This window comes from Prionailurus viverrinus, chromosome C1 (assembly GCF_022837055.1).
Source record: "Prionailurus viverrinus isolate Anna chromosome C1, UM_Priviv_1.0, whole genome shotgun sequence".
In the NCBI taxonomy this organism is placed as follows: Eukaryota; Metazoa; Chordata; class Mammalia; order Carnivora; family Felidae; genus Prionailurus; species Prionailurus viverrinus.
The window spans coordinates 158,799,880-158,928,755 of NC_062568.1; the positions used below are offsets into that span (position 1 = coordinate 158,799,880).

The following is a 128,876-nucleotide window of genomic DNA, read 5'->3' on the forward strand; positions in this document are numbered from 1 at the left end:
TGAAGCTTTAATCCCCAATGTGATGGTATTTGGAGATGGAGCCTTTGGGAAGTAATTAGGTTTGCATGAGGTCATGGAGTGGAGTCCCCAGGATGGGATTGGTATCCTTATAAAGGGTTGAAGAGACCAAACTTTCTCACATTATGTTGAAACCAAGAAGAGGACTCTTACCAGCATCTGACCATGCTGGAATCCTAATATCAAACTTATGGCCTCCAAAATAGTGAGAAATAAATAGTGTTAAGCCACCCAGTCTTCAATATTCTTGTTATAGCAGCCCGAACTAAGATACCACCTGGCAGCCACCCCCTTTTAATACCGATTATTGTTTCATTTCTTTTCCCTGTCACTTTTTGGTTCTCTCTGTAGTCTTCTTCCCTTGGTGTATTAGTATTCTACCATTGTATCACAAATTGCCACCAGTGTAACAGTTTAAAACAATAGATGTTACTGCCTCACAGTTTTGGTGAGTTAGTAGTCTAGGTACAATTCAACTGGGTTCTCTGTGCAAGGGCTCACAGGCTGCAGTCAAGGTGTTGACCAGGGCTGTGATGTAATCTGAGTCTTGGGGTCCTCTTCCGAGCTTACAGAGTTGTTGGCTGAATTCATTTCCATGCAGCTATAGAACTCAGGATGGCTAGCAGGAGAGAATCTCTTTGAACTCAGGGAGGGCCTCAGTCCCTCTTTGATTAGATTTAGTCCCTCTTTAATTAGGTCAGGTCAATCCAAGATAATTTTCCTTGTTTTAAAAAAAAATTATTTTTGAGAGAGAGAGGGGCGGGGGACAGAAAGGGAGACAGAGAATTCCAAGCAGGGTCTGCGCTAATAGTGCAGAAATCAAGAGTTGGGTGTTGAACCAACTGAGCCACCCAGACACCCCCAAGGTAATCTCCCTTTTAGTTAACTCAAAGTTACCTGATGAGGGACCTTAACTGCAAAATACTTTCACATTTTCCATATAAGGTAACATAATTATAGGAGTGATAACCTCTTATCTCTACCATGTTCTATTGGTTGTAAATAGGTCACAGTCTCCACCCATACTCAAGGGAAGATGAGTACACAAAGGTGTGACTACAAGGGAGCAGGAACCAGGGGTCATTGTCGAATTCCACCTGCCACCTACCACACTTGGTAATCTCATACTTCATATGTGAAATTCATTCCTCAGCAGGAATGACTCTCAAATCAGTATCTAAATTTCAGGGTTTTTTTCCCAGTAATTACTTCAACCATCTAATGAGCATCCTTGGCTCTGTGGCTCATTAGCATTTCAAACTCAACACAGTACACCTTGATATACAAGATGAAGGAATGTATCTACTAATTCTCTCCTTAGAAAATTTTTAGATTCATAATTTAAATTTAGCCTTTGGGACACCTGGGTTGCTCAGTCGGTTAAGCGTCTGACTCTTGATTACAGCTCAGACCATGAGATCAAGCCCCACGTTAGGCTCTGTGCTGACAGTGCAGAACCAGCTTGAGATTCTCTCTCTTCCCCTCTCTGTGCCTCCCCACTTGTGCTCTCTCTCTCTCTCTCTCTCTCTCTCTCAAATAAATATACATTAAGGAATTTAATTTGGCCTTTAAATTAGTCATGATTTTCTTTTGAATGTATCCATTCCACAAGCTGATCTTTTTCATTTTGTTAGGGAAGGTGTATAAAGAAGTTAAGTTGTATTTGCTAGGTGCTCAGCGGGGCTAACTTCTGAGAGATTTGCTATTATATAGCAGCACCTCGGGATTCAAATATGCTTCAGCATTCTTAGAAATTATGCATGTTATGCCCCCCAAGGGTCTCCCCAACGATGTCAAAACCATGCATACTCTTAAGGTCTTCTGTATTCTCAAAACCCAAATTCCTTCCACTCCTTTAAAGCAGCTATCTCTCATTATTTATAGGTTGGTTAATTGTGTTACCATCCTCCAAACCATCCAGTCTTACAACCTTAAAGTAGTAGTGTGTGAACTTGAGATGGGGATGTTTAGTAAGGGAATTTCCTGATTTAATGTGCAAAAAGGTTTGTGAGTGAGCACATGTACATTTTTTTAAAGAATGAATGCCCTTAGCTTTCTTCAGATTTTCAAAAGGTGTATAACTGAATAAAATTGACTTACAATTAACTTTTTTTCTTTCTCCTTCTTAACTTTTGCTTGGTTGTCAAATCCTTTCAACCTTGCCACCATGATATTCTTAGTATTTCTATCAGTACTACCAGTGTCCTAGTTCACTGTCTAGTCTTCATTGTAGCCTAGGTCTTCATTGTCTTTGTATTACATTCCTAATTACTCTTTTGCCAATTTAATCTTACTTAATCCTAAAGTCCATATTTGAACATTTGTTTAGCCATTCAACTGTTCATTTGGTTTATAGTGTCAATTTCTGGAAACACCAAGATATGTAGATATTTCATGTCCTCCATCTTTTCTCATTTTGGTGAAGAAAACAAATATAAAGATATATATGTGTGTATACACACACACACATATGTATATATTTTAATAAAACCCACAGCATATGTGCAAGAGTAAACTTTAGAATATATGCATTGTTATGGGAATCAGAAGAATAACTCATTCTGAAGGGATAAAAAAAGAGTTGCACATGATGTAACACCTGAGCTGGGTCTGGAAGGATGAATAGGAACTTGGCAGTTTCAAAGAGTGTGGAGAGACCGTCCATGGAGATGGAATAGTGTGGTTAGAATAAGGAGTCAAAGTACAGGTTGAACTTGGGAAGTTTCGAGTAATTTCTGTGAAACAAGATTCATGGGGTAGAGTGCTGGGACATGAGCTGAAATGTAGGGTCAATCAGATTGAGAAGATACTCATTTGTATTTTATGAGGACCCATGAAAGATTCAGCCATGCATTCCACTAATAACAATTTGTTAAATCTTCTCTAGGTTGGAACATTATGGTAAACCCCACAGGAAAGAGATAAGAGACATGTATTGAAATTTGCTTAGAGAGTAAACTTAAATGTTCTCACATACACACAAAGGTAAATATGTGAGGTGATATATGCATTAATTAACTTGATGGTAGGAGGGATTCTTTCACAATGTATACTTAAATCAGCATGTTGAACACTTTAAATATCTCACAATTTTATTTTTCAATTATACTTCAGTAAAGCTGAGGAAAAAAAGAGACATACAAGTAAGTGATCACAATAGAGTCTGATAAATTCTATGAAAGTAGCTATCTTGTGAAATGGGAAGACAGATCAGGGAATCTTTTTGAAGGAGGATACAAGAGCCCAGTGTTTTGCACATGGGAAGTACTCATCAAAGTTAATTGAATGATTACATGGACAGGAGATTGGCAGCCTGATAAAATGGGAAGGGTCTTCCAGGGAGAGTATAAAGGAAGGGCATGTTATGTTTAGGGAAGGGTAATTATCCTGAAGTATATAGAGGGATATTGAGGGACTAAAAACATTGACCTAATCCTCTTTTTAAGTCACTAAGTTTTAAGATAAATAGAGAGGAGAATGACTTGGAGTAAGGAGAGAATGAGTACATTACAAGTGGAGCAGAGAGATGCGGAGGAGAAGAAATAACTAGGAACACACTGTAAACCTTGACCAGGAGATTACAGAATGTCACAGAGAAGAATGAGTCTAGGATGGCTTGGGAGATTAAGAAAACTAAGGGGCCAGGTACCTGGGTGGCTCACTTGGTTAAGCATCTGACTCTTTATCAGCTCAGGTTTTGATCTCAGGGTCATGAGTTCAAGCCCTACATTGGGTTCCATGCCAGGCATGAAGCCTACTTAAAAAAAGAAAGGAAGGAAGGAAGAAAGAGAGAAAGGAAGGAAGGATGAAAGAAAGAAACTTGAGCACAAGGTCTGGAAAGAAGATAATGAGTTCAGCCTTGGATATGATGAGTTTGAGACAGTTTTGGGGGTGTGATGGGGGATGCCTAGTAGGCAGCTTGCTATTATAGGACTGAAACTTTGAAGCGAGATCTAGCCAAGGCTTAAGATATTAAAGTCATCAACATGAAGGTGGTAATTGAAAACATGAAAGTATATGAAATTATCCGGGGAGATTTTATAAAGTTCTTGGGACCCTTAGGAATACTAGTCTTTAAAGGATGTGAGAATATGAGTTAGACAAGAAGCAGTAAGAGGTAGGGGCAGAAAATGAGGCTATGGAAACTAAGGGGTGGGGGGGGGCACTAGCTTAAGAAGGGAAGGAACAGTCCAAAATGCTAAGTTCTGCTCTGAAGGAATATCTTTAGTCATTTGTAAAAGGTTAATTGGAAACTTACTGTGTGTGTCAGGTTCTAAACATTAATAATGGAAGCAGTTCTAAAAATTGGGTAGAAACTCAGAGTTTGGAAGCTTACATTCTAATAGAGGGAGTATATACATAAGCAAATATGTGTGATGAAATATTTCACGTGCCTGATAAAAATTTCCGTAAGGTACAGAAAGAGCACCAATGAAAAAGAAACCAATTCTACCTGTGGAAGGCAGGCGGAAAGGAAAGGATTCACACAGAAGGTGATATAAACGAAATTATTAATTGAATTTGGCATTAAGGAAGTCCACATAAGAGGAAGTTTTTAGATTTTAGGTAAGGGAAAAGTCAAATTGTAGTTGGTGAGGAAATGAGAAATAAACAAAAAATGTAAGTTATTCTTTCAATGAATTTGGTTGTGAAAAAAAAAAAGAAATTTCAGATTCTGTCTCCTTTTCTCTCAACTTCTCTATACTGCTTCTGCTTGTGGGGACTTTGTCTGTATTAATCATGTTTTTCATTTTCTGTATTTTATGATGCTTTGACATTTGGGGCCTTGAGGACCCAGGGAGAGACTGCCCTTCTCAGAGTAACTGATTCCTGACGTAGTAAACAACTTGCCTAAAAACACTCCTTTCACTTAGAAACCAACTGTCTTAGTCTGCTCAGGCTGCTATAACAAAATACCACAGGGCTAGATGGCTTAAAAAACAGACATTTAGTTCTCGGGGTTCTGGAGGTTTGGAAATTTAATATCAAGGTGTCAGCAGATTTGGGTCCTGGTGAGAGCTCTCTTCGTGGCTTGTTTATGGCTATCATCTCACTGTGTGCTGACATGGCCTTTCCTCAGTACATGTGTGTGGAGAGAAATCTCTCTCTCTTTCTCTTCCTCTTCTGGTGAGAGCACTCATTCCATCATGAAAGTCCCACCTTAATCTAAATCTAATTACTTTCCAAAGCCCCCACCTGCAGACACCATCACACTGAGGATTAGGGCTTCAACATATGGATTGGGGTGGGAGGTGGCGGAGACAAACATTTAGTCCATAACACCAATTAATCCAAAGCCCATATCTCCAAACATATACTTTTATCTCATTCCCATTCATCAAGTCAGAATTTCTCTTGCCTTAAACCATCCCATATCCAGGTATCAGACAACTAAAGACTACCCCTGTAGCCCAGAGCCCCCTGAAATTATTCCAACTATCCCAGTTCTAAACTTGTTTCTATGTGCGCGCACACACACACACACACACCCCACAAAAATGTCTCTAGGCCATGCTATACCCTTATTCCTTCTGCCTCCTGACCAGTCCTGAATCTTTCCTATGGGGTCCCAAGTGGCCTGATAGGCCTCTTCTCTTGGGAACTGTGAGTTATAAAGCTTCTCTCAATGGCATTAACCTCTTCATGTCATCACTCAATCGCCTCTATAAATTAAATCCTGAGCACACCATCAAAACAATGTCTCAGATTTAATACTAATGAGAGAACTTATGATTAAAGTTGTTAGTCGCTGTGCCAGTTCCTTAGGGCTGCTGTCACAAATTGCCACAAACTCAGTGATTTAAACAACGGAAATTTATCCTCTCACAGTTCTGGAGGCTAGAAGTCTGAAATCAAGGTGGGCCTCTAAAGACCGAAGCCTGTAGGAAAGAACTGTTGTTTGCTCTTCCCCAGCTTTTGGTGGCTCCCAGCAGTCCTCAGCACTCCATGGCTATGGCAGCATCCAATCTCTGTTTCTGTCTTCATGTGACCTTTTTGACACCAGTTATTAGCCTTAGGGCCCACCCTAACCCAGTATGACTTTATCTTAACTATTTACATCTGTAAAGACCCTTTTCCCCAGTAAGGTCATATTCTGAGATTCTGGGCTGACGTGAATTTTGGGGACACTATTCAGCCTAGTACAGTCACTCTCCAAACTGCTATTAGGCAGAGTTGTCACATTGGGCTGCTCACACAGAGTGCTCATGTTGCTGGCTATGCTTACATCCAAAACCTAGCTTCAAGATGAAGTTTATTATCTACTTTAAAACATATACAGGGGTGTCTGGGTGCCTCAGTCAGTTAAACGTCCAGTTCTTGATTTTAGCTCAGGTCATGATCTCACAGTTCGTGGAATCAAGCCCCATGTTGGGCTATGTGCTGACAGTGCAGAGCCTTCTTGGGATTCCCTCCCTCTCTCTCTGCCCCTCCCCTGCTTGCTCTCTCTCTCTCAAATAAACTTAAAAAAATACATAGATTTGGCTGAGGTGTCATGGAAAATGAATGTCTTCAAAGCAGTAATTCTGTAGGGAACATTTTTTTTAAGTTTATTTATTTTGAGGGAGAGAGACAGAGCATGAGTAGGAAAGGGGCAGAGAGAGAGAGAGAGAGAGAGAGAGAGAATCCCAAGCAGGCTCCACTCTGTTAGTGAAGAGACTGACGTGGAGCTTGAACCCATGACCTGAGCCAAAATCAAGAGTTGGACACTTAACCAACTGAGCCACCAGGAACCCCTGGAGAACATATTTTTTAAGGCTTACTTGTCCCTAGGTGTGTGTACTCCAGCCAGCTAGAGAAAGCCAAAATTGGGGCTCCTTGTTCTTAAGGCAATAGCAGTGGTTCCATGAGACACCAGAGCACAGCTCAGCAGGCCAGTCAGTATGTCCTGACAGTGGAACATGTTGAGAAAGTCAGCTTCCAAAAAGCTGATTCTGTTTACTTCTTTTCCCATCCAAACCCATCTGGCAAGAGACCAGGGAAGACAATGAGAAGGTGCAGGACCAAGACTAGGAAGAAAAAGAACTCAGTAGAAATGGGAGTTTGGCATTTCAACTCTCTTTCCTATTTTAGAGATGTCTGACAAAAGTGGTGACTGAGAAGCTCCATGAGGAGTGGGATAAAGAAGGGGGGGGGACAGAAAGATTGAGCTCAGCAGAGGTTACCTGGCAAATACTCCATACATTCACTTGAGATTCTGAAGGGCTTCATCCTAGGAGTAAATGTGAATGGGAACTAGGCTCCATAAGAACCACAGCCTGGCTTTGCATTATTTTAATCTCAGATTGCATTAAGATGAGTTACCTTTGGTCAAACTTCTTACCAGAAGTAAAAGTCAACCCAGAGCCTCAAATTGCCTTTGTAATTCTTCATGTACAATGTCTAAAACTCAATAAAAAATAATGAAGCCTATGAAAATAATAATTGACCCAAACCAGAAAGACAATAGAAACACAGCCACAGGAGATACAAATATTGGAGTTTTTACTTTTTTAATTAATTAATTAATTAATTAATTATATTTATTTTTCAGAGAGAGAGGGTGCAAGTGAGTGAGGGTCAGAGAGAGAGAGAGAGAGAGAGAGAGAGAGAGAGAGTGAATACTACGAGGGGCAGAGAGGGAGGGAGAGAGAGAGAGAGGCAGGGTTTACCTGGGGCTTGTGTTTTACTTGAAGCAAGGCTCATGCTCACCTGATGTGGGACTCAAACTCTTGAACTGTGAGATCATGACCTGAGCTGAATTCAGTTGTGTCACCCAGGTGCCCCCAAATATTGAAGTTCTTAGACATGATTTTAAAATAACTAGGAGAATATGTTTAAGTAATTAAATGACAAGATGGAGAATTTTGGCTGAGAACTGAGAGCTATAAAAATCAAATGAAAGTTCCAGAACTGAAAAATACAAAGTAAGAACTGAATGAATTGATTTAATATTAGACTAGATGCAGCTACAGAGAAAATTTTTAAATTGGAATGCAAGTCAGAATAAAATATCCAGACTAAAGCAGGGAGAGACAAAAGATATAAAGGACATATAGAACAAAATAAAAAGGTCTAACATACATCCACCTGGAATCCATAGAGAGAAAAGAGGTTTAATAGGACAGAATTCAGGATAGGAAAATAGCTCCCAGCAGCAGACAACTCAAAAGAAAAATGGGCAAAAGTCTTGAAAGGCATTTCTACAAATGAGGATGTTATGGGGTGAATTGTGCTCTACCATTGATATCTAGAATTCTTAACCTCTGTTACCACAGAATATGATTGTATTTGGAGATAAAGTCTTTAATGAACTAATCAAGTTAAAATGAAGCCATTAGGATGGGCCCATAATCCATTATGACTGGTGTCCTAATAAGAAGAGGAGATTAGAACATAGACACACAGGGGGAAGACTGTGTAAAAACAGGGGGAACCAGACATCTACAAATCAGAGAGAGGCCTCAGAAGAAACCAACCCTGTTGACATCTTGATCTTGAACTTCTAGCCTCCAAAATTGTGGGAAAATAAATTTCCATTGTTTAAGCCACCCAGTATGTGGTACTTTGTAATGGCAGCCCCAGGCGACTAATACAGAAGGTATTCATAAGGCCAAGAAATATATGAAAAGTTGTTCTACCTCATTAGACATCAGAGAAAAGGAAATTAAAACCACAAAGGGATACCACCACTCACCCATCTAATAGTGCTAAACATCTAATAGTGTTAAAGTATTGACCCAGTTAAGATATTTATAAAACATTATCCCAGGCACTGTGCTAGAGAAAGGAGTCACAAAGATAAAGAAGAAAAACACTAAACCTACCCTCCTTGAACTTGTAGTCCAAGAGGGAAGATAGATAACTAAACTAGTTGACAGAAATAATATGTGCTAAGTGCTGTGATTATGAAAGTGTAAGATGCGTTCGGGACACACAGCAAGAATACTAGCCTAACATGGGAGTAAGCTCAGTGGCAACTGAGGAGGTGTGTAAGCATTTCAGGGCTCTGCTAATGAGAGGTGGACTGAGATATGTGGGTTCGACAAGCAGGCTAATATGGTTTCAGGAACATGGTTTTCAGGGTAGTTTCAGTTATCTGAAATTTGTGCTGAGATGAAGCTGCGTCTGTTTGGGAGAAAAGCAGAGAAGATCACAAGGTCTGCCTCAGCCTTTCCCTTACTATTCACAGCAATCTTGCTCTAGCCTCAAACTCATGGAAAAAGAAGTCTGCAATTTAAGGCTGGCTTCATGGATGTGTGACCCGTGCAGTTACACAGACTCCACACTGAGAAAATCCCTGTGCTAATTTAATGCTCTGCTGTTGTCTTCTTGAAATTCTTTTCTTTTCTTATTTTTTTAATGCTTATTTACTTTTGAGAGAGAGAGAGAGAGAGAGAGAGAGAGAGAGAGAGCGCGCAAGGGAGGGGCAGAGAAAGAGAGAGAGACCGAGGATCAGAAGCAGGCTCTGCACTGACAGCAGAGAGCCTGATACAGGCCTCAAACTCAAAAACCGTGAGATCATGGCCTGAGCTGAAGTCAAATGCTTAACCAACTGGGCCATCCAGGCACCCCTGTCTTCTTGAAATTCTTAATAATTTTTGAATAAGGAACCCTACATTTTCATTTTGCACAGACCCCTTAGTTTATGTAGCTGGTCCAGCCTGCAACTAACTATAGTTACAATCCTAAAATAGCCATTTAGCATGCTCTTTGGGAGTTTCCTATGGCTGGGATTGTTATAGATGCAGACTCTCTGGGGCTTCTCTAGACCTACTGAATTGAAATCTGTATTTTAAAAGTTCCCCTGGCAACTTAATGCACATTAAGGTATGAGAAGTGTTCCCTGAGAACACCTCATCCCCTATATGTGCTGAGAGTGAAGCTTATCTTCCCCCCTCTCCTGCAACTTCTCTGGTGGACATGTGACTTAGCCTGGTCAGCAAGAACATTGCATTCTGGGGCAACAGTGGTTGATTTGTTTAGAGATAAGCATGTGATGCATGTTATGCCCAACACGCTATTGGAATTTATGTAGTAACCACTCAGCTGAGACCATCTCTTTTTCCCTGGGACTGCTAGCAGTAGAGGGACCTGAGTTTGGAGTTCTTGTGGCCACCACATGAAGCCTGAAAACAAAACTAACATTGTAGAAAGGCAAGCTAAGAGATAGGGAGAGTCTTGATGTCATTGCCTTAGCACCTGGGTCAAAGTGTACTTGAAGTTAAATCTATCCCTGAACTTTTTAGTTGCTTGATCCAATAAATTCCCATTTTCATGTAAGTTCATTTGAGTCAGGTTTTCTGATCTTTAGTACCAAAAGAGACTGATGGATAACTCCTGTTCATGTCTACATAAGGTCACAAAAGTTGACTTTCAGAGGTGGAGAGATATGTTTTGCTGTAATTGTGTGTACACACCAATAGATGTACTTTTTTTGCATGAACTATCCTATTTGGTGTATCAAGTTGCAGAGATTCAGTGGGTAGTTACCAAATTTCCCCTTCATTTTACTTTAAGTGATATCAGTCCTGGATCAGAAATATTTTTTCTTTGCTTATGTTTTCTGCTATTTCAGAACATTGTAGCTATTAATGAAAGACCAATTTCAATGTGTAATAACATGTTTTCCTTCTGGGCTGTAACTTCCTTGGGCAGTTCACTGAGCCAACAATGCTGAGAATGAAAAACTCCTGTTTTTACATCAGGAATACTGGCTAAAAGCATTTTTCCAACCAAACCTGCCCTACCCCTGCACCCCACCTCCATTCATTTTCTCCTTTAGTTGTAGCTTATGTTCCATTATCTCAAGGAAATGATTAACCAACATTTAATACAATGTCAGAGTCCTTTTTCCTTCAAAGAATTCCAAACCAAGTTTTATTTATCTCTCACTACCTGGTAGGTAGCTCAATGCCTTGAATGAAGTATTTTCTCAATATGTGCCCATTGAATTATGTTAAGTCTGCATACACTCATAAGGAGACTAAAGTTTATAATGTTTGTTAAGGTAACAAATCTAACTTGAATATAGATCATTAGAGTTGGAAGGGACTGAGAAGTTCTTTAGCTGAATCCTTTTATTACACTCTGTCTCCCTCTGTCTATCTCTCTCTTTCTCTTTGTCCCTCCTTCCTTTCCTCTCCCCCCTCTCTCCCTCTCTCTCCTCTCTCTCTCTGTCTCTGAGAAATAAAATATTATAGACACAACTAAATCCCTATTACTTTCACTTCCTTTGTCCTCCCCTCTAGGTAAGCTGCCTGGTGAAGTTGGCATATATCAACCCAGTGTATGTTTGTATATTTTTATGATATATTTTAAAGTCTGAACATTTTTATAAATGCAGTCATATTAATGGATCCTTTTGCAGTGTGCTTTTTTTTTTTTCACTCAGTCTTATACTCTTGAGTTTATCCCAGTTGATACATGTGGATTAACTCTAGGATAAGCTTGTACCTGAGCCCAAAGAACCATGTATATGCAGCTGCAGCACTGTTAGTAATAGTGAAAAAGTCAGAACTACCCAGTGTAAGGGAGTGGCTGAGCTGTTTCCTATAATGGGATGACAATTCACATTTAAAACAGAACTTTTGTGTTTTGCATGGTCCAGAGAGGTGTTGTGAAAGGACAGATGTCACTCACATGGGTAATGGGAAACCTGAGCCTGTGCCCAGAACTCTAGGTTTAAAGCTAGTGTTCCTTTTTAATTAACCTTATTATTTTGATATAATTTCAAACTTACAGAAAAATCATGAAAGCAGTACATATATAGAATTCCTATATAACTTTTACCAGATTATTTTAAAACATTTTGTCACTTTTTCTCCCTTTCTCCTTCCCCTCTGCTTTTTCTCTTGATACAATTTCTCTCTTCCAAAAAAAAACCACAAAAATTATCTGAATATAGTTGACCCAGAATGTTACATTAGTTTCAGGAATACAATATAATAATTCAGCTTCTCTGTACATTGTGCTGTGCTCACCACAAGTGTAGCTACATGTATCACCATACAACGCTATCACAACATCATTGACTACATTCCCTATGCTGTACCTTTTATTCCCACGATTTGTTCATTCCATAACTGGAAGCTTGTTGGATATAATTATTTTACTAAGCCATCTAAGAGAGGTTGCTTACATATATTATGGACCTTTTAGTTATACTCCAGAGTGCTTTTGTATAGATAAAGATACATTTTTAAGTATTCATGTTACAGGTATCAAATGCAGGAAATTTAACGTTGATACAGCAATCTAAAAATAATCTACACTCATATTAAGATTTTGTTGAATGTTCTAATAATAATCTTGATATCAGATCTCTCCTCTTACTTGCCCTTGGTGTAGGACTCAATTCAGGATCATGTGATACATTTGGTGGTCAGACCTAGATTTCATTTTTTTAATTAATTAATTTGGGTTTTATTTTTAAGTAATCTCTATATCCAAGATGGAGCTTGAACTTGGAACCCCAAGATCAAGAGTCATATGCTTCACCAACTGAGACAGTTTGGTGCCCCAAGTCTAGATTTTAAATGATTATTATGACTTAGATCTGAAAATATTTTACAGGTGTGCATTTTGTAATTTTTCTATTACACATACCTGCTGCTTATAATATTCTTGGTATAACTGCTGTATTTTTGGTGCTTTACACATTATTATTACCAAGAAGAAGATTCCAGCCTTGCATGGGAAATATTAAAGAAGCAATTTAAACAGCAACTCCCTTACCTTGAATTCAGAGTAGGGCACACAGTGCTAAATGAGGCACCTGGTGGGAGTGAAGTGACCCATGTTCAGAAGCTAGGTAAGAGATGCAGATCTCTGTGACTCAGTCTCTTCAGCTGTAAAGTTATTGGGAAGTGAAATAATATATGGGAAGAGCCCGCTATGAATTTGTAGAACTCATTCATAGCAGATGCTTTTTTTTTTTTTTCAATTTGTGCACTGAGATTTAGTTTGTCAAGTTTATGTGTTTAATGGTTATGGCAGCTAATAGCCCTTAAGTCTGTTCACACCAGGAGATGTGGGAGGTGACACTTAAGTCATTTCTCCCCCAGTTTATGACAAAGTTACCTGATTCCCGTGCAAACACAGATAAAGTGCTTTCTCTTTTACATGTTACACCACATAAAACATGGTTCCGTGCAAAAGATTTTTGTTTATGTAGGCACAGAAAAGGAAACTTGCATCGGTTCACTTGAACATTTTGGTTAGCCACACTTTACTCACATTCTGAAACTCAGTCATGTAATTTAAAGCGATTTTCTTTTTCTCAGAGAATGTGCAATATCTTTATCCAGGCATAATTGTTGAGGTGGAAAGAAGACAATTATAAACATTTATAAAAATAAAAACATTAGAACTTGATTTCAACTTTAGTCTTTCAAATAGAATCTGCAATGAGTTGGTAATGCAGTCAGTAGACCTTCATAGGCTTTTTAAGTCTATGGTATTTTCTTTAAGTTGAATTACATTTATCACCAATTCTTCTGTCTGTGATTGCAAAGAAATTGATTTAGGGAGACACAGTGAGGATGGCTTGAGATTTAACTCCAGGAACAATTTACTGGAAATAACATTAATTATATCTTTGTGAGGTAGTTTCTATTCAATATCAGGTAAATTAGTATACAGGATAAAACAAACACCATCATTGCTAATCATTATTGAAAGAAAATGATATAGATTCTAGGAGCAAAATACAAAGCTTTTTTCTTTTTCTTTTTAATTCTAGAGGATCATAATAGGATTCTCAATCATAAATAATGGGAATACAACTCTAAAAAGCTTAAGCAAAAAAAAGACTATGATAAAATTTCTCATATACTGTATAAGTCATGAAGGTGATTGAACCTTACTAACAATTTAAACCAGGGAATCATGGGGCACCTGGGTGGCTCAGTTGGTTAGGTGTCTGACTCTTGATTTCAGCTCAGGTCATAATCTCAAGGTTCGTGAGATCAAGCCCTTCTTTGGGCTCTGTGCTGACAGTATGGAGCCTACTTGGGATTCTCTCTCTGCCTTTCTCTCTCCCTCTCTCGCAAAATAAATAAGTAGACATTAAAAAAAAACAGGGATTCAGATGCATTTAGGTTCTCATTCCATCTCTCCTCTTTGCCCTTTTCTGTTTATTCGTTTATTCTTCTTGCTCTATGTCTGTGGACCATACTTCTTTTATTCTGGCCACGTGGTGGAGAACATGACTGACAACAGCTTCTGAACTTTGCATCTAAAATTCTGTCACTGGAGAGTCTCTGTTTTTCCAAAACTCCTAGGGAGAGCCTTTAATGGGTCCAGCTTAGGTCAGGTGTGCACCTCCATCCCAATTGTCATGACCAGAGACAAGTCCTGGAACAGACCTTTGGCCCACTTTGGATGAGGATACCTCACACCCATCAACTGCAGCCAGCTGAGCAGGATGACACTGAAGGAACACGTGGAGGGGTGTTCCCAGAAAAGGGGAACTTGGGAGACAATATGATCACCGTAGAGGCATACTCCATCCATTTTTTGAAAAAATAACTTGTGATTGCCTATTTCATCCATTATGATTAATTCAGATACAGATGGCAGGATCACCAATAATAATGATTTAAAAGCATTAGTCTCATCTAAAAGTAGAGATAAGTGCTCTAGGATAGCTCCTCAAGATCATCCGGGACATGGCCTTCTTCCATCTTTCTGCTCCACTATCCTCAGCACATGGCTTTCATCTCAGGGAAACCTTATGGTTCTAGATGGTTGCTAGAGCTCTAGCTATCATGTCTGTTTTCCAGTCAGGAAGGAAAAAGAAGGAGGGTGAGGGGAAAAGATTTATCTATTTGTCTGCCTCTCCTTTTAAAAAACTTCCTGGAAACCCTTCTAACAGCTTCTATTTGTATTTTGTTGAACAGAACTGAGTCACTTGGCCACACCTAGTGGCAAAGGAGACTAGAAAATGTGTCTTTTAGTGGGATGCATTGTTGCTTCACCAATAGAGAGGTTATGTTAGTAAGAATGTGAGAATGGAGGGCAAGATGGCGGCTTAGGAGGACGCTGGGCTCACCACACGTCCTGCTGATCACTTAGATTCCATCTACACCTGCCTAAATAACCCAGAAAACAACAGAGGATTAGCAGAACGGAGTCGCCGGAGCCAAACGCAGACGAGAGGCCCGCGGAAGAGGGTAGGAAGGGCGGCGAGGCGGTGCGCGCTCCACGGACTGGCGGGAGGGAGCTGGGGCGGAGGGGCGGCTCGCCGGCCAAGCAGAGCCCCCGAGTCTGGCTGGCAAAAGCGGAGGGGCCGGGCGGACTGTGTTCCGACAGCAAGCACGACTTAGCGTCTGGGAGGTCATAAGTTAACAGCTCTGCTCGGAAAGCGGGAAGGCTGGAGGACAAAGGGAGGGAGAGCTGCTGAGCCCCCTGACAACAGAGCTCAGTTTGGTGGGGAACAAAGGCGCTCGCCAGCGCCATCTCCCCCGCCCATCCCCCAGCCGAAATCCCAAAGAGAACCGGTTCCTGCCAGGGAACTTGCTCGCTCAGCGCAAACACCCAACTCTGCGCTTCTGCGGAGCCAAACCTCCCGCAGCGGATCTGACTCCCTCCCGATGCCACAGGGCCCCTCCTGAAGTGGATCACCTAAGGAGAAGCGATCTAAGCCTGTCCCTCCTGCCCCCGAGCACCTTGCCTACCCACCCCAGCTAATACGCCAGATCCCCAGCATCACAAGCCTGGCAGGGTGCAAGTAGCCCAGACGAGCCACACCACCCCACAGTGAATCCCGCCCCTAGGAGAGGGGAAGACAAGGCACACACCAGCCTGACTGTGGCCCCAGCGGTGGGCTGGGGGCAGACATCAGGTCTGACTGCGGCCCCGCCCACCAACTCCAGTTATACACCACAGCACAGGGGAAGTGCCCTGCAGGTCCTCACCACGCCAGGGACTATCCAAAATGACCAAGCGGAAGAATTCCCCTCAGAAGAATCTCCAGGAAATAACAACAGCTAATGAGCTGATCAAAAAGGATTTAAATAATATAACAGAAAGTGAATTTAGAATAATAGTCATAAAATTAATCGCTGGGCTTGAAAACAGTATACAGGACAGCAGAGAATCTCTTGCTACAGAGATCAAGGGACTAAGGAACAGTCACGAGGAGCTGAAAAATGCTTTAAACGAAATGCATAACAAAATGGAAACCACCACAGCTCGGCTTGAAGAGGCAGAGGAGAGAATAGGTGAACTAGAAGATAAAGTTATGGAAAAAGAGGAAGCTGAGAAAAAGAGAGATAAAAAAATCCAGGAGTATGAGGGGAAAATTAGAGAACTAAGTGATGCACTAAAGAGAAATAATATACGCATAATTGGTATCCCAGAGGAGGAAGAGAGAGGGAAAGGTGCTGAAGGGGTACTTGAAGAAATAATAGCTGAGAACTTCCCTGAACTGGGGAAGGAAAAAGGCATTGAAATCCAAGAGGCACAGAGAACTCCCTTCAGACGTAACTTGAATCGATCTTCTGCACGACATATCATAGTGAAACTGGCAAAATACAAGGATAAAGAGAAAATTCTGAAAGCAGCAAGGGGTAAACGTGCCCTCACATATAAAGGGAGACCTATAAGACTCGTGACTGATCTCTCTTTTGAAACTTGGCAGGCCAGAAAGAATTGGCACGAGATTTTCAGGGTGCTAGACAGAAAAAATATGCAGCCGAGAATCCTTTATCCAGCAAGTCTGTCATTTAGAATAGAAGGAGAGATAAAGGTCTTCCCAAACAAACAAAAACTGAAGGAATTTGTCACCACTAAACCAGCCCTACAAGAGATCCTAAGGGGGACCCTGTGAGACAAAGTCCCAGAGACATCACTACAAGCATAAAACATACAGACATCACAATGACTCTAAACCCGTATTTTTCTATAATAACACTGAATGTAAATGGATTAAATGCGCCAACCAAAAGACATAGGGTATCAGAATGGATAAAAAAACAAGACCCATCTATTTGCTGTCTACAAGAGACTCATTTTAGACCTGAGGACACCTTTAGATTGAGAGTGAGGGGATGGAGAACTATTTATCATGCTACTGGAAGCCAAAAAAAAGCTGGAGTAGCCATACTTATATCAGACAAACTAGACTTTAAATTAAAGGCTGTAACAAGAGATGAAGAAGGACATTATATAATAGTTACAGGGTATATCCATCAGGAAGAGCTAACAATTATAAATGTCTATGCGCCGAACACCAGAGCCCCCAAATATATAAAACAATTACTCATAAACATAAGCAACCTTATTGATAAGAATGTGGTAATTGCAGGGGACTTTAACACCCCACTTACAGAAATGGATAGATCATCTAGACACACGGTCAATAAAGAAACAAGGACCCTGAATGACACATTGGATCAGATGGACTTGACAGATATATTTAGAACTCTGCATCCCAAAGCAACAGAATATACTTTCTTCTCGAGTGCACATGGAACATTCTCCAAGATAGATCATATACTGGGTCACAAAACAGCCCTTCATAAGTTTACAAGAATTGAAATTATACCATGCTTACTTTCAGACCACAATGCTATGAAGCTTGAAATCAACCACAGAAAAAAGTCTGGAAAACCTCCAAAAGCATGGAGGTTAAAGAACACCCTACTAACGAATGAGTGGGTCAACCAGGCAATTAGAGAAGAAATTAAAAAATATATGGAAACAAACGAAAATGAAAATACAACAATCCAAACGCTTTGGGACGCAGCGAAGGCAGTCCTGAGAGGAAAATACATTGCCATCCAGTCCTATCTCAAGAAACAAGAAAAATCCCAAATACAAACTCTAACAGCACACCTAAAGGAACTAGAGGCAGAACAGCAAAGGCAGCCTAAACCTAGCAGAAGAAGAGAAATAATAAAGATCAGAGCAGAAATAAACAATATAGAAACTAAAAAAACTGTAGAGCAGATCAACGAAACCAAGAGTTGGTTTTTTGAAAAAATAAACAAAATTGACAAACCTCTAGCCAGGCTTCTCAAAAAGAAAAGGGAGATGACCCAAATAGATAAAATCATGAATGAAAATGGAATTATTACAACCAATCCCTCAGAGATACAAGCAATTATCAGGGAATACTATGAAAAATTATATGCCAACAAACTGGACAACCTGGAAGAAATGGACAAATTCCTGAACACCCACACACTTCCAAAACTCAATCAGGAGGAAATAGAAAGCTTGAACAGACCCATAACCAGCGAAGAAATTGAATCGGTTATCAAAAATCTCCCAACAAATAAGAGTCCAGGACCAGATGGCTTCCCAGGGGAGTTCTACCAGACGTTTAAAGCAGAGATAATACCTATCCTTCTCAGGCTATTCCAAGAAATAGAAAGGGAAGGAAAACTTCCAGACTCATTCTATGAAGCCAGTATTACTTTGATTCCTAAACCAGACAGAGACCCAGTAAAAAAAGAGAACTACAGGCCAATATCCCTGATGAATATGGATGCAAAAATTCTCAATAAGATACTAGCAAATCGAATTCAACGGCATATAAAAAGAATTATTCACCATGATCAAGTGGGATTCATTCCTGGGATGCAGGGCTGGTTCAACATTCGCAAATCAATCAACGTGATACATCACATTAACAAAAAAAAAGAGAAGAACCATATGATCCTGTCAATCGATGCAGAAAAGGCCTTCGACAAAATCCAGCACCCTTTCTTAATAAAAACCCTTGAGAAAGTCGGGATAGAAGGAACATACTTAAAGATCATAAAAGCCATTTATGAAAAGCCCACAGCTAACATCATCCTCAACGGGGAAAAACTGAGAGCTTTTTCCCTGAGATCAGGAACACGACAAGGATGCCCACTCTCACCGCTGCTGTTTAACATAGTGCTGGAAGTTCTAGCATCAGCAATCAGACAACAAAAGGAAATCAAAGGCATCAAAATTGGCAAAGATGAAGTCAAGCTTTCGCTTTTTGCAGATGACATGATATTATACATGGAAAATCCGATAGACTCCACCAAAAGTCTGCTAGAACTGATACATGAATTCAGCAAAGTTGCAGGATACAAAATCAATGTACAGAAATCAATTGCATTCTTATACACTAACAATGAAGCAACAGAAAGACAAATAAAGAAACTGATCCCATTCACAATTGCACCAAGAAGCATAAAATACCTAGGAATAAATCTAACCAAAGATGTAAAGGATCTGTATGCTGAAAATTATAGAAAGCTTATGAAGGAAATTGAAGAAGATTTAAAGAAATGGAAAGACATTCCCTGCTCATGGATTGGAAAAATAAATATTGTCAAAATGTCAATACTACCCAAAGCTATCTACACATTCAATGCAATCCCAATCAAAATTGCACCAGCATTCTTCTCGAAACTAGAACAAGTAATCCTAAAATTCATATGGAACCACAAAAGGCCCCGAATAGCCAAAGGAATTTTGAAGAAGAAGACCAAAGCAGGAGGCATCACAATCCCAGACTTTAGCCTCTACTACAAAGCTGTCATCATCAAGACAGCATGGTATTGGCACCAGAACAGACACATAGACCAATGGAATAGAATAGAAACCCCAGAACTAGACCCACAAACGTATGGCCAACTCATCTTTGACAAAGCAGGAAAGAACATCCAATGGAAAAAAGACAGCCTCTTTAACAAATGGTGCTGGGAGAATTGGACAGCAACATGCAGAAGGTTGAAACTAGACCACTTTCTCACACCATTCACAAAAATAAACTCAAAATGGATAAAGGACCTAAATGTGAGACAAGAAACCATCAAAACCTTAGAGGAGAAAGCAGGAAAAGACCTCTCTGACCTCAGCCGTAGCAATCTCTTACTCGACACATCCCCAAAGGCAAGGGAATTAAAAGCAAAAGTGAATTACTGGGACCTTCTGAAGATAAAAAGCTTCTGCACAGCAAAGGAAACAACCAACAAAACTAAAAGGCAACCAACGGAATGGGAAAAGATATTCGCAAATGACATATCGGACAAAGGGCTAGTATCCAAAATCTATAAAGAGCTCACCAAACTCCACACCCAAAAAACAAATAACCCAGTGAAGAAATGGGCAGAAAACATGAATAGACACTTCTCTAAAGAAGACATCCGGATGGCCAACAGGCACATGAAAAGATGTTCAGCGTCGCTCCTTATCAGGGAAATACAAATCAAAACCACACTCAGGTATCACCTCACGCCAGTCAGAGTGGCCAAAATGAACAAATCAGGAGACTATAGATGCTGGAGAGGATGTGGAGAAACGGGAACCCTCTTGCACTGTTGGTGGGAATGCAAATTGGTACAGCCACTCTGGAAAGCAGTGTGGAGGTTCCTCAGAAAATTAAAAATAGACCTACCCTATGACCCAGCAATAGCACTGCTAGGAATTTATCCAAGGGATACAGGAGTACTGATGCATAGGGCCACTTGTACCCCAATGTTCATAGCAGCACTCTCAACAATAGCCAAATTATGGAAAGAGCCTAAATGTCCATCAACTGATGAATGGATAAAGAAATTGTGGTTTATATACACAATGGAATATTACGTGGCAATGAGAAAAAATGAAATATGGCCTTTTGTAGCAACGTGGATGGAACTGGAGAGTGTGATGCTAAGTGAAATAAGCCATACAGAGAAAGACAGATACCATATGGTTTCACTCTTATGTGGAACCTGAGAAACTTACCAGGAACCCATGGGGGAGGGGAAGGAAAAAAAAAAAAAAAAGAGGTTAGAGTGGGAGACAGCCAAAGCATAAGAGACTGTTAAAAACCGAGAACTGAGGGTTGATGGAGGGTGGGAGGGAGGGGAGGGTGGGTGATGGGTATTGAGGAGGGCACCTTTTGGGATGAGCACTGGGTGTTGTATGGAAACCAATTTGTCAATAAATTTCATAAAAAAAAATAAAATAAAATAAAATAACCTAACTATGAAAAAAAAAAAAAAAAAAAGAATGTGAGAATGGATAATGAATAGACTTTTAGAAGTCTCTGCCACGTTTACTATGACACAGAAACTGGTAAATGGGAACAAGATGAATATGATATATAAACAGATAACTATAGCGAGTCCCTAAAGAGGCACAAGATGAGGGGAAGAGTCCAGTGCCAGGTAGAGAGATTAGCCTGACAGAGAAAGGTTGTACCTCTTTTGTTTTATGGAACTAAGGAGAGGATGGGTGAAAGCACTTTTGTAGATGCGGTGTAGTGAGGTGCACGTCTATTGTCTCTGAGAAGAAGAGGTGGAGGGAGAATTGCTGCTATATGGTAATGGACAAAGGCAAAAAGTTTCTTTGCACACGGAGGAACAATTAGGTGGATAGTTCTCAACCCTGGAAGTGCATAAAATACCCCTGATGAACCTTTAAAAAAAAGTATCAATGTCGCTGGCAGTGGTGGTCAGGCTTTGGCAGTTTAGGTTTTTTTTTAAGTTCTCCAGATGATTCTAATATTTAGGTAAGTGAGAACACTGGTCCATTTCTAAACAGCTAGTTTGGTGTATGTTGTGAAAGGACCCTGGACTAGGAGTCAGGAGAGTATGAATTGCCCCTGCCCAAATCACCAAGCCAAACCACAGCTTCATTTAGAAGATGAACATTTTCCAGATTGAAGCAAAATTAGATGGCATTTGCAACAACAAATAATGAATAAGTACATTCTATGCATTATCTCTACTTGACTATTTCAGGTAGAATTTAGTGATATTTCCTTAAGCCAAAGTTCCTACCAACTAGGAGAATGCCCAGTCTTTCAGAATTTAGCTGGTTTTTTTTATTAGTAAGCTATTTAATTAATGTTTTGTCAGGTGAATACTCCTGTTTGTTCATTTTCTTCAATACATCACACAATTTATCTGGCTTAGATTATCAGCCAGAGAGCTATCTAATTAGTGTGGTGGCGAGAGATATTTCCTCCTGAAGAAATGAAAGATCTTGTTTGCACACTGAGGTGTTGTTAACTCTGCCCCATGCATCTCTTTGAAATAAAAGTTTTGGTCAAAAGTAAAAAAGGTGGTTGAAAAAACTGTCATGTTGAAATGACCTAAAGAATAAAAGAAAACTGCACAGTCAAAAAGAAAAATGCTTATGTTACCTTGTGTTATTGCCTTCTCATCAATGACACAGTGGCAGTTTAGAGAGAAGCAACAATGATGGTGATAATATAGTAGAATTATGGAAGAGCCTCAGAAAACACATGGAGGTCTGAGAGTTCTTGGATGCCTTCACATTGTTTTGATTTCCTTCTCATGTGAAGCAGATGAAATTAATAGATTGGGCTTTTGTTTATTATTCATTCTTTCTTCTAACAAACATTTGTTGAGCACCTACTATGTGGCAGGCACTGTTCTAAGCATTATAGATTTATGGGGAAAGGGGAGCTTCGGTGGATCAGTTCGTTGAGTGTTCCACTCTTGATTTCAGCTCAAGTCATGATCCCAGAGTCATGGGATTGAGCCCCACATCAGGCTCCATGGTAAGAATGGAGGCTGCTTAAGATTTTCTGTCTTTCTGTCTCTGTCTCTCTCTCTCTCCCCACCCCCACCCCCCCTCCCCCGCCCTTCTCCCCTGCTCAAACTCACGCTCTCTCTCTAAAACAAACAAACAAACAAACAACACACCACAAGATTTATGGGGAAAGAAAACAGATGAAATTCCTGCCCTCCTGGATCTTACATTGTAGGAAGTGACAGTGAAGAGATTAATGTATGAAATATGTGGCATACTTGATTTTAGATGGTGGTGAGTACTATAATGAAGGAAAAGTAGATGAGGAGAGTAGGAATTATGAGGGAGGAGAGAGGGGTTGCCATTTTAGATGGAGTGATCAGGGAAGGCTTAAAGGTAGTGTGTTAGTAAGCAATGCAATAGACTCGGGGAAGAGCATTCCAGGAAGAAGGAATAGCAACAGCAAAGGCCCTGAAGTACTTACTAGGTGGTCAGTGGGACAGACAGAGATAAACCAGATAGGGCCTCATAGGTCACCATAGTGACTTAGACTCCTGTTGTTTGTGGGATAGGAAGCTGTTGGCAGGTTTTGAACAGACAAGTGTTGTTTTAGCAGGAATATCTAGTTACATAAAGCTGTGCTTTCGAAGATGGGCCTTAGGAGACTTTTATAATAACCCAGGCAAGGGATAATGGTGGTTTGAACTAGGGTGATCAAGTTGAGTTGGTAAGAAGTGATTTAATTTCTGGATACATTTTGAAGGTAGGGTGAATAGGATTTCCTGATTAAGTGCACATGAAGTGTGAGAACAAAAACAAAGTCAAGAATAACACCTAGACTTGTGAGCATTGGAAAAATGGCAATGCTATTTACTGAGATGGGGATGTCTGTGAGAACAGAAGACTTAGGAGGTCATCTCTTACGGGAATTACAGGCCATGAGGACATGCAAATGGATGTATCAGGTAGACATTTGAATGAGTCTGGAGTTTCATGTTTTCATGGAGTTTCATTGGAGTCCTGTTTTCATGACCTGTAGATAGTAATTAAAGCTGCAAGAATTGATGAGATCACGAAAGAAGAAACTAAGGCCTGAGCTGTCCAACATTTATGTGACAGAGACATTAGGGGAAACCAGGAGAGGAGGCTGACAGTGAATGGTCAGAGAAAGAGGTCGTGGGCTTGTGGTATTCTTGGAGGAAAGAAAGTGTTGCAGGAAGCAGAGAGGGTCAACTCATCAAGTCTTTTTTAGCAGGGTACACCAAGGTCAGTATCGCTGTCCTAGAAAATAGGAGGGGTGACAACACCTAAAACTCCAGTGATTGCCCAAGGTCACACAGTTGGCATGTGATAGATTTGAAATTCAAAAACCCTGATTGTTTGACCTTAACCCGAGTTCTTTTTTTTTTTTTTTTAACGTTTATTTATTTTTGAGATAGAGAGAGACAGAGCATGAATGGGGGAGGGTCAGAGAGAGGGAGACACAGAATCCGAAACAGGCTCCAGGCTCTGAGCTGTCAGCACAGAGCCCAACGCGGGGCTCGAACTCACGGACCGCGAGATCATGATCTGAGCTGAAGTCAGCCGCCCAACCGACTGAGCCACCCAGGCACCCCAACCCGAGTTCTTAAAGGGAAGATAAGAGAGTTCAGTCCACCTGTTTGCAACAGCAGTTATATTTGTTGTTCTCTGTGCTTTTTTTGCAATTTTTTTGCTAAATGAGGATTTCCACTACTTAGTGAAACAAAACAAAACAAAAAAAACCAGCATGGAAAAAAAAAACCCGCAAGAGTTTTAAAGAGGGCTTTAAAAAATGAACATTTCATTGAAGTGATGAAGATAGGTTGAATCTATCATATATTGTGTTTCCAAAGCACTTCTTGATTTGTCTCTTTTTTTTTTTTGTGGATTACAATTGCTTCTGTGCATTGCTGTGGGCTTTAGCAAGCTCCCTCCTGTCCCTCACAGGGTTTTGCATAGGCTGCCTCTTATTCAATCAAATGCAATCTCCAAAGTAGCACTTTGAATGGAATGTGCAATGAATACTAAAATAGGAAAAATGAACCTGCAAATACATGGCAGCTGGCAGCTTCTTAAAATCCTAATCTCCTCATTTAATGAAATACAAGTGATTTTCAGTTTCGGCAACCAAGACAAAATAAACCTTCTTCCTTGAAGTAAAATGAGTGCCGAACTTCATTTAAGAAGACGTTTAGGATAAATATCACATCATTCAGTATCCAGTGAATATCAAATTTTGCATGTTTACTAGGAAGTCCTGAACATTGAAACAAAAGCAGAAGCAGGATAGGAATTCAGGGTCGGTGCTGCTTGCTAGGTGGACCAGACTGGTCCTGCACTACCTAGCAATGCACGCTTTGCAGCTTCTCTAGTGCTGTTTCCTTACCACCTTGTTACTCCACACACCTACCAACATTCCCCACTCTTTCTCCTCTGGTGTATCTCAAATTCCCATTCTTGCTGCGTCCATTTAGGTGTCTGTATATCTATCCCTCCCCACAAATTCTCATGTGTGTGTAAAGATCTATAGAAAAAGATTTATTACATGAATGGGTTTAATAGTAAAACAAAACAAAACAAAACAAAAAACAGGAAACAATATAAATCTCCATTAGCAGAATAGGAAAATATATTAAAACACACTTATTCTATGGAATACTATTCAACTGCTGAAAAGAATAAGATAAAGCTATATATAACACCCCATGAAGATTTCCAACATATATTACTGAGTGAAAATAGCAAGTCACAGAGCAATACCATATGTTAACCATTTAGGTTAAAAAAAATGGGAAAGAAAAACATTAACTTATTGACAGTTACTACTTTAGATGAAGGGGTTGGGTCACGGGAAGCAGAGGTGTGAAGAGATACTGTCACTTTTCATTCCATTTACATTGGTATTAGATTCTTTAACGTGTTTTTTCATGAGTTACTGTGTAGCTTAAAAATTAACTTTAAAAATGTCACTGTTGTATTCTTTCTCTCTCACTTGTAATAATGTTCTCAAGCAGGATATGAACAGAAAGAAAACAGTCAGGTTCATTGACTTCCGTATCTCACACTTGGGCTCCAGTGTTTGACTATGATTTCCTTCCTGTCCTCTGACAGAGTCACTAATTTTAGGTATGCCTTTATGGTTAGAAACAGCATTTTATTTTGCTTGAATTTTTAACCAATGATCACAGGAAAGAACTATGTTTCTAATATTTGTGTAGTATAGTTTTTTTTTTCTTTTCATGAAGCTAGGCTAGAATCCTTTTATCACCCCAAACAAAAATAGACCACTTAAGAATAAGTTCTTAATTTGTTGCTAAGTGCTACTTATGAGAATTTGATAATAAGTTGTTTTCCTGCACATAAGCATAAGGGAAATGTGCCTTTACAAAATTGATGGAAATTCTGGATATAATGTAGAGAATTTATCCTAAATTAAGTTGAAAAGTGAAATTAGCAAAATGCCTAAGGAGTTTTAACATGAAACATTAATTGGGATTTAGTGGTGCTAATTTTAGCAGTGGGAAAGAGACATAATAACATTCTATCAAACCTTTGTTGGAGTTTCTTGTAATATTGCCTTATCTGTAGCTTCTAAGAACGTGGTACACAATCAGAATCCAATTATTTTATATTGGTTTCATGCTTTTACCCAAGAGAAATTCATAAATTGTTTTTAATCATTTCTTTTATTTTAAATCAATATTGTCTACCAAGTGGATAACATTACGCATTAAACCATCACCTCCTGTCGTTGGTATAATTACTTTGTAAAGAGGTAAACCACAACACAATTTGACAATCTTTGGGTTTATAAAATCTCATTATGTCACAACACAATATTTTATTCTTAGTGATCACAAAAAAAGCATACACTTGAACAAAACCCAAACATTTATGATGAAGTAATTGGAAAGAACCAAGTTAATATTACATATGGTACTGCCTCTATTAGAATCTCTGAGAGAGAGCTCCTTTTTACTGCAGCTGTTGAGGAAGTAGGGAGGTTTGAGGGAGTTCTGGTTCCCTTCACCAGGGTTGGCAGTCATGTGGCCGGAGTTGGAGGGTTTGGCACAACCCCAAGATACAAGCTTCTCAAGGAGGGCCAGGACCCGGTTGCCAGGTCTGGAAGAGACAATGTCGCTTCAGATTTTCATCCCACATGCATAGGCTGCTGTAGAGGAGATTCGGGGGCAGGGGGTGCAGGAATGATCTTCATCTTCTGTTTTAGCAGATTTGCTTTCACCTATTTTATATTTTGGGCTTCTGCAACAGATTTCATCTGGAGAAAGGGGATCAGTTGCTAAAGTGTATTTTTGAAAACCTCTGCTCTATGCCAAAGTCATGTGCTGCCTCTGTGTCAAAGGGAAGATGGCTTGAAATATAAGAAAAGAAAAAAAGGTGGGAAAACCCTCTGATGGAACCAGGAGGGCAAGCAGCAACCCACACTATATGAGAACCACATGCTAAAACTCATAAGCCTTTTTATATCATCAATTTTATATCTAACTCTGGTAAAGACAAATTCCTAATTTAAAAAAAAATGATAAAACACACATACACACATAAACCAAGAAAACACCCCCAAACTGTACCCCCCCCTTTATTGTTTCTGTATAAGAAAAGGGAGGGAGGTAGGACACCTGGGTGGTTCAATCAGTTAAGTGTCCAGTTTCACCTCAGGTCATGCTCTTACAGCTCGTGGATTTGAGCCCCGAGTTGGGCTCTGTGCTGACAGCTCGGAGCCTGGAGCCTGCTTTAGATTCAGTGTCTCCCTCTCTCTCTCTGCCTCTCCCCTGGTCATTCTCTGTCTCTTTGTCTCTCTGTCTCTCTGTCTCTCTCTCAAATATAAATAAATATCAAAAGAAATAGAAAAGAAAAGGGAGGTAGGGTGTGAGGAGGATACGAGAACAGGGGAAATTGGATGTCCCTTAATCAGCTTTAGTATTGTCTGGAACTGGTGTTCCATCTTGCTTCAGCATCACTGAGGATTAATCTGCTTTATTTTGTATTTCTCTCCCCTTCTTCCCTTCCGATGGTATCTTGAGGGACTTTTTCTGCCTCTTTCTTCTTCCTCCTCCTTAACCCATACTAATAAGCATGGCATCACCATTTAGGAAGCAACAACTTAACATTGTAGACTCAGAGAAAGAAAGTTGATAATAAGCCCAAGGGTTAGATGGAAAGATAAAAAGGTACACTTGCCCCCAAAAATCTACAGAAGATTCTGGCTAAGAAAGGGGAGGTGGTGGGGCTTTGGGTTAGGAGCAACTTGTACAAGAGACCAAGACTCCAGCCCTACTGTCATCCTCTTCCCCAAAAATGTAAGATCTGTCTGGTTTTTTTCCCCCTAGAATATAAGTCCCAAGGATGCAGGGACTTGGCTTGCTTTGTTAACGTCTGTATTGGTCAAAGTGCCCTGCACATTGTAGGGGCATTCGATACTTTAGTAAATACTTGTTGAATAAAAGCACCATTGGAAGAAAACCCTTGCTCACTTACCAAGGTTGCATTATGATAAAACCATTAAAATTTTCCTTGAGTTGGGGCAGTGGCAGACACATTGCCTCCATCATAGGTATAGCCTCAGTTTTTAGTCTATTGGGACCAACAATGACTAAAGGCAAAGATGGAACTAGAAGTATCTTCAGGCAAAGATGGAACTAGAAGTATCTTCTCTGTGCTGAATAGTGATGTGGGTGTGGAAAAGACACCCTGGAAAGAGAAAACAGGCTCCTTCACACTCCAGGGGACAAGAAGTTCTAAAGGAGACACTCACTGAAATGGAAGCATACACAGATCAAATAATGCTGCAATCCTTTCAGCTTGACAAAAGCTTTTTTGATGTGAGACCAATTACAATTATACTGAAATACACTATGAAAATACTCATCATATGTTAACAGATGTCTTTATCTTATTGGTAAACATCAGGGATTTGTCTCAGTTTTTTGTTATCTCTATCCCAAATACTACCTGCCTTTTTTCTTCATTATAGTCTCCCTTCAAAGAAGAATAAAGGAAAGGCATATGGTCAGTTACAAGTCAAGAAATTTAATATTAGCATTTCATTAATGGTTTAAAACATGCTCCTTCCAGAATATGTAAAGTACAACAAATATATACATATTTTAGGATAAACAAAAAAGAAATTCATAGCAAGGGATAGGTTTTTTACAGTGTGAATAGTAATGTTCCATTTTGGAGCAAAATGGCTTTAATAAATGATACTAAATAAAATAAGAAAGATTGTCAATGCAAAAAAAGAAGTGAATTGTGACAAATGGCTTATATGCTGGACATTAAATAGTTTTCATAGATAGAATGGCCATATGATTTATCATCCAAATGGGATGCTTCTAAGAGTGAAAGAGTACACTGGTCATAATTAGCACTGGGGCAACAGACCTTAAATCAGAATAAACCAGGGTATGTGGTCATCTTCCTCATGGGGGCGCATAATGACAATAAAACTGCTTTTAGGTTTGTTTGTTTTTTTATTTTGAAAAGAAAAAAAGCTAAAAAAAAATGAAATAGGTTGTCCATGTGCTAAACACACAGTAGGTCCTTTTTTGATTAACTGCTCAAATTTGTTGTAATAAACTAATCTGAATAATAAAATATTACTGTTGAAACTGATTAGAAAAGAGAAATTCAGTGGGTAATCTACCCTATTTTCAAAGTATTCTGCTCATTAGAAAATTTTTTCCCTGGGGGACCATAAAAATTAATCAGAATAGAGAAGTCTGCTGAGTACCATCTCTCAGCTGAAAACACACATCTCGTATTTTAAGGTCACCTATCTTTCAGTATTGACCTGGTTGTCAGATAAAGGTCATCTCTAGTCCCATACCTTATTGAGTGTAACCATTAGAAGCACTGTATTGAGAGGATTCTGAGGTCACCTTAGGGCTTAGCAGAAAGGTGTGTGGTGCTCAGTTAGGATGTCTGCAGGAGATATGGATATGGGACGATGGCATGTTTGGCAAATATTGCCATCCCAGATTTGGGCAAATATCTGTTTTAACAATATTTTGCTGACATATATCTAATTATGTGGGGAACAAAGGCAAAAGAAAATAGTTAAATTTTCTTATAACACAGCCCATTGACAAGTCCTTGAGATAGGCAGAGTGACCTTCCTCTAGGAACTCAACAGCCTAGGTGTTAATATTTTGCTAAGGGCAAAAGGCAATCTTAGCTTAACGTTATCCCGACTTCCAGGATCCTATGAGTTTACTTCAAACATACAGAAATTCCTTTGGAAACTTCCTTTATCTCCATCTCCCCTAGATATACATTAGCAGTCATCCTCCAGGCATATGGCCCACTAATATACATCTGAAGGGTCTCATGACCGAGATTTTACTAGACAGTAATAAATGACCTTTTCCCAACAAGAGCTAGCTCCCTCAAGGTCCTGGAAACCTTGCTTCCAAAATTACTTAGAGACTTACCCTATCCCTAACCCCCCCCAACTTGAAGGTATACAATCAGTCACCCGTCACAACTGCAGTGCAGCTCTTTGTGCCCACGGGTCCTGTCCCTGTACTTTAATAAAACCACCTTTTTGCACCAAAGATGTTTCAGAATTCTTTCTTGACCGTTTCCTCTGAATCCCCAAATTTCAACATCATCTAATGCATAGTTGATCAGAAAAGAAATAATTACACCTTGCTGATATTGCATCTGCTATTTCAGTTGTATCAGAGTGTAATTAACATACCAACTACACCACAGGACAATAATGCATCACTCTTAACTTGAATGAAGACAGTTTCATGATGTCCTCACTTCATTGTTTTATAACCTGATTAGTCCAAAATCAAAATAAGGAAAAATCAAATCCCTACTACCTGAATGGAAAGTAGTAGAAACAATACAACAAACATGCTAATTAATTTCTTCTCTGTTTCTATTCTTGTTTCTATCTTGTTGTTGAGGACTATGTTTTTATCTACTCAAGAAAATTTTAAGCCATAAAATGAAAATTAAACTTTCTTCTCCCTTGCAAACAAACATTAACATCTCAATTTTTAAGAAGTATTTTCAACATTTATTTCACTGCCACATATCTTCTATTATTTAACCTTCTTGTAATGGAGAGATCCATTCTGTGCCTTGCAATGAGGAAAATAAAAAGGATTTAGTTGATACTTTTTGAAGGTGTACCTAATATTGGTGCTTCTTTTGTGAGTATGAAGTATGTTCCATCTTTGGATCTTAATTCTATAATTTTGAAAAATAGGGCAGAATTAAATTTATATTGAGGAGGATATCCAACTTTAGATTGCAAGACAGCTTTCCCATATTAACTTTGACTATGCAGCTCTACTTTTCCAAGAGTGAAATGGTATTGAAGTGGTTTTCCAAAATATTTTGTGGAAAATAAGAATTAATGGATGGCAACTCCTCATTCATGATCCCCAAACAGGAGACGAATTCATCAGGCAACAGAGTCTGTTCTGGAAGAGTTTCATTGGGTGAAACATTTTCCAAAAGCATGGTAGTTTCTCCCTCTACTGAGTTTTGCATGTCCAGAGGACTGCATTCTCCTTGATTCAGAATAAGGCTTAATTCTTCAAGAAATAGTGTGTTGCTTAGTGAATTCATACTTGAGACAGGGAAAGCAAAATTAGGATATTTTTTAAACATGGCATTTTTCCCGAGGTCTATGGAATCAGCTGGTGGTTTGAGAGTTGAGGAAGCTGTTTCATCATTTTTGCTGAGATGGTTTCCCCCAGTGAGAAAAGTTGAAATCTGGGGTTTATACCCAGGGCTGAGGCCAGGAATATATACAACTGTAGTGTTGGTGAGTAGTGACTTTTGCAGGCCGTCTCTGGTCTCCAGGGATTCTGTATTCTTTTCCATCTTATAGTCTGTGGGTTTGTGTTCTTCTGGGAGAAAGATTTCTATCTCTGTAACCACTGGATCAACATATAGGACCTGTTCGCTGGAATTATTATCTGTAAATTCACTTTTTTCCTAGGAAGAAAGATTTTTTTGTTTAATTTTACAAAAGACATTTAAAGGGGCTAACTGGGTAATTAAAGAAGAACTGGAATTCTGCTTTCCCTTGGCTTTGCTTTTCCCCTCCCTCTTCTGATACTGTTTCTCTTCCCATACAATTTCCTCCTTTTGTTATCCTGCTCAATTCCAGATCTTTATTAAATTCTCCCATGAGGAGACTGAAGGAAAGGAATAATAGAGATAATTGCTGTTTTAAGCACATGTCTTGGCTTAAAATTTTTAAAGAGAATGATGTGTCTTGCATATTATTTCAGTGCCTTTTAAAGTTTGGAAGTTTAGGGGCGCCTGGGTGGCGCAGTCAGTTAAGCGTCCGACTTCAGCCAGGTCACGATCTCACGGCCCGTGAGTTCGAGCCCCGCGTCGGGCTCTGGGCTGATGGCTCAGAGCCTGGAGCCTGTTTCGGATTCTGTGTCTCCCTCTCTCTCTGCCCCTCCCCGTTCATGCTCTCTCTCTCTCTGTCCCAAAAATAAATAAATGTTGAAAAAAAAATTTAAAGTTTGGAAGTTTAATGTGTTGGAATATTTCTTAATATCATGGAGCCTTACTACAAGAAAATATCTCATTGCTTAAATAAAAGAAAGGAAGGTAGAAGAATCCTGTTTTGTTTCTGATTTTTGAATAAAGTAGTAATAAATTGTGCTGGGGTTATAAAGGGGTATAATTGTATAAAGCTATACAATTCAGACATGAACAGGTGGATCAGTGAAGAAGGTTTTTATTGATATAAAAGCCTGATGACTCTTCTGGGTAAGAAAATGACTTGAGGCCTTGCAGCTGATGGCTGACTTCCCAAGGCAAATAACTCCCATCCAAAAAATATAGCCAGTTATAAAATTATAAAATTATAGCCAGTTGCTATGGACTGAGATGTTTGTGTCCCTCCAAAATTCATATGTTGAAGCCCTAATCTCCAGTGTGATGATATTAAGAGGTGAGACCTTTGGCGGGTAATTAGGTCATGAGGGTAGAACTCTCGTGAATATAATTAGTGCCCTTATAAGAAGATACATGAGACTGTGATCTCTCCTTCTGCCATGAGAGGATACAGCAAGATGCTGACCATCTGTAAGGGAGATCTCACCAGGAATTCAACCTGCTAGTATCCTAATCTTGGACTTAACCAGCCTCCAGGACTGCAAGAAATAAATGTTTGTTGTTTAAGCCACCCAGTCTATGTTATTCTGTTATAGTAGTCTGAGCTGACCAAAATACCACCTTTTAGTCTGTCGGCAGAAAACAAAACTTCATCTGAAGGTTTGCTTCTAATACCAGGAGCCCAGAATGGGCAGGAAGTTTGGCAAAAAAGAAGACCTTGAACAAAGCAGCATGAAGTGTCATTCAAATTTTCTTCAGGCTCAACCTCCTTAGGGAGCTTACCAGGTTTGGGTTGGAAAGGGCAAACATGTAGTCAAAAGTCAGATGAAGTCAAAGAAACTAGACATGCTATAAGAAATGAAGAATACAAGGTAGCTGTGTTCCAAAGAAGGAGGCATTTTCTGCACTTCAGGCTGGCAACTGAGTGAAATGGGTGGGAGTCAGACCACAGTAAAGGACACAGAGGAGCAACAGTGTGGAAGACCATTCCAGAGTGAGGACGATAAAGGAAGAAGATCTGACCACAACAAGGTCAAGGACAGTTCTCTGAGTCACAGAAAATCCCTAATTCCCTAGGATAATAATTAGTGGGGGAACAAGATAGAACTACCAGGTGGAAAGAATATTAGGATTATAGTATTTATTGTCTGTAGTTTGGTGGATATATGCTTGTCCTTCAGTGACTTGTTACCTATGTACTTCATTATATGTGTGGGTTTAGTTGTTCTAGATCACCCCTTAACTATTAGCAGGTAACAGTATAGCCTTCAAACTCAGCCACCTGCAAACCCTTTCTCTCCTTCAAATATACAGAGACAGGAATCCCTCCTTCAGCCCAAAGTGAACCTTTTCACCTCATCCCTTTAGAGCATCCCCTCCCCTCTTCTTTATAGTCTTGTTGGATCAATATTCCCTCTTTCTCTGTAGTAGTCCCTCTTAAGGCTAACTAATTTAGTATAAACACACTTCTGACTCATGTCCCTCTGAGGCTACTGTTGTTCATTCATTGTACGAGATGTGAGAGCTGACCATATGTCAGCATAGCCCCTTTCTCTACTTCCCTTTAGAAGAATGTCTTCATCCTCAGCCTCCACTTCCTCACTTACTAATCACTTCTCAACCCACCAGTGACCTCCCTCTCATCAAATTCCATGGACTCATTTCACTTTTTATGTTATATATCCTCTAAAAAGTAGTCAGCCCCATGGTTCCTTGCTTCTTGACACTTTGCTCACACCACATGATGCTCATTCTCTGACCCTCCTCCTCTGCCTCTCTACTAGGACCTTGTCTATTCCAGTGGAAAAGCTCTTAGTGACTCCTCATTGTCTTTAGCAGTAGTTTTCAATCCCTAACAGTGTTCTCAACCTCAGATGCATAGTGGAATCACTGTGGAAGCTTTCGACAATACTGATGCCTGGGTCTCCCCATGCCCTCCCTCCCCAAGAGATCTTGGAATGTGGCTCAGACATCAGGATTCCAATATGCCACCAAGGCTGAGAACTACTATCTTAAGGACATCTCTGGGGTTGGGTAAGGAGTTGATTAATGGGCTCATCAGAGCTCCAAACAAAGCCACTTTTATTTGTTTTATAAATTCTTGTTTTCCTCACATCTTTTGAACAAAAGGTTTCTAAGCTAAAATTAAATTTTTTAAACAAGTTTGAGCATCCTTGTCAACAGAATGAAGTCTGAGTTCTATGATCTGATCCTACTCACCATTCCTGCAGTACACCACCCACTCTTCACATCAAGCCTTTCAATAAAGCAACACTTCATTGAAACATGTGTTTCTCACCTCTGTGCTTTTGCTCATGCTGCCCTCTCTGTTTTGAATGTTTTCTGTTTCTCCTAAGTGACTCCTTCTCATCTTCCGTATGCTTCCTCTATACCCCCATCATGTTTCGTTTCATTTCTGTCATTGTACTTATATCACTGCAAGGCCGTGCTTGGATGATGTGTCTGTCCCATTTACTGGGTTTGGAGCCCCTTAATGATGAAACCGGGATGCCAAAAAATAGAAGGAGCACATATAGCAGAACCTTTCCCCTTCTCCAGAATCAGCAGCTCCTCCATAATTAGCATAGTCCCCTATTACCTCAGGGTCTTCCCAGCACACCCTTCTATTCTTTTTGAGATGGAAACTTGGCCTCGCCCCTGGGAGACCACCATATTTATTTTCCTCTCATATTTATTTTCTCAAATCCATTGAGCTTCAGCAGTAAAGCAGATCTCACCTGCTTCTCCAGGCTCATGTAAAACAGAAGCCCCTTTGTGTCTTTAAGCCTCATTTTGTTGAGTTTTTCTGCACTCCTCCTGTCGCTGAAGTCAGCCATCAGCTTTTGGCCATCACGTGACTGACACTTGGCCCACAAGCTTCCTCTTTGCTTTTCTCTTTTGAATAGCATTGTTTCTTTCTTCCTTCTCTCTTTCCTTCCCTTAACTTTATTCCCTTATCTCTCTTAAGTATAATTTGAAATATGTATAATTCTGTTTTGACATGTGTTTATACAATTATGCTAAAATGTACACACATTTATTTATTTGAACAGAAATTCTACTCTAATTGTTGGATTACTCTTTTGGTCTTAGCCGCCACTTAGTTTTTATTTGATGGTGTTTGGTTACCTGTAGCATTTTTACGATACTACTGTTTTCTATATTAGGAATATCTTCATGAAGCCACTTTGGTATTAGCAATAAGATTCTTCTTTTAATTCTAGGAAACAAATATCACACATTAGAAGAAGCATTTTACTTTAGGATTGATTCAGGCAATCACATAGGAGATGAGGAAATCAACTGGAATGGGAGGGGAATGCATAATAAAGATTAAACTTCCTGATGCAGATTTCCATCTCTTACTTTAGAAAGTTAAGTGGGAAGTTGCTTCAATGTCTTTTCAGATTTTCCTCCTCTCTCTATTGCTCTGCTTTTCTCTAATGAGGCAGAACATTTTGAAACACTCACACTAGATTCAAGGTAAGTGGGAGAGCCACCCTGAAGTAAAACTGTACGCACGTTAAATATGGCAAAGCAGGGGTGCCTAGGTGGCTCAGCCAGTTGAGTGTCTGACTCTTGGATAAGTCTCAGGTCATGGTCTCACGGTGCCTGGGATTGAACCCTGTGTTGGGCTCTGCACTGGCAGGGCAGGGCCTGCTGGGGACTCTCTCTCTCTCCCTCTCTCTCTGCTCCTCCCCCACTCATGTTCTCCCTCTCTCTCTCTCCCTCTCTCTCTTTCTCTCAAAATAAACATTTGAAAAAAAAAAAAAAAGAAAGAAAAAAAGAATCCAGGCACTGTAGATAAACTTGAGGGCACTGTGAGCAGGCTGTGTAGTGAAGGAGAAAACATGACTTGTGATATCAGCAGGTTCTGGGCTCCTGGGTTAGTGCTCAGTGACCTTGGGCTGACCACGTAACCTCTGGAAGCCTAAAGGAAATGATCTGTAAAATAGACCTTCGGGTTTCCAGCAGGGTCATTGTGAGGATTAAACCAATGACATGTGTAAAGAGTTTGGCATGGGTTGGTAATCATTAAACACTGCTCATTTTATTTTTGTCTTTCTCCGATTAAAAATGTTGATGGGTTTTCCTAGTAAATAACTGAATTGACTAGGTTTGGTATAAATTAGAAAACAGAAATTCTACGAAAACATACCCAGTTCGGAGAGATCTGTTAAATATCCCAATCAAAGAAAGAATCGACAACATGACAGCAAAGAAGATCATTCCCAATAAAAATCCAATGTCTTGTTGCCTGTTGTCTGAAAGGAGAGAGAAATAATTTTAGCTAAGCATTAGTGTCCATGTGATGTCTGAATCATTGTTCTCTCTGTGCCAAGCAAAAGTCATTGATCTCAAAGGAAAAAAAGGAAGGGGAGAACAAAATTAACCTTTCCCTTAGGCTGTGTGTACAGTGACAGCCCTTCCAAACTGCACAATATCTTTTATTTGAGAAAATTGGGCTGCATGTATCTGGTACCAATGGGTTTCTAGAAGTGCATCTCTGGCAATTGTGGTCAGCATTAGACATTTTTCTGAGCTTGTGCATGCATATTTTATATAAAAGGGTTTAATGATGAATCTCATTTGTTTTGTCTGACACAAGTAATAATTCCCAGTTGCTGGTAACAGAGCCTAAAGGTAGCCACAATCACAGCTGAGGTTTTTTGGGTTTTCTTTTTAAAATTTTGAGCAAGAAAGAAGTTAATGTGCAACTTGTCACCATTCTTCAAAATTTATTGTTCATGAGTTTTTTTCTGCTGAGAAACAGAAACAACCTAAAACAATATATAAGAAATGCAAATTGATATATATCTTGCACTCATATTTTATTATAAAAGCAATGCTTTCCTTACATTTTGAAGCTTAATCACCCAAAATCCTTAAATAATTAATATGATATATTCAACACATGTTACCTACTAGGCTCATCACATTTTCTCCCTAGTACATGAAAAAAAATCCTATTTTCAATTTTCAAATACAGACTATAATTGAGACTTGTCTGCCACAGTGGAGTTTGTTCTGAGTGATGATGGGTTTTTGGCCTCCTTTCCACTCTCCTTCCCCACTTCCTCACTCCATTTGGCAAATATTTATCAGATACTTACCATGTGGCACACACTTCACTGGCCCTGCCCTTGTTATTTTCCAGCTGCACCTGCCATACGCTTAGGGGTCTCCAGGCTATCTGGCCCCTGTCCTTAAACCAACTGGTGTTCAGGGGTTGGGCCAGTGTAGCTTAGCTTGCTCCAGAGCTAGGGGGATATGGTATTAATGTTTTCCTAGGACTAGAATTCTATTGCTGAAGATTTCACACAACTAATGGGAGGTAGTGGGTGCCACATACCCTTGGGGGTTAGTGCCTGGGAAAGACTAGAGAATCCCCTAATAACATGGGGCCAGGCAGCCAGGCATAGGGGTCTAACGATAGAGCAGAGTGATCAAGAGACAACTGGAGATACCTGGGTTCAAATTGGACTCTGCCCTTACCAGCCCTGTAACCTCATGGCATAATTATGAGCCTGCTGAAACTCAAATTTCTTCTTCTGGAAAATAGAGACTATAACACCTATCTTAATAGGGCCGCCATGAGCTCCTGACCTCCCCAGTTCCCACAGAAATATCGAGGGGCAGGCCTGGGGAGGCATCTGTAATTAAGGATATGTACTGAGCCAAAACACTTGGCTTATTGATTTGCATGTTTAAATTCAGAGTGGCCTCACCTTGCTTCATGTTTCTTTATAAGACTTAACTGCCACCTGACTCTTTTCTTGTTGTTTTCCTCTTTGTTTTTCTCCTCAACTGTCTAAAATGGAAGCTCCATGAAGACAGGGGCTTTGTTCATTTTTTTCACTGCTGATTTCCCATCCAGTACAGTGCCTGGCACACAGTAGTTACTTAATGAATATTTGTGAAACAAATGAATGGAAGTCCAAAGACTGTCAATGTAACCTGCAAAAATTCTGGTACTATACCTGCCAGATTTCTTTTTTTTTAATTTTTAAAAAATATTTATTCATTTGTTGAGAGACAGAGTGAGCAGGGGAGGGGCAGAGAGGGAGGGAGGGAGACACAGAATCCAAAACAGGCTCCAGGCTCTGAGCTGTCAGCACAGAGTCTGACGCAGGGCTCAAACTCACAAACTATGAGATCATGACCTGAGCCAAAGTCAGAGGCTTAACTGACTGAGCCACCCAGGTGCCCTTATTCCTGCCAGATTTCTATGCAGGGAGATAAGTGGTTTACCAGTGGTCAGTGGTGAAATAGTTATGCCTAAAGTTTTTTAATTTGAAATTTCTATTTAGAGTTATATTTGTCCATTACACATACCTGATGGCATAATTTTTTAATGCCTAAAACATTTAGGTAAGCTCATCAATGGAAAATGTTGAATCACACTAACAAAACAGGAGCTAGTTTGTACAAAAGAAAGAGTAAAGGCTTCAGGATTTGAAAAACAGGATTTGAATTTTGATCTGTCACTTATAGTGAACCTGGACAAGTTCCTCAGCCTCTCTGAGCTCCAGTTTTCCCATCTGTAAAATAGATACATAACACTTACCTTACCTGGTTGTTTTGAAAACTGAACAAATGTATACAACTAACTACCACATGGTAGACACTCAAATTATGTTGTTGTTGTTGTTGTTGTTTTAGGAGTTTTGGGGTCTTGAGCCCCAGCACCTATTGAAATGAAAATGTATCCAACCCATAGCAGAAGCTGGCAAAGTCCACCTAAACCATTGCTTAAATTCAGTTTTACCTGGATCTTTATTGATAATTTCCATACAGAAAGCTCATGGCATATCTTATTCGCAAGAAATTTATGCCTGGCACATGATTTTTCAGTTGAAGGGTTCAAATGAATGATTGGTAAAGACTACTCAAAAAACCTAAGTAGTATTTTCTTACCAGCGGTAACGTGTCCTTTAAAGATGGAAGCAATTAGAAGCCCAGAATTCTGAGTATCATGTTGGAATGATTTCAGTGTGACCTGGGGGACTTAAACAAAAAGAAAACAGAGTGAACTTCTTACAGTTGCATTCAGGTTATTCAGTTTCTGAATTACCCATTTTCACTTGTTTGGAGATGATTAAAGTAAACTTTAATAGGCTTGTAAGTGGAATAAAAACAAAAGCTTTTCAGTATGTGTGTCTTTTTCCCTCCTTTTAATTGGTCAGATCCTAAACACTGAAAGGACAATGAAAACTAACTTGAGTTTATAAAACCTCAAGGTATATCCTCTAATTTCATGAGGCTTCTAGGCAAAAAATACCAAGGAGCTTTATTTAATTCACTGACAAAAACAAAAAACAAAAAACACGATAACTGGTCTCTCCTTGATTCCTTCCAAAGATGATGCAATAAATTTTAAGTTTCCTTAAGAGCCTCCAAGATGTGTCACTTTTGCCTTTGCACAATCTTTGAGATGCTGTTGGTGAACACTATCTTGGCTCCATGTAAGAAGCTCATTTTTGATTAGCAGACACTTTGAGGTTATAACACAGGGGTGGAATGCTATTAATGACTTCCCTCTGCTCCTTTCCCACTGGCAAAGATCCTGGCCAGCCCTGTCTAGTCATAAAGACTGTCAGGTCACGGCTAATGAGAGCTTCTGACCAGGGTGTGGTGAACAGCCTTGGCAGCTAACCTGCTTTCAGTCTGGACTCAAAGGAGTCCTGGAGCTTTCTTACCCGGCTTCTTTCTCCTGACAATTAAAAGCTGCCAGAGGTGACTTCAAGGACACTATTCTGCTAACTGACAGAAGACATTCCTGAAAATGGTTCTAAGCCCTGGATTCCCAAGGGTGCCTCAAGCCCTATGTATTCAATTATTCTGATTTCAGTGTTCAAATTCTTCCTTTTGAGGAATTACTTGTGGGGCCTGGGAGAAATCACAACTTGAGGCAGGCTTAACTGCCACCGTGATATCACAGGCTTGTATAACAAGCTATGTGGCTCAGACAACTCTCTTTGAGAAAAAATATCATGGAGTTTCAATAAAAAGGTTCCTATGGCCTTTGGAAATTTTTGAAAAAGGTCAATCTGGGTGCAGGTACAGGATCAGTAGTTTTCTAAGAACAATGGGTAGTGAATTCTAGAAGATGAAAACATCAGAAGAGCCAAAAGTACTTTTCTGTGTTTTTATTCTGTCTTCTCTATAGCAAGAGGAAAATGTTGCAACAGTGAATTGTAACAAATCAGAAATTCTTTCTGGTTTCTCAGTGCTTCACTAAGTCTCTTTTGTTCCCAAGTATGTGGTTCCATCAGACTCCGAGGGAGAAAGGTTATGCCCCAGTGGTCACCAGCCAGGTTTATTTATCGAAACTAGTATTTTGTAGGCTATGTTCATTCCCAGGGAGCCCAAGCAGGACTCTGCATCTACATTATTTTGAAATTTTAAGACTAAAAATATTACATTAAAATGTAACACAATTTTCAATTTGGCAAGATCACGGGTTTGTAGCATATGTTGCTAGATTATTTTTGTTTTCACTTACATTATTTTAAAAGTAGCATTTTTATTTAAAAGTAATATGTGGTGCTGTTGGCTTTTAATGCAGGTTAATTTAATTCTGCTGTATAAACTACAGGTAGTTATTTAGCAATGAAACTTCAGTTATTAATTTGTATCACATAAAAATAATGTTTATATCTAACTAGGGCTTTATTAGCCCTAATAGAATAAACACAATCATCCTTTAGGGCCTTTTTGTTATCAGAGTTGCGAATCAACCGGATGCATTCATTTAAATTAGATTAAAGTCATTTAAAATGACATTTAAAATAATTATCAGAGGGTAATTTCACAAGGAATCAAATATCTGAAGTGAGACGATTTATAAATAAGATTGTCAGAGAAGAAATCAAGCCAATGACAAAATGTTTAAGCACAGGACTGAAATGAAGCCATCCATACTAGACTATATTCTTCATGGTATACTGACACCAAGTGGCTGGGTCATTTCTTTTTAAATTGTACTTAATATTAATCAGTATGAGAGCAGTAACCTTAATAGAGAAAAAAAAAAATTAAGAGGAAGAATAAAAGAGAGAGAAAAATAACCATCCCTAATCCTATCCCCTTGATCCTTTGCCAGTAGTATTTCAAGTATTTCAAATAATTTCCAGGCATTTAACACAGAAAAGGGTTCACAAACACAGAATGATGTACACACACACAGAACCTTTATAACTGAAAAACATTGTTTCTATCAGCTCTAATCATCAGCGTATTACCAAATGTGCTAGAAAAATCTCATGATATTTTCATTATTAATTTAATACCTGTGGTGCTAGGTCCATAATGAGACAATTCTGTCTCTGCTTGTTTTTCTCACCACACATACCTGGGTATACTCAGAAACTCACTTTATCTCTAATTTGGTAAGAGTTTTTATATAGCTTATACACACTGGTATTGGACTTTAGAATTAGTCTTGCTGAAGACAGTGTGTTTAAATGAAAATTAGAGGGAGTTTAGAGTAGTTTTAAGCAAAAAAATGTAGTTTCCTATTCTTGGAAAAGAACTTGAAGCACATAACTACATTCTGTGGCCCATCAGATGCTAGACTATTTGCATCAAATCTCAAAAGTTCTTGGTTTTAGTAATAATGTATTTTATCTGTTTCTGAGGGATGATACGAAATCTGACTCCTCAGTCTTTTCCCTCTATGTCTGCCTAGTGTGTTTTATTATTCTTTTTAAGTGACCACTCAGTACTGATTATGATCAAGGTAATATACTAGACTTTAACATGTTTTCTGTCATTTAATCCTTACAACAACCAAATCAGTTAGAAAATACTGTTGTCCTCGTTTCATGGATAGGACACAGAGGTGTAAAAAGGATAGATGACTTGCCCAAAGTCACCTAGGTAGAGGTCAAAGAGTGAAAATTCCCATCCAGTCCTGACATGTGGTCTGTGCTGGTCACTGGCTCCGTTAATTAAGAACCTCACTTCTGCAGCAGGATGGCTCTGGGTGGGGCAGGTGAGTTGGTCCTGCAAACAGCTGCTCCCATGCTGAGACCTAGCCACTGCTCCTCCAGGGGCTGGCCACAGTGTATGAGAACTGCCTGGCCTTGTAGGACTCCATCCCATACCACAATGGGCTGTGGTTGGGCTGACCCACTTAGCACTGACCCTAGAATCTTCCATCCTACAGTAACTTCCATCTGAAAGCCAGCTATTTTCTTTGATTATACAAGCAAGGCATGCTAATTGTAGGGTGCTTGAAAAGTATAAAAGAGTATGGAGAAGAAAGTGCAATTTTATACTTGTTCACAAACTAGAAGCAATCACTTTTTTAATGTATTTTTTAACAGTCTTTTGTGTATATCTGTACCCTAGTGGAGATCATTCTCTTTATGAGCTAAATATCGTGTCTTGTTTTTTCTTTTCTTTCAATATTGTGTCATGAACATTTCCTCATTTTATTAAAAACTGTTCAAAACTGTCATAGCAATTTAATATTTCATCATGTTTGTACGGTATTCAATCATCCCCCTATTGAGAAACTGTATAGCTTGGTGGTTTCAAACACCGTCTTTGGATTCAGACAAAACTCAATTCAAATCCTGGCTCCGGGAGTTGCATGGCTCTGGGTAAGTTGCTGAACCCCTCTCTGACCAGTTTCTTCATTTGTAAAACTGGATAATAACATAGTACTTCACCCCTGAGGTCTAATGGGATAGTTCATATCAAGTACTTGGTACTATGCTTTACACTAATTAAAACCTTAATAAGCATTAGCTATTGCTATTATTGGGCTTTGAGATTGTTTCAAAATTCTTACTATTATAATTAGTTTTTGGATAAATATCATTATACATAAATCTTTTTTCCATATCTCTGCTTATTTACTAAGTCTAGATTTCTATTAGTGGAATTACTAATAGATTAATAGTAATCGATGAATAAGTATGGACATTTATAAGTCTTCTTTATTTACTTTTGCCTTTGCCAATCATGGTGTCAAAGCCACACTACCCAACGCCTACATCTTAAAGGTTTTGACCAGAGCTGACACAGGGACGTTTATAGACTTTTTTTTTTTTTTCAGTAGGCTCTAGATACAAGAGGAGACCTATTAAAAGAGACCAAGGGTATGTTTTTCAAATGGTTTTTCTTAACATAAACATCTCCTTTTGTGTTCTCTCTAATCTCCTTCTTCTAACAATCTTAGATGTTCCATGGTGTTTATGTGCTGTCTTCCCAGGCCATTTTAGTTCTAGGGTTGGAATTCAACATTATTGGGCTAAAGATAAAGATTTGACACTATTCCCAGTCAGTCGTCAAAGCAGAAGATGATGGCCAGACCTATTGAATAGGCACCAGAAGCCCAGGGCAGGGAAAGTGATATGTCAGAACGAACTCATTACCACATCTGGAAAAACAAGTCAAATGATGAATCATTTTATGAGTTACAATGTCATCCTTGTGTAGTAAGAATAGGAAGGTGTGCCTAGACGTATCCACAGGATTATCTTCATGCTAATATTCCTAAACTCTAAGTACTTGGTATGTAGAGGGAGGAGAAAGTGAGAAATATATGTATGGTGATCATATGGTTAAAGAAAAAGATGAAGAAGAGGAAAAAGTGAAAAGCAGCAGCCAACTCAGGGAATTTTCCTAAGTCACATAGAATACACAGAGCCATGGATCTGATGTCAAAGTGTAACAAAACCTTATATGCAGGAATGGGCAGCTTCTGAGTCTTACTCAGTAGTTTAAGATTTTTCAAAAGTACCACTTTGCTCCCAAGCATAGCATGTGCCTATTCCTGAGTCTAAATAGTCTAGTAGACATTTACCACTTTTTATTTGCTCAGCACCAGGACATATTTCCTTGTGGGCATCCTAGAACAGGTAAGAAGGAGGAAAGGCTTCCCACTGTGGAAGCCTCAATGGAACAAAGATTCCCTCTCCCCATTGCCAGCAAGTAGCTATAAGCAGATGACCTAAACCTACCTGAACAGATGCTTTCCTCTCTCCACTGGCACACTACTCAGTTCCAGGAAATTATTTATAGCAGCAGCTATATGCAAGGTCTGGTAACAGTAGCACCACGGGGAGTCCAGGCAGGGCAAAAGACAGGCAGTGTTAGTGACCACAGTGCCAGCTATGGGGTCCTCACCAGAGTCTTCCGGACTACAATTTTGGCTGTGGTTCTGGCTTCTACTCTCTTTTGTATCCTACTTGTGACTGTTTGCCTACTGATTTCTAGCTATCTTTCTAATATTTCTGCTTGAGAGAATTTATTTGATTGCTTTTGCTGGCACCAAATCACAATGACTAGTAAAAATTGCAATAATAGGTGGTGGGGTAGCTAGGTGAGGAAATGTGGTAGGACAAATAGTGACCTCCCTACCCCCCAAAAGTGTACATGTCCCAATTCCTGGAAACTTTGAATAGATTAATTTATATAGCAAAAGGGATTTGAGATGGGGAAATTATCCTAGATTATAGCGATGGGTACAATGAAATCACAGGAGTCCTTACAAGAAGGCAGTAGGGTCAGAGTCAAAGAGAAAGAGATTGGAAGATGCTATGCTTCTGGCTTTGAAGATGAAAGGTGGGGCCACAAGCCAACAAACGTAGGTGGCCTCTAAAGTCTGGAAAAGGCAATGAAACTAATTCTCTCCTAGAGCCTCCAGAAAGAACATGGCCTTGCTGATATCTTGACATTAGCCCCAGTGATACTGATTTTGGATTTTTCACCTCCAGAATTAAAAAATAATAAATGTGTATTGTTTTAAGCCACATAGTATTTGGCTAAAGTTTGTAATAACTTGTTTAAAGAGCAATAAGAAACTAATACTGAAGGTTATTACTTCCTCATAGAAAAGCATAATCTGTATTCTTTATTAGTGGATATTGTGAACCTCAGAGATTATAAAGCTCTTATGCATTTTTTTTTTATTCTACAGAACTCTGGTTCTTTATTAGGGATAAGACATGAAGAAGATTAAATAAATCCATATTAAGAGTCTAAACTGATTAGTATTTCAGGGAACACTGTCTGTTTAAACCTGTTTAGTAACCATAAATGTACACATTTATAATCCATCTCAGTATGAATGAATCAGAAACCCCTAAATACAAATAATGCAATTTTTGAAAAGTACAGTTCTGTGTAGTAGCTTCTAATCTGTGTTCTATTTAATATCACTTATATTTAGTTCCATTGATGTAACATTAGTTTTCTTTTTTTCTCTTGTAGTCCCTAAAAATTCTGAAAAGTTAACGAGAATTTTTAAGGAGTCATTGGTAATGGAACAACCAATGCTGTTTTGTGAGAACAAAACACAATGTGATTTAATATCTTGCTCATACTTGCCTTCCTCTGGAGAATTGTCAAAAAAAAGAATATGATTTCTCTGGGAAACCTTCCTACTTCAGGTAGCAATTCAAGCAAGTTAATTAATCGTTATGAAATGTGACTGCCCTTCCCTCAGGCCTCTGACTTGTCATTAAAGGGATTATAGAGCCTATGCCTTTCCTTCATTGCAAAGAGATTGGTTTGCAGCAGAGTAGAACAACACTCTGGCTTAGCAGTCATCTTTTCACCTTTTTGTATATCAGTAGTATGGAATTTAGGGAACTGACTTTCACATTTTTAGTGTTGGTTTTCTACACTCACAAATTATCTTTTCTCCTTTGGGGCTCTTTCTGTACTGCTTAAAAACCCCAGGAATTTTTACAGTGACTTTGCAGGTTGGTGGTCTAGAAGCTTCAGCTTCAGCAGCCCTCAGTGGTTCTCAGAGCCTCAGCTGAAGCCTCATATCCAGAGGCAGGGCAGGGGCTAGGCAGAGGCACAACAATTCTACATCCTGTGCTTCTGGGGATCCTAGGCTGCCAAGGTGGGGCTAGGGTGCTAAGCAACTCATGAAGCGAAGCGGTGGTCAGGAAGAAGCAGAGATGTCCAGATAGTACTGTAGATAATGTCCTGAAATTCTCATGTACCCACCCTTTTCTGACCCCCTCAAACCCCTATTACTAAGGCAATGGCTTGGGCAATTTGGTCTCCCCCTTCCTGTCCACATTTCCTGCCCACACCCTATGCCATTTTTCATGACACTTCTCCCTCTTAAAGGGTGTGTCTAACCTCTAGAGCAGTGGTTCTTACACTTTACTGCAGAAGTTTCACGTGGCTAGAGGCTCAGCAATTTGCATTTTAAACTAGTACCCAAGCATTTCTAATGCAGATGGTCCACAGACTCCACTCAAGAAGCACTGTTTTCCAGACACTTTACTGGACCAGGACCAGCTGGAAAAGCACATTATGAACTGCCCTGTAGTGGTCCTGTCTTTAACAGAGACACCTTTTCACCTATACTTTGTCTTCATCTCAGACTGCCCCATCCTATTCTTTATTCTCTTGGTCCCTGGAGTCCTATAGTTATATTTTCATTACCATAACCCAAACCTGCTTCCACATCTTGTATTCAGGCCAATATACAATTAGCTGATAGCATCAGTGGGTCCCTCCTTTCTCATGTAGTTGCATTTTCATAACAAACATTACATTAAAAGTGAACTTTTGCTGGCATCCTTTTATTATTAGCTAATGTGTAGAGGAGGGTTTGGTTAGGTGGCTGAGGGGAGGCTGACACAAGGCCCTCTTAGGTGTCTTAGGAAGGAGACCGGTAGAGTTACAGTGCTAGAAACTTACAGTATGTGTTCTGCCCTGGCTTTACTGTTCCCAGCTTTATAACATTTAACAAAACTGCTTAATCTCCCTGAGCCTCATTTCCTTCTTCTGTATGATTGGAATAATAATTTTATAGGGCTTTAGTGATAAGTAAAGGACAATTCATATGCAAAATGCTTCCCACATACCCAACACATCCAATAAATGTTAGCTATTATTTATTTATATTATTTATATTTATATATTTTATATATAACTTATGTATTATGTATAACATATATTTTATAATATATAATATAAATTATACTATATAATATATAATATATATATTATATATTAGTATTTCATATTATTTGTATACATTATGTATACCAGGTAGAAAAATATGAGTTTCTAATCTAGAGAAACTTCTCCTGTGTGTTTGGTAAAGTCTAATATTATATTCTGAGGTTGATTTTTTTTTTTTTTTAGTATAAGACTTTTTTTCTATTAAAGTCCAAATACTCTAAGGAAGGAAAAGAGAATAAGTCTAATGAATAATTTAACTCTTACATTAAATGGGTTTGTTTGGGGTTTTTTGGACTAGGTTTTTAAAGACCAAGAAAAGTGATACAGGAGGATGCTGGGGTCTGAAGGATAAGCCATATCCACTGCATGATCTGCAGTACTATCTAGGCATAATTTTGAAAACACATTGCTTTGAGATAAATCAATTCAGTGATATACACATGCAGAATTTAGAGAGTAAAACAGCAAATTTCTGCATGGAGGGATCATTATTGGCTGGGCTGTCTTTCTTCATAAATAAGTAAACCTTTAATTACTGGGAAAAATTGGCTGGCCAAAAAGCCTCATTATCAAACAAGTTGGTTAACTAAAGTATTATAGAAACTGTATCTTTTAATATTTTCGATTGTGAAGCAATTCAAACTTCAGTTGTGAGGTTTGATTCTTACAAGCAGATAAAATATTTATAGTGCTATGTAATTTATATTTTTATCATTGTTTTTATTGACTGTCTTTTCTAAAATTCAGAGATCTTTGTCTCCTTTCTTTACTGAGATTCTGCTAGTACATAGCAAGTGCCTGGTGCACGGTAGAGGCTAATTGAATATTTCATGAATCACTAAATGAATGTCCTTTCTTAGATATCTTTTTAAAAAACAATTAATATTAAAGATTTATTAAAAAGCAATTTGGCAACTTGCATCACGCATCTTAAAATGTGCTTAAGCTTAGATCCAATAAAATCTAAATACATAAGGAGAGTTTATATAAAAAGTTATTCTAAGAAGTTTATTGACAATGGAAAAAATAAATAACCTAGAGAGTGTTGCAATAGGGAAATGATTAAATGTATTATAGTGCATCCATACATTGTGTGGCCATTAAATAGTTTCTTTTAACTCAACAAGGTAAACTAAGAAAATCACGATATGAAACAATATACCACAACACCACTTATTAAGAAAAATGACATGGAAGGACAGATATCATATGATTTCACTTATATAGAATATAAAAAATAAATAAACAAACAAAGCCTCTTAAATACAAAGAACTGGTGGTTGCCAGAGGGGAGGTGGGTGGATGAAAGAGATAAAGGAATTAAGAGGTACAGACTTCCAGTTATAAAATAAATAAGTCATGGAGATGAAAAGTATAGCATAGGGAATATAGTATATAATGTAATAACATTGTATGATGACAGATGGTGACTATACTTATTGTGGTGAACACTGAATCCTGTACAGAATTATTGAATCAGTGCTGCACTCCTAAAACTAATATATCATTGTATGTTAATTATACTTCAGTAATAAAACATATGTGCATAAGAAAAAACTGGCGTTAAATTCATTAAAATATAAACAGCAGTTATTCCTGGGTTGTATATTGCAATAAATTTGCATTGCTTTTGCAAACCAAAAAAAAAAAAAAAAAAAAGAAATTTTCCAAAACATTTAATATTAGCACTTTCCTAACTCATATTCACTGTTTGTCATTTAATGTGTCTTGGAAGAAATTTGTACCAGAAGAAAAATTATGGTTCCTCTGCTAACGTATTAAATTGGATAGATGCAAATTTTCAATTCTATTTAATTCTATTTAATTCTAAATGCTATTCAATTCTATTCTATTTAATTCAATGCTATTTAATTCTAAAAAGCAGTTTTGCCTTTTAAGTGCTCCCCGCCCCCCCCCACTGCCCACTTAGGAAACCAAGACTTTACATTTATACTTATTGTAGGGTTGCTGTGGTTTCTATTTTCTTCCATCTGATGTTTAAGACCTTTGGCTTTAAAGGAGAACATTTGTGGTCCTATACTTGTGGAATACTTTAGTAAGCTGCTCCTCCACTTTGATATAACTGGTTAAAGGAAGAAATCGATGAACTTCTGTTCTAGTTTAGGTGCTATCAGCCACTAGCAATGTGCTATTTAGCAAGTCATGCCTCAGTTTTCTCATTTGTAAAATGGTGCCAATAGACTACTAAATATGGCTGGTGTAAAGATCAAGCAAGCTTATACATAGTAGTACTTTGCAAATGGTAAGTAAATGTTAGTTATCAGTTTGAATAATCTTGCTAGACATTTCTAAATTTCATTAAAAAAATTGAGCTATCAACTAAATTCTGACTATTATAAGATGCCACCTAAAGTACTAAGAACTTTTAACAATATAAACGTAAGAAAGAAAATATTAAATTAATAACCAACTTTTTAAAAAGAACGGATACTCAAATTATCCCCTTGCATTGCAAATTATTCCCTTGGTAATGCATTTCTAAGATTTGGGCATTAGGGGGCACCAAAAGAACTGTTTAGCTAGTCTGCCATTTCTCTCCCTCTGCTTATTTGGCAGCAATCAACATTTATAATGTCTGCCAAAGTGCTTTGAAAACATAAAACTCAGTTCCAACTCCTCTATTATAATAAAGATGGTATTAACAATCCTGTGATTATAATTAAGTGCTCTGAAAAGAAAAAATTCAGTCTGGGTATAAGCTACCTACAATAGGGAGACATCTTGAGGTTAATGGTGGTCATTATGGAGTATTAAGATAATTGTAATAGATTCACTTTGCTTACTATTGAAGCCTATTTGGCCAAGATTTTATTGAATGACATGTAATGGATAGAAAATTAAACTAATAATATTAAGAGCAGGAATATATCTAAAGATAAACAATAGGTCAGCTAGATCATGCTGAGAATTAAATAATCCCATGTTTAAGTATTTTAACTTTATGATTGCTTTGCATACAGTAGGTAATCAATATTTATTGATATGATTTGATTTGTGTCTCTCTTAAAATATATTTCATCAGAGTGGCCTAAAGAGTTTAATGTAACTCTTTTTTTTTTTTTAAGTGTAGTTACTTTTTTTTTTTTCTAAATGTTTATTTATTTTGGAGACAGAGCAAGAGACAGAGTGCAAGCCGGGGAGGGGCACACAGAGGGTGACAGAATCTAAAGTAGGCTCCAGGCTCCGAGCTGTCAGCACAGAGCAAGACCTGGGTCTGGAACCCACGAACTGTGAGATCACGACCTGAGCCCAAGTTGGACGCATAACCGACTGAGCCACTCAGGTGCCCCAAGTGCAGTTGCCTTTTTAATTGGAAGTTTGTATCTCTTAATTTCCTTTACATATTTCACCGGCCCCTCTGGCAACCACCGATTTGCTTTTTGTATTTATGAGTATGTCTCTTTTTTTGTTGTTGATTTATTAGGTTCCACATATAGGTAAAATCATATGGTATTTCTTTTTCTCTGACTTACTTAATACTCCCTAAGTACATTCATGTTGTAGTGAATGGTAAGATTTTGTGCTTTTTTATAGCTAATATTCTATTTTTCCTGAATAGGCAGAGCCAAAAAAATATAGTGAAAGCTGATGTCCAAGAGCTTTCTGCCAAAGTTTTCTTTTAGGACTTTAATGGTTTCCTGTCTTACATTTAGGTCTTTAATCCATTTTTTCTTTTCAAATTTTTATTTAAATTCTAGTTAGTTAAAATATACTGTAATATTTGTTTCAAGAGTAGAATTTAGTGACTCATCACTTACATATAATACCTAATGCTCCTTATAACAATTGTCCTCCTTAATATCGATCACCCATTTAGCCTATCCCCCACCCACCTCCCTCTGTCCACCCTTGGTTTGTCCTGTATTGTTAAGAGTCTCTTATAGTTTTTTTCCTTGTATCTCTATTTTTTCCCCTTCCCGTACGTTCATCTGTTTTGTTTCTTAAATTCCACATATGACTGAAATCATATAGTATTTGTCTTTCTCTGACTTATTTCACTTAGCATAATACACTCTAGCTCCATTCATTTTGTTGCAAATGGCAAGATTTCATTCTTTTTGATGGCTGAGTAATATCTCACTGTGTGTATATGTATGTGGTGTGTGTATACACCAGATCTTTTTTTTTAATTTACTTGTTTATTTTTTAATTTACATCCAAGTTAGTTAGCATATAGTGCTATAACAATTTCAGAAGTAGATTCCAGTGATTCATCCCCTACGTATAATACCCAGTGCTCATCCCAACAAGTGTCCTCCCTAATGCCCTTACCCATTTAGCCCATCCCCCCTCCACAACCCCTCCAGCAACCCTCAGTTTGTTTTCTGTACTTAAGAGTCTCCTATGTTTTGTCTCCCTCCTTGTTTTTATATTATTTTTGCTTCCCTTCCCTTATGTTTATCTGTTTTGTATCTTAAATTCCTCATATGGGTAAAGTCATATGATAATTGTCTTTCTCTGATTGGCTGATTTTGCTTAGCATGATACCCTCTAGACCCATCCATGTTGTTGCACATGGAAGACTTCATTCTTTTTGATCACTGAGTAATACTCCATTGTATATATATAACACATCTTCTTTATCCATTTATCCCTCAATGGACATTTGGGCTCTTTCCATACTTGGGCTATTGTTGATAGTGCTGCTATAAACATGGGGGTGCATGTGTCCCTTCGAAACAGCACACCTGTATCCTTGGATAAATACCTAGTAGTGCAATTGCTGGGCCATAGGGTAGTTCTATTTTTAACTTTTTGAGGAACTTCCATACCGTTTTCCAAAGTGGTTGCACCAGTTTGCATTCCCACCAACAGCGTAAGAAGTTTGTTTTTGTTGTTGTTGTTGTTTGAGTTTAACATAATTATTAATAATGTGTTTCAAAAAATGATCTTAGATCATTATATGCCTCAGGATATCCCAGGCTGCTTATAAGAAATGCTGACTCTTGAGCACCCCCCACCCCTAGTACCTTAGACCTGTGAACACAGAGCCTCTGGGAGCAGGGACAGTGAACATGCATACTAGGTGGTTTTAATTGGCTTTTATGTCCAAGAATGTTTGAGAACCATTACCTAAATTACAGTCAGCCTTAACAAAATCAAAGCAAAATGACAATTTCAATGTCACCACCTGCCATACAATAGTTTTGTCAATTTGATACAAGTCAAGAAGAAAAAGTATAAATATATTTAAAAGATACAGAGGTCAAAAGAAAAGCCTAAGAGATTAAATATATAAACACACTCACCTGTTTCAGTTGTTTTATGAAAAAAGGGTGAACTCCAGGACTGCCAGTACCTTTTACCTGTTTCTTGGCATCTCACTTGAAATATATACTTAGTGTTTGGTTCCAAGTAGAATTCTGACTGTTGCTCATATGTAAAATTGGTGTCAAATTCTTTAACCTAAAATGAATGAATAACAACAATGAAACAATACAGTGTGCTTTTAAAACAAATAATTATTCCATTTAGGCAGACATGTATGGAACACCTATTATGTTCCAGGCACGCTTCTAGGCCCTGGGAAAACAAAGAAGAATAGGGCACTTTATATAAAACATGACCATAAATAATCAAAGACATGAGGTCTAAACTTACAAATCATTTTCGGGGGCACTATGACCTGCTATAAAACATAATGAAAAATGACCCCCCTAACAACCTAGTTCAGCTGGGAGAGAGAAACCAAGGCATTTACATACCTTCAGTATGTTCTGATAAGTGGATTGACTGGAAAAAGTGAAGCATGATTGAAAGGTAACCATAAAATGTGTCTAGAAATGCATTTAGGCAATAACTAGGAGGAAAGAGTTACCAAACACTCATGAAAGAGGAAGTTGAAAATGTCAAGGTTTAAAAAAGAAAGAAAGAAAGAAAGAGAGAAAGAAAGAGAGAAAGAAAGCGAGCAAGCTACCAACCTTCCTAAGAGATTCTTCCATGAAAACCCAATCTTAACATAAATCTTTAAAACCTTTAATGTACTGAAAATGTAAAATTCATGAAAATATCTGCTTGGGATCTGTCATGCTTCATATAAAGTATCATTCAGAGTTTCTATAAGCTGTGTCTCTACTCTTGGCCCTTGGAATTTACTGCTGTGTAAATATGATTGGCGGAACATTTGGGGGTCTCCTGGGATCCAGGAAAGATTTTACTTGTAGCAAAAGTTTGACTTTCAAATGCACTTTGCTTCTATTTGTTTCTCTTGGAAGGGAGTTGTTATTCTCTAGTATGTCTCTTGCCATTACGTTTATAGATAAGTCCCTGTAAAGTAGAGAAATACACTAAAGCACAGCCAGAATTCTAAAATGGAAGAATTTTACAGAACTGTTAAGAGACCTGTTTCTGCCATGAGGCAGAGGCAAGCCAGGTGACTGCTTCGAGTCTTGTGAGCACAAGATGATGCCTCAAGATATTTTCATAGGCTAAAACAAACACTGAGAGAGGTAGACCTAATTGAGTGCCTATGTAGAGGGTTTGATCTCAAGTGCAAGAAATAGGACTTTATTTCTTATAGCAGTTCATTTCTATTTAGGGCCTCAATTCTGAAAGTGGGGGGCATGCAAACTTGACCTCTATCAATGTAAGGTACCTCTTAGGGTTACATTAAATTTCTGGGAGCATTATTGGGTGGAGGGAAGGAGAGTCTCCAACCTATTCAGTTCTCTAATCCCCACTCCCTCCAACTCCCTACCTGGGACAAGGCCGTGGGTGAAGTGGCCCTTTTTGGTGACCGACCACTGTCTAAACTCTTTTGGTTCCTCTTCCTAATTCCCTCCTCCCTCCAACTTCCTTGTTTTGCTGCCCAGTTAATCTTTGCCTAGTGTTTGGTGGGAGAGGGAGTGGGGTGATGATTGAGAAACTTAGTTCTGACTAATCACATGTTCTTCTAAGTCTTCTGCCTTATAGCAGCATTTACACTTTTTTTTTTAGAAATTGTTTGTTTAGTGCATACGCTGGCACACATGAGTGCATGTGAGCAAGGGAGGGGCAGAGAGAGAGGAAGAGAGAATCCCAGGCAGGCTATACACACTGTCAGTGCAGAGTTCGATACAGGGCTCGAACTCACAACTGTGAGATCATGACTGGAGCTGAAATCAAAAGAGTCCCACACTCAACCCACTGAGCCATCCAGGTGCCCCACATTTACACTTTTGAAATTCAAGGTCAAGGGTAAGACCCTTTGCTATCTGTCTACTGTTCTATTAGCCTTCCCTGGAAAAGAATGAATGCTTGGTTTTATGGGCTCCATGAGCTAAGAATGGTTTTTACATTTTTAAATGGTTATAAGAAAATCCAAAGAATATTTTGTTATGCATGGAAATTACATGAAATTCAAATTTCAGTGTCCAAAATTAAAGTTTTATCATGCCCATTCATTTGTATATTGTCTATGGCTGCTTTCACACTACAAATGCAAAGCTGAGTAGTTGGGTCAGAGACCTTATGGCCTGCAAAGCTTGAAATGTTTACTGTCTGGCCCTTGAATAAAAGTTTGCCACTTTCCATGCTAATAGTGCTCTTAAAAACATGGTGAATGTTTCTGACACCCACTGAATTTTTTGTAAGAAGCTTAGCAAGCACCAACCCCACAAAGTGGCACAGTACAAGAAGGGCAAGAATTCTCTGATGCCCAGGGGAAGCAGTGTTATGACAGGAAGTAAAGTGGCTATGCTCTGGTGGGCAGATAGAGCTGATTTTGGGGGGAAAGGCTAAAAACTACAAAGAAGGTTGTGCTGAGACTTGAATGTGTTGATCCCAACAGCAGATCTAAGACAATTCTGGCTATCAAGAGATGCAAGCATTTTGAACGAGGAGGGGATAATAAGAGAAAGGGACAAGTAATCCCGTCCTGTGTTTCACATTTTGTCTTATTATGAAGACAGTAAAATCTTGAGGTTATGTTAAAAAAATAACAATACCCTAGTCTAGCTTAATTAGAGAAATGAGTCACTATTAATCCATTTACTTGAACTTATAGCAAAGACCTCCCTGCCTTACTGTCACTATTGTTGGGCACCTACTAAAGGCAAACAATATTAATAGCTAATGTTTCAAAATGTTATCTACATGAATTACACATTGTAAAAATCAATGGAGGTACAAGAAATTATTATGGAACATCCTGCCTTCCAGGGGCTTGTAGTTAAAGGACAGGGAAATAGAGGTGTAAACAGGTAAATAGATATACAACATGGTAATGCTCCTGAGATAGAGTACACAGAAGTGGGCAAGGATTGCTGACAAAGGTTGTGAGCTCAATTTATAACACAAGTTTGAGGTGCCAAAGAGATAGTCCATGAAGATAACCAATAAATAGATAAATATTCTCCACATGGTGTTAGCCTTGTAGGATCACCTGAAGGATTGGCTAGTTCCCTTTGATACTTCATAGTCTAAATAACTTAGCTAAAAGGGGATGAAAAGCAACCTCAGTTCTCTAATTTTGATTTTTCAGGGGGTCTTCTTTTGCTCTAGCAAACTTGTTGCATGGTTTTCCTGGAAGTTAAGATGAAAAGTAGCAACAGCCAGCATTTACTGAACTTGAACTCTATTCCAGGATCTAGGCTAGCTTCTTACACTGATCATCCCCACAACCATATGAGGTAGGGGCTTGTCTTATTCCTACTTTAGGTATGGGAATAATGAGGCACAGAGAAGATAACGAACTTGCCCAAGGTTGCATAACTAGAGAGTGGCAGAACCAGGCTTTGAATTCTAGAGCCTATGCTCTTAGTCACATGGCTTTCCTGCATAGCTGCCTGTCACTTTGAAATAAAGAACCTCCTGGGGCACCTGGGTGGCTCAGTTGGTTGAGTGTCTGACTTCAGCTCAGGTCATGATCTCACAGTCCATGAGTTTGAGCCCCACATTGGGCTCTGTGCTGACAGCTAAGACCCTGGAGCCTGCTTTGGATTCTGTGTCTCTCCCTCTCTCTGCCCCTCCCCTGCTCATGCTCTGTCTCTCTCTGTCTCAAAAATAAATAAAAACATTAAAAAAAATTTTTTTAAAGAAATAAAGAACCTCCTTCAAGTAATATCTCCTGGAGGCAGAGATGAGGTGGAAGATCAAATCTGTAGTCCTTTGTATCTCCTCCTCTTCTTGCCTCTGACTTCCTATCTCCCTACAAAGAGGCAAAGACACACTTTATGCATGATCCAGATAAATTGATGATGTAGCAAAAGTTGAGAATAAAAGCCTTATTCTGGCTCTTTCTGACTGGACTTGGGTCATCTGGATAGAAATGGTAATTCATCTTTTTCTGTGTGAGTGGTTATATTCAGAGGGAGCATGATAGAAGGGATAGGATACAGGCTTTGGATAGAAAGCTGTTCTTTCATTTTTCAAATATTTTTTGGGTGCCCAAAGTGATATAGAGTCTAAAAGAGTCCTAGCAGTGTAAGTTTGAAAAACCTGGCTTGACGTCTTTCGAGTTCTACATCCTTATTTCTATAACGGAGCAGATATTTGCCTAACCCAAAGGATGGTTATGAAGGTTATATGAGATAACAAATATTCTTTCAGCTCCTTCATTTCCGCCTGCTTCTGAGTTACCAAGTCTCACAATGGTAGAGTAGCACCAGCAGGGGGAGCAGAGAACAAGAATTTCAACCAGAAAACACTTGGTTTCTGAAAATCTGTTCAGAGATATTGATGGTAGAATTACTTTCTATTTTCTAAACCTTCTTCTAGCCTATAATCTCTCCTAATTATGCCAAATAAAGGAGTTTTGTATTATCAGTATCATCCTATGACCGGGACACTAAACAAAGGGCACCAGGTGTCCTATTGGAATAAAATCCTATTGACTCAAAATCTAAGACTAATCTAAGGATTTCATTTGGGTTTTCAAATTTACCTAAATTCCACATTTGCAAAAGGATTGACTGTGGAGTTGTGTTTTGTTTGTATCCTGCTTGTCCCAGGCTTTAAGCATAGGGTTGCTATGTACACAAATGTCACAGTTATTTAGTCAACAAGTCCAGCAGGATCTTCACTTGGTAATTGACCAAACGATGCACAGATTCACATGTAAGTGTAATCTAAACAATTGTAAAGTTCAGATCACATTTCTGACTTAAATGAACAGGGGTAAATAAACAAGTTGGTGTCATGAATTTATTTTAGAGAACAGTCTTTAAATTATGTCATAAAATCAGTATAGTTTTACCCTCATCTTCTTGACACTCTTTAAACACATTGCTCTACAGCAAAGCTGATGTTCAGGATAATGAAACAATAGGAGGCTTTGGAGTCATGCTAATCACCAAATACATATCATTTACTCCCTGACAGCAGATAAATTCATGCATGATACATAACTCTTAATTATGCAAAGCCAGAGACTCAATGCCTTAATTATTTTGACTAAATGAAGTTTGTTGTACTTGAAAATATGAAATGGCATTTCTTTTCAAATACACCAAAATTGGAAAATTTCCCTCAGTCATACTAGTGTTCTCCCATTGTTCAAATTACTGAGTTTTTATTATAATGTTCACAGGTGCTGTCATGTCATGTGATTTCATTAACGAACCTTGTACCTATGCCTCTCCTAAGTCAGTTGGTAACTTACCATTGGTATTTAAGGATGGTTAGTTTGTTTAGATATTCACTTTTTACCTTAGGCTCACATAAGACTGAGGCCTATTGTAGTAACAAATCTTCCATTTAGAGTTGCATTTTTCATTTAAAAGGAGACACCCATAAATCTGAAGTTTTTCTTTTTCAACAGTTGTTACCCTAGATGCTTATTAAATTTCAGCATGGAAACCTTACATTTTATATTCATCATCACTGATGTAAATTTTACTCTAGGAGTCACTGAATTACAAGGAGCCAAACAGATGCATCTCTCTTAGTTGGACATTTGTCTATTTAGCAACTTATAAAGGTAAGAGGACATTTTCAGGAAACATCTCTCCATTCTGAAAGCATATGGTAACAAATATTAAAACTAGAGTGGTTTGAGGGGTGCCAGTGGGTAGAACACATGACTCTTAATCTTGGGGCCATGAGTTCAAGCCCGTATTGGGCATTGGGATTACTTTTAAAAAACCCAGCAAACTATAGTGGTTTGAATATCAAACAGATAAAAACATGTAAAGTAGATCATCATAAGTCCATTGTGGGTTAGCTTTTCTTTCATTTACTTACATGCTAAAGCACAGTGAAAGTTAGCTTACCTTCCAAGTTTGGTTTGTTTTAGACTTGTATCTCATTTCACAGGAAACCTTTTCTATTGTTGTTTGACTATTCCAGTGAATCACGGTCTTGGGTACTGTTGTATTTATGTCCTCAGCCCTGGAAATGATGGATGCAGAAGGTATCACTAAAAAAAATAATAATAAATAAAAACCCAGCAGTTTAAAACTTGCCTAGGGAGAAACCATAATCTTTATATCCATATATAGACATGTTAAAACTCAAAGTACTAAAAAAACAATGTCATGATCTAATTAATAAGTAATGATATTTTTCTTTTTTAACCTATTATGTAAGAGAAAACTGCTGCTGTTAAATGAAATTCCATTTAACCTGTTTCCCATTTCTTTTAAATGGCACTTTTGTAGTCCACCTTTCCTCCACCCCCTATTCCCTTATAATCCTAAACTAATGAAATTCCAAAGCCTGGCCTTATTAACAAAAAGAGTAAAAAAGAGATAAAGAAGGTATCTCTTTCTTCCTGCATCTATTTAGGGGAAAATGAAGTTTTGCATTCTAAATTTAGATCAGGGGAATCTGATTTGATAAGACATTAAATTGATACCTTTCACAATAATATTTTTATTATCTTAATTAAATCTATTGCTAATTTAGTTTGTTCTCTATTAAAATAAATCCATACTTGAAACTATGATTTGAACAAAGCAAGTCTCACAAGACTCTAAGACTTTACCAATTATCGTCATGTTCTGTGATAATAACTTCCAAAAGGAAACTAACATTCTGATGGATTATCTTACTAGTTGTTTTGTTGTACTAAGAGTAGTGGTGTAACTGGAATCTCTGTATTTCTAAACTGTATTAATTCTTATATGCTTGCTGTGTCTGAACAGAATAAAATCATTGGTACTTCTCATTTCTCCTATATGCACAACAGAACAATGAAAACCTATGACTTTGTTAGACGAATTATTTAACAAAGAACTGAATAGCCTTGTATGTGTGTTTTTAAGGACCATTATTGTAGCTTAGTACTCTCTATGATTAGTTTCCTTTTCATTTATCCTAGGCGTATAAATTATTCTTTGGGAATATAACTGTTTTATTATTAATGACTTATTATCTAAAATTATATTGGGGCGCCTGGGTGGCTCAGTCGGTTGAGCGTCCGACTTCGGCTCAGGTCATGATCTCATGGTCCGTGAGTTCCAGCCCCGCGTCGGGCTCTGTGCTGATGGCTCAGAGCCTGGAGCCTGTTTCAGATTCTGTGTCTCCCTCTCTCTCTGACCCTCCCCCGTTCATGCTCTGTCTCTCTCTGTCTCAAAAATAAATAAACGTTAAAAAAAAAAAATTTTTTTTTAAAATAAAAAAAAATAAAATTATATACCCAGATGTGTGATTTATAGAGAAATATAAAAATTAAATATTTGATGTTTAGTAGGACAGTCTTATAATCCTTGGGCTAAAGCTAGCATAGGAAAGAAGTAGTAGCAAAAGGAGTCTAATTAAAGATTTTATCATCTGAATTTCACAGTTGATTTCCTTTTGCTAGTGTAAACTTCTTGTAATAAATATCAGTATTCATAGGTTCTGTAGTCAGGGAAATGATTCCCAGGGCTCTGAGACCACTTGGGACCATTTAAAGCACTCTCAGGCTAAATTACCCGCCCACTCTTATCTCCCATCTCTGAGTCTGGCCTGTCATTAGTTTAGTAGCACAAGCATTGGGAGACCCTTCTGCAGAAAGAAATACTGTGGGGAGGAAGAAAAAGTCTTTAGTCCTATGAGAAATGTACATAGAACAGCAAGTCAGATTTAAGATAGTCTTAGTGATGTGGGGGCATAAGGCAAGCTGAGGGCAAAGCTAACAATAACCCTCCCCCTCCCCCCAAGGTGGGATATGTATGATATTCCTCAGGCACTCTTGGCTGCCTAAGAACAAAGGAAAGGACAGCAAACAAGTGGTTAAATTGCTAGTCTCCATCAGTTTACAAATATCTTAGTAAATTACAAAAAGGCAATCTTATCAATAGCCTAATCTCTAGGAACTCCCTACCATTTTAATGATAATGCTTGGGTAGAGGGAAAAATAACCCTAGCTTGACGGTAGCTAGGCCTCCAGTCATCTGAGTCCTATCACATGGAAATCCCTTTTAGAAACTTCCTCATGACTTTATCTCCCCCAACTCCACAGTATATAAGCAGTCACTCTTTACAACCCCAGTGCAGCTCTTTGTGCCCACAGGTCTCATCCCCATGCTTTAATAAAGATCAACTTTTTGCACCAAAGACGTCTTCAAGAATTTTTTCTTGGCCATCAGCTCCGAATCTCCACACTCCAAAAACCCCATCATTAGCACAGGGCAGGTCAATGCGATAGAGGGCTAAACCTTTAGGTTTGAATGATCTCATATTTTTTCAAATAAACCTGTTATATAATAAGTACTTGAATATGTACTTTGGTACACCATTCAAAGTTGAATGTTTGCTCTCGTTGCTTAGGTTTCAAACATTCCCATCAGATCTTACATTTTTAAAAACTGTCAAATCCATCTACATGCCATGTGTTTAGTTTCAACTTATATTGAAATAACCAGATTTGTAGTTGTTTAGTATCTTTCCAACAACATATATTTACCTATACAAGAATTAATTTTCAGAATGGTTATTTTATTTTCAAAAAGGTAAAAAATTTACCTATGTGAGAATTAATGTTAAAATGGCAGCCAGGGAGTGCCTGGGTGGCTCAGTTGGTTAAGTGTCCAACTCTTGATTTCAGGGATCAAGCCCTGTGTCGGTCTCTGTGCTCACAGTGCAGAACCTGCTTGGGATTCTCTCTCCACCCCCCCTCTGCCCCTCCCCTGCTCGTACACATTCTCTAAAAATAAATAAATAAATTTTAAAAAATGGCAGCCAGAAGGCACTGCACTTTCTGTACTGGCATTTATTTCTCTACAGGAGAAGCTGAAGTATCCCTCTCACATGCCACTTTGGCACAGTGTTACTGCACTATTAACTCTGCCTTTCAGCACAGCCTCCCTAACTTAATTAAAGCCCAACCCCATAGCTGTTATGTGAAAATTGTTCTCAGGAGAGCCCTCTGTCCTCAGTTTCATAGAAAGTTTCATTTATCTAACTTGCAGTGCCTCATTCTTAAAGTGTCACAAGTGAGCATAGCTCATCCATTAATTATCTGGTGGCTTTGTTGGGTGGAGCCTCCTACACAGTCAACCTGTATTTTCTACCTGATTTTTAAGAGTCTGTTTTGAGATTTCTTTTTTAAAGGGGGCAGAATAACAATCCCATACAAGAGACTCCCTGGTTCACGGTGTGGGAATTCGATTTGGAGGTGGCTGCCAGATGCGATTTTCCCTTTATGGGAGGTGAGGCAGTGATTAACTACTGCAAGTCAGCGAGATGATATCTGGCTCTCCTCCTTACTAGTTATGTGAACTTGAGCAAATTGTTTTATCTCTTTCTTCATCTGTAAAATGGGCACAGTAGTACCATGTATGATTGTTTCCAGAATTAAGTGTGATTTGCATGTTAATTGTCTGGAACATTGTAGGCATTTAATAAATGGATGTGAAGATAGTAAGATCATCAGCTCACAGTGATAATAATAACTGTAATGCTACTGATAATAATTTAGTTCTAAAAAATGATATTGCCAAAATGATACAATACATGATAGCCTTTAAACATCATTAATCCACTGAGGGGAACCTGTTTTAAGAAAAGAGCATATTACAAAAAAAGGGGGGGGGCATATTATGGCAGCCTACCTCAAACTATAAATTTACAAAAATGTGTACATCGTGGTCAAGAGAACTATAACTCCACGAATATATAATACAGTGGAATACATCACCATCATCAGCAGTGTTTGTTTTCAAATCCAATATTCAGAGCATTAAGGACAGACTTTTAGACCAATCCTGTTAGTTGGGATAGTTAAGTTTAGTTGAGACAGGAGTTGAGAAGTTGATATATTAGTTCCAGTAAAAGACCCCAGTGATCCCCAAAGAATATCCATGTTGTACCCCAAGAGAAGATGTCACATCCCCCAGATCATTAATCAGCAGGAAAGTTGTCTGACACATAACAATGTGCATTTAAATGAAGACTGAAGATAGAAATTGAGGATATTGGAATTAGAGCTCCCTAGCTCCATAGTCTCAAATTTTGATGCCGCCTAGCGTTGGTTCCCTCAAATAGAAACCATAATCTCTTCTACAAAATAGGGTTGTTATGAGGGTTAAATAAGGTAGTTTATGTAAAAGTAGTTAGCACTGAAAAAAAGTGCTCCATAGATGTTAGCTTACTGAAAGCATCCTTAATAAAAACAGAAATAACTGGCATTAGGATGTCCAAATAGAGGGTGATTCACTTGGTGCTCTTTGGCTAAATTTTGACTTCAGGACTGGGATGTAGCTGTAAAAAGCTCAGGGGCAATTACTTTTTGGACTTTATCTTAAGGAAAATGCAAAAAACTACTTTGAAAATATTTATCCAAAAGGTTGTTCATGGCAGTAAAGTTTATAATGGTGAAAATTTGAAAACAACCTAAATCTCCAACAATAAGGGACTAAAGACATACATTAAAAATAATATTGTAGATTAAATCAAGAGAATGTTTATTTTATAAGTTTTAAAAAGCAAGGCCTAAAATATCTGAAGCAAAAAATGCTAACATTTGTAAAATCTGGCTGGTAAATATAGAGATGTTTACATAATTCACCATTTTTTATGTTTTTTTTTAAACTCAAAAAACCTATAACTTCCAAATAGTGTATACAGCAGAATTCTTTGGTATGTTGTACTCACAACATAAGACTCATCACAGTTTATTATAATCCTTGTTTCTTTCCATCTTCCCTGGTAGATTGTAAGATACATAAGGCAGTGGATACCTTGCTTATCTTATTCTCCCTAGCTCTTAAAACAATGCTTGAATATAAGAAGTTTTCAATAAATATGTGTAAAACCACATGCACCAATGTAGAAATAAGACTGGAAGGATATACAACAAAATGGTAGCAGTACTTATCTTTGTGTTGTGTTGGGTTGGTACATTATGAGTAATTCTTGTTTTCCATATCATGATCTGCAGGAACTTCAGGGGAACACCTTTCACATCTCGACTTCATTTGACTAGGTCAACACAAATTAGCTGTTTATTCATAAAGACATACTACTTCTCATTCTTTACCTATATCATCCAGATTAATTTGTAGTTGTTTTGACTTCTCTGTGCCCAATGCATTTGCAGCTTGGACCCAAACCAAATATTTCTTGCCACCTTGCAATGAATCAGTGGAGATGTTAATATAACTTGATGAAAGATATTGTTGCTCTTCTTCTGTCTCTAAACTTAAAAAAAAAAAAAAGATTATGATAACTGGTTATGTTGGTTTGAATTAGTTACTCCTCAATTTTTTGATGCTACTTTTTTAGCCTGCTTTCAGAATACATTTACTTAAAAATCAATTAAAATTGATTTCATTTTGAAAAAATTTTAAAAATAGATTCAAGGCTACCCAGGGCCACACTGTGACTCTCATGGATATTAAGCCCTTTTGCCTTCATGGACCCATTCTTCCATCAAGAAAAAAAAAAGCATATATATGTGTGGATATGTGTATCTTTACAGAGATACATATATATGTTCATGTAGATTATGGTTTACAACTGTCAATATAAAAGCAAATATATTAACGTTACATATTAAGACATTTTCTTTGACCTAAGGTTTATTTTTTTTCTTCTGATATTAAATGAAATTAAACATTTTCATGGACTCCTGAAAGTATCATGAGCCCTGGGCACTGTGCCTACTGTGCCTTCTGCACAAGTCGACTCTGGACAGAGCTTGAAATCAATGAACACCCTCTAGGAGGGAGCATTGCGTAGGAGATCAGTAATGGGGCTTTGAGTCAGACATTTCTACCAGATCTAGAGTCGGGTAAGAATGGCATGAAGGGTCAAGATAGGATTAAGATCTGGATGGGGTAGGGAAAGACCAGACTTCCAGGCAGAAAAAACCCCAGCATGTTCCAAAACAAATAAATGAAATGGTGTGTCATTTTCCAGAAAGTTCAGCAAGTTCATACGCTGGAGCATGAATTTGCAAGCAGTAACTTGAAGTAGAGCAGACCAGATCAGAAAGACTTCCTGTGGATTTTGAAAACAGAACTGACTGGATCTGGTGGCCCATCACTTAACTATAAAGGAGGTCATTTGCTGCTAAAAGGGATGGAGAAGATAGAGGGTAGAACTGAATTTGGAGAGATAGAGGGTTTTTTGTTTTTTTCAATTTTTATATGAAGAAAGAGCAAGTACAAGCAGGGGAGAGGGCAGAGGAGGGGAGAGAAAGAATCTTAAGCAGGCTTTACGCTCAGCATGGAGCCCAATGTGGGACTTAACCCCACAACCCTGGAATCATGACCGGAGCCCAAAATCAAGAGTTGGACGTTTAACCAAACTGAGCCACTCAGGTGCCCCAAGAGATAGGGCTATTGAATCATCACTTCAAATTATGTTTATCTAAGTTTTTATAATTGGATGTGTGACAATCTCTAATCAGCCAATTTAATAAAAAAGTTAAATTTCACTAAGGTGAAATTTCAAATATTATTTGTTAAGGCTAAAATTCTAAATTTTATTAATCTTCACTGGCTTCTGTCAGCAAGTTTGAGCCTCTTTTTTATATCTGTTAAAACTTTCCGGGGCTCCTAGCTGGTGCAGGCGGTAGAGCATGCCACTCTTAATCTGGGGATCATGAGTTGGAGCTCCGGTTGGGCAGACAGATTACTTAATCAGTTAAAAATTTCTACTCGGGGCGCCTGGGTGGCGCAGTCGGTTGAGCGTCCGACTTCAGCCAGGTCACGATCTCACAGTCTGTGAGTTCGAGCCCCACGTCGGGCTCTGGGCTGATGGCTCAGAGCCTGGAGCCTGTTTCCGATTCTGTGTCTCCCTCTCTCTCTGCCCCTCCCCCGTTCATGCTCTGTCTCTCTCTGTCCCAAAAATAAATAAACGTTAAAAAAAAAAAATTAAAAAAAAAAAAAAAAAAAAAAATTTCTACTCCACTATATTTTTAGGGGGTAAGTGGTGGTGGGAGTACTGAGAAATGTTTATTCCTTTCTTTTCTTGTTTCTGTGAGGAGAGACTGTCCTTAAACCTCCCTGGTTCTATCTCGTCCCTCCCTTGCTCACTCATCCCTCTTGAAGGTGAGCATGATTCTACTCATGAAGAACTGGCCACATGCATCTCAGTCCCTTCCTCTCTCTTGTTTTCCCTTGGGAGTCAGAAGACCACAGAAATGACCTTTATTGGTCTTCTCTGATAAGCTGTAAGATTTAGAGGAGTTGGTCTCCAAGTGGGGATGTGCAGCTGTCTAATACCAGCTATGATTGAGGGCAAGAGCAGTAAGTCTGGGAAGACCAATGTTAGAAAGTTTACTATTGCTACATACCAAAACCATGCTCTCCATTAACAAGCTTCATTTGTAATAAATATTATAAAATATTTTAAACATTTAAAGTTATTTAAATATTTAAATATATATTTTTAAATATTTAAACACAACTATTATTATATTTCTATTTTCACCTGCTGGCTTTTTGGTTTCTCTCGGTTTAGAACTCATGAGGAAAATCTGCAGAGATAAACATTGAGCCACCTCAGACACTTACACACCATTATCTATAGCTGGATCTATTCATAACATGAAAGTGTTTTCACTAGACTTCACTAAGTTTACATTTTTTGAACCCTGAACTACCAACTCCTTTTATGTCCTTTTCTTAAGCTTCTCAGTCATATTTTCTACATCTCTGGCAGCTACATCCAAGTTACCATTTCCACTTGTTCTTTAAGCCTTTTTTTGTGTCTTATGCCTTCAGTTTTCCCATGAAACTAATCTTCTTTTTTTTTTTATTTTTTATTTTTTAGAGAAAGAGAGTGCAGGTGGGAGAGGGGTAGAGAGAGAGGGAGAAAGAATCCCAAGCAGGCTCCATGCCCAGCGCAGAGCCCATCCTGGGGCTCAATCTTACTACCATTAGATCATAACCTAAGCCAAAATCAAGAGTTGGAGGCTCAACTGACTGATCCACCCAGGCACCCTGAAACTACTCTTCTAAAATGGCATCCTTTCCAAGGTGAAGTCCTGGATCCTCTTTGTAGCCTCTGTCCCTCTTGATTACTTGTAATTCTTAACTTCCCTTGGCTACCTGGACTCTGTCTTCTGGGTGAGAGAGCCTACCTACATCTTTTTCTTACACCTGCTTAGTGACATCTTTTCTCCTCCAACCCTCCACTTGGATTGCTCTCCATACTCCTCTAACCCCACCACAGGGAGGGTCAACTCTTGACCCTCTTGGTGCTTGCCTTTTTCCTCAGCTCACTCACCTTGGTTTCTATTACTATTTCATGTGCACAGCTACTGAATATCTGCAGTCTCACTGGGAGATGCATTTGGATATCTGCCTAAGACAGAACTATAGCATATGTATAACTGAATTATCTTTCCATGCACATCAGCACTTTTTGCTGGTATCTTCATTGTTGTCATCAGCAGGTTGCCTTTCTGATGTCCTCAGTTTGCCATTTTTAACAACTTTTTCTCTGTTACCCTTCAACCAAATAAGGTGAAGCATTTATTTAACTATTCCTTTCTTATTTAAAATGTTTATTTTTGAGGGAGAAAGAGTGCACAAGCAGGAGAGGGGCAGTGGAGTGGGGATGGGGGTGCTGACAGAGGATCCAAAGCAGACTCCTCGCTGACAGCAGAGAGCCCGATGTGGGGATCGAACTTACAAACTGAGAGATTATGACTTGAGGTGAAATCGGATGCTTAACCTACTGAGCCACCCAAGTGCCCCAATTTTCTTATTTTATCTTTTGTTCCTGTTTTGATAGCTGTGGCCATGGTTTAGGCTTTATCTCTATTATCTGTTTGGTATTACTTGTAGATTCCTACATTAATTTTATTGCATTGTGGAACCTAACTTAATATAGATGTACTACTTTGGAGGGAAATAACCTTGGAATTTGAACACAGGTGAAAAGACAAGTATCCTATATTCTTAGATTTAACAAATAGAAATGCTTCACAAATTTGTCATCCTTGATTAGGGGTCATGTTCATCTTCTGTGCACTATTCCAATTATAGTATTTGTGTTGCTGAGGCAAGCACTGCTCGGTTTCTTTAATACCATCAACTTTTTTCTGTCCTGGGAGGCTGACTTGATAGGATTTGTGGGGAAGGAAGAGTTTAAGACTCACAATCATTTCATCCCTACAGGCTGCACTTAATGTCCTATTACCATTGTGTGTCTATTCAACATCTCCCGAATTTCTCCCAGCCAAGATTATAACTTGCCAGCCACTATGATCTGTTAGAATCCAGAGTGGCATGCTTGCAGAGACACAGAACTCCAGGGAGGAAAAGAGGAACCAGCCTCACACTACCAAGCAATAAATACATTTATGAATCAAAATAATACAAAAATTATAGAATATCTATATTTTAAACCTATCACTACCAGAGCAGGATAATCTCAGCAGGCAGTCAAAGAATCTCTCTAAGGCTGACAGGGAAACGTGGGTAGGGGTGACTGGTCTCCATAGCATACAGGTAGCACCAACTACCCTAGTTCAGCCCAGGTTTTTAACCCTCAGTGCATGTTTTCCGGTGCTGCGTCTTTCCTCTCAGCAGCAGGGAAACTACTATGAATGCCACGAGAGGACAAGGACATGTCATAGTGATGAAAAGCAGAGGGCTTGGGTTTTAAAAAAAAATCTATAGGTTCAAATCCTGGCTCTGCCCCTTGATAAAATGTGGGAATCGAGCCAGTTACTTAACCTCTATGTACTTCAGTTTACTCATCTGTGCAATAGGAAGAATAACATCGTTATCATGAGTAAAATCAGATAAGTGAGTTGGTAAGATAAGGAAGCATGGAGCAGGTGGTTTCATGCATAATAAAGGGTTTATGAAACAGATAATTATTATTAATCAAAAGGTATTTGTGACATGACTTACACATTCTAAAGAATACAAATGAAACCTTAAAAGTTGTTATATTTCAACAAGTGAAATGTCTTTTATATTACTTGTAGCTGAAATCAAATCATTCCATTAAATTCAGAGGTGTTTACATAGTTCCTTTATATTTCTTCTGAAATAAGGCAGAATATAAATAAATTACAGAGAATTGCTTTTAAGGTATGCCAACCTCATGCTCAGTAAGAATTCAAATGTAAAAATAAGAAAATGGCAACTATGGGTAAGTAGCAAGTAGGGCATCTTTGAATATTTTCCAGTCAGAGAAAACCACATGCATGTCCTTAATTGGTTTGCGGCTAATTCTTTTACCACAAAAATTGAGACCACAGTCAAAATGCAAATACATTCTTAAACCAACATGAACCATAGTTATTAGGTAATTTAATTCTGCTTAAAGTCTACCTTCCTATTAGCACCTAGACCACGAACACTGTTTTAGATGAGGAATCTAGTAATAATGAGTGACTGACTATACTTTGGGACTATTTTTACATAAAACTTATATTACAAAGTTTCTTTTTAATTTCTTATTTCTATTTCTGTTTTTGGTGTGTTTTTATTACATAACAGATTATTTGTTGAAGGGAGTCAGCATGATTGATGTTTCTCTGAAGTTTACTATGCACCTAGCCCTAGTTGTATTTCATAGATTTTCAATAAAAAACATTGCAAATTTATGGTGATAACGGTTAATAGCATTTTCCATTTAGTTAACCACTCATTCAACAAATATTTAATTAATATCCACTATGTTCCAAGTATTACCTTGGAGATTGGGACTACAACAATGAACAAAACAGATGAAGTCCTGACCTTCATGGAGCACACATTCTGGGGGAAACAAATGAATATATAATATGTCCTGTGGTGATAAATGTTCAGAAGAAAAATAAAGCAAAAAGGGGTTAGGAAGTGCTAGATGCAGGAGTGGGGATTTTTTATTTTAAAAGAAGATGCGGAAGGCCTGTCTGAGAAGGTGATTTTCCTCCTCTCTGGAGGAAGAACTTTCTAGGGATATACAAAGGCCGTAAGGCAGGATCATACTTGTCCAGTTCAAAAACAGCAAGGAGGTCAGTGAGGCTTGGTGTACGTAAAGGAGATAGAAAGGGATTAAAGATGAGATCCGAGAGTTCTGGAGGAGGGAGAGATATAGAAGGTACTGTAAGGTCACAAAGAGCCTCTGGAGGACTCTGGCTTTGAAATGGGAGGTTTTGAGCAGAGGAGTGACATGATCTGAGGTGCATGTGAAAAGGCTACTTGTGAATGACTCTAGGAGGGCAAAGGTGGAGGCTAGGGCACCAGTTAGGAAGTCCTTGTACTAAGTCAGATGAGGGATGATATGGCTTGGCCTGGGGTTGCAAACTGGGTAGTGAGAAGAAGTCAAATCCTATAGGTTTGGCTGATTAATTTTGTTAAGGGCATGGTAGGGAGTAATCTAGGACAACTCCAGTGATTTGGGCCCAAATAAAATGAAGAAGGAGTTGCCATTTACTGAGAAGGGGAATGCAAGTACGGAGAAAGGAAACTGGGAGTGTTTGGGTTTTGAAAATATTAGCTTTGAGATACCTTTTGGATGTCTAAGAGGAAGTGCTGAATAAGATATTAGATATATGGTAACTGCAGACAGGGGAGATATCTGGACTCAAACTAGATAAATTAGGGAGTTTTACACTATAAATTTGTGTTATATCTTTTAGGTAATGAGTGTAGATACAAATAATAGGAGATGCTAGGAATAAAACTCTGGGGGCTTGTTACTTCACTGGAAATGAAGACACATCAGCAAGAGACTGAGAGAAAGCATCCAGGAAGGTAGGAGGAAAATCAAAAAGGAGTAGTATCCTCCAAGCTAAAAGAAGGAAGCGAAAAGCTATTAAATGCTCCCCATAAGGAAGATAAGGACTGAGAATAAACCATTTGATTTGGCAATGGGGAAGTCACTAGTGACACTGTTAAGACCTGTCTCAGTGGAAAGTGAAAACTTGACTAAACTAGCTTAAAGAAAGTATGAGAGAGAAAGAGACAGAAAGTGCATACAACTCTTGGGGTGCCTGGGTGGCTCAGTTGGTTAAGTGGTCAACTCTTGGTTTTTGCTCAGGTCATGATCTTGTCATCCCATAGGTTCAAGCCTCGCATCAGGCTCTGTGCTGACAGTGGGGAACCTGCTTTGGATTCTCTCTCTGCCCCTCCTTCACTTTCTGTCTCAAAATAATAAATAAATAAACTTAAAAAAGAGTACAGACAACTCTTGAGAAGTTTGGCCATAAAGAGGAGCAGAAAAATAGAGTAGTGGAACGGAAGGACCAAGGGAAAGTTATATTTTTCAAGAGGGCAGATGCTGCAAGCCGATGGAATGATCCAGTAAAGATAGAAAAGGTAAGATGCAGAAGAAAGAGAGGAACATTGTGGGAGTAGGAGGCAGGAGGGGTAAGATCTAGCCCAAGAGGTGGAGAGTTGGCCTCAGGGAAACAGTAGTTCATGCACAGTAGTAAAAAGGAAGACCAAGTATATGGATAGGGAGGTCAATGCGTCAGTAGATGGGGGAACTTATCGTATTTCTCATTGCTTCTGTTTTCTCAATGAAGTAGAAAGCAGGTCACCGACAGAGCACAAGGAGAGAAAAAACATTCTGGAAGCCAGAAATGAGACAAAAAGTAATGAAATAATTATCTGGCTTAGTGGAGCAGTGACTGGGCCAGTGAAATGTGGTAGGATACTGGGTAGCTGTCAGGGCCCAGTTGAGATTAGTGGTCATGAATATATAGTCATATCAGTCAGTAAGTTTGCATTTGTCTCCAGCCACAATTAGCTTTGCTAGTACAGATACAGAATTGGTGAGGAAATGGATTTAAAAATATGACTGCTTATTGAGTCCTAAAAGAATGACAGAAATGTAATATCACAGCCTTAAAAATATTTGGAATCATACTTAAGACCTCTTTCTGGTTATTAAGAATATGCATATGGAGAAGAAGAGGTGGCAAAAACAGGCAGGCCTTATGAATTGACAGAATAAGCAATTGATCTTAGGGGGTCTACAATGATATCTTATCAAAAAATAGTTGCCCTACTGGTCTTTCATAGTGCCTGAAAATTCCATCATTTGTGTTATTCTAGTGAGATCATGAGCTTGTCATGCACAGAGATGGTGCCTATCTACAAAAACTCTCTAGAGTTTAACATAGTAACAAGAAGAAGCAAAATGCTAAATAAATCTTTGCTAGATTGACTTGAGTGGAATAAAATGAGGGGCCATGATGAATTCTTTTTCATGCAACAAGTATTTATTGAGTAGAAGACATTGCAAGGACACTGCAAGAGTTTCCAAGAAAGAACATATTTACATGAAGCTGTTGAGGGTAATAGACAATAGTAGGTAGACGTTTATTACCAGAGTTTCTTCTTTTTTGGTTTTTCCTACCACCACTTATTGATAAACAGCAAACCAGAGCAGAGGAGGGTATATGAATGGAAGCCTGATGGCCCCTAGGCTGCCATACAGGGAATGTCACCTTTCTGCCACTAGTGGAACAAGTCCATGGGCTGAGGTGAAATGCCTCTTCTGTAAATGTGGTTTTACTGGAATACAGAACCACATGAGTTGGAAGTGAAACCTTGCAAATGCTGATCTCTACCTATCTGCCAAAATGGAAAATACCCTAAAAACCCAGGATCTAGTATAACCTTTTTAAACTACCTCAACCACAAACTGATTATAAGTCAACTTTTTCCTGGGGGTGAGGGGGAAGGCAGTTTTGATAGAAAAATTAACTTTCTCTTCTGTATTTTTTTTTCAACTCATTGGTGTGTTTTTAATTGTGAGATAGGATGTTTATTTCCTTTCCCTGTTTGTGCTTATAGGAGCTCATTCTTTGATTTTGCTAGAGGAGAACATTCATTTTTATGCTAATCCTTCACATTTTTATGTTCTTTTTAAACTATGAAACAATTCTATTAATCTAGACTCAGCCAATTCAGAATTTGGGTTAGGTTTGTCTGCGTTTGGCTGTAATTTATTGTTGGATTTCAGAAAAGGCGAAAAAAGTTTTTCTAAAATGTAAGACTTTGTATTAGTATTATTTAACTTGACTGTGATGGGAGAATGCAGGAAATGTCGATGTCTACGTATCAGAATAACCACTCAGTGACTATCAACTGAGCAGTTACAATGCGCCAGACCCCATTCTAGACTCAAGTGATGTAGCAGTGAACAAAATAAGCAAAAATTCTTGCCCATTTTGAGATTACATTTCTAGTTTGAATGAATGAGTGAGTTTCCTACTGACACATGCACAACAGCTAAAAAATTAGTCTTTCAGAGCACATTTAACAGCTTTTTTCTAGATATTCATCTGTCTAAAATGACTGTTACCTGAAAATGAGTAAAATTATTGTTTATAATACCTTGTAAATGATCATTTTTTAAGTTTATTTATTTATTTTGAGAGAGAGAGAGAAAGCCCATGAGTGTGTGCAAGTGCAAAAGTAGGGTAGAGGCAGAGAGGGAGAAAGAGAGAATCCCAAGCAGGCTCCACATGGTCAGCGCAGAGCCCGGCTCAGTCTCACAAACCATGAAATCAGGACCTGAGCTGGAATCGAGTCAGACACTTAACTGACTGAGACACCCAGGCACCCCAATGATCTTTTTTTTTTTTTTTAAGTATATTTATTTACTTTGAGAGAAGGAGAGAGCAAGCAGGGGAGGGGCAGAGAGAGAATCTCAAGCAGACTCCATGCTGACAGCATGGAGCCTAATGTGGGGCCCAAACTCACAAACCGTGAGATCATGACCTGAGACAGATGCTTAACTGACTGAGCCAACCAGTGCCCAGCCCCTACCCCACCAATGACCATTTCTTAGTGGACTTATATTAATTAGTCTCCGCACCCAAATAAGTCAGGTTTTAATTTTAAAACAAATCAAACAAGACTAGTATGTCAGCCTTGAGGGTCACCTTAATACTCTGCCTTTTTGTTGTTTCTAAGTGCTTCCTTTTTGCAAGTCTTTTTTTATAGTTTGTGTTCTTATAAATTTTGTAACACCCAGTACAGTATTGCTTATCCTCATTTCACAGGAAAGTAAGGCTCAGCCAAGCTAAATAACTTTTCTAAGATCACACAGCTAGCAATTATGGCAGATATTGTTAGATGACAGTACTAAATTCTATCAACAATGTCCTTCTCCTAGGTTCCCATCCAGATAGAGTAGACATGTAACTCAGTCCTGGCCAATGAGATCCAAGTGGAAGTCTATAGGTGGAGATGTTCTTTTTCCTTCACCACTTTTCCTGCCTGGGATTTGGATGTGAAGCCTAGGGGTGCAGCTTCTGAGAGTAAAGCCTACACATTAAAACTTATAGAGGAAAAAGTTGGAAAAAGCCTTTGGGATATCATTGAAGTAATCATGCCAGCTCTGTCATACCTACCACTATGGCTTGATATAAATAAAGCCCCATATGTTTAAGTCACTGCAGTTAGGTTTTCTGATATTTGCATCATAAAAGACACCTAACTGATAAATCTTAGAACTGGAAATCAAAAGTAAAACTCGAAAGCCCCTGTTCTTTCCAGTGGATAGCTCTAAAAGCATGATCTTTAATAAATCTATTTTTAGTATTTTCATGGCGACTTGAGTATTGAGAACAATCTCAATACTCATAATTACTAGGTATTTCTCACTTTGTAAGGTAGATGTGTTTCTCAGAAAAAGCCATGTGTAAATAATTTAAATATATATCACTGAATGCATTAATAGATTTTAAAAGAAATCTATAATAATCAAAATATTTGGAGAACATTTTTATGAGACTAACTAGGAAATTAGGTGGTGGTTGGCAAGTTTTTGTTCAACAAATATATCTTCTCAAATTGTGGTATGCCTGTTCCAAATTTATAGTGCAATTTTATTCTCAAGAACCTGAGAGGGCAAGTAAGTGGGACTTAAATGAATTAAGCCATATCCACTAGGTTGGCAATAAGCAATACAAAAATAATAAGTGTTGACAAGAATGTGGAGAAATTGGAACCCTCATACACTCCCAGAGTGAATGTAAAATAGTGCAGTTGTTTTAGAAAATAGTATGCAGTTCCTCAAAAGGTTAAACAGAGTTAACATATGACCTCTCAATTCTATTCCTAAGTGTATGCTCAAGAGAAATGAAAACTTAGGTCTACACACAATCTTGTACATGAATATCATGGAAGCATTACTCATAATAACCAAAAAGCAGGAATAACCCAAATGTCCATCAACCAATGAATGGATAAAGTCAATGTGATATATTCATATATGGAACATTATTTGGTCATAAAAAGGAATGAAGTGCTTATACATGCTACACCACGGATGAATGTTGAAAGGCTTATGATAAGTGGAAGAGCCAGTCATGGAAAGACCACGTATTGTATGACTCCTTTTATATGAAGTGTCCAAAGTAGGCAAATCCCCAGAGGATCCCTCGGGATGGGAAAGTTGAGGGAAATAGAGTGACTGCTAATGGATACGCGGTTTCCTTTTGGCATAAGAAAATGTTCTGAAATTGTGGTGATGGTCGCATAACTCTGTGAATATACTAAAATCATAGAATGCTAATGCTTTAAATAAGGTAACTCAGTGTTTCCATCATCCTTTTGATACATTGCCTCTGTCTAACCCCTGCTCAGAATGACAGGTGTGAGTGAGTGTCTTGCCTGTGGCATGGAGCCCATTACTCCAGACTTAGCAATGTATTCGTAAAATCTGCCTGGTTTTTACATAGAATTTCTTGAATGAAGAAGTGCTGCTTTTTATGTTTTACTTAATTAAAATTATTCTGAGTATGTTACACGTGGAGAGAGAGAAGATTGGAAGATTATTCTGTTCTATTGTGATGAGACCTGGTTATCATCTCTCAAATATGCCCTGTGATCTGGTTCCAACACGACTTCAGCAGTGGTAGTCAGGCCAGCCCAAGTTCAAATCCCACCTCTCCCTCTCTGGAGCTGTGTGGCTCTGGACGCATTGCCTAACCCCACTGAGGCTCAGTTACTTTGTCTACAAAAACTGGAAAAATAATCATATTTACCTCACAAGGTTGTGTAAGATACTAAATGAAGTAGCACATATAAAGTTTTGACCCAGTATTTAGCAAATAGTAAAGGTCCCATAAATGCTTTTTATTTTATTAAAAAAAAATTTTTTTTCTTTTTTTTTTTTTTCAACGTTTATTTTTGGGACAGAGAGAGACAGAGCATGAACGGGGGAGGGGCAGAGAGAGAGGGAGACACAGAATCGGAAACAGGCTCCAGGCTCTGAGCAGTCAACACAGAGCCCGACGCGGGGCTCGAACTCACGGACCGCAAGATCATGACCTGGCTGAAGTCGGACGCTTAACCGACTGTGCCACCCAGGCGCCCCTATTTTATTTTTTAAAAAAATTTTTAATGTTTGTTCTTAAGAGAGAGAGAGAGAGAGAGAGAGAGAGAGAGAGAACACAAGCAGGGGAGGGGCAGAGAGAGAGGGAGACACAGAATCTGAAGAAGGCTCTAGGCTCTGAGTTGTCAGCACAGAGCCTGATGCGGGGCTCAAACTTGTGAACCATGAGATCATGACCTGAGCTGAAGTTGGACGCTTAACTGACTGAGCCACCCAGGCGCTCCCCCAATAAATGCTTTTTAAAAAATAAGTAGTTTTTTTTGAGAGTTACAAACAGACAAAAAAAAGTTTACTTCAAATACACCACTGAAGGCATTCTTTAAAAAAAAGAATAAAATGGGGGCGCCTGGGTGGCGCAGTCGGTTAAGCGTCCGACTTCAGCCAGGTCACGATCTCGCGGCCCGTGAGTTCGAGCCCCGCGTCGGGCTCTGGGCTGATGGCTCAGAGCCTGGAGCCTGTTTCCGATTCTGTGTCTCCCTCTCTCTCTGCCCCTCCCCCGTTCATGCTCTGTCTCTCTCTGTCCCAAAAATAAATAAACGTTGAAAAAAAAAAAATTAAAAAAAAAAAAGAATAAAATGGGAAACATGATGGGTGACTAACTTAACCCTGTTTGCCCATAACTTTTTAAAAATTAATTTCATTTTCATCTTTAACAATCGCAGAGGATTCAAAAACAGACTAGCATACATGGATATAGTTTAAATGTAACAAAGAAAGATTTCAGCTGTGTACATTGGGGAGGGGAAAGGGATTTTTTCATATCAACCTTTTCCTATTTTGCAATTTCTGAATAAGCATTCAAATTTAATTTAGTACGAAGTAGTACAACTTTTATGATCAACAATTTATCTTTAAGCATAAAAACTTAAGAGGTTTGGCTGCATAGTCACCTTGGCTCCCAAAATCTGGCTATTGGTAAGCATGTAACAGCTATTGTTAAGCATGTAACAGCTATTGTTAAGCATGTAACAAGAGCATTTCCTCAAAGCCCTCCTGGACTGCAGGTAGAAAATTAGCACTTTCACTCAGTTATTACTTCAGTTTTAAAACTCAAAGTCCTGTGTCCTGGAGACTCCCTTAGTCTCGGGCAAACCAGAAAAGAGGGTTGGCCTGTACAGGCACCAAATTTAAGATTTGGGGATCATTATTAATAACTAGTAGTGTCCATGAATTTAGTGCTAATGGTGGACCTGGCTCTGTGCTGCATGCTTTAAAAGCCAAATTCCACTTAAATAATTAGAATAAACCTGTGCATTAGGCTCTGTTTTTTAGATCCATTTTAAAGATAAAGAAAGGCAATTTGGAGAGGTTGAGCAAGTTGCCTAAACCCTAGAATGAGGATAGAGCTGGGGTTGAAGCAAAGATCCTTTTAAAACTATTCTGTGCTATATCAGCATCAGGTCCCTGACCCCAGTTACGTACCAATGAATTAAAGGGCAGAAAAATTATAGAACACATTGTCCCACAGAGTGAAAATATTAATGGCCAAAAAGCGTTCAGGTAGCTTCACTGATGATAATTAGGGAATTGGGGATAATCAGCATACGTTTAATGCTTAAGGCTCATTTTTTTGGATCCCTGCTGGAGGCAGAACATTGGAATGGAATGGAATTGCTCATGTTAAACTGTTGAAGGAACCTACCTCTTCACATACACCACATACATTGTGTCTATGTAGGTGGGCTTGCCAGAATTCCAGGTACAAGTCATGTTGCCTGAATATTCATAAATGACACAGGTTACCTTGTCAGGAACATCTGGTGGATCTGCAACAAAATGTATCACTTAGGAGCTACCATACAAACGTAAAATTCTTTATAAAGTAGCTAGCTGATAAACTTCCCATTTTATTTAGGAAACCAGCCCAACTGGCATTCAATACTTCCCTCATTTCATCCCTACCACCTCACCTAACATCCTACTTTGCCATCAAACATTGCTACTCTCCTTTGTATACTATATTCTCCACTCTTCTGGGGATACTAATATGATCAAGTTTCTCCTATCAAAAAAAAAATAATAATAACTCCTCAAATTCTCTCTCCTCAGCTACCACTATCTCCTTTTTTTAACAGCTAAACTAAGGGTCCTATATTATACTGGTCTTTTACTTCATCTCCCATTTGCTCTTGAACCCCAGGCAATCAAGATTCAGACCCACAATTCCACCAAAACCACTGTTGTGAAGGTCGTTAATGACTTTCTAATTAACAAATTCCGAAATATCTGTGCAATCACCATTGAACTTGACTTCTGCAGCATTTGCTGTTTTGGTCCCTTTCCCCTTGAAACCTTTGCCTTTGGCTCTTGTGAAAGGATCCCAAAAAAGTGTTTTTTCTTTCACCCCATCAGACTGTTTCCTCTTCTGGCACCTATTCCACTACTCACTTTAAAAGTTTAGTTTTTATACATACAATGGACTATTACTCAGCCTCAAAAAGGAAGGGAACTCTGACACATGCCACAACATGGATGGAAGTAGAATGATGGTTGCCAGGGTGGGGGATGGGGAAAATGAGAGTTGCTTAATGGGTACAGAGTTTCAGTTTTGCAAGATGAAAATAGTTCTGGAAATGAATGGTAGTGATGGAAAATGATGGTGATTGCAGAACAGTGTGAATGTACTTCATGCCTCAGAACTATACACTTAAGAATAGTTAAAAAAATATATTTCATATTATGTATATTTTACCACAATAAAAAATGACTAAACGTTTTTTGGGGGGCTCCTGGGTGGCTCAGTCCGTTGAGTGTCTGTCTATTGATTTCGGTTCAGGTCATGATCCCAGGGTTGTGGAATCAAATACTACGTCAGGCTCTGTGCTGAGTGCTGAATCTGGAGGCTGCTTAAGTTTCTGTCTCTCTCCTGGAATGCCTGGGTGGCTCAGTGGGTTAAGCATCTGACTTTGGCTCAGGTCATGATCTTGCGGTTCATGTATTTAAGACCCACATCAGGCTCTGTGTGGACAGTTCAGAGCCTGGAGCCTGCTTCCAAATCTGTGTCTCCCTCTCTCTCTGCCCCTCCCCCACTCACACTCTGTATCTCTCTCTATCAAAAATAAATAAACACTTAAAAAAAAAAGATTCTGTCTCCCTCTGCCCATCTCACCCACTCATGTGCTTTCTCTAAAATAATTAAAATTTTTTTGGTATTCACAGAATTCTATTTCAACATTCTCTTCCTCCCTGCATCCCCTTTAGCTCTTTTTCTAAGTAACCATAATATGGAGAATGTTGTTTAGTTTTTATCTGTTAGCTTCTTTACCTTTTGAGAACTGAAATCTTGCTCACTCCCAACCTCATCCCCACTCCACTCCTGCCTCAAGGGCTGTTATTCACTAGGCTTTACCTACAAGTGTATCCTTGACTGAGGTTGACTAAAGAGTCCCTTTGGAATGAACACATGATTTAAGATGAACCAATCAGCATTCTCCAAGGGGCTTTTTGGAGAGCCATTGTAAGAGGTATTTTCTTACCCCTAGAAATTGCTGTCTCTGAGTAACATGTGAGCCATGAGCCACTGGTGGCCATCTTGGGTTTAAGAATGAAGACACCATAGGGGTGTCTGGGAGGCTCAGTCAGTTAAGTGACAGGCTCTTGATCTCACAGTTTGTGAATTCAAACCCCTGCATCAGGCTCTGCACTGACAGGACAGGGTCTGCTTAGGATTCTCTCTCTCTCTCTCTCTCTCTCTCTCTCTCTCTCTCTCTCTCCCTCCCTCCCTCCCTCTCAAAAATAAATAAAAATTAGGAGAAAAACAATCTTAAAAAAAAAAAGAATTAAGACAACACGGGGGAAAAAAAATCCATGAAGAGATAGGAAAAGATGAGAATTCCAATGACATTATTGGAGCCCTAATGGTCTCTGAAGTCTCTGAAACCCCAACAACTATAGAATGAAATCTGCAATTTTCAGTTACATCATCCAACAATAAATGACCAAGGTCAAGATCAAAAAAAGAAGTATGGAAATACGGAGTGTTATCATGTAGTCACTTTTCAGGTGTGGCTCTCTCGGCTTGTCCCTACACTCACAATACTGCTTGCAAAACTTGACTACTCAGCAAATGACAAGAAAAATGGAAGAATGGGGGCTCAGGAAGAATAAAAATATGGACATCTATGCACCTGAAGTTATAGCCAAATATTTATCCTACATACAAATATATACTTACACTTCACCTGCACATCATCTACTAAGAATATTACTTGTAAAATCAAAAAATAAATATATGAGAAAGTTTTCCTCATTACAAATTGAAACAATAATAGATATCATTTAGACCTATAAAATTGGCAAGGATTTTGAAAAAATGGTAATCCACAGTGTTGGAATGGACTTCAGGGAAATCCTCTAACACTCCTGTTGGTGGGAGTACAAACTGGTACAACCTTTATGGAGAGCACTTTACATATTACTGTCTTTAAAATCAAGAGCAATATCTTGCAACCCAGCAATTTTACATCTAGGAATGCATCCTTAATGAAATGTTCAAAGATACACAAAAATATTTGGCCAAGAGTGTGTGCCTCTTAAAGTATTGTTTATAATAATTAATAAGTTGGAGACAACCTAATACCCCAAAATAGGGTTAAATAAACTATAATAAACTCCTAAAATACATCCAAAAACAAAGTTGTAGAAGATAGTTTAAATATCTGGCCTCTGGAAAGCACTAGAAATATGTTTAAGTAAATTCTTGCCATATGATAAAGTGAAAAATGCAGGCTGTGAAACACTGTAGTGAGAGAGACAGAAAGGCATAGACAGAGAGAGAGGGATTGGAAGAGGGAGACAGAGGCGGAGAGAGAGGGGGAGAGATGGGAAGAGACAGAGAGACTGAAGCTTGAAAGATCTATTTCAAATTATTAAAGAGGGATTGCTAGTAGTGAAATTATGGGATTATAGAGATGATGGGTATTTCCTTTGTGCTGGTCTAAATTTTTAAAAACTTTCTACGTTGTATGCAATTTGATTTTACAATTAAAAAACTATTTCAAGCAGTAAGAACATACTAAAGTTCTTTAGAACATTTTGGTGAGTTGTAGCATTGAATTACAATGGGGACAAACTGGACTCCAAGTAGGGGAAAAGAAATTTTTTTATTTGAGTCATAAAGGGGGTAAATTTAAGTCATTTTGGACATGGATTGAGTTGTGGTCCTGCACTGATTACAGTGATTTGTGCTGAAGTTATTTTTCCTCCTGAGACATGAGCCAGAGAGTATCATTGATTTGGCCATCATAAAAAACAACGGTCAGTCTTTTGGGTTGTTATTCCACAGCATTCTATATGAAGTGAGTGCTCAGGTTTGTAAATGTCTAGTGGTTAATTAACTTTGCAAAATATCAAATAGTTTATATACACATATGCAAATAAACAGAATATTTGTTAATATGAAGCTATGTAAAGATGGGAGTATGATTATGGTTATGAGAATAAGATGGGGTTATTATTAATCTCATTGCCCCTTTATCCAATGTCAAGGATAAAAACCCCCTCATTTAAGTATGAGGCTTATGTTTTTGCTTTTTCCTAGCAATCCCATCCCTCCCCTATTATTGGAGCACTTATTAATCACAGGCCGGATTTCTCGTGAATTCAGAGTCTAGCCAACGATCATTTTCTACTGAGAGTTTCTTAAAGGCAGAGTCCCTTTTCTTTGAATTTCTACCATTTAACACATTTTTGGCGCAGAGCAACCACTCAGTAAAGCTATCTCATAATTTGATTGGCTTGATTAATAAAATGATAATGAGAAGAATTTACAGTGAACAGAGGCACAATGCTTCTGGCAAAGATCACTCTGTAATTCCTTACCCAAGGAGAGCACAGGTCAGCCTAATTGTGCCTGTAATAATGATACTAGATAGCAACGTTAAAGACAAATATTCAGGGACTTTTGTTGGATAAGAACTCTGCTTTCATCCCAATAAGTAGAGATCAAAGATGGTTAAAATTTGGGGAGCTCTTGATTTTGGCTCAGGTCATGACCTTATGGTTTGTGAGATCAAACCCCGAGTCAGGCTCCACTCTGACAGGGCTCTGTGCTGACACCACGGAGCTTGCTTGGGATTCTCTTTATCCCTCTCTCTCTCTCTTCCTATCTACCCCTTCCCTGTTTGTTCTCTCTCTCAATATATAAATAATCTAAAAAAAAAAGATGGTTAAAATTGAAGGAAGTCAAAGACATTTAAACTTTTAAATAAATGATTAAGTGGAAACAGACTGTTCCATGTATGTTTTTTTAATGTGGTATTTTTAAATGAATAAAGACATCTTACAGTATTTTATCTCATGATTGGTGTGAATCTGATAAACTTCCCGCAATATGTGTGCATTTAATCATAGATGAATTCTAGAAAGTGTTTAAAATTATGGCTAAAAATAGAAATTGTGATAATGTTTACATTTCACAAATTACATATTAAAGTACAGAAGCTTTTAAATATATTTGGATTTCTTTTCAGGAAAAGCACTGACTCATTTATTTTCTCTCTCTTTTATGACTTGTTTCTAGTCTAAAAAAATACATGTAATCATTTTGTTCAAAACAGTGATGGTAAGTTAACATAGTAAAGCTCACAGGACAAATACTCTGTGATCAAAGTAACCCAGTGAAAGCAATGTAATTTCTAGAGTACCACAAAAACCCTCAGAAACCTTTTTTGACCTACTTAAATAGGAAGTTTTGTTTGCTAAGAATGCAGAGCTCAAGAACCCAGGGGTTCTTGGGTCTAAGAGTTAGAGTAAATTCTTACCTGGCAGTTACAATTTCACACTCATAACCAGAGGTCTGTGTAAGAAGTTACAACTCACAAAGTAAATAAATGGAAAGAGTGATGTTCTTTTTAAGCAGCCAGCGGCAGAGAATCTAAATTCTTCTATGATGTTGTCCTAGAAGGGGGCACAGGCCATTCCCTGGCCCTAAACGTGGCCTGGTGGTTGTGTTTGGGGGCAGAGCTGTTGGGGGCAATATGTCACCCAAACTGGAACCCCGGAAGGAAGCCATACTTCTTTTGTCTCCTTTCTTCCTCTGGCTCAAATTAAAAGCTAACCTTTCCCCATCACTGTGAAAATTGCTTATTTTCCCTCCAAAGAAATTGTATCTTCTCTCAACACCCCACCAACACCCCCAAAGGATAAATAGTAAAATATTTAAGCATTAAGTGTTGTTTATGTTTCCTGAGGATGTGGACAAGCTAAGGTGCCCTCATATATCAGATAAGATGTCTGCCTGTGGCTTCAATTCCCATAATTTAGGGCATGTTTAGTGTGTTATCAATTTAAGGTGTGAGTTTGCTAGCTTTATTGTTTGACCCCAAAACTTAGTATTTTCCTTCCTCAGTTCACCTCTACTACCTTCCATAGCTCTTCTTTCTTTTGAAAATCGTGCAAGGTCAGGTGCCCAGAGTTAAGTAGGACAATGGCCTTATTCAGAACAAGGAAGCCTCTTGTATCCTAGCTGTCCACTCTAGGTGCAAGTCGTGAACACCAGGTGGTCTTGCTCTTGCAAGTTAAAATCTGGAGATGAGGAAAAATAAAAACTCAGATTTGATTCTCAAAAGTGTGGGGAAGGGAGCATGACAAAGACTCCACACTGCACAATGGTGTTGCACTTTAAAATGTATAACATGCTTTTAAGTAGTTTATTAAAATTTGCTGCTTACCACAGCCAGAATAATTAGCCTTATTTTACAGACATGGAATCAAGGCTCAGACTGGTTAACTTGCCCAAGGTCACACAGCTGGTAAGTATAGCAGGCACACAAAGCTAGTTTTGCAACTGCTTTTGTTTTGTAAATCTTAGTCTCAGAATTTTTTTTTATGGAATCTGCTTCAAGGTTGAGGCTATTATTTTGGAAAGCAAGTAACAAAAAACATAAGTGTAAAGCAGATGAAAAGAGCAATACTTAAAAATCTGAGGATGCTGCCCCTCATGTATGCTGTGTTTGGACAGGCTGGTGTTGAAAATTTGTTTTTTGAATACATCAGCAACATTGAAAGTTGCTGGAGCATGTAGAAGTGTAGAGTAGAAGTGTAGAAGTGCTGTAGAAGTGTAGAGTTCACACTGAAGATTCACATGTCTGTCTTCCCTTAAAGAGTCAAAGATTCAGGGGCACCTGGGTGGTTCAGTCGGGTAAGGGTCCTATTTCAGCTCAGGTCATGATCTCGCCATTTGTGAGTTCGAGCCCCACATCAGGCTCTGTGCTGACAGTTCAGAGCCTGGAGCCTGCCTCAAATTCTGTGTCTCCCTCTCTCTCTGCCTCTTCCCTGATCATGGCCTGTCTTTCTCTCTCAAAAATAAATAGACATTAAAAAAAAAAAAAGATTTAGGAAAACCAGATCCTTATAAATGATGGAGCTGGGCAGTGGCTATTCCCCAGTAGACCTCTATGTGCTTTTCTCTCTGCACGGATCTCACTAGCCTCCTTAACTCCTTTATTTCACTAACCTGGCCCCCAGAAACATTTCAGTTTGCAATTCTTATATTAAACTAGTACAAGAAATAAACTATATTAATTAGCCTCTATTTTTAGACAAGATTTTAGACTAGTTAATTGCTAGATTAGCTTTCATTTGAATTTTGAATGCACCCCAACACTTACATCCAGAAGAAATGTCTTTTCCACATATCAATGTCTCTTGAAAATATCCAGGACATTCAGCAGTGCAGTATATAGAGGCATGTGGCTCCAGAAAGTTGTTATACCAAAGCCGAGCTGTTGTTTTATTAATTCTTGTGATTCGAAATCTTTCTTTGATGCCATTTTTATAAAAATAAAGTTTCTTTGGTTGGCAGTTCTTAATTTCTGCTTGGCAATATATAGAGACATTCATACCCATCTTAAAAACTGTGGCTGGTTCTACCCACATGTGGCCAGAGCAGTTTATATTTGTAATTCCTGGAAACAAATAGATAAAATAAAAAATTCCATGTAAAACATTAAAGCAAGAGAGTCAGATGAATATGCTGTTGCATTTAAATTTTATTCTTTTCCTATTAATTAAATGATTTCCATTGGAAAAAAGTTTAGGACCAACTGTATCTTTCCATTGATTAGTTTATTATAATGTACTTTTAGCAGGCTTCTGTGGACGCTCAGTAACAGGATACAAAACTGGAGTCTGCCTTTAAGCTACTCTGTCTAAAGAGCAAATATAATTAGCTCTCCTTATTTAAAGTAGAGAAATGACGCATTATGAGGCTATGGCATTTTTCAAAGGTAAGATTAGAAATAACACCTGGCATTGCAGAATCCAAACCCCATTCTCTAGGCACTCCATCAATCTGTCATTCTTCTGTAGATAACGGCTACTTTTATCACAAAATTTTGAGTTTAATGAGTAAAACCATACTCTTATAATGACAAAAATCTATTGCTTGATAACCACTTAAAATTCATCATTAATTTAATATATAGGAATAATATAGGAAAATGTCCAGAATGTATTTTGGTAAAAAGTAACTTGCAAAACAACACACTTAATAATAGGTTTAGTACCAGAAGTAAATAGAGTGAATGAGGAGAAATACACAAAGATTTTAACAATGATAATCTGTGTGTGTTAGTCTACTTTTTTCATTTTTACTTGCATATTTCTGTGTTTTAAAAATTATATAGTGAATGTATTACTTTTATAACCCCAAGCAATAATTAAAAGTCATTTTCATAAACTCAAATGACAGTGCAATGCAGTATCAGTTAAATTAAACTCACATTAAGGAAAATTTATTATTGTCTTTTTGTGGAAATACTTGCATTAAAACATCCTAGAATCTTACCAATCTTATCAAGGTAATTATTTGATTTTAAAAGGTCCTTAGCTATGGACTACAATGCTTAAAGAATTAACTTGCATAATATAAATGTAATTGAATATTTCCATTTACATAACAAACATTTAGGTATAAATTGGAAATATTTAAATGTTAAAAATAGTGATAAAAATAATTCCATCACTATTAATGGGAAATTGAAGCCAAAGATAAGAAAAGGAAGTTTTAAGGAAACATCTGACTACTTTAAATAAGGTCAACAATTCAGGTTTAGACAAACTACATCTCCAGCACCTTAAAAAAATATGTGAATACTATCATGAAATTGCTGTGAGTAGTGTTTGAGAATACACAGAAAATGTAAAAAATATCAGAAGACTTCAGATTTGGACAAATGTTGGTTTTCAAAAACAGAATAAAGAATAACCCCAGAAACTTTGGACCACCGAGCTTTGCTACATTCAGGAATGAATTAGTAAGTCCATGATTTTCAGTACCTAAAAAAAAAAAATCTGTAATCAGTGAGAGTCAACATAGATTATGTAAGAATAAGTTATATGTTAATGTCTCTTTTTAATGGGGTTAGTAGATTGGTCAGAGGAATGTTAAACTTTATTATTATTATTTCAGCAGAGCTATTGAAAAGGGGAACATACCATGTTAATAGAAAATTTGGAAAAAATGTAGTTTGGATGATATTAAAATTATTCATAGATTGAACAAAATATATAAAATAATATCTAATGGACAGCTCTAGGGTCTCTAATGCCATGTCAGAGGAGCCTGACTTATTTCTCTACACTCTATTAATTACTTGAATGTATCAACAGAAGTCCTACTTATCGTTTGCATATTTCAATCTCCTAAATCTTGGATAGTGGTTGGCCTGATTCTGGCAGTGTCTGATAATCCTGCTGGAGGGGTTCTAGTTCTGATGACAAGGCTACCTCTATATCAATATATAGAGGTATATATCAATATATTGGTATAACTACCAATATAGTTGTGTTCCAGCCTACAGAAGACATTGTTGCTTTTGTCACTATTCTGAGTAATTTGCATGGTTTGCAAAGCTTCCTTCCAGGTTTAGAACCCTACCTTAGTGTTGCTTGTCTCCCACCAAATGAATTTCTATCCCCTGCCCAGGACACCAAGTCCCCAGTAAAAACTCTCAGATGTCAAGGCTATTATGCCTGAATTTCTGACAATCCCCTTCCTGGATTCCTCAAAGCTGCTTATGCTTGTATCTGTAATAATGCCAGATGTTTGTGTGAATTATAAGATAGGAATAATAATAGCCAATACCATTGCATGAAGTTGTGAGAAATAAAAGGCTTAGTTAGCCCAGTGCCTGACACATAGTGCCTGTCAACAAATAAATTGTGGAGTTGAATTAAATTCAAATGTTTGATGGATTATCATATAACAATTGTAACAGTTCAAAGATAGAACACGCCAACTCAGAATAATATGCTTATTCATAGAAATGTGCATATATGAGTTAGAGGTTTGTTTATTAGGGAAAGGAATTCTGCCATTAGGGGGGCGGTTGGACTCTTTTATTTCATTCCATATAATATTTATGTGCATATAGTTTTTCCCAATCTAATTTTTGGTTCTTCAGAGACCCTAGAATAGTGCCTTGAAAACAATAACCACTCAACATATTTTTAAATAAAAGAAAGCAATAGGTACTAAAAATACTATACCTCCATGACACCAGTTGAAGAATATGTAAATAGCTATTACCACATCCCATTGAATTGTGACCTGATTCATGCCTGAAAGCAGGAAATAGCTCTTTGTTGCCCTCTAGAAAAAATATGAAAAAGTTTTAAATTATAATATTTTAATAAAATAACCATAATAAAGGCATTACATTTTTTCCTAACAGTTATTATTGCCTTTGATGAGAACATTTCAATAGGAAGAAAAGAAAGGAGGAGGGAAGGAAGGAAGAAAAGAAGGGAAGGGAGAAAGGAAGGGAGGAGGGAAACAGGGCAAAGAAAAGTCAGTGGTATGTAAGGAGGTATGTTACAGATGGAAAAGTAAAGTAAAAGAATGGTCTTTTATACCCTTCAAAAGTCACTATGATTTACCTTACTAGGACATTTTGACCCTTAATAAAATACACTTTCTTCTAATCTAGAGTCTCTCATCAGAAATCTCTGCTCTCACTCCTGGCCAGATTTCTATGCCTTAGAAGTTCCAGAAATATCAGTCTTTGATGAGTTAAACTTAGGAAAAGCCAAAAAGTTCAGAAGTTCCAGAAAAAGGCATTCAAAATGAAGAAAGATGAAGTGAGACAAAGGTATATGTGCTATCACCAATTAAATTTATATAAAATTCCTTTCCTCTGTAGACAGCTCAAAAGACACACATTATATAAATTCCAAACAATATTACCATTAGTTTATGACTAGTTGCATTATTTACTCAGTTACTTACATTTTTATTTAAATGTTACTTTACATTATTATTTAATAACCAACATTATTCAGTTATATTTATGTTTAATAAAACCTGAGCCTTTCATATAAGACAGCAAAACAAAATCATGACTCATCATATAGCATAAAATATCTGATAACATTCTTAAAACCTGGGATCCCCATGACCCCCATGAATATAGGAACACCTTTCATAATTTGCTAGCAATATGAGGTCTTCTCTTTATAAATAATAAGCAAAACAAAATCTAAAATGTTCCTGGTTAGAAGTTAACTACTCACCCCAATAGAATATATACAACAATAATTGTTTAAAGTGATATAGTATCAGACAACATTTGAGTATAAACTTTCATCTGTAACCACTCTATAAAATATCGCAAGAACTTACAAGAAAAAACAACCGGAGCCCCTGGGTGGCTCAATCAGTTAAGTATCTGACTCTTGCTTTCAGCTCAAGTCATGATCTAGGATTGAGCCCCACATCGGTTCTTTGCTGACAGCAAGGAGCCTGCTTGGGGATTCTCTTTCTCCCTCTCTTTCTGCTTCTCCCCCATTCGTGTTCTCGTGTGTGCTCTCTTTCTCTCAAAAATAAGTAAACATTAAAAAAGAAAGAAAGAGGGTCACCTAAGTGGCTCAGTTGGTTAGCATCCGACTTCAGCTCAGTTCATGATCTCTCAGTTCGTGGGTTGGAGCCCCACGTAGGGCTCTGGTGCTGATAGCTCAGAACCTGGAGTCTGCTTCAGATTCTATGTCTCCCTTTCTCTCTGCCCCTCTCCAGCTCATTCTCTCTCTCTCTCTCTCTCTCTCTCTCTCTCTCTCTCTCTCTCTCAAAAATAAATATTAAAAATGTTTTTAAAGAAAAGAAAGAGAAAAACAACCTGTGCTATGTATTTCCATAGAAAATATAGCTGTTTTTAAGCATTTGGATGATCATGGTTTGTTTACCTTTCAACTTGTTTGAAGCACATAATTCCACTTCAGAGCCAGGCTGCTACCTTGTTGCCTGCATCATGTCCTCTTTCCCCACTGTCTGTCAAAAATCACTTCAGATTTTCAGCAGTGAGGCAAATGGAAATGTCAGCAAAGCCCTGACCTACATTTCAGACTCTTGAACTCAAACTGTCCAACTCAAAATGACTGGCTCTAATGTCACTATTTGGGAAAACCCAGATTACTGAAAGTGAACTGCTTTGTCAGTACTTTTTTTTCTCAGCTTAATTTAAAATGATCTGTCTCATCCAAGAAGTAGAACCCCTATACAGGTTCTATCTGTCAGAATCTTTGACACCAAAAATACAATGCTTAGCTTTAATTTGCAATTAACATTGATATTTATTATAAACCAGTTTCTTAAGAAAGTTTAAATGCTACCATTGACCATTCATTTATTTAACAAACATTTTTGGGTATCTAATATGTGTCAGCCATTGTTCTGGGTATTAAGGATATGATGGTGATTAATTACTGAACAGCTCTTTTGTTGTATTGTTTAAAGTGATTAAATGGTAGATCAGTTGTTTTGAACTATCACAGGATTCTACAGGCAAATAAAAAATTACCAAATATTTGGTACATTTATAGAAGTCCTCACCAAGGGCTTTTCTTGGCGTGCTTTTTCCTCCCATGTCCTTGGTTGCTTCTACTTGAGTATCTTTTCACTCTGTGTATTCCTTTTTATTGTAAATGACAGTTAAGTTACTTGTTTCAATGAACTTCTTGAAGCCAGAAACTCCATCCTGCCTTTTAAATTTTTATATCTTTGGTACCTAGCATAATATAATACTCTGGGGAAACATTCAAAACATTTCTATGTTCAGATTTATTTTAGACAGGGAAGATTAGAATGTCTGTGGGTGAAGGCTGGGCATCAATATTTTTACACCTCCCCACCATGTGATTAGTGATTATAATGAGCAGTCAGGGTTGAGAATTATTGGAATATAAGAATGAGTATCTTTGAAGACCACACAAAAGAAAGGACTGTCAACTGGATGTCAATGATTAGGAACAATTTGCCAAGCTGTGAAGGAAAGGGTGTGGGAAAACATTTCACATATGAGAATAGAATGTGCAAGTAATAGAGATGTTTTGGGACAAGCTAGTTGAAGGGAATAGGATTTGAGCTAGAAAATTAAGGCCAGTGGCAGAATGTGATTACTGGGTTTTGTATTCCTGCTGAGTGGTTTAACCTTTGTCTTGAAGTCAGTCAGAGATAGCAAAGATTGGTAAGCAGAGAAATAACATAATCAGATTGGATTTTAAAGAGATAATTCTAGGGGTGCCTGGGTGGCTCAGTAGGTTAAGTGTCCCACTTCGGCTCAGGTATTAATCTTGTGGTTTGTGAGTTAGAGCCCCGTGACAGGCTCTCTGCTGACAGCTCAGAGCCTGGAGCCTTCTTCAGATTCTGTGACTCCCTGTCTCTCTGCCCCTGCCAGCTCGTGCTCCGTCTCTGTGTCTCAAAAAATAAACGTTAAAAAAAATGTAAAAAAAAGGTAATTCTAATTATTGTGTGGAGCATTGAATGAAGATAAAGAGCCCATTTAAGTTATTGAAAATCAGAAGCTGGTGAGGGCACAAAGCAAAGCAATGGCAGCAAGAACTCAGAGGAAGAAACAGCATTGGGAGCTATGTGGAGGCAGATTGGACAAAATGGCGACCCCTGCAGTTGTGCAGTAAACAACACTTGTTGGGAGCTAAGAAATCAGGAGCATGAAGAATGACTCTCGTGGTGATTTTTGCTGACCCAGTGGATAAGGGCATTAACTGAGCACACAAAAGGAGTGATAGGGAAGTGATGAGTTTGATTCTGGTCATGTTGATTTGGAGGAGCTTACAACATATTCAGAGAAAACTGTCTAGAGGCCATCGTAGACACTGGTAAACTTGGGAGAGAAGTTTGAGCTGAAGATCTAAATTTGGAAGATTTCAGCATGTCATCAGTTTTAAAACTGAGATTAGAATAAGAAAACTTAGCACATCTAGAATCGTAAGGGAAGGAAGCAGGTGGACAGAACCAAGAAATCTTGACCAAAGGACAAGAAGAAGAGATACAAGGAGTGTGTGGCCCGTGTCCAATGGTCAGAGATTAAATATGGTAAGAACTAAAAGGAAATGTTGGATTTGACAATAGTCTTCCCTGAGAAGAGTTTTAGAGAAGAAATGGAGGTAGAAAGGAGACTAAAATGAGTTAGAATAAAAAATAAAAAAGAGGATATTGGCTAATCTTTCAGGAATTTGGACAGTGAAGATGCTACTGATGGGGAGCTCTGTGCAAATGAAGATTTATTTATTGTTTAGAATGGGGGTTGGTGGTGGTGCCTCTTCTTTGGTGAACAGTCCAGTCACATCTTTTATCCATTTCATTAGTTTGTTGTTTTTCTTATTATTGAGTTTTGAGAGTTCTTTATATGTTTGGAAACCAGTCCTTTATCACATATACATTGTACAAATATTTTGTCCTGGTCTGTCTCTTACCTTTTCATTTTCTTACCAATGTCATTTGAGAACAGAAACTTTTAATTTTGATTAAGTCTGATTCATTAATTATTTTATTTTCTTTTTTAAAAATATTTTTCTTTTTCTTTATTTCAGAGAGTGAGAGAGAGAATAAGTTGGGGGGGGTGAGAGAGAGAGAGAGAGAGAGAGAGAGAAAGAATCTCAAGCAGGCTACACGCTTAGCAGGAAGCCCAACGTGGTGCTCAATCCCATGACCCTGGGGTTATGACCTGAGCTGAAATCAAGAGTTGGACCCTCAAATGACTGAGCCACCTGGGTGCTCCCCAATTAATTATTTTAATGTTTCATTTGTTTTTCCCTGCTTACATTTTCATCAACAGATTAATACATAATCTTATTGTATGTGTGTTTCCGTTTAAAGACACCTTACTTAATCTATATTGCTGATTCCATTAACACTGAACTCAGGGCCAATAACATCATAACTCATGCTTGAACAAAGCTCACCAACACATGGAGTTTCTTTGTAATATACATTGCAACCTTCTTGTGCTCAGAAACACCAGCCAGTGTTTAAAATTGGGAGCCATTTTAAACAGTGAAATCGCAAACGGAAAGTACAAAATGGGAAAAAATGTGGCACTAAACAGATCTCCAAAAGGACACTTGTTTACAGTATGAGATTTGAAACAAGTTTCTTAGCTAGGGACTTGTACATTGGGTGACTCAAATTTTTCACCACTCTGCACATGTCTGCAAATTACTGAAAAATGCTGCAAGTATTGATTTGGGGGTTACAAGTAAATTTTAGTTGGCAAATGAATTCCCAAATTTGGAATCAGGGAACGATGAAGATAACTATATAAAATCCCATATGTAAGTGGTTTGACTTCATTTGCTAATCAGAAAGCATGAAGACCATTGTCTTGGCTTTTTCTCTACAGGCAGGGTTGCTATTTGGGTATACCAGGACAGTCTAATTTACACTTGTCCCAGGGTAATTATATATAACATTCCATTTTATTTTCAAAATTATTCCATTTTGGAAGATATATTATCACTCTCTTATAGGTATATAAGTAATAAACTTGGTTTGTTTCCTAAAAGTCACACTATTTTAAGTTTTCTCTGGTATTTGGTAAAAGTTTGGAACGTTTGTTGGCTGAGGGGAATGAAAAGAGTGTTTGAGTATAAAATGCATATCCTGAAAACATACCATATTAAATTAGTAAGTATATTGTGAGTTAGCACATCATCAAGGCAAATACATCATAATGCAGAATTTTAGATTTTTTTCCAACTTAAAAAAAAATTCTCCCTAGGGAACTTAAAGGTAGAACAGAAGGAAACGGTTAGAACTATAGTGCTTACATAATTGTGCCTTTCTGTAAATTTACCTGCCTGTTGTGGATTGAAAATGTCTCCATTTTCCCTGTCCATAGGCAACACACATTGTCATAAACTAACTGGCTACTAGAAGGAACTCCTCAAAGTAGATTAGTTAGGATCTCCCAGTTTAAGATGTATAGCTGGGTCAAGACCGGGAATTGCTATTGCCTACAACACTGGTCTACCCATTGGGGAGCAGGCTAGAGGGCTCTATCTTGCCTCAGGACCCAGATGCCATATGTGGGTGGGAATGAGCAGAACAAGGAGTAAACTGTTGACCCCTGAAATGGGAACCTAGTGACTCTTGACTCTGAATAGAGATGGAAAACCTACCGCCTGTATATGGGGAAGTGATATAGCAGCCCCAGCGATTTGAATAGGCCTGGTTTAGGGCTGGTAATCTGGTTAGAGAAAGGGAGTAGGAAACTTGTCCTGAGTTTGTGCTTGCATAGAGGGTACACTGTTTTTCCTTAGATGACTGCATTTCTTTGTGGTAGCTTTAGTAGGGGTGAGTGACTGAATATTACAGTGTGTAAAGCTCCTGAGACATTCCCTTGGAGGTATGACTAAATATGCAAATCCCATTAGGTAGACTTGATTTGGGAGGCTTAAGATGTTGTATGGTGATCTAGCACTTCTGTACTTAAGGAATAAATCAATATTATGGAAAGGTGTGGAAAATGGTGGGTGGTTGGGTGAGATGGTTTTTGAAGCAGCCCATGAGAGCCAGAGCATGTCCCCTGATATATGAGTATGCTCAGGGGAAGATCTTTGTACATATCTACCCAATTCTTGGTATGTAGGATGCAGTGGTACAGCCCAGTCCTCTCTATACCTGGGTGTAAAATAAATGCCCCCATTTGAGAGGGCTTACTGTACTACAATAGGTAAAGGGTGAAAAGGATCCCTTCTCACTCCCCGACTGGGACAAGACACATATCCACCCTCCTTCCTGGATAGGCACAAATGGAACCAAAATGACAGAAGAGGGCCTTTAGAAAAGCAACACAAAAAGGGGCAAGAGAGGATGGCTTTTTTTGTTTTTCCTAAAGCAAACCACAGCTTTGAAATAACTCCCCAATTCTTTGTAGAATAAAAGTCTAATTGTTTAACAGATGTTTGACTAGGGAAGTGGCTTCCTCCTCCCAATTTCTTCTTTAAAGAACCAAGAGAGAGGCAGCTGCATGGATGGGTGCCTGAAAATTGAGCATGAGAGCAGAAAAGCCCACTGTGATTGCAGATGGTCATATGCAGTGAGCCACCCTTTATGGCCTGAAGGTATTTCTGTATATACCATATTAAGGAGCTTGATCCTAGGATAAAGAACTCTTCTGTACTTTCCAGTATACTGTAGACTATATGAAGTGAAGACTTATTTTGCTAATTTATTGTGACATCCTGTCTTTCTGTTGTTATAGGCCCAGTGAAGAGGCTGCATATTCTTGGGTGTCTTCTAGGTACCAGCATACACTGTACTTGAGACTATGGCTACAGAGAAGATGTTAATAGCTTTCGAGGATCCTTAAGTGGGAAAGAAGACAGAATTTAAAAATTAAAATGCAAAAGAATAAATTTTTGCAAGCTTCAGGCCTGAACGCCAGCTCCTGTAGGATAAAGTTTACCTGATGTGAGTCAAGGACTCGGGCTCAAATTCTTGCCTGGTCCCTCAAGTTTGATCTCACACCTTTGCCTCTGAACTTGATTTTATGGTATCAGCATAACTCTTTCAACTGCCTTTCCTGCTGCCCCATCATCCTCCAATGGAAGTGTACCATACCACATCCACTTTGCTTCACCAGTGGGGTCCACCTCACTGTCTCAGCCTGCCCTACTTTTCAACACTCACAAGTCTGAGTAATTATGAAAAGTACAATTTTAGTTCTACAGTCTTTAAGAAGGTAACAGAAAGTGTTATTCATTTCAGAAAGCTTTTAATAAAAAATATCGAACTTATTTTTCTAACTTCAAGGCCTTGAAGTTATGTTTTAATTATCTTGAGGGTAGTCTTACCTGGAAGAGCTCATTATTCACATATGCCAGATAAATGAGGTGTCATTTTATTAATTTTCTCAACCACTGAATTAATAACCCCATTATTCATAAAGAGATATGTAGACTCTTTGAAGAGAAACGAATACCATAAATCTTATGACTCATCCAGAGGATGGTACCTACCTGCAGCTGTCTGATTCTTCTCAGCATCAAGCACCTGATAGCACATTGAGCTGTGTTGGAGGAATGGGTGCTACAGGCTGAATCATTGCTATTTCCTGTGAGGTGTGCATTAAAGGTCATCTTTACCTTACTTCCTTATGAGTGTGTTAGAGACTTAAGAATGCTAAGAAGTGGAGATGATTTTAAAACTTTCAGTGCACATCTCAAGCTTTTAGATTGCATATATACTTTTAAGGGGGTCAATTTCCAGAGTCTCAATTTCCATTACGTACCCTTTCCTAAATTTGATTCCTCTGAGAATGAGTCTGGGTTCACAGTAGTCATCCTCTCATTTCATAAAGAATGGTATCCCTCCATGCCAAATCTCAGCATGCTGAATTACCCTGGGTATAAATAGCTGCAGTGAACCAAACAAACAGATAAATGTAAATACTGGTTTCAGGGAGACCTCTATGGATAATTAGTCAGGGGCTTTAAATACTTAAGGCTTCTCTAGCCTTTGCCTGTGAAGCTTACCAAAATACTTGTATTTCAGCTCATGTTGAGATACTCTGAATTTTAGCCAATTTGGGGATATTTGGATCTCTTTTGGAATAGTCTGACTACCAGGCATCAGAAGCAATATGGAGGACTTACGGTTATTTTCTTGAATGTAAATGAAATTTTTGATGGACTGTCATATTTTTTCTAGACACATTGGATAAAACTCATGGTTAAAGTTTTACTTGATTGTGTTGATACTTAATGTACTTTATTCCATAAGGTAGTTCATGGCATATTTGTTCCTATTACAGCTTAGTTGAACTTACTTCACCATCTAAAATGTTTAATAATTTCTATTGTTTATTTAAAAAGAAATAAACTTACTTAACTTATGTTTAACATTTTAGATGTTAATTAAAAATATACAAGTGGGTACATAATTTTAAAAGCTTCTTTTAAGAGTATTTAAGGAAAATATTTGGAAGACCACTGCACTAGAGCTCAACTATACAAGCCAATCAAAACCATGGTGGAAAAAATACATCAAAATCTCAATAGTGGTTTTTTTGATTATCAAATTATCAAGTTTTTTTTTCTTCCTTTTGCTTTTCTGTAACTCTCTGTTTTTAGGATATGTTATATATGATAATTTTAAAACATTGAAAAAATACTAAACACAATAAGGACAAGGAAAAGTTTAAATGAAGGGATATAAAGGGGAGTTTCCTTCCTAGTCAACTCTGAAATATGAGACAGTTGGAGGGAATTATTGATATGTCTGCTGATGTACATATTTAATTTATGCAAATTTAACTATAAGGGGCAGGAATGAGGACAGTTTTTTTTTTTAATTTTTTTTTCAACATTTATTTATTTTTGGGACAGAGAGAGACAGAGCATGAACAGGGGAGGGTCAGAGAGAGAGGGAGACACAGAATCGGAAGCTGGCTCCAGGCTCTGAGCCATCAGCCCAGAGCCTGACGCGGGGCTCGAACTCACGGACCGCGAGATCGTGACTGACGCTTAACCGACTGCGCCACCCAGGCGCCCCCAGTTTTTCTTCCCATAGAGGAAAAATCAATTCTTCTATACCTTAAGACTTGGACCTTAAGCCCTTAATGATTCAAAGAAAAGAATACCACTGAAAAATGCAATAATAATAATAATTTTTTAAATTGAAGTAAAATTGACAAATAAAATTATATATATTTCAGGTGTATAACATGATGATTTGTGTATATATATGTGTGTGTGTGTGTGTGTGTGTGTGTGTGTGTGTGTGTATTAAATGATTACCCAAATCAAGTTAACACATCTATAACCTCACATACTTTTTTTTTTTTTGGTGAGAACACTTCAGATCTACTCTCTTAGCAAATTTCAAGTGTATAGTACATTATTATTAACTTGAATCACCATGCTGTACATTAAATCCTCAGAACTTGTTCATCTTATAAATAAAGGTTGCACCCTTTAACTAATATCTCCCCATTTCCTCCACCCCACAGTCCTTGGCAACTACTATTTTACTCTCTGTTTCTATGAGTTTGACTACTTTTTGGATTCCCCACATAAATGATACAATACAGTATTGTATATAGTCTTTCTTTAGACTTAGTCTTTCTTTTAAGACTTACAATACAGTCTTTCTTTTTCTGGCTTATTTCATTTAGCATAATGTTCTCTAGATTCATCCACGTGGCAAAGGACAGAATTTCCTTCTTTCTCGTTGCTGAATAATATTCCAGTGTGTGTGTGGGTGCACACGTATGCATCATATCTTCTTTATTCACCTTGTCAGACACTTAGCTTGTTTTCATATCTTACCTATTGTATATAATGCTGCAATAAACATGGATGTGTAAGTATCTTTCCAAGATAGTGATTTCCTCTGGATATATACCCAGGAGTAGGATTGCTGGATTATGTTGTAGTTCAATTTTTAATTTTTGAGGATACTTCATAATGCTTTCCATAATGACTGCCCTATTTTACATTCCCACTAATGGTATATAAGGGATCCCTTTTCTCCAGATCCTTGCCAACATTTGTTATCTGTTGTCTTTTTATAAAAGCCTTTCTAATAGGTGTGAGGTGATATCTCATTTTGGGTTTGAGTTGCATTTCCTTGATGATTAGTGATGTTGAGTGCCTTTTCATGTACCTGCTGCCCATTTGTATATCTTTTCTGGAAGAATATCTATTCAGTTCCTCCAATTTTTAATCAGATTATTTGTTTTTCTGCTATTGAGTTGTAGGAGTTCCTTATATATTTTAGATACTAAGTCTTATCAAGTATATGGTTTGCAAATATTTTCTCCCATTCTATAGGTTGCCTTTCCATTTGTTGATTGTTTTCTTTGCTGTGCAGAAGCTTTTCTGCACAGTTTGATATAGCCCCACTTGCTTACTTTTGCTTTTGTTGCTTGCATTTTGGTATTATATCCAAAAAATCTTTGCCAAAATCAAGGTCGAGGAGCTGTTTCCCTGTTTTCTTTCAGGAATTTTAGAGTTTGGGGTCTTAAATTTAAGTCTTTAATTCATTTCAAGTTAGTTTTTGTGAATGTGCAAGATAGGGGTCCAATTTCATTCTTTTGCATGTAGATATCCAGTTTCCCCAGCACCATTTATTAGAGACTATTCTTTTCCCATTGTGTGTTCTTGGCACCTTTGTCAAAGATTAATATGTGCGTGGGTTTATTTCTGGGCTCTTTATTCTGTTCCATTGATCTGTATATCTGTTTTTAATGCCTGTACCATATAGTTTTGATTACTATAACTTTATAATATAGTTTGAAATCAGGAAGTGTGATGACCTCATCTTTGTTCTTTCTCAAGACTGTTTTGCCTATGTGGTACTCTGTGGTCCCATAAAAAGTTTATGATTGTTTTTTCTATTTCTGTGAAAAATGCCATTGGAAGTTTGATAGGGATTGCACTGATTCTGTAAATTGCTTCAGGCGGTATGGACATTTTTGCAATATTAATTCTTCTAAGCCAAGAACACAGGATATCTTTCCATTTATTTGAAACTTCTTCAATTTCTTTTATCAGTGTCTTCTAGTTTTTAGTGTACAAATCTTTCACCTTCTTGGTTAAATTCATTCCTAAGTATTTTATTGTCTTTGATGTTATTATAAATGGAATTATCTTCCTTAATTTCTCTTTTAGATACTTTACTACATAAAATGCAACTGATTTTTATATATTGATTTTGTACCCTAAAAGTGTACTGAATTTGTTAGTTCTAATTATTTTTTGGTGGCACTTTTAAGGTTTTCTATATATATAATATCATGTCATCTGCAGAGACAACTTTACTTCTTCTTTTCCACTGTGGATACCTTTGATTTCTTTTTCTTGCCCAATTGATCTGACTTGTTGAATAGAAGTGACAAGAATGGGCATCCTTGTCTTGTTCCTGATCTTAGAGGAAAAGCTTTTCATTGTTGAAAATGTTATTACCTGTGGGATTGTTACATGTGGATTTTATTATGTTGAGATACATTTATTCTGTACCTAATTTGTTGAGAGTTTTTATCATGAAAGAATGTTGAATTTTGTCAAATGCTTTTTCTACATATATTGAGATGATTATATGATTTTTATTCTTTATTCTGTATCACATTTATTAATTTGTGTGTGTTGAACCATTTTTGCATTCCAAGGATAAGCCCCACTTGATTATGGTGTATGATTTTTTTAATGTGCAGTTTAATTCAGTTGGCTAGCTTTTTGTTGAGGATTTGTACATCTCTGTTCATTAGGGATATTGGCCTGTAATTTTCTTTTCTTGTGTCCTTGTCTGGCTTTGTTATCATGATAATGCTGCCTTCATAAAATGAATTTTTTCCACTTTTTTGGAAGAGTTTGAGAAAGATCAGCATTAATTGTTTAGAGGTTTGGTAGAATTCACAAGTGAAGCCATCTTGTCCTGGACTTCCCTTGGTTAGAAGATTTTAGATTACTGATTCAACCTCCTTGTTACTTATAGGTCATTCATATTTTCTATTTCTTCATGATTTAGCCCTGGTAGGTTGTATGTTTCTAGGAACTTATCTGTTTTTTCTAGATTATTTAATTTGTTGGCATATAACTGTTCATAGTAGAATTTCATGATCCTTTGTATTTCTGCAGTATCAGTTAAAATGTTTCCTCTTTCATTTCTGATTTCATTTATTTGCATTTCTTTTTTATTTGTCTAGATAAAGGTTTGCCATTTTTGTTTATCTTTTTAAAAATCAGATCTTTGTTTCACTTTTGATCTTTTATATTGTTTTTCTGGTCTCTGCTTCATTTACTTCTGCTTTGATCTTTGTTATTTCTTTCCTTCTGCTAACTTTGTGTTTAGTTTGTTCTTCTCTTTATAGTTTCTTGAAATGTAAAGTTAGGTTGTTTACTTGTGATCTATTCTTTTTCTTAATATAGGTGCTTGTTGCTATAATAATAATTATTAACAATGAAACTTACTATCATTAATTATTATTATTATTAATGTTGGCTTTGATGGAAAATTTGTATCATTTTAAAAAACATATTATTAGAAGAAAAAAAGTTTTACTTGTCCGTTCACCACTGTCCATTGGTGGGAAAAATATTTATGAATTCTTTCATGATGTTCAAGATATTTTTAGAGAATTTTTCAGATAGAGAACAATGGAACTGAGCATGATCAAGGCACACATTCATCACTGTTTTGCAGAAGCACACCCCTCCTTCACTTGGCCTTTGCATATAATTCTTTTTTTTTTAACGTTTATGCATCTTTGAGAGACAGAGGGAGACAGAGTATGAGTGGGGAAGGGGCAGAGAAAGGGAGACACAGAATCAGAAGCAGGCTCCAGGCTCTAAGCTGTCAGCACAGAGCCCGACGCGGGGCTCAAACTCACGAACTGTGAGATCGTGACCTGAGCCGATGTCGGACGTTCAACCGACTGAGCCACTCAGGTGCCCCAGCCTTTCCATATATTTCTAATGGAGGCTTGCATTGTAAGGCTGACTTTAGGCTATTCAAATTAGCAAAGATATTGATAAGATATTTTAATGTTCAAATCCATCCACGAAAACAGTTTTGAAATTTAAAGTTTCCTCCAGTAAGATTTAGAGTCCTGTCAACTCAAATGAAAGAGTGAGGACCCAGCTACATGAAATCTAAGGATTTTCAGTGGTTTCATTGCCTCTGTTCATCTCCCTGAAAGGAAAAATCTGACAAGAGGACTTTGGATGATACAGTTAACATTTGAAAAGCATCATTTAAATACTTACCTTCAGTTTGCAAGTAGGTGCTCAAGGTTTTTTGTGTTTGTTTGCTTTGCTGGTGCATCCAAACAGTAACTAGATTATGCTTTCAGGGCAACCACTTTAATGCTCCAGTTATCAGCTTCTCAAAGTGACATTTCATTTTTTTTCTTTTTCAAGTTTTTATTTAAATTCTAGTTAGTTAAAATATATTGTAACATTGGTTTCAGGTGTAGAGTTTAGTGATTCATCACTTACATATAATACTCAGTGCTCATCAAAATAAGTGCTCTCCTTAATACCCATCACTCATCTAGCCCATCCCCCACTCTCTTCTCTCCACCAACCCTCAATTTGTTCTCTATAGTTAAGAGTCCCTTAGGGTTTGTTTCCCTCTCTTTTTTTTTCCTTCCCATATGTTCATCTGTTTTGTTTCTTAAATTCCACACATAGAACTACCTTACAACCTAGCAATTGCACTACTAGGTATTTACCCAAAGCATACAAAAATACTGATTTGAAGGGGCACATGCACCCGATGTTTGTAGCATCATTATCAATAATAGCTAAATTATGGGAAGATCCCAAATGTTCATCAACTAATGAATGGATAAAGATGTGTGTGTATACACACACACACACACACACACACACACACACACACAATGGAATATTACTCAGCAACCAAAAAGAATGAAATCTTGCCATTCACAATGACATGGATGGATTAAAGTAACATTTCAATTTAGTGCTAAGAAGAATTCAAGAATGGGCTTGAAAATTCAGTATGTAATAAAACATACTAGTGAACAACATCATTGAGGTTATACATTCCATGAACAGTTCCAGGAGAAAATTCAGTCATGGAGATTCACGGCAATCATGGGCAGCCCTGAAGCCCCCTTCTGTGATTCATGTAGTATTCAGATTACCACACTTCTACTTGCTTTAGCCTTATCCAAAAAAGTAATGTCCAGAAAAATCACAGTTCTGATATTATGGTTTTATCTGGTTTTATTTTTTCTAATACATATTAAAATAAACATATTGATATTAAGTGTAAATGGTTATCTGTGCACACTCTAAAATTACTCATTTATCACCAGAAATATACACACTGCATTAAATAAACTTGTTATGTGTATCCCCTATAGCAAACTGAATTTTTTTAGAGAACCAAAAAACCTTTTTTTAAAACTGCTATACTTTGGCTAGCATATTTTCTCTGCCATTCTACCCACAGATATACTTTAAAATAACTGAATGAGAGTGTTTTTTATTAAACAATGTAAAATATACTGTGGAATCATTCTTGCCTTCTATATGCATTGATAGGTATAATTCAAGGGAAAGAAAAATGATTATCATTTTGTTCTACACATATTTGTTCTGACCTTACATTCATTTGAAGAGATATTTATTTTTTCCTATGTTCTAGTAACTATTCTACTGAAAATAAAGCGGTAAACAAAACAGAAAAGAAAATCTAGTCCTCATGGAGCTTACTTATATTCAAGTGTAAGGAGACAGGTAACAAGTAAAATAAATAAGAAAAGTATAGTTTTAGATGATGATAACGTTTGGTGAATTTAAGTAGGAAAGGCAGACAGAGGTCAATGTGCTCAAAGATCTTGCTGGAATGTATCATTTGAGCAAAGATCTAGTAGAAATGAGGGAGTTGCTGCAGAGGTAATTTGAAGAAGTGTGATTCAGGCAGAAAGAACAGTTGGGGACAGGGGAGGGGGGGAGAAAAAAGAAGCTCTGGGGTGCTTTTGAGGGCCAGGAAGGAGGCCAGTGTGGGAGGAGCAAGGTAAGCAAGAGGGACAACAGTGAGAGATGAAAACAGAAGGAAATGAAGTCAGAAATAACTGCAGTGAGGGGGGATGGGCCATAGCATAAGGCTCCACAGGGCTCTGGGCTCTTCTGATGATTGAGATGAGAAGTCATTGGAGGGTTTTACGTAGCAGAATGATGATGATTTGACTCCAAGAAACAAGAAACAAGAAAAGAAAGCAAGAACAGAAGACCCAACCACAGGAAGGGAAATAGACATTGTATGTTTATGGGTTCTCATTATGAAGGTGCAGCTTGTAGGAAATGTGTATGGGTGTGTTTTTAAGTTATGTATGTTACATAGAACAGGAAACAAATATTGAAATAAACAGTGTTATAAGTATGGGAGAAAAAAGCAACTAGAAAGGTTGGGTAAAGTAGCCACTAATTGATATGAGGTAAAACTTGAAGAGGAAAATATTTTGCAGAGGAATGGGGAAGGGAATTAGGCATTTGTTTTGGGACATTATCAGTTTAGAGTCCCCATTTTGCATCCAGACAGAGATGGCCAGTGGGCAGTTGGTCACACCAGTCTAAAATTCAGAGAGAGAGACAGTTAAGATATAAGATTTTGAGTGTCATCTGCACATAGATGGAACTTAAAGCCACTAACATGACTGAGATTACCAAGAAAGTAGATATAAACTAGAGATTGAAAAGGACTGTGCCCAGAATATTCCTATGCAAAGATATCAAGAAAAATAAACCAAGGCAAATTTTCTACCAAGTATCCATAAGATGGTTACCAGAAAATTCATTTATTTATGATTGGGAAAATAATTACCTGCCTATATCACAAAGAAAGCTAAAGAATCTTGAAGCTAAAATAGACCTTAACCTTAATAGGGATGATGACATTCAACATGTTGGCCTTTTGGCAACAACTATTTTGACCTTTAAAAAACCAGGTGATTCAGTCATTCATTAAATTCTAACTTAGGGTTTTAATTTCAGTCAAATGATGGGTAATGATTGACATGTGAACTTCCAGTATAAAGTAGGTAGATTAGAATAAATATGGGTTTACTCATACAAAAAAAGGGATCTAGTTTTTAACTCCAGGGTTTGGATGGGGAACCACTCAATTTCACAAATATTTATTCAGTGCCTATTATCACTTGAAAGGATAATTTGGAAAATATAGATAATGTAAATAAGTTGCTCTTTTCCTTCAGAAAGATTTAAACAGAATAATGGAGAATGAGATAAGTAAAATGTGATAAGAGACATAGTCTAGGTTTGTGCTAAAGAAAGTGATTCTTCATTGGCTGCATTTTAGGAGTACCATAGAGGACACAGCATTTAAGATAGCCCCTAAAGTATGGGTAGAATTGGATATTGACAGGTAGAAGATACAGTATGAGCAAATGCCTTCGGGTGGGAAAGCTCAGGAGTATGTTTCACTGGTGGGTGGTCATGTCCCCAGACTACTGTTATTGTCATCCTATTTCTTTAATTTTTTTCCTTCCAAAGTAGGTAAGCAGAGATTGCACAAATAATTATTAGCTTGACTCCATTAAGAAAATAAGTGTATATTTGCATACCTATGTTCATTGCAGCATTATTCACAATAGCCAATAGGTAGAATCAATCTAAATGTCCATCAATGGATCAATGAATAAGAAAAATGTGGTATATACATGTAATGGGGGCATTTTTCAGCCTAAAAAGAAGGAAATTCTGTCAGGTGTTACAACTTGATTGAACTTTGAGGACATTATTCTAAATGAAATAAGCTGGTCCCAAAAAGACATACTGAATGATTCCACTTATATGCGATATCTAAGGTAGTTAAGCTTATAGAAACCAAAAGTAGAATGGTAGTGGCAGGGATAGAGAGGAGATGGAAAAGAGGAATCATTGTTCCATGTATGTAGCATTTCAGTTTCACAAGACAAAAATGTTCTAGAGATCTAGAACAATGTGCACATCCTAACACTACTGCACTCTAATTTGTTAGGTACTACACTTAAAAATGGTTAAGATGGTAAATTTTATGTTATATGTTTTTTACCACAATAAAGAAAAACAAAAATGTTTATGTGCTGATACTCATTTGATTGTAATTAAACCCAACCAAATTAGCTTAGTGAAACAAAGGAGAATTTATTGGTTCAGAGAACCTAAGAAAGGGTAAGGAAGCAGCAGAGCCTTAACAAGAACTGCAACCAGAGACTCTAAACAGCCTCTAGGTGTCGCTCTCTGCCTCCTGACTCATTTCCTTTCTCATTACAAGTATGCTTTCTCTACAGGCTGATAACTCCCAAGGTTTACATCTTAGACTTTCTGCCATAGAAAGTGTGCCTGATGTTTTCCTTCCGAATTCAAAGCATTGAGAAGAACTCTAAGTAGCCCAGTCAGCCTCTGGACCAACTGTTGATAGGATCTTGTAAGAAGATATTACAAGGAGTCAGATCTTATAATAACTTGGTAAGTCCTGTGGGAACCATATGATGGGGAGTGAATGGAGTAGGGTGACGGGTATATCAGCTAGCTATTATCACTTTAATGCTGTATAACAAACATCCCAAACTAGTGGTTTAAAACAACTGTCAATTATTTCTATGATGTGCAGATTGGCTGGTGCAGCTCTACTTCGGTCTGTGGTGACCATGGTATTCCACACATTGGTCAACCTCCCCGGGGACAGTAAGCTAGCCAGGGCTTGTGGAAGTCCTCTGAAGTTTAGACTCAGAACCATCTTAACACTTCTACCCCCACCCACAAGCCATCAGTCAATGTGTATCCCATGGCTAGACAATAAGGGCCGGGAAACACTTTCTGGCCAAAGTGAAGCTATAGTCAGAGTGGGATGCAGCAGATAGGGAAGGATGAGACTGAATAATTCAATGCACCATAGGGGGTAAATGTGAGAAACAGCTCTCAGAGAAAGATGGGATGTTGGGCAAACAATAGGTATCCAATATGGTATTATTACATAGGTACAAATGTAGTAAAACCAAGTAGTAAATATTGTCAATCCCCAAGTATTACAGAGCAATTGGAAGAGAAGTAGTCTCATGATGTAACAAGTACTGTACTAAGAATCTAACAGATAGAATCTCAAAGGAGAAACAATAAAAGTTGTATTTAACTGAGACAATGTCATTTTGTCTATAAAGTCTCTTAGTTAAGCTCCAAAGAAAGTGTCCTTGAGGATTCCAAATTAGTATCTCTTTTTCCAATTGCTGCTTTTTTAGGAGTAGGTCATGCCCTCATTTAATCTCTTTGTCTATAAGAGAAAGACACTAACTAGCATGCTGCCTCCTTTTCTTTCCAGTATTGGGAAATCAAAGAGTTCACACTTATAAACACATTTAAAAAGGCAACTTATGGGGCGCCTGGGTGGCGCAGTCGGTTGAGCGTCCGACTTCAGCCAGGTCACGATCTCGCGGTCCGTGAGTTCGAGCCCCGCGTCGGGCTCTGGGCTGATGGCTCAGAGCCTGGAGCCTGCTTCCGATTCTGTGTCTCCCTCTCTCTCTGCCCCTCCCCCGTTCATGCTCTGTCTCTCTCTGTCCCAAAATAAATAAACATTGAAAAAAAAATTTTTTTTTTAAATAAAAAAAAAATAAATAAATAAAAAAATAAAAAGGCAACTTATAGTACAAATTTTTACTTTCTCATTTAACAAAGTAAATCTTGGCTAATGAATTTAAGTAATTTGCCTTCTTTAGACACCTTTATACTTTACACATTTCATATGGCCTTATTTATAAGAACCTTTATATTTTGCGGAGATATCTTTCTTCAGTTAATACTGATCAGTTGTTAAAAAAAAGAATGATCCAATTTGCTAGAGTTAAATCTTTGTTCATGTTTTACTCTAAAATCAATAGAAAACTTTATTAAATCCAGAGCATAGTACTATTCAGTAGTAAAGAATTTTCAAAGAGTTTCATTACTTCATATTATATATCTCATATTTTCTGGTCAGCAAAATTATAGAGACACTCTTTTTTTTTTAAACAAAAATTTCAAATTGGAGTTGCAAGAGAAAATAGTAAAGCTGAGTAAGTTTTAAAACTGTCATTTTATTCCAACAAAGCATATATTTTCCATAAATTTTTCCCGTTACAAAAAACTCCGAAAATCTAATTTCCTTTTCTTGAACAATTGTTAACCATGTTGGATCATTGCAACCACAAGTTACACAAGCACATTGATTTCTAATTATATAACTCTAAATATGTGCAACTTCGGCTCTTTTTACTTTAAGTCATTTTCCCCATTTTCCCATTATGAATGTAAGACAGATCATTTAAAACAAAAAAAGAGGGGCGCCTGGGTGGCGTAGTTGGTTAAGCGTCCGACTTCAGCCAGGTCACGATCTCGTGGTCTGTGAGTTCAAGCCCTGCGTCGGGCTCTGGGCTGATGGCTCAGAGCCTGGAGCCTGTTTCTGATTCTGTGTCTCCCTCTCTCTCTGCCCCTCCCCCGTTCATGCTCTGTCTCTCTCTGTCCCAAAAATAAATAAATGTTGGAAAAACAAAAAAAGATATTTTTACCATTTTGGCATGCTTGTATTTTCAATAGTCAGAATTTTTTTTACTATGCCTGATAGAAATCCAACCCAAATTACCTACATAAAAAAATGAGAATTAATGACAAAATAATGGGGCATATTATAGAATTAATGGAATTTTTGTGAGGAGCAGGTCACTTCAGGTATCTCAAGGAGAGAAACTTCTAGCTTGACATGATCAGGACTCATTCTTTTTTATACCATTCATCTCTCATCTGCTTAATTCTTCTAGACTTTGTTCTTTCCAAGTATTGTCCACAGAGAGGCTCAGATTACAACTTTATTCTATACCTCAAGAATGAAGGAGTGTCTTCCTGAAAAAAATCTCAAAGAAGGATTCTGATTGCCCTATCATTGGGTCATTACTCATCCTTTAGAATAATCCTTTTTCCTAGAGAAATGAAGTATCATTGACCAGAACATGTTTGTGTTCCTATCCCTGTGGCCTAGTATCCCTCTACTATAATTGAAAGTCCAACCACAGCTAATCAGAAAGAAGGAAGGGCAGTTTCTCTAAGCAGAAGGGTAGCTGTTAGTAAATGAAGTTGAGGTGAAGAGAGGTACTCTGCACTGATTAAATAAATAAACAAAAACCATTAAATGTCTTCAGTCTTAATTCCCTAGAATCTGGGCATGCTGAACCTCTTGGTTTCAGCCTTCTCTGGACATCTCTGATGTCTGGTGACGCTCGTATCCTTGGATCTGTTTACATGATGGACCTTGGTGCCTCTTTGGAAATACTTCAATCCCAGGGAATGGAATTTCATGGCACAGAACTATGGCTTAAGGACAATGGCCAAGGTAAAGGAGGATAAATGATTATGAATGCAGCACAATTTCTGTCTATCAGTCAGATTGGTTTTTGGCCAAGCCCCCATAGATTCAAGCCTGAGTCCTAGGATGAAAGGGGTACACTTAAAATGTGAGTCAATCAGAAGAGCCGTTGTACAGTGATCTTTGTGGGACACTGAAGTACAAGAAGTCAGCAGCATTCATGACACAACTTCTGTAGTGACCTGAGGCCACATCCCAGTGTAGACATCTACACTCTCAACATCAAGTACCAGCAGCATTAGCAAAGACATTGGCAGGCACTGATAACCAGTCTGGTGAGGCAAAGACTTGGAAGGCAGCAGAATTGTCACTTTTGTCATCATGTGCATATAAGACATGATCACATTAAGCCAGAATAGGAGCAAAGCTGTTGACTGGGCTGAGAGGTTCTTCTGTCCCACATGATGTTGACGGGACATGTCATCATCTTGGCTCAATGGGTCTGGAATATGAAAATGGGTCATGCATGGGGCTCATAGCTTGCACTGGCTAGCATTTGGGAAATCAGCTGGGACTGTTGACCAGAGTGCCTCAGTTTTCCTCCTTGTGTCTTCTCCATGGCTTGGGCTGCTGAAAGCATGTTGCCTGGTTTCCAAAGGGGAGTCTCCAAAGCAAAGAAATTAGCAACTGTAGATATTTTAAGCCCATTCTTATAAATTGCACAGTGCTACTTTTTCCACATTCTGTTGACTAAGAGTGACCACAGGGCCAGTCCACTCAATATGGGAATGGTTTACCTAAGATATGAGTACTGGGAGGCATGGTTCACTGGGGGCTGTTTCAGCAAACTGGCTACCTCAGCCAGAGAATGTAGTTTTGTGCCTTTTTAAATGATCCTGCTTTCCCTACAAGTTATGTGGCAAATATAATAGCTACAAATATTATTCACTCGTTCGTGTATTCACTAATTCATTCAACAGATATTCAGTTATCTAATATGTGCCAGTCCCTGTGCATGGTAATGAAGATATTAACATGAGTCTGACAGTGAAATGAATTCTGACATGGGAATAAAGAGCTACATGCAGTGCATAAGGTCTAGAAAAGAGTGGGTCCTGGGAACACAGAAAAGAGGAGATGGAACAAAGTGTCAGGGAGGATTTCTTCCTAAAAGGCAACAACTAAGTTGAATTTCTAAAGATGCATAGGAGAGACATTACCAGGAGGAGCAGCATATTAGAAAAGCAGAATAAGGTACCTTTGAGAACCTGAATGGGATGAATATGAGCCTGAGGGGAGTGGCCAGTGAGGTAAGTGTTAATCAGGTTTTTCAAGCATCCTAGAGCCCATGCTGTGGAATTAGGATATTATCTGCTGGGGAATGGGAAACCATTTAAAAATTTCAAGTGAGAACAGGGAATTAATATAATATTATTTTAGAAGGGTCACTCTGGCTGCACAGTGGAATATGCATGGGAGATGGCTAAGGATGGGTGCAAGAAGATCGGTTACTTAGAGGCTGTCCCAGCTAGAGAGACAATGAGGACTTAGTCTCTGGCAGTGTGGAAAGAACAGAGAGGAAGAAGAATTAGGGAGGAATGAGATTTGCTGATTGGGTGGATGTGGAGAGTAAAGGAGAGGGAAGAATTTATTGGCATATTGCCTGTATCAGTCAGGACAGGCTAGGATACACTGTGCTCATAACAAATCCAGAAATTTCCAGAGCTTACCACAGAAGTTTTATCCTTAGTCATATGGAATCTCTTCCATCATGTAGCTATGCCATCTGGAATTCATGGCCTCTAAGGTTGCCATAGCTGAGGAACAAAGAGATCGAGAGGAACACCATTTTTTAAGTGCCATGGCCTGGAAGAAACATACATTACTTGCATTCACATTTCATTGGCCAGAACTAGATAGATGGCCCCAACCTAATTGCAAGGCAGGTGGGAAAACTGTTAGACACATATGGATATTTGGTGCTATTATCACTAACTGTGGATTAGTTGTATGGGCTCTGAAAACATACTGCCTGAGTTTAAATCCCACTTCCTCTACTTACTAGCCATGTATCTATGGACAAGTCTCTGTTCTTCATTTGTAAAATGATCTGAACAATAGCACTTGCTTGTTTTGAGTATTAAAAAGGTGACACACATAAAAGACTCAGTGACTGGGACAAGGTAAGAACTCAATTAGTAATATTATTATTCACATTAAAATGATTTTAATATGTCACTCTCAATGATGGGACCTCCAGTGTAGATGTTTAATAGGTAATCACAAAAATAAAACTAGAGCTTCAGAGAGAGTTGGGGCTGGGAATATAAGTCTAGGAATTGTCAGTAAGTGGGAGGAGGTGAAACACTTTAGATATGGGTGAGATTGCTTAAGGGCGGTGACTAGGTTGAAGGAAAATAGAAGTTTGAAGATAAAACCCTGGATAATACCAACATTTAAAAAATGAGGAGACAGTGGTGTGCCTAGGTGGCTCAGTTGGTTAAGCGTCTGACTTCGGCTCAGGTCATGATCTCACAGTTCGTGGGTTTGAGCCCTACATCAGGCTCTGTGTTGACAGCTCAGAGCCTGGAGCCTACTTTGGATCTGTGTCTCCCTCTCTCTCTGCCCCTCAGCTGCTTGTATCATGTCTCTCTTTCTCTGTCAAAAATAAATAAACATTAAAATAATTTTTTTAAAATGAGGAGAGAAAGAAGAGCCCACAGTAAAAACAATCTAATCAGTAGGAGGAAACCAAAAGGAAGTAGAAAAGGGAGTTTGAGAGCATATCAATCCTTTTATTTTTTTATTTTTTTGAGAGCTTATCAATCCTCTTAGCATTAATAATAATTTATCAATGTTTAATTTTACATTTAGTTCAAAGATAATGATGTTATTTTATACAAGCTTTTTAAAAAATGTTTATTCTGAGAGAAAGAGAAGCAGAGGGAGCCAGATTCTGGGCTTGATCTCACAAACTTGTGAGATCATGATCTGAGCAGAAAACAAGAGTCAGATGCTTAACCGACTGAGCCAACCAGGTGCTCCTTATGCAAGCTTATGATTAAGTGTACTTAATAGAGTTTTTAATTTATCATTGCTAGGTAGTGTAAGAAGAAATATGAATATAACACAAGAAATGAATACAGAAAAAATGGTTATAATTATCAGCATTTATAATAATTTTTGATCAGCATTTTGGTTAGGAAAACAGCTCCTCTCTTACTGAAAAGAAAGATATTTTTGTTTCTATAAAAAATGCCGATACAAAGAGAGACAAATCAGGCCTTAAGTAGCAGTAAAGAGTAAAGAGATATACAAAGTAAGAAAGTGGTTTAAGTATTAATTCAACATTTTCACTGCACTGTAATAGTAATTTCATGACTATAATAGGTATAAAAATGGTCAGGGCTAGGGGGAGAAGGGAAGCACTCTTACAATATAGTTAACAGTAGCTTAATCTCCAACTGGAAAAGGGCATATTCTGGGGAAGTTGTTTTGGGGCCATTATTATGAGATATTCAGTGTCATTTCAAGACTTTGTTTCCCTTCCTTCCTCCCTTCCTCCCTTCCTCCCTTCCTCCCTTCCTCCCTTCCTCCCTTCCTTCCTTCCATCTAAACTTTGGTAAACTGCCACCAAGAGGTAGGAAGATGTATATAAGTAAGAGAATATAATTTTTCTCTTCGTTTTATTCTATTGAATCTACTTATCTTCTGAAACTGTGTTTTATTTATAGAAGGTACACACATGCACAGACACACATGATATTATTTATTGGTCCCCATGGTCAATTCTGTTGATGTCCTGCCTATATATTCCTTCAGTCTACTCCTAAAGGTCACCTGCAGCTTCATGGAGAATTCCTTTATATTCCAAAGACATCTTATTTCAGTCATCTGTGGTCTCAAAAGTGAGCTCAGCCCATTTGTGGGCAGGGTGGAAGTGCCAGGGACATAATGACACAGAATAACCATCATTCAATGAGGGATGAGTGTTACAGATAAACACCCTAGCTTCCTCACCCATATAAGGGACAATTCTGTTGTGTGTTCTACATCAATTCCAACAGCTCTCAGAGCTACCCAGGGGAACTGAGCCCCAGTTGCCAGCAGCAGTGACCTACTCATTAACATATTAAATTTTCTTCTTCCCTTGCTTCACTACCTCATCACACTTCCTGGGATTACTTGCTAAGTAAATTCCTTGTACTGAAATCTTTGTCTTTGCTTGGTCTGCTTTTGGGACAATGCAAATAAGATCATAGAACCCTTTGTTTATTTTTTTTTAATGTTTATTGTTTTTGAGAGACAGAGCATGAGTGGGAGAGGAGCAGAGAGAGGGGGAGACACAGAATCTGAAGCAGACTCCAGGCTCTGAACTGTCAGCACAGAGCCTGATACAGGGCTCGAGCCCACAAACTGTGAGATCATGACCTGAACTGAAGTTGGATGCTTAACCGGCTGAGCCACCCAGGCACCAACAGTAGAACACTTTGTAATGATCTTTATATTTTCATGATCTATTCACCTTTAATTTTACTTTTGAAGGAAAAATTCTTCCCAGCACTATATCCTAAGTTATGCTACTCATTTCAATCTAAAGATTGCCTATCTCTCAGCAGACTGCCAAATTTGTCTTGAATCACAGGCAGGATATTACACTCTACTTACTCTACATGAAGCACATGTATAGCTTTTGATTTTGTTATGCTGGGGGGGTGGGGGAGAGGAGAAAGATCCTGGCTTTGAAAGGAAAATAAAAACATCCTCTCACTACCTAAGTAACTTTGTCAAATTACTTCATCTATCTGAGTGTCAGTTTTTTTGTCTATGAAATGGGGATAATAATACCTTTTTCTTAAGCTTGTGGGGATGATTGAACACAGTTCAATCAACAGTGATTTATTTCTGGGGAGCCTGGATGGCTCAGTCAGTTAAGCCTCCGACTCTTGATTTCAGCTCAGATCACCATCTCATGGTTTGTGGGTTTGAACCCCGCATGGGGATCCATGCTGACAGTGAGGAGCCTGCTTGTGATTCTCACTCTCTCCTCTCTCTCTGCCCCTCCCCTATTTGCATGTGCTCTCTCTCTCAAAATAAATATTAAACTTTTTTAAAAAGTGGTTACTTTTTAAATGTAATAACAGAAACAAAACATCTAGCAAAATACCTCACACATGTGTCTTTGCTCTTTCTCCCTGCCCTCTTTCTCTTAAAGTTTCACCTTCTTTCTCTAAATAGTACCAAAAAGAGGGGTGCCTGGGTGGCGCAGTCGGTTAAGCGTCCGACTTCAGCCAGGTCACTATCTTGTGGTCCGGGAGTTCGAGCCCCGCGTCAGGCTATGGGCTGATGGCTCAGAGCCTGGAGCCTGTTTCTGATTCTGTGTCTCCCTCTCTCTCTGCCCCTCCCCCATTCATGCTCTGTCTCTCTCTGTCCCAAAAATAAATAAACGTTGAAAAAAAAATTTTTTTTAATAAATAAATAGTACCAAAAAGAAAATAACAAAAGAGCTATCCAGGACATATTCTTATATGTACCATAAAACCTTCCATGATTATTAAAGAATTTATTTGCTCTTTAATCCCCTCCCCCACCTATTCAATTCATTCTGATTTCTTTCTCCTTCTTCCCTTCCTCGTGCCTTCTCTATCAACACTGCCTTATCCACCTTTGCCTGGTTCATCACTGGTCTATGAGGGCTATAATAATATTTTTCTAATTTAGTTTTAGAGTATTTTTAAAAATATTTTAAAATAATAAGACAGATTTCTGAGAACTTTTTAAAAAAGTAGCAGAATCCCTTGCAAAATTTCAAATAAAGCATGTAAATATTTCAAACTCACATTAAACTCTTTTCTGTCACTGTTCTAGAAGAGTTGAAAAGCTGATTTTGGAATTATAATAAGATTCCGAACACTAACTTAATCTAAGCAGGAATTTTATGTTCAATTCAGCATTAGAGACTCTATTTCAATTTAATTGGATGTATCCTCACTAGTTTTGAGCAATAAAAATATTTACATTTGATTTTGAGTCATAGGAATAACTAATCTATCATTTCCACTGTAGGATACAATCAAAACTTAGTAGTTTTGAAGTCAGAGCTAAAATGTCTTGCTCATTTCAGATTTTTCCTGCATTACAAACAAAACAGATTGCCTTATTGTATTTGTAAACTATCTTGGAGAGCAGGCCAATTGGAGAGGCTCCAGCTCTTGTTCACACAAAAGCATCTTGGCTCCTCCCTCAGGAAAAAGTGCCACAGCCTGGAACAGAGAACAGAAGCATTTTAAAGGTGATTGCTTGAAAATTATCAATTATCTTTCTTTTGTCTACTTTCAGCTTTTCTGTTTTCTATTGGTTTGTCCTTCACTTTTAAAATCATTAAGTTATTGTTTTAATCTTTAGCTTTATGTACTTTTGTAAAAACTTTTTTTGGGGTGTTAAATGGAAAGACATTTTAAACTTTTTATTTTAAAAGGCTTTTGACTTTCCAAATCTCACAAGAAGGAAAGAAAACTTAAGGCCATACTGAAGTTTTAAAATAACTTTTTGGCTGCAAAAATAATACGTATTTATATGTATTCTCTAGGTGTTAGTCTTTGTGCATTTAGGAAAAACAAGAGTAACAGCAGTAAAAAATTTCTAAGATACAATTTTACCGCCCCAAGGTAACCATCTTTTAGGATGTTTTATCACAGTTCTTTTTCTGTGAACAGAGACCCATATTTCATTTTGTCAAAAAGAAAATAATTCTATGTCTAAAGTCTTACAATATGTTTTTTTCAACTAACAATATCATAAATATTTCCCTAGATCATTAATATTCCTTTATATCACTTTTAATATGTGCATCATATGTAACATCAAATGGCTAGATAAGAATTTAGATGAGAAAATCTAAAAATAGGGGCACCTGGGTGGCAGTCAGTTGAACATCCAACTTCCGCTCAGGTCATGATCTCACGGTTTGTGGGTTTGAGCCCCATGTAACGTAACTTTGTGTTAACAGTGTGGAGCCTGCTTTGGACCCTGTATCCCTCCCTCTCTGCCCCGCCTCTGCTTGCTCTCTGTCTTCCTCTCTTTCAAAAATAATAAAATAAAACAGAAAGAAAGAAAGAAAGGAAGGAAGGAAGGAAGGAAGAAAGAAAGAAAGAAAGAAAGAAAGACAGACAATTGAGAGGGAGTTAAGATGGTGGAGAAGTAGGGAGACCCGGATTTTCCTCGTCCCTCAGACACAGCTGTATTGAGGTCAGATCACTTGGAACATCCAGGAAATCAGTCTGCCGAGTACAGAAGGATCTCCACAGTTGGAAGGAGACAGCTTGGCAGGATCGAGGTGTGTGTATGTGAATTGCGGGAGATAAAACGGCATAGGCACAAAGGGGAGGGAAACTTTTCTGTGGAGAAACAAAAGGGAGAGAGAGAGAGAGGTGTGTGTGAAAGTGCAGCATCGAATTAGGACAAGAGAAAACCTCTCTGGACCACGGACTGGGGAATTAGAAATATGGAGAGTGACAGTTTCTTTTTTGCAAACAGCCTTAGGGGCTGAAACTTGAGGTTCAGAAGTGTGTGACTTTCTCCAGAGCAAAACCGGGAGCCTTGGCTCATGCTCCTGGGAGGTGGGAGTCGGCCCCAGAGTGCATAGCTCAGTGTAGCAATCTTAGGGGTTCACTGGGAGAGAACAGTTCCCTTCCTCAAGTACTTTGGGAAGAGGCTTTATTGCCCTTCCAAGGACAAAAGACCCTGCAGGTGCCAACCAAAGGCCTTTTATCAGCAGGCCAGAGTGGCTCTATTCTGGAACAGGGGAGAGGAACCACACTCAGCTGGGTCCTTTAAGGTTTTGCATTTGACTCCCAGCTGAGTGCCTACAAAGATCGGGAGACTATGGAGTAGAGCAAGCCGACTGCTCTCACTATTCTGTAAGGGCTGCCTGAACAGCATGGGTAGAGATACCCGGTCAGGGGGAAGAGATGTTCATTTTACCTTCAACACCAACGGGGTGGGACATCAGAGAGCAGCACAGTGGCCTCCAGTGGAGGCGGGACATGCTTACACAAAACCCCGCCACTCTGGACCTGGCAACTGCTTATCTACTGGAGAAAAACTGACACTAAGTGAACCAGATGGCCATTCCTCCAAACCAGCACAGTCACCAGTCCCAGGCATCTACAGACAACTGTTTTTTTGTTTTGTATTTTATTTTAATTTATTTTATTTTTATTTTTACCCTTTTATTATTTTTCTTTTGGAATCAGGCTTATAGTTTCTGATTTGTTTTTGGTCAGTTCTTATTATATGTGTACATATATATATATATATATATATATATATATATACACACACACACACATTAAACAATCGTATATATATCTATATATCTATATATATATATAAAATAATTATGCATCTCGGGGCGCCTGGGTGGCTCAGTCGGTTGAGTGTCTGACTTCGGCTTAGGTCATCATCTCGCAGTCTGTGAGTTCGAGCCCCACGTTGGGCTCTGTGCTGACAGCTCAGAGCCTGGAGCCTGCTTCAGATTCTGTGTCTCCCTCTCTCTCTGCCCCTCCCCCACTCATGCTCTGTCTCTCTCTCTGTCAAAAATAAATAAACATTAAAAAAATTTTTAAATAATTATATATCTAAATGTTTTATCAAGCATTTTTATTCTATTCTTTTTCCTCCTTTTCTCTTTCTTCTTTATTTTCCTTTCTCTTTCTCTGGATTTAGACTTTACTTTTTTGATTCTCTATTTCATCTTCTTTTCGCCCCCTTCATTTTTCTCTTTTTCTGGGATCAGGCTCCTGCCCCCCTCCCTCACTTTTCCTTTCCCCACCCCACACCGCCAGATTTACTTGAACAAACAAATCAAAGCATTCCTGGTAAAAGGTCCAAACACTCCACCACTACAAGCAAGGAGGAGCTTTGCAGAGGACTGACCAGTGGGACAGAGCAGCCAAAATGCAACATCAGAGTGCATGCAACATACACCAAAAACACTTCCTGAAGTGATAGGACCTGGACAGTGTATGATCCCTTCTTAATATGAAAGTACTGGTAGGCTCAGGACACACAACAAGAATTTAAAACACCCAGGGGTGCCTGGGTGGCTCAGTTGATTGGGCATCCGGCCTTAGATCAGGTCATGATCTCATGGTTCATGGGTTCAAGCCCTGCATCAGGATCTGTACTGACAGCTCAGAGCCTAGAGCCTGCTTCAGATTCTGTGTCTCCCTCTCTCTCTGCCCCTCCCCTGCTAATGCTCTGTCTCTCTCTGTCTCAAAAATAAATAGAAAAACATCAAAAATTAAAAACAAACAAACAAGACCCATCAATATGCTGCCTAAAAGAGACTAATTTTAAACTCAAGGACAACTGCAGATTGAAAGTGAGGGGATGGAGAACAATCTATCACACTAATGGACATCAAAAAAAAAGAAAGAAAAAAAGCTGGTGTAGTCATACTTATATCAACAAGCTAGATTTTAAACCAAAGACTGTAACAAGGGATGAAGAAAGGCACTATATCAGAATTAAGGGGTTTATCCATCAAGAAGAGCTAATAATTTTAAGTGTTTGCACCCCAATGTGTAAGCACCCAAATATGTAAGTCAATTAATCACAATCATAAATAAATGTATAGGTAACAATACCATGGTTGTAGGGGACTTTAATACTCTACTTATAGCAATGGACAGATCATCTAGGCAGAAAATCAATAAGGAAACAATGGCTCTGAGTGACACATTGGATTGGATGGACTTAACAGATATATTCAGAACATTTCATCCTAAAGCAGCAGAATATACATTTTTCTTGAATGCACACAGAACATTCTCCAAAATAGATCACATACTGAGTCACGAAACAGCTCTCAACAGATAAGGAAAAGTAGAGATCATACCATGCATATTTTCATATCACAAAGCTATGAAACTTGAAATCAACCACAAGAAAAAATCTGGAAAGCCCCCAAATGCATGGAGGTTAAAGAACATCCTACTAAAGAATGAATGGGTTAAAAAGGAAGTGAAAGAAAAATTTAAAAATACATGGAAGTAAATGAAAATGAAACATGACAGTCCAAATCCTTTAGGATGCAGCAAAGGCAATCCTAAGTGGAAAATACATTGCAATTCAGGCCTATCTCCAGAAGTTAAAACAGGTCCCAAACACATAGTCTAACCTTACACTTGAAGGACCTAGAAAAGGAGCAGTAAATAACACCCAAAGCCAGTAGAAAAAGGGATATGATAAAGATTAGAGCAGAAATAAACAAGATAGAATCCAAAAAAAAAGAGATCAACGAACAGATCAATGAAACTGAGAGCTGGTTTTTTGAAAGAATAAACAAAATTGATAACCCGCTAGCCAGACTTCTCAAAAAGAAAAGAGAGAGGACCTAAATAGATAAAATCACAAATGAAAGAGGAATGATCACAGCTAACACCATGAAATACAAACAATTATAAGAAAATAAAATCTCCCAACAAATAAGAGTCCTGGGCCAGATGGCTCCCCAGGGGGATTCTACCAGACATTTAAAACAGAGTTAATACCCATTGTTCTCAAACTGTTCCAAAAAATTGAAATGGAAGGAAAGTCTCCAAACTCATTCTATGAAGCCAGCATTACCTTGATTCCAAAACCAGACAAAGACCCCACTAAGAAGAATTACAGGCCAACATCCCTGATGAACCTGGGTGCAAAAATTTTCAACAAGTTACTAGCAAATTGAATTCAACTCTACATTTAAAGAATTACCATGATCAAGTAGGCTTTACTCCTGGGCTGCAGGGCTGGTTTAAAATTCACAAATCAATCAATGTGATACACCATTTTAATGGAAGAAAGGATGGGAATGATATGATCCTGTCAATAGATGCAGAAAAAGCATTTGACAAAATACAGCATCCTTTCTTGATACAAAACCCTCAAGAAAGTTGGGATAGAAAGAACATACCTTAACATAATAAAATCCATATATGAAAGGCCCACAGCTAATATCATCCTCAATGGGGAAAAACTGAGAGCTTTCCCCCTGAGATCAGGAACAAGATAGGGATGTCCATTCTCACCATTCTTGTTCAACATAGTGTTGGAAGTCCTAGCCTCAGCAATCAGACAACAAAATGAAATAAAAGCATCCAAATTGGCAAATAAGAATCAAATTTTCACTTTTCTCAGATAACATAATATTCTACATGGAAAACCCAAAAGACTCCACCAAAAAACTAGTAGAGCTGATACAGGAATTCAGCAAAGTTGCAGCATATAAAATCAATGTACAGAAATTGGTTGCATTTCTATACACCAATAATGAAGCAGCAGAAAGAGATAAAAGGAATTGATCCCATTTATAATTGCACCAAGAACCGTAAAATACCTAGGAATAAACTTAACCAAAGAGTTAAAAGATCTGTATGCTGAAAACTATAGAAAGCTCATGAAAGAAATTGAAGAAGACACAAAGAAATGGAAAAACATTCCATGCTCATGGATTGGAAGAACAAATACCGTTAAAGTGTCGATACTACCCAAAGCAATCTATACATTCAATGCAATCCTTTTCAAAATACCACCAGCATTCTTCACAGAGCTAGAACAAACAATCCTAAAATTTTCATAGAACCACAAAAGACCCCCAAATAGCCAAAGTAATGGTGAAAAAGAAAACCAAAGCTGGAAGCATCACAATCCCAGACTTCAAGCTGTATTACAAAGCTGTAATCATCAAGACAGTATGGTAGTGACACAAAAACAGACACAGAGATCAATGGAAGAGAATAGAGAACCCAGAAATGGACCCACAAATATATGGCCAATGAATCTTTGACAAAGCAGGAAAGAGAAACCAATGGAAAAAAGACAGTTTCTTAGCAAATGGTGCTGGGAGAACTGTACAGCAATATGCAGAAGAGTGAAAGTGGACCACCTTATTACACCATACACAAAAATATATTCAAAATGGATGAAAGACCTAAATGTATGACAGGAAACCCTTAAAATCCTACAGGATGAAAGAGGCAGCAACCTCTTTGACCTAGGCTGCAGCAACTTCTTATTTGACATGTCTCTGAAGACAAGGGAAATAAAAGCAAACATGAACTGTTGGGACCTTCTGCACAGCAAAGAAAATAATCAACAAAACTAAAAGGCAACCAGTGGAATAGGAGAAGATATTTGCAAATGATATACCTGACAAACGGTTAATATCCAAAATCTATAAAGAACTTACCAAACTCAATACCCAGAAAAACAAATAACCCAGTAAAGAAACAGGCAGAAAACATGAACAGACATCTTTCAAAAGAAGACATCCAGATTGCTAACAAACACATGAAAAGATGCTCCACATCACTCATCACCAGGGAAATACAAATCAAAACCACAATGAAATACCACATTACACCAGTCAGAATGGCTAAAATGAACAACTTAGGAAACAACAGATATTGGCAAGGATGTGGATAAAGGGGAATCCTTCTGCACTGTTGGTGAGAATGCAAACTAGTGCAGCCACTCTGGAAAATAGTATGGAGATTCCTCAAAAAGTTAAAAATAGAACTACCCTATGACCCAGAAATTGCACTACTAGGAATTTATTCAAAGGATACAAAAATGCTGATTCGAAGGGTCGCATGCACCCCGATGTTTATAGCAGCACTATCAACAATAACCAAATTACGGAAAGAGCCCAAATGTCCATCAACTGATGAATGGATTAAGATGTGGTATATAGGGGCGCCTGGGTAGCTCAGTTGGTTAAGCGTCCAACTTCAGCTCAGGTCATGACCTCACACTCCATGAGTTCGAGCCCCAAGTCAGGCTCTGTGCTGACAGGTCAGAGCCTGGAGCCCGCTTCAGATTCTGTGTCTCCCCCTCTCTCTGCCCCTCCCCTGCTCATGCTCTGTCTCTCTCTGTCTCAAAAATAAATAAAAACATTAAAAAATTTTTTAAAAAGATGTGGTATATATACACAGTGAAATACTACTTGGTGATGCAAAAGAATGAAATCTTGCCATTTGCAACAATGTGGATGTAAATGGAGGGTTTTATGCTAAATGAAATAAGTCAGTCAGAGAAAGAGATATATCATATGATTTCACTCATATGTGGAATTTGAGAAACTCAACATATGAACATAGGGGAAGGGAAGGAAAAATAAGATAAAAACAGAGAGGGAGGCAAACCATAAGAGACTCTTAACTACAAAGAACAAACTGAGGGTTGCTGGAGGGGGTGGTGGGTTAAATGCGTGACAGGCATTAAGGAGGGCACTTTTCAGGATGAGCACTGGGTGTCATACATAAGAGATGAATCACTGGGTTCTACTCCTGAAGCCAAGACTACGCTGTATGTTAACTAACTTCAAAGTAAATAAATAAATAGATAAATAATCTAAAAATAGTAGTAAAGATCATAGATTTTGGAAATAAATACAACTGGGTTTGAATTCTGAATCTGCCACTTAATAGCTTTATGATTTTTTTCCCTCCCCACCCCTACCCAGTAGGTTTATTATTTTGATCAAGAGGTTTAACATCTCTGAATCAAATTTTTAAATCTATAAAATAAAAACTGAGACAATGTATGTGAAATTCAGTAGACCATTTGATAGACAATAAAGTTAATAAATGGGAATTCAATAATTAAATAATAGATGCCAGTAATCTACTTTCAATTTTTCACACTTATAAAGTATATTGTTACATTTACATCATTATTTCTAATTCTTTGTGGATTTCTATGATTAATTCCCAAATATAAATTCTTGGAAGTGGAATTGTGGGTCAAAGGTTATATATTTTTTGAGGTAAATTGTAAGTTACCATCCTGACAATTTACATTTGCACCAGCAGAGCATAGGTATACATGTGTCTCTGTTCCTTTCTCCAACTTGCCAATACAAGGGAGAGAGTTATATTTTGTTGGTTTAATGAATACGCCTTTGATAAGTTTGTTGATATTAAAAATATAATTAATGGTTATTTGTAGGTATTATTTTGCAAATGAACAGTTTATATGCAACACATATTTTTTCTCCCAGTATGGCGTTTGTCTTTTTTTCAAGATTTGTAAGATTTTTTTTTTTTTTTTTTTTTTTTTTTTTAAATTTTTTTTTTCAACGTTTATTTATTTTTGGGACAGAGAGAGACAGAGCATGAATGGGGGAGGGGCAGAGAGAGAGGGAGACACAGAATCGGAAACAGGCTCCAGGCTCCGAGCCATCAGCCCAGAGCCCGACGCGGGGCTCGAACTCGCCAACCGCGAGATCGTGACCTGGCTGAAGCCGGACGCTTAACCGACTGCGCCACCCAGGCGCCCCGAGATTTGTAAGATTTTTAAGATACTCTGTGTTTACACATGTTGGGCAGTTTTCCAAGTGCAATATATTTTAAATTTTTGTTATGTTTTTGACATGCAGACGTTTTAAATATGAAGTCAGATCTGACAGTCTTTTACTCTAAATATTATGTTTTTGCATGCATAGCAGGCAAAACATTTTAAGATGCTATACTAAGGGATGTGTTTAACATTGTGGTCTTTAATAGGAGGAAAGGATTTATAGAGAAAAAGTCTAGGGTTTAATAATTGAAATGCTTGAGAGTATGTATTTTCATATTACTATAAAATCTGGTGCAGGTAGCCATTTTGAATTATGTTGTGTGGACTTTGTGCGGATAGTGAGAAGGCTAAGGGGCACAGAAACCTAAAAGAAGTTTTGGGTTATCTGCCTTTTGCTAGGCACTATTCTTGGCACTTCAGATTGTTAAATCATTTAATTCTCAGATTGGCCCATGAGATCATTAATCTCCTAATTTTACCATTTCCATTTATTTGACAAATATTTGTTGAGCACAGTATCAGTTTTTAGACTTCCTCTTCTAGAAAGTGAAAAATAAATCCAAACTAATTTATGCACAAAGAGAATTTATTTAATCATGTAAGCTGACAAGGTCTAGCAATGGCTCGAGCGTGAGTGGTAGATTCACCCTGGGCTCAGATGATACCACCAATATCCAATCTTTCAGTTTGTTTCCTTTGGATTGACTCCATTCTCAGGCTATTTGTGGTGGCCCCCAAAGCCCACAACAGATAGGAGAAGAGAGAGAATCTGCTTTCCTGGAGGTTCAATGTCTCAGAATTGAACTTTCTGGGTCCTAATTGACTTCACCTGAGTCATATGTCCCTTCCTGAGCCAGTCACTGTGGTTAGAGAGTTGTGGCCAGTGGTCTCATTGGTATTGCATAGATAAAGTGCTCCTCCCTTGGGACAACAGGGTTGAATAAGTTCTTCTAAAGTGCCTGTGCAGAGGGAGCAGCATGAACAAAGACACAGAGATAAGAAAAACCTGGAACATCTGAAAAACTTACATTAACTGATAAGGTTGTTACTTTGTGTACCATAGATTGGCTGAGACAAAGCTGGAAAGGAAATCAGAACTCAGTTCAACATAGACAGGACTCAGATGATATAAGGTTTCATATTCTATGTTGTATAATTTTGACTGTATTCTGAGGGCATTGTCAAGCCCAGGAAAGGAATGAAGGGAGGAAAAGAAAAACAGGAAGAATTCTAGTGTACAATAATATTTGAGGAGTAAGCAGAGGAATAGAGGAAAGTAATAAGGAAATTGGCAGTAAGGCAGGAGAAGTAGGAGAGAATGGGATCATTGAAGCCAAGGGATGAGAATGTTTCAAAAAACCAGAATTAGAAGTGTCGAATTCAGAACAAAGATCAAATAACAGGGTCTGAAAGATGTCTGTTGGGTTTGCAAATGAAAAAGATGGGATTAAGGGGTGATTAAGGGACCAAAGAGCTTACTATCTGGAAGGAAGAGACTAATGGACTAAAGGGATAAGAGATTGTGTGATCAGAGATCAGAGCTCAAGATTAAAGAGTAACAGTTTTAGAGGATAAAGAAGTAAAGATAGCTTTAATTTGGTCGGTTAATGAGTTTAGAGGCAAAACTTTTGCCTTCATGGATTTAATATGGAAAGGAAGACTGACATTCCTAAATTGGTAAAAGTGGGAAATGACTGGAAATTTGTTAGTAAGTAGGTGTGGAGAGATGGTTGGCATGAATCTCATAAGAGGAGGCCCCTCCTAAGAAAGAGGAATAATAAAGATATAAAAGGGACAATAGGGAGGCTGAAGAATAGTGACATGTCTCTCAGACCTCATGGTTTTTGTGGGGCAAGAAAGGAAATGCTCTCTTCTCTAGAGAGGACAGAAGATGGGGATGGGGAATTTCAGGCTTTTCACCATTTCAAAATGGGTAAATAAAAATTTGGATACTTTCAAAACCAAATAGAGTGGGTGTGTAGGAAAGAATTTATGATAAAGAATCTTTTGCTCAAAGAAAATTCTGACCTTTGCCCTGGCTTCTAGGGGGTAATCTTTGAGTCCTAGGGGTGTTGTGCCTGATAGAATTTCTTTGTTTGCTTAGGGGCCTTGGGTCATACTGAATAGTCTAACAGTGTGATTTAGTGTGGAGGCCTGGCCACACCCATTTAGTCTTAAGGTGGGGGCTGGCCACTGCAGAAAGGTCAACAATGTGACTTAAGGTGGGTGCTTTGGGTCAAATGGAAACTGAGATTAACCATGCAGGGCAAGCAATCAGTCAAACATCCCTATATGATGAAGCCCCACTAAAAACTCTGGACACGAAGCTTAAGTAAGCTTCCCTGGTTGACAATACTTCATATGTATTGTCATATATCCATACTGGAAGAGTAACCTGTCCTGACTCCATAGGAGGGGACAACAGAAGCTCTGCACCTGAATATAATAGCTTTCATGATCTCATTCAGTAATTACTTGTTGAATTTAACTGAAAGAATCCATTTCAATTGTTTGATGTACATCTTACCAAATGTTTTCTATTAAAGAGAAAATATTTTGCATTATATTAATAGTTACTAATTGTATGATGCAGACATAATGTAAATTCTTTGAGTTTTATTTCTAAAACTGAAGATAATACCTTTCCCATAGATAGTAATTAAAGATTACAGATTAATAAGACAAAGAATGAAATGAGATATGTTATTAAAAATTTCTAGTGTAGTATCTCGCACATAGCATGCATCCCATAAATGTTAACTGAAATAATGGTAATGTTCTAAGAATTTTATATAAGATTCATGCTTTATAAATTTTATTGATCATAAACTGGTGAGTAGTTAACATTTCTGAATTCAATTCTTTATTTAAGAAGCTAATGTCACCTTTGTGCAAATTTGTGAGGTGAAAGCATTATAATAATCTTAGACAAATCTCCGCAATCAACTAGATTCTAGTTACTGATTCCCTACAAATCATTATACTTGAATGTATAGGGTTTTATAATATGATGGAATTAAACCACTTTGTACTTTTTATTATTGTATTTGTCATATTTTAAATATGTGAAATAAGTTGATTCCATTGTTTTCATGCACTGACTATAAAGAAAAATTTCTAGCCAAATTTTGATCACTATATAGCAACAAGCACATTTTTTTGCAAAATTTCTCCCATTGCCACTAGTATGGACTTGTGTTGTGATGTTAATGCTGTTTTTAAAAACTTTTTCTGTTTTGCTTTGCATGATAAAGTAAATTCCTTAAATGCTTACTAACATAACTCTTGACTAACTGTTTAATTAATGTAGAAATGTTCCACCATTATTGATCAAATCAAGAATATTTTAAAGTTAGTCATTTTTTTCCCCAAAACCAGACAAAGTACCCACTGAAAAGGAGAATTACAGGTCAGTATCCCTGATGAACATGGATGCAAAAATTCTCAACAAGTTACTAGCAAATCAAATTCAACAGTACATTAAAAGAATTAATCAAGTGGGATTTTTTCCTGGGCTGTAGGGTTGGTTCAGTATTCACAAATCAAATCAATCAATGTGATATATCACATTAATAAAAGAAAGGATAAGAACCATATGATACTGTCGATAGATGCAGAAAAAGCATTTGACAAAATATAACATCTTTCTTGATAAAAATCCTCAACTAAGTGGGGATAGATGGAACATACCTCAACATCATAAAGGCCTTTTATGAAAGTCCCACAGCTAATATCATCCTCAATGGGGAAAAATTGAGAACCTTTCCCCTACAATCAGAAACAAGTTAAGGATGACCAGTTTTACCATCACTGTTTAATACAGTATTGTAAGTGTTAGTCTCAGCAATCAGACAACAAAAAGAAATAAAAAGCATCCAAATTGGCAAGGAAGAAGTCAAACTTTCACTATCTGCAGACAACATGGTACTCTGTAGAAAACCCAAAAGACTCCACCAGAAAATTGCTAGAACTAATACATGAATTCAGCAATGTTGCAGGATATAAAACCAATGTGCAGAAATATGTTGCATTTCTATATACCAATAATGAAGCGGCAGAAAAATAAATCAAGGAATTAATCCCATTTGTAATTGCACCAAAAACAATAAGATACCTAGGAATAAACCTAACTAAAGAGGTAAAAGATCTATTCTCTAAACATATAGACCACTTAATGAAAGATATTGAAGAGGATGCAAAGAAATGGAAAAATACTCCATGCTCATGGATTGGAAGAACAAGCATTGTTAAACTATCTATACTACCCAAAGCAATCTACACTAAATACAACCCCTATCAAAAAACCACCAGCATTTTTCATAGAGCTATGAAAAACAATCCTAAAATTTGTATGGAATCACAAAAGACCCCAAATAGCCAAAGCAATCCTGAAAAAGAAAAACAAAACTGGAGGCATTCCGATTCCAGATTTCAAGCTATATTACAAAGCTGTAGTCATCAAGACAGTATGGTACTAGCATAAAAATAGACACATAGATCAGTGGAACAGGATAGAAAATGCAGAAGTGGGCCCACATCTATATGTCAACTCATCTTTGACAAAGCAGGAAAGAATATCCAATGGAAAAAAGACCATCTCTTCAATTAACGGTGTTGGAAAAACAGGACAGCAACATGCAAAAGAATGAACCTGGACCACTTTCTTACACCATCCACAAAAATACATTCAAAATGGCTGAAAGACCTACATGTGAGACAGAAAACCATCAAAATCCTAGAGGAGAACATAGGCAGCAACCTCTTTGACCTAGGCCGCAAACTAGAGAGATCACTGAAGAGATTACTAGAGAGATTACTAGAGAGATCACTGAAGGTAGGGAAAACAAAAACAAACATGAACTGTTGGGACCTCATCAAGATAAAAAGCTTCTGTACAGCAAAGGAAATAATCAGCAAGACTAAAAGACAGCCTACAGAATGGGAGAAGATATTTTCAAGTGACATATCTGAAAAAGGGTTAGTATCCAAAAATCTATAAAATAATTATCAAACTTGACACCCCCCCAAAAATAACCCAGTTAAGAAATGGACAGAAGACATAAATAGACACTTTTCAAAGAAGTCATCCAGATGGCTAACAGACACATGAGAAGATACTCAATATCACTCATCATCAGGGAAATCCAAGTCAAAACTATGATGAAATACCACCTCACACCTGTCAGAATGGCCAAAATTAACAACACAAGAAACAACAGGTGTTGGCGAGGATGCGGAGAAAGGAGAACCCTCTTGCACTGTTGGTGGAAATGCAAACTAGTGCAGCCACTCTGAAGAACAGTATGGAAACCAAAGTAAAAATAGAAAGTATAACTAGAACTACCCTATGATCTAGCAATTGCACTATTAAGTATTTACCCAAAGGATATAAAAATATAGATTCGATGGAGTACCATGTACCCCAATATTTATAGCAGCATTATCAACAATAGCCATACTATGGAGAGAGAGAGCCCAAATGTCCATTGAATGGATAAAGAAGATATGGTATATATATATATATATATATATATATATATATATATATATATGTGTGTGTGTGTGTGTGTGTGTGTGTGTGTGTGTGTGTGTATGTATGTATATGTGTGTGTGTGTATATATATATATATATATATATATACACATATATATAATGGAATATTACTCACCCATCAAAAAGAACGAAATCTTGCCATTTGCAATGCCATGGATGGAGCTAGGATGTATTATGCTAAGCGAAATAAGTCAATCAGAGAAAGACAAATACATATGATTTCACTCATGTGTGGAATTTAAGAAACAAAACAGATGAACATATGAGAAGGGGGAGAAAAAAAGAGAAGAGAGGGAAAACAAACCACAAGGGACTCTTAAAGATAGAGAACAAACTGAGAGTTGATGGAGGAGAGGTGAGTGGGGAATGGGCTAAATGGGTGATGGACATTAAGGAGGGCACTTGTTGTGATGAGCACTGGGTGTTTATGTAAGTGATGATTCACTGAATTTTACTCCTGAAACCAATATTGCACCATATATTAACTAAAATTGAAATGAAAAAAAAAAGGGGGAAAAAATAAAGTCATTTGTTTTAAAGTTATGATTCTATGGTATGTGTGTGTGAATGGTGTATGTATGGGGGTGGAGTGGTGGGGTGTCCAAACCTGCTATCCAACTTATAAAATACAAGGGTGAAGTGTGATCTTACTAATCACATGGGTAGTTTCTTGATTTTAGGAATAAGAATGTTTTGTTTTGTTTTTTAATGCCATAAGTAATGATAGCAGCCTTTCACAAATGTTCAAATACAGGCTGTTGACTTCACTCAGACCTGCAAGCTGTATGGAAGAAGTTTTAAGCTTCTTTTCAGAATTCTGTGTTTCCAGGAAAGTAAAAAAAGAAGAAACAAAAAAAGAAAAGAAAAGCCACTACTCCCAATCCTTTTATACTTGATCTTTTCTGTAACTTCTTTCTCCTTCTGATCTTTCAGCATAATTGTTTCTATCTCTGTGATATTTGGTGAGTCACTTTCACTTTTAGTGACGTAAGTATGTGGGTGAAACCTCTCTCTGGAGAGAGAAAGCTGACCTTTTCAAGGTATGGAGAGTTCTGGAAACTTTCCATGGACACAGGATGTTTTGTAATAGGGCTGGAGGTGACTGGGTGGGGAGAAAATGACTATCAGAACCAGAAGAGAAAG

The 128,876-nt window shown here is 37.9% G+C and overlaps 1 protein-coding gene, 1 non-coding gene and 1 pseudogene across 2 annotated transcripts; 1 reads left to right on the forward strand and 2 right to left on the reverse strand.

Moving 5' to 3' along the window:
- Positions 1-30,589: 30,589 nt before the first annotated feature.
- IL23R (interleukin 23 receptor) lies at positions 30,590-88,988 on the reverse strand. Its single transcript, XM_047871372.1, has 11 exons — positions 88,912-88,988; positions 87,223-87,325; positions 84,342-84,638; positions 77,375-77,498; positions 63,461-63,621; positions 58,269-58,414; positions 52,329-52,485; positions 39,031-39,120; positions 36,272-36,377; positions 35,242-35,332; positions 30,590-31,473 (listed from the first exon to the last, which is right to left on the reverse strand). The coding sequence occupies exons 2-11, from the start codon at positions 87,290-87,292 to the stop codon at positions 30,820-30,822; spliced, it is 1,896 nt and encodes a 631-aa protein (XP_047727328.1). The 5' UTR covers positions 87,293-87,325; positions 88,912-88,988; the 3' UTR covers positions 30,590-30,819.
- Positions 54,613-54,962, forward strand: LOC125172869 (60S ribosomal protein L36a-like; annotated as a pseudogene).
- Positions 67,343-67,445, reverse strand: LOC125174231 (U6 spliceosomal RNA). The gene has a single exon (XR_007155351.1). It is a non-coding gene; the product is annotated as a U6 spliceosomal RNA (small nuclear RNA).
- Positions 88,989-128,876: the final 39,888 nt, after the last annotated feature.

Bases quoted from the DNA above. Each gene is read 5' to 3' on its own strand.
- IL23R (XM_047871372.1), bottom strand. From the start codon at position 87,292: ATGAATCAGGTCACAATTCAATGGGATGTGGTAATAGCTATTTACATA. The intron at 84,639-87,222 runs GTATAGTATTTT...ATTTGTTTCCAG, and splicing joins CTTCAACTGGTGTCATGGAG to GAATTACAAATATAAACTGC. The intron at 52,486-58,268 runs GTAAGCTAACTT...CATTCATTTTAG, and splicing joins AAACAAACCAAACTTGGAAG to GTTAAAGAATTTGACACCAA.